This window comes from Maylandia zebra, linkage group LG15 (genome assembly GCF_041146795.1).
Source record: "Maylandia zebra isolate NMK-2024a linkage group LG15, Mzebra_GT3a, whole genome shotgun sequence".
In the NCBI taxonomy this organism is placed as follows: domain Eukaryota; kingdom Metazoa; phylum Chordata; class Actinopteri; order Cichliformes; family Cichlidae; genus Maylandia; species Maylandia zebra.
In genome coordinates, this window is record NC_135181.1 from 14,298,942 (window position 1) to 14,420,837 (window position 121,896).

A 121,896-nucleotide genomic window follows, 5' to 3' on the forward strand; every position below is an offset into this window, starting at 1 on the left:
GATAATTGATTTACTTATTGTAGAAAGATTAATGCAAATATTAATTGTCTTACAAAGTAGAAAGTTCATCTTAATGCTGGTGAGAAATTGTCTCTTTTAAATGTAGCTCTCTTTACTTTTGTGCACTTTAAAGATATTTGTAATTTTTTTTTTTTTTTAGTAGATTTAATCTTTTAGCCTAAGGTAATGAAAACAGCAATGCCATTTAAACCAAAGCATGGGCTTCGTAGACTCCTTTTCTGGCCTGATGATCCATTAAATTATTTTGGGAGATCTTGCCCGAGTGATTAATCAGAGAGGTCCTGCATTTTTTTTAAAGATAGAGCCTGAAATTTAAAGCATCTAGCCCGCATCTTCTTGGGTAATCTGATCAATTTATAAAAGTTTCCAATAAAAAACTTACAGCCAGATTTGAGGAAAGTGTAACTGAAATGAACAAGAATGAACTTTTTACCCCATAAAATTTGAGTTTACCATATCTTCAAGAACTTCCTATAGTAGACAGCCTCTTACTGTTGTTTATTATAATGAAATGTGTCAGGCATTTAATCATGAAGACAGTTAAAGATGTTGCTGGAATTGTGCAGATCGCTTCATGTCATCCTCACAGCATTAATAGCGTGTTACATAACATGTTTGCAGAAATCTATACAAAGATACAAGCACAAATCTGTGATAGCTGCGGAGAAGGAGCATCATTGTTTATGTTGGCGAGCAGATGTGGACGTTACCGGAGTTGTCAGTTCAATTTAAATAAGTGCCCAAGGAGCTGAAGAACAATCTCTGTGTGTAATGGACAGCGACAGTGTATTTACCTGAATATGTAAACAGAGAAAGCAGTCTTGGCCGAAGCAATTGTCTTGTTTAATAACACACAGGGTGCAAAATGTAGCCACCACCCAGAGAGTGAAATAACAGCCTTATGCAGAGTCATTAAGAGACGATAAGTCTGATTTAGATCGTTCCCAGACACCAGAGAGAATGTTCCTATTGATCGATTGCACAATAAAGTGCAACCAAAAGAAGATTTATGTGATGTTTTCTTCATTTCTGCATGCAAATGTGGCAAAAAATAAAGAGATCAACAGTGCTTATGAGTGGAATGGTGGGCAATCAGTAAACTCCTGTCAAAATGTTATCCGTTACTTGGGGTGTTTATTGATTTTTCATCCAGTGCAGCTCTTCTTTTTACCTTAGTGAAGCTACAAACTGACAACTCTGTGCTGCAGTGTTGTAAACCTTTCCAGCCCTGTCATGAGAAATTAGTTCAGCATAAGTTTCCAGCAACAGTTTCAGAAAACACAACAAAGGGTACATTGCCCTTAAAATTGTCTGTCAAGCATTTGTGGGCTGTCACTGAAAAACAAGTTTGATTCATGGAGGGCCTGCAGGTATACCAGTCTGCAGGTATCCTGCACCACCCCTTTGAGTTCATCCTTCAAAAGGTCAGAGCAGTTTCAGTGAAACAAGGCAGATCTATGCAATATTAATGCAGCTACTTAATGCTGTGGCTAGATTTTATAAATGCATGTACTATCCTATTGGAATTTTTACCTTTTAATAAAACAGGAAAAGCCCATATATAATTTAATAAAGGCATAATGCTACAGTAGAATACTGTACTGTGCTTATACTTATATAAACAATGATGCAGACGTTATTGTCAAATTGAGGAAAGTCCCTCTGAAACAGCAGTGGTGCCTGATTTAAATCCCATCATGTAGCTCTTAGTACAGCATGCCCACTAATGGAGCTTTGGCTGGATGCCTTGATCGATCACAAGACCGCAATGCTGAAGATGTCCTGATTTCGACAAATCGGGACCCATCCTCCAGTTTATGTCCTGCTGACACTCCAGCACTCAGGATGCAGAAGGACTGCTTAATCATGGTTGCTGTGGGGTGGGGGTGGTGCAGGACAGGTGCAGGCGAGATGGACAGGACAGGGAATCACGCAATGCATGCGTCACTGACATAAATCTGAACATCTTGGCTACTACATCACCTCCGCTGTGAGAGGAGAAGGCTGAATGTTGATGACTTTCTGATGGATGACTGATTCAGGAGCCATCGGATCCGATGATGGATCACAGCCAGACTGAACAGGTCGTTGGCCACACTAAAACTGTCAGCTCAGGGGTTTGAGGGAAACGTCGCCATGCAGAAGGAAAACATGCTGATGCGGTTTGCGCATATTAACTGTGAGTTCAGTGGAGCATCGGGCTTTCTTGGAGGATTTTTTTTTTTTTCATATTTCTCATTTGACAAACATCTTTAAAATAGAATAGGACGTAAACGCCCCTGGAAGCAGAGGTTCATTCGCCATACATTAAATTTTGACAACACATAAACCACCTGAATTCTGCCCAACCAGCATTTCAATTTTCAGGCTTCCAGAGTTTTATTAGCAATTTAACAGTAGCTTCAAGGAGAATGTTTTTATGGCATCACAGTGGTGATCCATCAGTAATCATCAGTGGGAGGAAGGTTAAGATGACAAGAAAGCCTATTTCTTTCAATGTATTTCATAAACAAATCTAAATCACCCCTCCAGTTACAATTTCTTAAGGAAATACAGTTCCTTTTTTGTGTCACATATAAAGTCACATCTGAGTTTTTGGGATTTCCTTATTAGAAAGATTCTCTACCTTAAGCAGCTCAAAGCACTATAACAAAATATACTGCAAGGTCACTATACTTTATGGGATTATTGGTATTTTTTTACTCATTTCAAGAGAAGTAATGGTGTTTTATTGCAGCATGAGCGATAAATAGCGCCCTAAAAGGCTGTCATTGTTAAAGCCTGGACTTTCTGAGGATGGGCCAAAACCTCTTGTTCTCTCATGGGGAGACTGGCAGGAGTCGGGAAATGAGGACTGAATCAAGAGCACTTACACTGAGCGAGTGAATTTGGCAGGACTACAGCTGCCACTTTACTCACAGATCATTTCAAATTTCAGCAAGGTGGCCTCCCAAGCTGATCCTTTTTGCAGAGTCAGGCTGATGGAAGACTCAGTAATAAACAAGAAATGGCTTTATTGAAGAGTACAGCGCAAAAAGGCAGCCCCTTCTTCGTATTATTACAGCAGCAATTTATAGCAAATCACTCCTTTTTAAATGTGCCCCACTATTCAGGCTAGATTAAATTTCCATTTCCCTGTAAGATCTGCATATCTTCACCTTTTATTGCCACTGTCTACCTCAGCGATGTCATATTTAATGGATTATTCTGACATTTTTATAAAACAGCCCTATTTCCTTTTTTATCCCAAAGAGGTAGGTCAGGAAATTGATGCCACTTTAATAGCGATGGGGTAGTTAAGCTTAGCACATAGATAAAGATGGACATAACAAGGTGTGATGTCACTGACTGGTTTATAGAGACAGTATAAAAGATGCATTTAGCTTCTAGACCTTAAAAGTGAAGGTGATGTACAAGAATTTAAAAGGCTGTTCACCTAATCTATGACCTTAGTAACTGTTGTCATAAGTAGTTTATGTTCTAGTTGCTGGGCTAAAACCTTATGGTCCCTTTTAGAACAAGAATAAAGGAGTAAGTCTACAGTGCCCTAAAATTGCTTTTAAAATCCTGTTTTAATCCTCAGTCATCACTTGCATTATTATTAACCCTAAGCGAGGGTGTAATTTTTGCTTTCATTAAACTGTTCTATCAAGTCTTGGCAATTAGGGAACAAAGAAAATCATCATTTTCACTCACACACATCAAAGAATATTTGATGTGCAAAAAATTCTGATTTGGCCTTCTCCAGAATAGAGGGTCGGGGCAGGAGTAAGGTTACGATTGGCACCTATGATGATTTATGGTTCATTTATTTCTACAGTCAATGTTTGTAGAGCTTATGATGCAGCCTGAACTGTTGCCAGCATCTATACCTGCAGGCTGCAATGACTGCATACAGTAGGTTACTGCACAGGGTTTCAGAAAGCATCAAGGCTCTTAGAAAGACAAGGAACTACTTTGTAAATATGTCTTAGTGTATTTATGAACTATTAAACGTGTTTAAAGTCTGGGGAAAAGAAAATCTCCAGAGAGACTGTCATGCTACACTTACAGTAAGTACATGTGCTCCTCTACATCTACATCTGTTTACTCCATTTGTTTAACCCAGGGGTCGGCAACCTGCGCTTTGGAGCCGCATGCGGCTCTTTAGTCCTTATAGTGCGGCTCTGCAGTCCTTATAGTGCGGCTCTGCGTGGTTTGGGAAAATAAATTAGAAGTATTTAGCTGAAGTGTAATTTATTTATGTTAGTTCTTTTTTAACTTGTAGTTCTAAATTGGAAGATTATTGTGATATTGAAATATTAAAAAAAAATTATATTTTATTATTTTTTCATCGCTCAAAATAAGCGTCATACTCGCGGAAGCCGGTGTACCCGCCGAAACGCCGTGCATTTATCGAGACTTTCAACCCCAGGTAGGTCAATTATGGATCTTCGGATCCACATTATGTCAGCAGCTGTTCTCCACCGTGAACTATGTTAAAAACAAACACCGCTCACGCCTCACAGATGACAGCTTACAGTGCTGCATAAAGATGACAGTGACTTCATACAGCCCCGATTTGCAGACGCTATGCGCAGAGGTTCAGGAGCAGAAGTCCCATTGTAAACATACCACTGCAGACCCCACGATGTTCACATGAACATGCTTTTCAGCATCTCTTTGACCACTTTTCACACACGGTTGCTGACGCATAAAGCTGGCTGTAGCTTTGCAGCTCACAGCCCGACACATACCAACAACAACACAATAGCATATATAGCACAGACGTTAGGGTGGCGAGGTGTGATTGTGGGTGCCGCTCAGGTGCGTCCGCCTCCCCTGCAGACCACGCCCCGCCACACACATTAACCAGGTAAAATACATATTTAGGCAGAATTTTGCAAATATGTCTTTTTAATTTTTCAGCAGCATGGTGCTTTTTTTTCCAATTATCTTTTAAAAGTCAGGTCAAGGCTCCAAAAGCCCAAAGCCGATATAAGGGTGGCGGCTCACAATAGTTTTTGTTTGCTACATTGATCATTTTAGTCCAGCTGGGTATCGTTCCTTTGTACGGAGCCCCGCAGGGGACATGGGAGAAAAAAAAATTAAGACGGACTTTTGCGAGATCTCGCAAAACTATCTCGGGATCTCGCAAAACTTTTGCGAGATCTCGCAAAACAAACTCGGGATCTCGCAAAACTTTTGCGAGATCTCGCAAAAGTTTTGCTAACGGGAGGTCTCGACCAAAACTTTTGCGAGATCTCGCAAAAGTTTTGCTAACGGGAGGTCTCGACCAAAACTTTTGCGAGATCTCGCAAAAGTTTTGCTCGCAAAAGATCTCACAAAAGTTTTAGCCGCATTCTTCCCGTTAGCTCGAAGCTAACGGGAGGTCGAGACCTACTACAGCTGGGAGGAACACCGCTTTCCCGGCACATCGTGCCTCGACCTCCCGGTCGGCTTCGAGCCGGCGTCCGGAGAATGTGGCTAAACGTTTTGCGAGATCTCGCAAAAGTCCGTCTTAATTTTTTTTCTCCCATGTCCCCTGCGGGGCTCCGTACCTTTGGTTATATTTCTTTAAGAGTTTAAAATGTGTTCATTACATAAATGTAATTTTCTCTGTAGCACTTCATGGATTTCACAAGCAACACACCTTAGTTGTTCACACAAAGCATAAAGGTAAAAAACAATATGTATAGTGTTATCTTCATTTTAGATGTCAAAAAGTATTTGCGGCTCCCAGTGTTTTCTTTTGCGTGAAAACCGGGTCCAAATGGCTCTTTGGGTGTTAAAGGTTGCTGACCCCCTGATTTTTTTTAAGATTTTTAAAAGATTTGATTTGAATTTGTAATACTTTACTTGAATCTCTTCATCATAGATAAAATCCAACTATAATAAGAAGTAAAAATTACTTTCTTACTTATGGTGTAACTTTATGTTAGTTAGTTTGTTTGTGGCATTATAATAGCTTTGCCCATCTTTCATATACAGTCTATGGTTTGCACTAGTTTATACTGGCGGTTTAAAGCCCGCCTGCACTTGGGGTAAAGTAAGCTGCTTTGGCTTGACTGGGGGGATAGAGCACATATCGTCATTAAATACTAACTTGTCAAATATTGCATGACAGCGTCCTGTTGGGTCTTTGTGTGTATTTAACATGAACACAAGCTGCCAAAGTCTTAGGCAGAGGGAGTTCAGGGGAGAGCAGCCAGCTAACAATCAGCACTGTGGCTATTCTCTAGAGAGAAGGTGGAGCTTTCTGACTGGGAATCAATTTTTTTAAATTTATTTATTTTGCTTAGCATAATGAGTGAAATCATAGTATAAATAGCTAGCCTGGCTCTGCCACAAGGTTAAGAATTACTCCATCAGAACCTTGAGAACTCACTATTTATAGATATTTATAGAGTGTATTAGTACGCTTGTGAAAGTCTAGAAGGTTTAATGTGGTTATTATACTCTCAGAACACCAAGCCTTACCATTTCCTTCTCTTTATTTATGGCTGGTGTTTCCAATCTTTCCATCTAACTTCTCACAAGAAAGTAAATTCACATATTTACAAATACATAGCTTTTTGTTATAGATATAAGCATGAAATATAAGGATTAAAATGTAAAAATATGAAAATAAGAAAGGCCTCGAGCAACAGAAGCAACAACACACGATGCTGTTTGAAGGTACAGTCTATCTTTTCTATTAATCAGTCACAGACACCTCATAGCTTTAATGCACCAGATCTCAGTTGCACTGGAGACGAATGGAGTCCAGTCAAAGACCATTTACATAACCGAGTGAGTAATGCTGCTGACTCTTGCTAAAATACAGACAGATGGGTTTAATTCCATTAAGTGAGCTACTGTGTGAGAGTAGAGTAGCAGCTGATCTAGGCTCTAGACTGTAAAACGAAGCCGAGCTTTAGGTGGAGATGACACGGGTGCAGGCAATCAAAGTAAGAGATGACACGTGGCAGGAGGTCAGCTAAGCAGATTACATCTCTCAAGGCCACTGACCAAATTTCAGCCGAGTGGTTTGTCAGTTATATGGTCAATACGGTCATTAAATGAAGCGATTTCGTTTCAGCATCAAGGGCAGCTGGATGTAAGCAATGCTGCAGAGATTATGTGTAGTACATAGATCATAGCTTCAGAGGAAGCTGGAGGCACACGCTCCATCATCATGAACAAGCTGATTTATAAATGCTTCAAATTATTTAATGGAATTTTTCGGGGTGTTTTCAAGCAAAATACAATAAATCAATGTAGTCTACAGCTTTCTGCTTAATAACATGCACTTCCAACTTAACTTTTTTTGGTCCATTTTCTGATGAGATGCTCTGTTTACCAAATGTGTAAGTTGTAACTAATGAATTGAGTCATAAATCATTTAAGCAACTTGAACTTTTCCATTAGTAGGCTCTGAATAATATCCATCAGTGTGACCACACACCTGCAAAATACACTAATTAATGGTGATTAGCTGACATTAGTATGCTTATGAATCTTTAGTAGAGCAAACCTTTAGGTTTTAGATGCATCATTAATCCAACACAGCTGATTTAAATGGCTGAATTTCATCCTCAACTTGTCTTGAAGTTCTCCAGAGTCCTAGTAATGAACTAATGGTAATGAACATTTGATTCAGGTGTGTTGACCCAGGGTGATATCTAAACCCTGCAGGACACCGGCCCTTGAGACCTGGAGTTCCCCACCAAAGAACCACCGTCCTTTCTGACCATGCGCTGCAAAAATAACTACAAAATTACTTGAACTTAGGTTGGTAATGGGCAGGGGCTGCTGCAAGGAAACCACTGATCATTTGCAATTATTTCTATCCAACTGAAATAACTACAATCTACACAACAACAACGTTAAGTCCTAAAATCTCTTGTGACCCTATCTGTGCGATAGGCTCCAGCCCCAGACAACCCTGAATCGAATAAGCAGAAGAAAACTGACGCATGCATGTGCTATTGAAACGCGCAAGAGATAAATTGGATTCTGGTTTGGAAAGTTTTGAAGCAAACTGTAATTTTATAAAGTCTGTTAACACTAACCAACGGCTTGGCTTTTTAGGTAAAACATAATCACGATAATCCGAATAACTTGTCTTCAACAATGCATTGAAACTGAATGCTGATTTTTTTGAGGGAACAGGTTTTAAATGTGTAGCCAAAATTTTGCACGTACAGATTATCTTTTCTTTTTACCTTTTTGCCTTCATTTAAAAGGAGCAGTAGAGAACAGAGAAACAGTAGACATCGTGTCCCCTGTTCTACAAATGTGCCGAGGAAGACACACTCCAGGGAGAGTGGGGTTCGTGTCAGGTACCTTAACCCCTCAAAGGGAGGATGCTTCAGTTCGCTTTTGCTGTGCATATATATTTAAAACCATTTGCATGGACTGTCACCTTGGAACATGTGATTCTCCTCCATTTTTATGGACAGAAATTCTCAGACAGCCAGAGATTCTGAGTTTCACAATAACGAAACTCAGAAACAGACAGACAGGAACACAAAAGCTGTCAGTCATTCATCTGTCCTTTCATTGATTGATCAGAGTGACAGTGAGGGAAGTGGAGCCTGTACTTTTATTTTTCAAACCTATCTTACCCTCCTCATTGTTACCCATCTTTGTCAACTAATATATTTACTTTCATAACTTTATTTGCATTATTTTCACTTTATATATTCGCTGGTCACTATTAAATTGGGCCCACTTTTGCAGTCAGAGCTGACACGAATCTTCATGGCATAGATTCAATAAAGTGCTGCAAGCATTCCTCAGAGACTTCGGTCCTTATCGCCATGACAGCATCACACAGTTGCTGCAGATTTGTTAGCCGCACATCCATGATGCAAATCTCCTATTCCACCACATCCCAAACGGGTCTGTCTGCTGGACTCAGATCTGGTGACTGTGGAGGTCATTTGAGTACAGTGAACTCAGTGTCACATCCGAGAAACCAGTTTCACTTTAAATAAAGCTCGGTTGATAGTAAGGTGCTTAAACTTTGATACACCTTTGATACAAGACAGGATGGATCCATACTTTCATTTTTTTAAGCCAGATTTTGACCTTATCCTCTAAATGTGAGAGCAGAAACTCTGACTCGTCAGACGAGGTAACATTTTTCCAATAATCTTTTAGAAAAACGTCAAATTTTGGTGAACTTGTGTGAATTATCACCTCAGCTTCCTGTTCTTAGTTGAGGCTGCAGGTGTGGTCTTCTGCTGCTGTAGTCCATTTGTTTCATAGTTCAGTGCTTTTTAAGTGGCTGATTAAATATTTGTCATAATGAGCACTGTTATCACAGACAGCAAACAAGATTTGATGTCTTTTAATGATGAAAAATCATATCATGAATATTGAATGCTTTTGCCTGTTAAGGAACCACAATTTGAAATACTGCCTGCTGCATGGTGCGTCATCTATAAGGAGTTTCTTTTTGAGCATGCTATACACTTTGGCCTTGGTTTCCTTCCATATAGCTACCACAAGAATGAAACTGACCTGCAGCCGCACAGGTCAAACCGTGAAAATATTTTCTTGCTCACTGGCTGAACATTAATAATCTCTCTGCTTTGCATCAGATTTAACCTTGGCCCTGCTGGTTGAGAGCCACAGATCCCCGCATTCGTCTTCCAGACATTTAATGACACTGATTTAGCATTTAGCCTTTGTCTCCACTGTGCCACTCCAGTCTGAATTGTAATATCTTCATCTTCTATGCCCCAATCTATTTTATTGCATCCATATAACTGGGTTTCTAATGGGGCTTTATTAGCAGGCCCTGTGCTCAGGGAAGACATTTGATCCTCACTGTAAACCCAGTAATACTCTGTCACTTGCACGGCAAAACAAGTCCTCAGGACAGTGAGTACACCACACTGTCAGCTGCATTTCATTGCATATACACACACACACACATAGCCACACTTTTTAAACTGTTAATGTTTCCTAAGTTGCACACTTTAAAAAGCTTAATGATCTTAAGAAGAAACGTTTTAGTGTTTTATAAGGAAATATGTTACTTAGTGTATCCTTCATGTTTCATATTTTGTCTGTCTTTCAGAATCCAAAGTGGTCTCAGAAATTATTCATCTACAAGAAATTAACTGCTTACTTTTTATGTCCCATCATCACAGTGCAAAATTTATGCTTATGCCACAGGTGATCCACATGGAGCAGATGATGTGATTAGATTTTAGAGCATCTTTCTGCATAAATCTGCATGAGATAAAACTGATTTATTAAAAAATTCTCCCAATTTGTAATGAGAAATCTCTCCTGCGAGGATACACCGGTAATCTGTCACTGCACTGGTCACGCAGTCTGTTTTCATCCAATAAAGCAATTCCATCTGGGATACAGTTGACATTCTCCAGTGAGCTATTTCTTTACTTTTGTGTAACCTAAATCCGAATTCCCAAGGTAGTTTTCGGCACCATCTTTACACAGATCCTGATTTCAAATCTGCCCGTGTGGATTTGCGCAATCGTAAACATGCTTTACCAAGCATGTTTAGCTCCCAGTAATCAGCTAAGACAATAAAGCAATGAAAGTGCCTCTTGCTTTGTTCAACTGTTAGAAAAGGGCCGGGTAGTTACAGATAGCTTTAATGTCATGTGGTGGTTTATCATTTTTTGACTCACTTTCTCACATCAGCTAGTAATCTGCAAGATGAATATATCAGGATTAACTTTATATTACAAAGAGGGAATGTGTGTTGTATCTCAAATTCTTTTGAACCTTCTCTTTTTGTTTATTGGATCTAAGCAGAGCTTTTAAAAAAACCTTTTAGATGATATATTATAACACAAGGATTATCCTTCTCCAAATATACAGAGACTTTTCAGCAACACCTAGGAAGAAGTTATGGGTAACCAAATATAGCAGAAACCCACAGAGGAGCCATCATGTGCAAATGTCTAATGCCATGTGGGCCTGCATGGCAAGCAGACTGGTTTATTCAACTTCTGTCACACTGTGAGATAAAACAGAGAAGTGTGAATGAGGCTTGAATTTCACTGATGATGTAACAACAACTTGTGACAGTTGCCGACATTCTTCAAAGGCTGTGGCGTTTGAAATTTTATTGATTGCCATTAATATTCCTCAAACAAATGCAAAAGAAACAGCCTGGACTTTTGAGAAAGGACAGGGCAGATTTGTTTGTGGTCTTATGCTGTTGTAACTCATCAGCCTATGTGTTGGATATATTCTTCGTTGTGCTTTTTGGCTAATTTCAGTTATGAGACTGGTGATCTTTAGTTACCATACCCATTTTCTTTAGCTCCAAATCAGGTTGGCTGTTCAGCTTTATCATCAACAATGTTTTTTTTGTTTTGTTTTGTGGTGAATATCTCAGAAGGTCCGTTTCAGAAATCCTGCCCTTACTGATGTGTCATAGTTCCTGGCCTCCATCTCCAGTATTTTATCTTACATACTGCCTTGCCCCATGCCCTATGCTGCTTTACAACTGCATCGTGCAGTAATCACATGATTAAGCATGTGTAGAGGTGTTCTTATTCATCTTCTTGAAGTGCCCAATGAGTTTGTCATGTGCAACCCTCATCTTTTTCATTTTCGTTGTAAAGTCATTACGTTTGGCCTGGTTTTGTGGCAGGGTGGTGTTGAGAGGGCCATCAGTAATGAAAAATTATATAGTGCAAACTGCAAGTCAGCATTTTGATTTCTACACCTTCTGCAGTAGAGGCATTAGCAGGATTTTTTTTAAATGGGGTGGACCAGAAGTGGCAAGAACACAGCATGGGAACACAGTGAGGGGGGCTACAACACATGAATGAGACCAGAAATGTAAGGTTTATGTCACAGCTGCCTGAAATGTTTCTGTAATATTTAATCCACCGGTATGTGGAAGCGCTTTAGCTGGAATTATATTTATTGTTTTACAAAAAAGCAAAAACATGATCTTAAAGCATTTGATTATTTTTCAATTAAGATGCCATATTACAGCTATTTACTTCCATTTCTGAACAGAGAAATTAGTTTTAGTGTTTTTTGTTTTTTTGTTTTGTTTTTTCACAGAGAGAAGCTTTTAGTGGTTAAATATTTGATTAATTTCTGATTTCTCAGAGAAGTCTAATGTGATGGTTTAAATTCAGGTATAAAAAACATGAATTCAATTTGTTATTTAACTAATAACTAATGTTAAACTTGATTATCCAGCATACAGTGGAGTAAAAGGAAAAGGTAGTATAAGATGGAAACAGTAAAATAAAACACAAATACATTAAAGCTCAGCAAAGCATTAATTTGGGTTAGCCGCTATTAGCCTCAGCTAACAGATTAGCTTCGCTTAGCTGTTTTTAGCTTGCATTAGTGAATCTTTCTTTAAATAGAACAACATTGTTGAACTTGGACACTTGCCAAATAAACTCTCTTATGATGTGAGCATGTAATCAAATGATCAAAATTAAATCAGAGGAAAACTGTGATTTTATTATTTTTTTTAGGACATTTTATATTAGGTATAATGTTAGCTTAAAACTAGCTCCTGTTATTATTTAGCTGGCTAGTTTTTATCTGACCAGACACACTACTCAATTTCTATTTATTCAATTCAATTCAATTTTTAAATTAAATTCAGTTTTATTTATATAGTTCCAAATCACACCAACAGTTAGTTGCTTTAATTGTCTTTGTACTGTAATGTAAAGACCCATAGAAGGAAAACAGAAAAAAACCCAAAACCAAACAACAACAATCAGATAATCCCTATGAGCAAGCATTTTGGAGACAGTGGGAAAGAAAAAACTGCCTTTTAGCAGGAAGAAACCTTTAGCAGAACCAGGCTCAGGGAGGGCTGCCGTCTGTTGCGACCAGGTGAGGGGAAGAAGACAGGACATAGTTATGAGTATATATTTTTCCCGTTAAAGAAACAAAAATAAATAAATAAAAAAGCTCTTCTCATTTAAAACTTCTAGAGCGTGCAAAAAAATGTGTAAAACCAAGTGTTTCAGGCAGTCTGTAGCCTGAGCTTTTGGCATGTAAAGAAAATCATAGTAGGTCCACTTTAAATCAAAGGATCACATGAAACAAATGTGGATTTTTTTTTTCTTACACTCATCCAAAGTCAGATTATGTGTTTAAAGCAATGTCTGCTGCTAGATTTTTGCAGCAGGAGGAAAGTAAATGAAGGCCACTCAGTCACTGATGGGCTGGAGACAGAAACAGAGCCACTTTGTCTTCAATAATCTCAGCGCAATATCCCTCGCATCTCATCTCCCAAGAGCATCATTTCCCTTTATGGCTCACACTCCTAAATGGCTGAATTATGCCACCAAAGATCAATGCAAAATTTCACCACTCCCTAGCGTCTCAAGACAAGTTGGCTTTCCAGCCCTTAATCTTAAAATTATAGGCCTTTGGAGCCTGTCTGGCATATAAGACCTATGAGCACAGCATTAGAAGTAAATCTCTCTTTGCCCACTAGATGTATAAGGATGTTATGATTTAGGAATATAAAATGACATAAATCTTGACTTGGTCTACATAGAATTTAAGCCACGTTTATCTTAGGCCAATCAGACAACAGCAATATTTCCATTCACCTACAGGCAGCCATGAAGGGAAATTCTCAGATCACACTGAACCTCTGCCGCCATCTGCTGGTTAAACAAAAAACCCCATCCACTCCTCAGAAGAATATATTTCTTTAATACATTTCTCAATTCACCAGTCACATTACAGCCGACATGATTACTTTTTATATTATCAAAATCACTGAAGAAAAAAAAAACGCAGTATCATAAATATATGACAGTCTCATATATATATTTTTTGTACATATTCATTTCAAAGGTCCCTTAGTTTAAAAATAAGTGTACAACCCACCTAAAAATCTGATAGAAATCTGCTAAATGCAGCGCTGTTTTTTTTCCTGTAAGAAGTATTTGAAACAGAATGGCTTCTGTCTTTAAAGGGAAGCAACTATAAAGTAATGATTGCCTTGATCTCATTTTATTGCTAGAAAGATATCCTGATTCATCAAACAACCATTGAAGATCTTAACATATGTTCAATTAAATAAGATTTAAAAAGGCCCTATTAGCAAAAGCAGAAGCATAGCACACGGACATTTTACACACACAAAAAAAAAAAAACCAACAAAAAAAACAAACTGATTATTTCAAAGGTACAAATGTGAAAATGTGGAGTGTGGCTTACACGCTGACGGTGTGAATCTGAATTACAGTCAAAGACAAACAGTTCAGGTCAGGAAACAAGTGAAAAGATCAACAGGAAGACTTTAAAAGCATCTTGTGCTTATTCTGCTCCTCATAGGGGAGCACATGTTTTTAAACACCTCCCTCCCTGATTTGTTCACCATCTCCCCTCTATTTACACATCAATCCATCCCATTAATGTTCGTCTTTATATCGGTCTCACTGCCAGTCTTCATCGTCGTCATCCTCCCCCTCTGATGAGTCCTCTTGGCTGCTGGCCTCAGCCTGCTCTGACGCTCCATTCCCATTACCTCCCCGCTGGGTCTCTGCAGCAGACACAGCTGCCGCCGCTGCTGCTGCTGCTGCCGCCGCCGCCTTCCTGGCTCGAGCTTGAGCTGCTGCCTGCTCCTCCTCCTCCTTCTGACGCAGCGCTGCAGCCTTCTTCTCCTGCTCGGCATGACTCTTCATGTGAGCGCTTCGACTCTTCACTTTATAAAACACTCTGTAAGGGAGGAAAAGGGTGCAGCGTTATGCTTGATAGCAACTGTTTGGAATAAAGCGGCGCTATTGAAAAAATAAATAAATAAATAAATATATCACGGAATTCACGGAAACTTCTAAACACACTGTGCCCCACAGAGATCAGCACACTGAGATGAACCAAAAATCACCAGCATTATTTGGACTCTTATAATGAATGAGCAAACATTCATAACACAATGCTAACAGGTCAGGAATTAACGCCAATCTCTGTGATGGCTTTTGTCGTACCTGTTGCATTTCTTGCAAGGAAAAATCTGCTCAGGTTCCTGCGAGGGCTTCAGTGGCACCCGGGGCTTCTTTGCAGCAGGCTCGGCCCGAGATCTGGGAAGTGCTGGAGACTGATGAGCCTCTTTATGAACAGTATCTGGCTCTTTGAGCACCAGCACTGTTCCTGCCTGAAGAGGCAGAAACAGAAGGTTGCGTTTTAGCACAGTTGAGACCAATGGTTCATAAAATTTAGATTTTTTCAAATAAATAAATGTATTGTTTTTTCCTTATTTTAAATATATTAACTGATAAGGATGTGTATCAAAGAACTATGAAATGAAACTTACATAGTCATGAACCTGTAGTGACTGAGCGACCCTCGCCTGCTGTTTTCTCTCATTGATTTGCTCTAAAGACATATTCTTCTTGTCATCCTCATCCGCTTCACCTTGAGTCATCTTCGGCTGCTGTGAACTCTGTAAGGAATCCCACCAGGGAAATTAGGCAGACTATGACCCAGAATCTTAAACATTACTTCAAGACAATAAGATCCTTGTTTCTTCATTAAAGGGGACCCGTTATTTATTTTTTTACCCTAGTCTTTCTTCTTAATTGTCCCCCCCCCAAAAAAAAACCAAACAAACAAAAACAGAGGTTTTCCTTAATAAAGTCGCAGCTGTTGAGAGTTTTGCAGCCTCCACTCCCTGGTACACTTGACTCAGCTTTCTCAAGATTTCCTCAAAATGCTTTCTTAGTTGCCAGACCCCCCCCCCCCCCCCTTCCTAAAAAAAAAAAGAAAGCACATTAACAGTGGATACACAAAATGTATTACTCTATTCAAGGACCCCAGATGAGGGGCAGCCAATCAGAAGTAAAGTGGGTATCTTGTTTCAAACTAACAGGCTCTATATACGGGGAAGGATAGGATTAGATTAAAAATTGGATCTAGACATCTTTATATAGAGTAATAATCATATACAAATATGATTATTACTCTACATTTTTAGACCAGCTAATGTGCAACCCTTCTTTTCTCACAACCACCAACTCATCGTTCTTGATTCCAGTGGTCTTAACATTTTGCGTGGCCAGAGCACATCCTTATTTTGGTACTTTTGTAAATAACTGCTGTCAACCAGAGAATAGGTCCAGGGGTTGCTTTATTTAGGGTCACACAAATACATGTATCAGAAATGCTGAAGAAAGCCACTGGCTGAAGGGTGTCTGTTTCTTTTTGCTGCCGTGTATTTAAAATAACATAGCAGCAAAAAGACGTGGCACAAAGCATATTTCTCCATGTGCAGACATCTGTATTCACACACAATGAAACCCCTTCTTAAAAACACTCAAGTTCCATTTGATTAGTTGAAAAATGTTGACGACTTTTAATTAATCCTAAATATATTCAAACAGATAAATATAACATGGAAGACACATTCAACCATGCACAATGAAACGCACATGAGACATTGCAAATACTACATATACGGTCATGGTAAACAGTACACCAATCAATTCAAAGGTTTTATGTACAAGCACATGATCTAAAGCACACCTGGTGTACTTAATGCTAGGTAAATACAACCTCAGGTGAGCAACAATACAACATATTACAAAGTGTTATTATTTATTTAACAACAATTTTGCCAAAAATTAAGAAGCAGTGTTTGAAAAGCTGAGTGCATCCCATAATTCAAGAGCTTATTTAACCACCTTTAGAAGCACTAATGTGAAGTAACTGTTTTCTGTGACTTAATCAGTCTCTCACATCATTGTGGAGGAATTTTGTCCCACCCTTCTTTACAGTGTTGCTTCAGTTCACTAAAGTTTGCAGGCATTTGTTTATGCACAGCTCTCCAAGCTCCTGCAAAAACATTTCAGTCAGGTTGACGTCGGGTTTTTAATTGGACAATTATAACACCCAGAAATGATGTTGCAGATTTACTGCTGGGTTTGGGGTCGTTCTCCTGTTTTATAACTCTAAGCTTAAGCTGTTGGACAAGTGGCCTCACATGGTTGACTTTGACTGCAAAACCAAGCCCAAATCCTCACTCCTCCACCAACGTGCCTGACAGTTGGTATCAGGCGCTTGTGCTCTAATGTGTGTTTGTATGAGAGGAGTTTCAGCAGATGTGGCGCTATTAATTATGGCCATGAGGCTGTTGAAGAGGCCTTGGTTTCAAGCCACACTGAAGTCATTTATTGCACGTCTTCCTCCTGCTCTCTTACCCAGCTTTCCCGATTCCTCTCCACTGCCCTATCTCAATAAAGGTTAACAAAATCAATCAAATGCATTTGATTAGCAGCACCTGGCTGCCACGTAGCCTCTTGAGGCTGTAATTTTTCACACAGTGCTTCTGCATTTTGGTTTAACTTTTGTTTGATAAACAACAAATTAAAGGACCAGATTACTTCACCTTAGAATTCAGGATGTGCTTTTTATTACCATGACTGCATATTGACTCTTTAAAATAAAGGTCAGATTTAACCGCGCTTACCTTGACGTCCACGACTGCCTCTGCGTGTTTTTCCACAGATGAATCAGGAGGGCCGAACATTAAAATCCCATTGCGACCAACTTTCACCTGCTTCTTGTATGTGTAGTAGAACTCCACACACTGAGCCACGGTCTTAGTCCGCACCTTTAAAACAGTCAGAGAAGCGTGCACATGTAAAGCTTTATTGAATAATAAGAATACGTAAGATAATCCTTGAGAAGTCACTCTGTCTCAGCTTATTTTACCGCTTTTTTTTTTAAAGCCCACATTTCCTATAAAAATAGTCATTTCCTGTCGCAAAGAGGATGTGAATTTTTCAGTCTGAATGACTTTTTGAACCTTTTTAAAGATGCAGCTCGTCTTTGTGTTGAGAGGTGAGCGTCCTCTTCCTGTTTACTCATTTTCCATTACATCTAAATCTGGCATCATGCAGCAAAGACCGAACGTCTTAACTATTATTGTCTTGTTTGATTAAAGCAATTACGTGAATGCCTCGAGGAGTGCACAAAGGATTTATTGACGCTACACAGAGTGCATTTAATCGTATGCAACTGTTTGTTTGGTTGCTTTCTTCCCCCCCACTGATTCACAGTTGTTCTTGCTGCAGGGTCAAATTAATGAACATACCAGTTTCTGCACCAGAAAGAAGTCCTTCCTGTAGGCAGAGATCCCCTTATTGAAAAACCGCTTCTCCTCTGCTGTCCAGCTGTCAGAGCCTGAGGGGAAAACAAATGCAGTAAAAATAGGCGAGTGAGCAAGAGCATAAATTGCAGAGAAAGGCAAAGAGAAAGCACGTGACAGCTGATTGAAGCAATTAGCATAAAAAGCTTCTTTTTGTTGTTGTTACCTGAGTAGTGATAACCTATCAATTGATGGCCTTTGGGGAAAATTGGATCCTGATGCATCAAACGTCCCAGTGTTTCCTTAAAAGTTGGCATCACCGTGAGCAAAGGCATGTCCCTCATTTGAAAGCTATGAAACACTTACAAGTAGTAGTGTAAATAATGTAATATCTGTACGTCACTTTACTCACAAGGAAATCTCCTCCACATTCATGAAAACAGTGCAAAGCCAGCTCCTGATTGGTTCCTCCTCCTCTCAAAACGCTCGAACATGCCATGTTCATCAAATCCTCCACTACAAAGAGAACGTGAGGAGTGTCGATGGTGACAAAAAGCTCAAAGTATGAATAAAAAGCGAGGTCGGTAGGTCACATGTTATGATGGACACTTACTGGTCTCTTTGTCACCATGTTTGAAGGCGGCGTCATCAGTAGGAACCCAAACCAAGTCCGCTTTGTGCTGGGCGGACTGGGAAGAAGCTTCATCTTGCAAATCAGGAATTTCTGCCTGGTACTTTTGCCCAATGTTGATCCGTCTGAATGCCAACACAGAGGGCTGAGTTATGAAGCCGTCAGTTAGAAACAATAGTAGGTTGTTTGGATGTTTAAGTGCTACTCACGGTTCGAGGCTCACAGGTGTAGCCTCGGCGTTCAAGGTGAAGCTAGGCGGCGTAACGTCTGAACTCGCTGGAAGAGGCGAATGAAAAAGCTCTTGCTTGTTAAGTAATTTATTCAAACAAGTAACTCACATATATCACTGCAAAAGAACTGAAGCAAACGAGACTCACTGGAACGCAGAAGGCTCCGAGCTGCAGACTTGGGCGTAGGCGGGGGCGGCAGGATTTGGTTGGTTACAGCTATGTTAGTGAGGAAGGTGGAGAAGTAGAGTCCGGAGCCCTCCCGCACAGGAGACAGGATGGGTGGTGGCGTGTATGGGGGAAAGGTAAGAGGGTTGTCCATCAGGCGCACCGGAGAACGGAGGTTGCTCTGAAAGGAAGTGATGCTGGAGTAGACGGATGGTGCGATGAAGGTGGATGGTTTGGGGGGAGGGATGATGAGAGGTTCGGGACGTGGCCTGCGCTTCAGTTTAGCTTTTCCGTCCTCATCAAGTCCTGTATCGCTTTCCTCATCCTGGATGGAAGAAGCAGAGTTAACACAAACCTATATTTTTTATAACAATCATGAGCAGGTTTCACACCTGACTGATCAAATTCAAGGAATAAATTCTCCCTGCTATCCTCCACCTTCCTCCTGTATTAACCTTTATTGCTCCTGGATCAGACACAACCGGCCATAAAGCTGACTGAACGTTCTCACGTGGTTTATCGTGACGCAATCTAAGTTTCTCTGTGAGAAGGGAAAAGCCACACACAGACGACAACGCCTCATCAGCTGGGGTGTAAATGGATTTTACACAACAAGTCAGGTTAGAAAGGCGTTTTTAAAGTTCACCGATTTATTATTAAATCTCAGGTCCAGATCGTTAACTGTATTAAAACATCCTTTTGGACTAAACCGTTTCTGATATTCAAATTATGCTAGTGTTTTGAGACTTATGTGATAAAGTTTTGTACCTCTATGTCCAACATTTGAGGACCTTGTTGGAAATTAAAGGAACAGTCCCACACAGAACAACTGAACATTTTCTCAGGCCTGTAGTGCCATTTCTCTGTTGGTGTCAAACGCCCAGCTTTGGAGGAATTGCCTGTGCATTCAGCTGGGGCTTGCCTTAATTTTATGACTTTGCAAAAAATAAATAAAACTCAGCTGCAACTCCAGAAATCCCAGCGCCCAGTTTCTCCAGTAAACGGAGAAACAGAATCAGAGCTGGCACAAGCTAAAATCCCCTCTGAAGAAGTACTAGGACCACATTAAGGAAAAGTACATTGTTGTTCATTTCATTTTAAATTTGGAGATTAAAGTTGTAGTTTGAAGTCAAACAACTCCCACGGCTGCTATACTCTCTACAAAATGCCGGGTATAGATGAGTAATTGAAACGCCAACTTTAATCTCTGTATTTTGACTGTTTTCTCAAAATGAACAATGACATTTATGTTGTTGCACTAATACTCCTACCTAATACTATCATTAATGTTTACTTCTCACCCCACTGTCACAACCACATGCAACGACATGCATGCTAGCTTAATTTGCGATTCTAAACTGAATGTGTGAATGATCACCCATTTTTTTTTGTACAAGCCCTGTGACAGATTCATGACCTGTCTGGGTTATGTGGTTATGAAAATGTATGAATAAAGTCATTCTGAAAAAGACACTGAAGCTGAATTTTGCAAATGTATTTTTGGCACGTTTAGCCCTAAACGGGTCATGGTGTCGCTTTACAGTAAGAATAAGCAGACCTCTCTTCACCAAACCTACTCGACCAGATAAAAATATCTAAGCTCAATTCGGAGTTTGTCTTCTCCCTACATTGATTTTTTTGCATTACACACATAAAATAGATTTAATCATCTGGCCCAGTGATGAGTGTACTTCCTGAATCTGACTTCACTGTGAACCTACAGTCTGTAATGATGTTCATGTGGTTCAGGATTTTGGAATTAATGAGTCACATCATCTAATTCAGTCCATAAATTGTGGGTTGGTCCAAGTTTCAGTTGCACATCTCTGTTACTCCTCAGCAGATGTCTGAAAGACTCAAAGTCTCAATGTTTAACCACTGCGAGGTCTGAGCCGACCCATGAGAAGTTGAACTTTGAGGTTGTTTGTGTAACTGGGTGGGATGACATTGTCTTTGCTAACAATACTGCTCAAACTTGCATTTTAAAGGGGGGTATCAAGGTAGTTATGCAATGTGGTCTAAGCCTGAATAAACATCTACAAACACGACGGCTGTAAATGTTTCATCGTGGTATGCAAAAAAAGAAAAAAGTCCCTTTAAAGTGACTGAAAGGAAAACAATTCAAATCTCTCGTCCTTAGGGAACTAACCTGAGCAAAACTCTCAGTCATGGTGCTTCTCAGCGATCGCCGGCGAGCCACAATGACAGAAGGTTTGCGATCGGATGGTGCAGCAGGCCGCTCGCCCTGACCGGGCCGCCCCTGAGCCCAGCCACCCTGAGGATCTGTTTGACCTCTGTGGACTGGCACAGATACTGGGATGACCAGGGGCACCATTGTGGCTTGCCTGCTTGAAGCACCGTCTTCCTGTTGAGGCACAATAAGGAAAGAGGCAGGAAGATTAGAAAAGGCAGAAGAGAGTTGAGGAAGTAGCAGGAAAATAAAGGAAAAGGGATTGAGATATAAAAAGAGGAAGAAGTCCAAGTGGTCACATGAGCTTTTTTTGCATTCGGCTCCAATTTAAAAAAAAAAAAAGAAAAGAAAAAAAAAAAGAAAGAAAGAATCAGAATTACTGTTTCTGAACAGAAATATCTATTCTTTCGTTGTTTTTTGTAACATTTGAATCACTAAAAAGTCCCCAAGATACAACAGACATACATTTCTTACATTCACCAGCCACTTTATTAGGTACAGCTGCTTTAACTGCTCATCAGTACAAATATCCAATCAGTTAATCACATGGCAGCAACCCGGTGCAAATAGACACGGTTAAGATGATCCGCTGAAGTGCAAATCAACCACTTGGAAGAAATGCGATTTAAGTGACTTTAAATGTGGCATTGTTGGTGCCAGATGAGCTTGTCTGAGTATTTCAGAAACTGCTGATCTACTGGGATTTTCCCACACAAGCATCTCTAGGGTTTACAGAGAATGATCAGAAAAAGAGAAAATATCCTGCGAGCAGCAGTTCTCTGGGAAAATTGCCTCGTTGATGCCAAAGATCAGGGGAGAATGCCCAGACTACTTTGAGCTGTTAAATAGGCAACAGTATCTTCAATAATAACAATCAAGGTACGCAGAAGAGCATCTCTTAACTCACAACATGAGCTACAGCAGCAGAAGACCACACTGGGTGCCACTCCTGGCAGCTAAGACAGGAAACGGAGGCAACAACTCAAACAGGCTCAACAGTTGCACAACAGATGAAAAATGTTACCCGGTCTGTTGAGTCTCAGTTTCTGCACCGACATCCAGGTGGTAGGTCAGAATTTAGTGTAAACAACAGGATAGCGCACCATCCTCTCAAACTGTTCTTGAACATCCCAGTGAGCTCAGTGGCCTTCGCAGCCACCAGATCTCAATCTGGCTGAGCACTTTTGGGATGTGGCAGAACTGGAGATTCATGCAATGGACGTGCAGCTGATAAATCTGCAGTGTTATGTCATGACATCAATATGCATCAAAATCTCTGAGGAATGTTTCCAGCACCTTGCTTTAGTTATGCATACACTAGCAGATCTAGTTGTACCTAATAAAGTGTCCAGTGAACATAGAAAGCACAAAAAAAATGCAAATAAAGTTCAAAAATATATTATTCGAATAAAAAGTAGCAATGACAACAAAAACATGATACTATCACGTCAATCTGGACAAATTTCTCTGAGACAACTCATTTAATCAATGCCACAGAGGATTAAAGAATAGAGGGGAACATGTACCCAATAAAGTGGCAGATGAGTTTACTTTTAAGATTTAAAAGCACCTAAATGATAAAGTAGTAACTTATTATTTTCCTCAAAATTAATTCCTCAACCAATAAACCACATATCAGCTTGAAACGCCATAATTAAGAGATCAATTAAAAATGAAAATTTAAAATAAACACCACAGAGCAGAAAAATTAAAGTCTCTTTCAAAACATGTGCATTCCACCTGTAAAATAAAAATAGAAATATATAAAATTTCATCATAGGGCTTTACAAGCACATACTTTGGCAGGCTTTCGGAGACGTCCACATGCCTGCCTGGTATTTCTGCTCATTCTAACTCAAAGAAAAACTAGCAAAATGAGTAATCCTGGCTTCTAGTGGTGGGGGTTAAAGCATGAATCAGTTTTGTGATTTATAATTAGTAAAAGTTAAGAACAAAAGTAAAGACACTCGTCTCGTCTCCTGACCTAGAAAACAAAGTGCAGTTTAACTAACCACAACGAAACAGCTCTGGGTTGTGAATCGCCACCTTAAACCTGTTTGGCGTGTAGTGGGGAGAAAAGGAGTGTAGCTATACAGGTTGACAGTGCTGCCCCTCCCTAGCTCTGCTGAATGACTGGGAAAAGGCCTGAGGAATGTGGAGGTGTGCAGACATGCAGCTGCTCCAACGTGCGCGCGGTGCAAGAAAGCCTTCGATAAGCTTCGTAACCCCCTGAGGGAAGAGGACTACCTGTCCGTTTGCTTGCGTTAAAATGGACTCAGACTGAGTTTTACTCATTTCTGCGACTTGTGTTTATGTAAAAAAAAACAACAACAAAATAAAAACTGCTAAAGAAACCTTAAAGAAGCAGGCCCCAGTGGGTGTGCCACGATTAAAGTAAATATTATATATCCTGAATAAAACGACAGAGCGTATCATCTTTCATACAGCAGTAAAATGAGGAGAGCAGATCAAAAAGGCGAATCTTCAGTGAACGGCAGACATTCAGGTTTCACCAGATACGTTGTCTGCAGTATCGATGTGCAACTTGTTAAAACAGCCCGCAATGACTGAGGCTCAACAGCTGCACGAGTCGAGTAAACAAGCCCAAGAAAAGGATTTTGTAAACCATAGGGAAGTTCTGCATAGAAACAGAGTCCTTCCTCTTTGTACAGCTGCTTGCCAACTTTGCCAGATGAGAAAATCTGCTCTCACTTGCACAAATGAGCTGCCTGCCCCGTTCCCTCTCAAGCAACCTGAGCCTAAGAGTATTTTATTTCTTTCTTTTTTTTTTTTAAATCATATTACTCTCATAAATGATTGATATATTCCCTACAGCAGCAGTGTAATGAGCCATTTCTCTTTTACCTTTACAATTTTTGCAGGCAGGGACTCCATCTCTGACGCCTTCTGTGCCAGGGTTTCCAAGTTGATCTCCTTGGATGCTCTCCTTCTCCTACGGATGACCCCTCCTGTTGTCACTTGGCTTTCCCCTGCTTTCGCAACCTGCGCACCCGCTACTCCGTTTTGGGGCGGTGGAGGCTCTTTGGCTTGAGACCAGATGTTTGTGGAAGGGGGATCCAGTGGCGACTGCCCCTCCCTGGAAAGGCGACGCGAGCGCCGAGGAGCAGCCGCGTTTGCGGGCTCTGTGGGATTTGCGCCGGCCTTTTCGGGGCATTGATCAGGAACGGCTGACGCGTCACAGCTTTGAGCCTCTGCTTCCTGCTGCGGCTCCGTCGACTGAACATCTTCTTTGGACCCAGTTTCAGATGGAGGCGGCTCGGCAGGCTGATAAGCGACGAAGTTTTGGGTCTGCTGCTGTTTTGGTTGCACCTGTGGCTGTGTCGTGTCTTGCTGTGACACATTTTGCTGCTGTAGCTGCTGCTGTTGTTGCATTTGCTGGATTTGTTGCTGTCTCTCCTGGAGCTGCTGCTGCTGCTGATACTGTTGCTGCATTTGTTGCTGCAGCTGTTGGATTTGATGTTGCTGGATTTGGTGCTGCTGTTGCTGCAAATGTTGCTGTTGTTGCTGCTGCTGCTGCAACTGAATCTGATGCTGTTGATGCAACTGTTGTTGCTGCTGCTGCTGTTGTTGTTGGTGATGATGGTGATGATGAATTTGTTGCTGTTGTTGCTGCTGCTGCTGCTGCTGCATCTGGTGTAGAAGCTGCTGCTGAGTTTTGGGCTGCTCACTGTAGGGCAGGTTCGGAATTGCCTTGTTTGCTGGAAAAACCGAGTAATAGCCAGATGAGAACTGTTGCTTGCTGGGTCTAAATGTTGCCTGGAAGGGCTGCAGCATGGACCCCTGCAAACCATGAGGTGGCACATGTGACTGGCCTTGGAGCTCCACGCCTTTGTGGCCATGTTGATAGGCTTGCAGCTGAGCCTGGTGCATTGCCGCCGCTGCAGCATGCTGTTCCCACTCAATCCCCCTGCCTTGAGCCGGAGCCTGTGTGGCATCTCTATAAACCTCCACAGGTCCGGACAGCTGATTTTCCCCTCCCATCGGCAGAGCTACACCTTCGTGGACTCCCTTGTGGAACGTCATCTGATTCCTGACATTCACTCCGCTCATGTAGGGGCCAAAATTCTGTCCCCAGGTCGACACAGGAACTTCCTGGGACCAGCCAGGGGCCTGTAAGGAGTCCTGGTGCATCCATTTTACTGGAGCACCCTGTTGATAGTGCGGTAAACTCTGGGGCCCTTTCTCTTGATTATAAACACCAGAGCTGCTGGCAGAGTCACTGTGGCTTGACTCTAAAGCTGGCGGTCCCATACCATAATAAACCTCCCCTGGGTGCTGCACAGCCTCTTTCATGGCTGCAGCACGGTGCTTACCACTCTTGTCAGTATTTACTTGAGCAGGAAGACTCATAGTAATAGAGCTTTCAGTCCCGATCTGTGAGCGTGCAAAAGCAAGTTGGTGCCTCTGTAGTGCGCTTTCACTGCTTGTGGTGAAGAAATTCTTTAACTGTGTATACAGAGGTATCTGGGAGGAAATATAAATCCCAAAGGAAAGCACAGGGTGGAGAACACGCAGTCCTCCTTCAAGAATCAAATCTGAGGCTCGCTGTCCATCCTCTTTAGGGGGTGCAAGACCTTACGATAGAAAGAAGAAGTCAGACACTTTTGTTTTCTTAGAAGACACAGAGTTTTCACTCGACTCTCAGTCGTCTTTGGCAATGAGGAAATTGAGGCCTACGCCAGCAGATAGCCCCGTTAGAGTAAAGTGAAAATATACAGGATTGCACGCAGATTGAGCAGAGAGAAAGAGTGCGCGCAGATAGGGCATTGCAAGTTTCGAAGGGACAGACAGACCTCAACACGGCGGCGCTTACAGTGTAGCTGCCATTTGGCACAACAAGAAATACAGGAAACGAAGGGGCTCGTGCAATCACCCGAGCGATAGCCAGTGATGTTTGTGTGAGAGGAGAAAAAAAGAGCAATAAGGAAGCGTCTGAGGAGCGAAGAGCTCTTAGGCAATCCAGCAGATTAAAAAGCATTACTTACACACCGTGTGATCACCTTATCAATGGTGCAAAGAGTCGCCCGTGTCCAACTCCACGGAGTCACTTTGGTTTCGATCAACTGCGCGCAGCTCCATGAAGGGATCGTGCGCAGCAAATGTCATAACTCTTGACAACTTTCCCTCGAGTTTCACAGCGCGCAATATGGCGAGCAGGCGAGCGAGCAGCCCCGCGGAAATACGCTCCAAAGTCCGGCCAGGGCCCGGGGCAGGCTCAGTAACGCCGTAGTTACAATGTTGCACACTGTATCCGCAAAACCGTACACTTCCAGGAAAACATGTCCACAACTTTCGCCCCCTCCACCTCCTCCCCTCCTCCTCTCCTGCACGCAACGTAAGTAAACCCACACGCGAGACGCTGAACGTGCAGCGGCCCGCTCGGGCACTTCCTCAGATCAGTGCGCTTTCGCTGAGAGGAAAGCTCCGAGTGTTTAAAGCCGCCGTTTCGGTTTGTCCGAGGTGCGCGGAAAAAGAAAAAAAGGCTGCGAAACTGCGCAAAACACGCAGAAAGTTGTGCACCTCCAAACGCACCGCCTCACCCCAAAACAGCTCAAGTCACATCCTGTTATCCAATCCGATTGTTTGGCCACTCCCATCGCCGCATCCGTGTGCGTTTGTTTCTCAGTGGCGGCTTCCCCGGAAATCGGAGGCTCGTCACACGGACGCAGTTTGTTGTTGGTTAAAATCAGGCCTCCAACCGGGTTTACGTTTGGATAATTCATCTGGTTCAACAAACCCCAGCTCTTCTATTAGAATTTATTCATCGCTTTATTCATTAAAGCGGGCTTATTACGCGTTATTTAAAGCCCAGCTACTCACTTTTATCATTTCATCCATGTTTATGTTTTTAACAAGAAACCTATTTTAAGCAGCTTCTCTGTTTCCTGCCAGAGACGAATACATTTCCCGTCATCTGCATCTGTCCACAGTGTTATTTACGAGCAGGCACCACACTGATTATCTGGGGTGCATGCACAAACCATTTTGTGCCTCATTTTTCACATGCAGAAGACCCACCTACACCCACCAGCCACTTTGGTGGTACACCTGCTCAGCTACATTTTGGCATGCAAACATTGTCAACATGACCTACTGAATAAACAGCGCATCAGAATGGTGGAAGAAAAGTCAATGACAGATAGTTTTCATCTTCTCTATTTAAATGGGTTGTTTAATGGACTGTACTTAATATTATTGTTCACCCAGTCGCGTGCACATTTATGCAGGGTCTTTTTTTTCCCTTTAAGCCTTAAGTTCTTCCTCACATTCCCACAGACTCACTCATATTACAAGGGATGCATCGGGAGAGTTCAGTCTCTTGCCCAAGGATACTTAGACATACAGACTGGGTAAGCCAGGGGCTGAACTGAGAGTGTGTCTCTGTTGGTTAAATAAAATAAATTAAATATAAATACAGAGCCCCAAACCTCCTCTGGCATTAGCATCAAGACAAAAGCTGTGCACTAGGAGCTTTGTGGCAGGGGTTTCCACAACTGAGCAGCTTCTGGAGGTGCAATGTGTAAGCGGCCCAGTGCTTTTGCCCATATAGTTTATGTGGAACGGGGCTCTGGGGCTTTGACTCAAACATTTTGTTCTTCACCTGCTTGTTTTTGTTAAAACAAACTTGAGGAGCGACAGGTGGCTCTGATTGAAAATCTAAAGCCACTGCATGCTCATATAGTAGCCGACTTGCAGTAAATGTTTTCTTGCTTCTCTATATTTAATAGCAACATTATTCTAAATATTGACATCATCGTGACTTTAGACTCACAAGTAAAACAGAACTCATCAATAAAATGTTTGCTAAGGTCAGAAATCCGAGAAGTCAAGTATACTTAGAGTTCTTTTTTTTTTTAGAGGGGCTGCCACTGCTAGAAATTCCAAATAATGATGACAACTTTTATAATCAGTTGTTGACCTCATGCAACACACTTTATTTATCTTAGTTTTTGATACTCATTGCATTTAAACACATAAATGAGAACACGTCATGATTTCATGAAACAGATGTGTGTTTATTTTGCATGTGTTTCAAACACACATGCCTCTGTTTGTAGCACACATGTATAGTCAACTTTTGCATGTTCAGCTCTTTATCTTTGTTTTTGTATCCCCATTGTTAGTGGGGCCCTGTATTATCGCATGCACATACAGTCAGCAATCACAAAGACGTAAACATAATACAAATATCAACTAAATTCATAGAAGAGAACACAAAAATAAAATAATAGTCAAGCTTAATATTAGACACACAAATGTGGTCACTTGGCTGCTGAGATCTACCCAAATGAGGAAAAGATGGGCCTTCAAAATGCACCTCTTTCAAATGCAGGAACTGGAATGTACCAAGTGTCACGTCATCGCAGGGGAGGCCAAGAAATGTTTACTTTAAATAGGTTGTTTATTTTACGTGACATTTGAGTTTGGTATTCAGTTGTTTTTGTTTTTTGCATTAGATTATTGATAAGTTAAACTAACTGACAAACTAGTTGCTGTTTTATTTACTTCTTATAAGATAACTTCTTTGTTGTAGTTCCCCCGTTGGGCGTCTTTGGTGTGATCAGCCAGTATTTAAGTTCCCTTTTCTTTTGTGTCTGATAGCTCAGTTATATTTTCAGTCTGGTTTTGTGTTGTAGTTACTTTACCCTCATGCCTAACCAGCTGAGTCCCTCACAGTCTGTGTTTTTACCCCTTTTGGAGTATTTTGGAGACAAATGCTGGACTTTGTTCTCCACTTCAGGTTGACATTGTTTTGTTGATTTAGATCATAAATGCTTAGAATAAATAAGCTAATAAATGATGCATTATCACAACATTTGCACAGAACAGTAGATTTAAGCTGCAATCTCTGCATGTCTTCCTTCATTGCTTCCATGAACCGCCTTAGTGGCCTTCCGCTTTTCCTCCTGCCTGTTAGCTTCATCTTCAACATTCCACCATCCCTGCTCTGTGCATGTTGAGACTACCGCCGCCTCCTTACACTCTCCTCCATCTGCTTCCTAATCTCACCATAGTTGACAATGTGGTCTGCAATCATCACAATCCATGGAAACTCCAGCCTGACATTGTCCTTTAACCTCTTCATCACAATAGCAAAGAAGAAAGGCTCAGGACCATCCCTGATGTAATCCCATGCCCAGGTTGAACCCCTCTGGTGCTGTGCAATACAGCAAATGTTGGTATAGAGCCAATAATAAGTAAATACAGGGTTATACCAATACTGATACTGACACTTTTAATATACCAAAGGCAGACAATATAGGGGAGAGCAGTGTGTCATCACTTATGAAATGACCACTAAAACACTGTGATGTTTTACTTTCCATGGCAACATACACTGAACTGAGGCTAGAAACAAAGTATCGATCCTATCAACCTAGTATCGATCTGATAGTGATATCAGCATTGGTATCGATGGTATCGATATTTCGATCGGCCCGCCCATCTCTTCCTTCTGCCACTCCTGCGCATACCTCACCACTATCTTGCTCATAACAAATGAATGTCAGGACTTTGGGATAAAGTATATCTGAATTCCACTTAAAGTAATACTTTGGCATTTTTCGCGGCCCGATTGGCTTTTGGGACCTCATGTTGCCATATTTCTTTTAATTTTTATTTTGTAAAGAAAGGAACGTAATCGTCCCTGGAGACAGTGTGTGTCGCGAAGTGAAGGCTTATCTGTATGTTTTTTTTCAAGGGCACAAAGCTGCGGCTCCCACTTCGTTTCTCAGCCGCTGTATTCAGCACTAAGACTCCTTTCCTCTGGAGCGGTCTCCGTCAGCGTCTCGCGGATGCGGGACTTTGTGGAGCAATCAGTGGACTCGAGTTCTCTGACGTCACCGCTGCTGAGAGAGAGCGTTCGGGGCATCAGCAGCAGGCTAGCTGGCTAACTGCGGCTAACGTCAGCTATGGTCCACCACCATTGTCTCATTTCTGAAATAAACAACTCATTGGAACCGCTCGCATAGCTCGGAGTACGCCGGGAGCATGGGGACCGCTTGGAATTTACACTCTAGCCGAAATCGCGATAGCGCACAGGAGCGAGGTGAGAGAGGCTTGCTACCTAACCGTTATCCATTGGTAAATGTGCTAGTTAGCTTGTTTACAGGACCACTGCAGTGAACACTGTGTGCTGGCGAGGGTACCCTCTAAATGGCTTATCTTATCTAACGTCAACTGAATATTCTGTGCTATCTGTGTTATGCTTTAGCTGTGATTCCAACTAACTACACTATAGTAGGTTCTGTCTTTAAAAAAAATCAGCTAGAGAAGGTTTGGGTTTTAAATGCTCCTTTGAGAGACGTGAGCTAACATTCACATATGAGCCACATGCTCCCGTCAGAGCACAGTAAGATGACCTGTATGTTCTGTGGATTCAGCATCACGAAGTTTGCAGTGTTTTGAAAGAGGAAACTGACCTGGTCTCTAAAAGCTGTCCCCTCTTTGCAGTGAAGTGCTTGCGACACTGATGCTAGCTGTAGGCTGTAGCTGAGAGCACTCAGGATGAGTGGGGCTGGAGAGCACACAGACATCCTGTCGGTGGGAGACGTGGTCAGAGACAGATGGAAAGTGGTAAGTCCCACTTTAGAAGGAAGAAAAATCACGCTGGTTCATTTCTTCACTATAATACACTTGTTCCGACAATGAGACTTGCCTTCCTTTTCAGGCCAGGAAGATAGGTGGAGGTGGGTTTGGGGAAATCTATGAGGTTCTGGATCAGCTGAGCCAGGCCACAGTGGCATTGAAGGTTGAGTCTGCTCAGCAGCCCAAGCAAGTGCTGAAGATGGAAGTGGCTGTGCTGAAGAAGCTTCAAGGTGAGTTATACTGTGCCAAATCACTGGCAGAGTAGCTGAAGTAATTCTTGGGCAGGGTGTTTTCTGCGCTTAAATGCATTTGGCACCCATCAGAGAGTTTTTGGGCTTCCACCAAAACATAAAGAAACAAAGGAAATTCACTAGGACTGCAATTTTTGAGGCATATTTGTTTGTGGAGGTGAATTTATTCCGGGTTAGACTACATTTGTGTTCATGAAATGACAAAAAAACGACAGGGAGATGCAGTCTTGTGTTGTCAGGTAACGCAGACTCTTTGTCTTAACTAAATGTAGACCATTCAAGATTAAGTGCAAAGTCACTCCCCACAGGCTCAGTTTGAAAAACCCTGTTTGGGGGAAAAATAGTATGTAAAATGCCTTTTCTACCATTTCTTCTTAAAAATAGAATTTCTTTAATTCAATTAAAGTTGTTATTTCATGTAAATGTGGGTCATCTAGAGCACACAACACTGCAAAAAATGTGGTGTATCAGAATCATGCTTTGTAGCTTGTTCAAACAGGAAAGTAATGGATGACTTGTGTATTATCTCTAAGGAAATGTCTAGGATTGTACCACTTCATCGATATTTGCCTGGTTGACTGCAGTTGGTTCATTGGTAAATGACATGACATTCAGAAATGGCACTGGCTTTTTTTCTGTGGTCTCCTGTCGTTTTTGCAGTCTTTATAAAGGGTGTGATACAAAGCTGAGATAATTCTTCTTTTCCCCTTGTGCAAAATAGAATATGTAACAGAAATGCAAACTATACAAAAAGAAGAAGAGCAAATTCTTGTTTTGTACATTGGCTTTTGTACATTACAATTATTATTACAAATAATCGGTGCTGGAAAATATGTATTACTGAAAGAAATGTGTATATATATTTTATATACTATATATATTTATTTGCTTTTATAAAAATATATACCGTATACAGTATAATTCTAATAAATAATAATAAAAAATAGATATCTTCGTTCAGATTTACTAAGACAGGCTGCAGGCATTAAAATGCGCAGATGATGGAAGGGTGTAAAATTCTTCGGGTGGTCTACTAACAATGCAGTAAATTCATTTTCAGCTCATTTAAGTAATGACCAGCAATCTTCCAACAGCACTGCAAATTAGCAGCTCATACATGAGGGAGCGAGTACTCTACTAACAAAAATGATACAGTGTAACACAGTTTTACACATTTTCTTTATATCATAGAAATTTAGACCAATGATAGGCAGCTGAAGGAGAATCATCTTGTTTCTGATATAATGGCTAACTCTTCTCATCTATCATAGAGGTTGAGACAGCTGTGCTCTGGATACGTCTGACAGCTCAAGTGGTGCAGAACTTTTTCTCGATCTCTGTGTGAAGCTGAAATCTGTCAGTAACAGCTGACCTGTACGACATGTAGAGGAGCAGAAAACTTTATTTGCTGTCACATCCTGACCCATACACATATTGAACTTACTGTTGATTCTTACTGTTAATGTGCTCTCTGCGTTTTTTTTCTGCCTGCCACGTGAGGCTACAGTCAGTATTGCATGGCGTAGGAGTCAGACGGGAATCCAACACATTTCAGATGCGTCCTGTTAATTGCTTCATTTTCTCTGACATTTTAATATTGCGTGTCGTAGATCTGTTACTGGGGAGCAAAATAAAAAACTACATTGGAGTCGATTTGTAATGGAGCAGAGCGCTGTATGCAGACACACTCATCTGTGTGTTGAAATATGAATTAAAAACCCGAAACACTGTAAACACATTGCTGACTGTATAAAGTAAGTTGGCTGTCTGTTATACCCAATACACGACACAACCTTGTACAGTGATGAGCCACCTCTAATTCCTTTATATTTTGGTAGGGAAATGGGTATGCTTTCACTGCAATGGCAGTGTGTTTGACATCATTGTCGTGGTAACAAATAAAGTCATTGCCAATCAAATACTTCCCAGATGATGGATCAAAACCTCTTTCCTGATCTTCTCTATACATATTGATGATAATTGGATTAATCACTCCATAAGACCAGTTACCAGACGTGTTGATTTGGGCTGGTATTTCTTTTTAGCCTGCCTTCTTTTGTTCTCCACTTGTCCAGTTTCCTTAGATTTTTCTAAGGACACGCTTAACACCGTGCAAATGTGCCAAATTATCAGCTAACAGTTCTTTGGGAATCACCGTGTTGATGTTTATCAAACTATGTTATCTTTGATGTTTTTCCTTGAGTCAGCTAAAAACATTGGAATGAGTCATGTTTTTTGCAAAAGGCTGCTAGTATCAAAATGCCTAAAGATGCATTTTAAGAACTGGTTCTTTGCTGACTTTTCTGTTATGTGGAGACAGCTCTGGTTCATCGAGTTAGGTGCTTTTTTAATATGCAAACAAAAATAAAAATCATTCCTTTGATAATGGGCTGGTAAAAAGTCTAGATGGAAAATGAGTGGAAAAGCAACCAATGTCCAAAGATGAATTTTGAAAGAACTTCAAAAATCCTGGAGAACTATTGCTCTAAAAAATACAAGAAAGCCTGACTCATTTGAAGCAAAAAATAAAGAAATGAGTGGTGGCTCAAGACTTTTGCACAGCACTGTATATCTTGTATAGGGATCTAATCCTTTGATGGGCTTGGCTCTAAACATGTTCAGCGTGAGACTAGGTAAAGAGCTGCAAGGCACACACAGATTTGAGTCATCCACCCTTGCTAGGTGTGCGCTTGTTCTCGTAACACATTCCCTGTCATTCGAATAAATTCAGATTCGCAGAAGCAACAATCACAATCACAGACATGGTATAAAACACGCTTTTTTCTGTGTTAAATTTAGCACAATTTGCAGTAACTTTCCAGCCATAAATCGCATTAATAGCTTAAATTACTCTCTGCCAGTGTTGGTCAAGTTACTTAAAAAAAGTAATCAGTAACTAATTACTGATTACTTCCCCCCAAAAGTAATCCTGTTACTTTACTGATTAATTATTTTCAAAAGTAATTAGTTACTTAGTTACTTTTTAAAAAACACGATTTACAACCTGAATAGGTGATAAAGCAATAGATCTTACAGCCCAATTCTACTTTTTCTGCATAATCCATCATACAAAATGTAATCAAATCTCTTTTTAAAACGTGTTTTATTAGTTTTAATCTTTATGCATCAAGCAAAAATGTAATTATATGCAACATTCTCTGACTGGAAGAAATTTGTTTAACATTTAAACCTTTTTTCTGCACATTCCAGCACATAAACTCACACTTACACTCAGTCTTTCAAATAGATGCAAGTAAAACACAGCAGAAAATAAATAAAATCAAACACTAGCGGTCCTGTTGCTCTATTTTCACCTGTAAAGCAGGAGTGGGGTAGGCAGATGTTTGCCCTGGTGCAGGTGTGCCGCAGCGGTCAGTTTCCCATTACGTGGTAGCGCACTTGGTGCTTGCTCGGAAGTTTAGGGGGGTTTTTTTTGCTGTAAAAATAAGTTTTCTTCCCACGCACAACGGACGCTAATGTTTTTGTCACTTTTTATGGAATCAAACTCAAAGTAAGGTCAATACTTCCACGCTTTAAACGCTGCATGCTCATACTCTCTCCCGCACTCGATATATTATCCATTGTTGATCTGCACACAGCTGTTGTCACGAACGTCGCACTCGCCTACGTCACTGTCATGAGACATTCTCGCAAAAAAATCACGGTTTTAGTAACGCAGCGTGCTTACAGGAAAGTAACGGTAATCTAATTACCGTGTTTGCAATAGTAATCCCTTACTTTACTCGTTACTTGAAAAAAGTAATCGGATTACAGTAAGGCGTTACTGCCCATCTCTGTTCTCTGCCCCCCAAATTTTCTGGAGCAAAAGTAGCACTGACTCTGAACCTTATTAGTAAATCCTGATGGTAGTTTTTCAACACCAAATAGGGGTTTGAACATGAAGATGGGCAAAGCTCAAACTGTATAAATCTTTCTTTCACAGGCAAGGACCACGTGTGTCGCTTTGTGGGCTGTGGTAGGAATGATCGCTTCAACTATGTGGTGATGGAACTCCAGGTAAGAGCCTTGCAAATCAGCAGTAGTTTATTTAATCTGTTCTACTTCTTGAATTTGACGGTGTTGACTTTCTCTCTGAAGGGAAGGAACCTTGCAGATTTGCGCAGAACGATGACCCGCGGCACCTTTTCCGTCTCCACAACTTTAAGACTTGGCAAGCAGATTTTAGAGGCCATTGAAAGCATCCATTCTGTCGGCTTCTTGCACCGTGACATTAAACCAGTAAGTCGACCGTTGGGTTAGATCTTGTTTTATTTGAATATCACAAAAAGAAACTTTTAAACTTGTTTGTTTCTGTTAAAATTGTAGTCAAACTTTGCGATGGGAAGACTAGCCAGCACCTGCAGGTGCTGCTACATGCTCGATTTTGGTTTGGCCCGTCAGTTCACCAACTCCAGCCAGGAAGTCCGTCCAGTAAGTACTCTGTGCCGATTATACTAGAGCATAGTTGGGCTTTTAATCATAAAGGTACTTATATACATAAAATAATATGCTGAGAAATGGTTTTATAGCATAGTCTGCCAGCTGTTAAATTTTTTTTTTTTTTGGAAATTGATTTTAAATAGTGCCCAAAATAAATCAAAAAGAAGTTAGAAATGCATCACCCATGTTCTGTATATAAAAGTGCCAGTATGTATGTACACACGTAGACTCCCTGTGTAATGTTGTGCAGTTTAAAATCCTAACTTGATGTTAAACAAAAAAATATTGCTCTAGAGCACCAGAGCGTGATCCAGGTGTAATCCAGGGATTACAGAGTCAGAGGTATACATTAGAGTTCACACACAACTGCTGCTTTAACTCAGCATGTCATCATGTGACGTGAGCCTGGGACTCCACACTCAGAGCTAAAGTGTGTTACTTATGAGTTTTAAATGTGGTTTTAGCTTTGTGCTTGCTTTACATTTACACCCGTTTATCACTATCACTCTGCCAAATATCTCTTTTCTTTCAGCCTCGTCCCGTGGCAGGCTTCAGAGGAACTGTGCGATACGCTTCAATCAATGCTCACAAGAATAAGGTGAGCTTGCACTGTAGATGTATTGAGCACATCGATTATATGGAAGTTGGATGTAGCCCCTGAGTCTGAAAAGTGAAGTGCCTTAAACTTAGCTTCTCTTTAATGGCCAGCAGGGGGCGACTCCTGTTGTTACAAAATAGTTTGGGTTGTATAGAAGTCTATGGGAAAACAGACCTTGCCTCTTTCGCTCTGTGACCTCGTCTTATCTTCCCTAACGAGTTAATGACCCAGTGGCTGGTTTCAGATCATAATGAATAAAACATGAAGTTTGTCAGTCTAAGAGTCAGAAAAGAGGGTTGTCTGGAATATGTTCAAATCATGTCTCAGATCCAGTTTTAAGAATCCAGTAGGTGAATATGGTGAAAATTGCTCAAATTGGGGCTTCATAACAGAACTTCACTAATCATATGGTGACATCACAGTGGCAGTGAGGAAACACTATTCCTGAGTATATACGTCTAGTTTTGGGAGCATATGTGTTTGTCATAGACATGGCAGGAAAGTCAAAATCCCTGCTGGCATTAGGTCCAATTTTACCCTTTAACCCCCGTGCCCCTTTTTCTTGTGTCCAAATTTGCAGGAAATGGGTCGTCACGATGACCTGTGGTCGCTCTTCTACATGCTGGTAGAATTTATGGTTGGTCAGCTTCCCTGGAGAAAAATTAAGGACAAAGTATGTGCCTCAGTGAGTTCATTACTACATTTTAGCAATACACTGTAAGGTCATCCTCTCACTCTTTTCCCTCCTGTCTTCCCAGGAGCAAGTAGGAAATCTAAAAGAGACATACGATCATCGACTCATGCTGAAGCACCTTCCCTCAGAGTTTAGTACCTTCTTGGAGCACATCATGACCTTGGACTATTACACTAAGCCTGACTATCAGGTTGGCATTCACTCCCTTGTTTGGCTTATTTTGCATGTGCTGTTTTTTCTTCTGCAACTGTAAAATGCTGATGCATGTGTTTTCTTTTTATTCTCCGTGACAGCTCCTGATGTCTGTGTTCGAGAATGCCATGAAGAGCCACAACGTGCTGGAGAATGACCCCTATGACTGGGAGAAATGTGATTCAGAGGATATGCTGACCATCACTGCCGCAGCAACCACTGCTCAGCAGCTCACCCGCCTCACGCCAGCATACTTAGGGTACGTGTTTGAAATGCCGTAGGTCCATCGTTTAACTCACACTTCCTTCACACTCGGTTGGGTATGCGCTCAGTTATATAGCTGCAGCTTTTTTTAGACTTGTAATCTGCACAGTCAGATATCCCTGAGAAATCACTGCTCTAAATTATGTTATGGGAACGAGTTGCAAGGTGACCTTCCTGTCTCTTCCACAGCATGGCCAATGCTTCAGTGCTGCCAGGCGAGCTGCAGAGGGAGAACACTGAGGATGTCCTGCAAGGGGAGCGCCTCAGTGACGCTGACAACTGCCCCCCGATACCCACGCCGACCACCCCTGGTGCAGACGTATGGGAAGAGATGGACCGTAACAAAAACCATAAACACGCTCAGCCAATGATCAGGAAGGTCAGTGGAATGTACTTTAATGTAAAGTATGATGCTCTTAGCTCGGGATGTAATACTCATACAGTAATGCTGCTCTTTTGTGCTGTCGGGTGGATCATTTTGCAACACTACGCTGGCTGCTCATGCCCCCCAGTCATCACACATCATCACAGAGTGTTTCCCATAAATATGATTTAAGAATACATTTATTTTTCAATGAGAAAAGCTCTCTCTGACCTCTGCTCCTACATCTTCCTCTGCTAAACTTTGGTTGAAATTGCTCACTGTCTTCCTGACGAATTGGTAAAGAAGAAACAACTTGGGCTGCCTTCCCCTCTTTTTAAAGTGTCTTGCTACAGTTTCTGAAACTCCTTCTTCCTCTTTCTTTTTTTCCCCAGGTTGTGAGTGAGGATGAACACAGTCAGAACCAGGGAAACCAAAGTCCAAACACCGGCTCCATGCAGAGCTCACCTAGACGGGTGCGTTCAGAGACAATGTTTTTGGAACGGGCTGCACCGTTGCTCCGGAGGATGAGACACAGCCAGAGCTTGGCTTTTGAAAAGAGGCTCGGACCAGAACCCAAGCCCACCATTGAGCGATTCCTTGAGGCCTAGTCAGTAATTAAAAATTGCAATTAAACAAAAGCTTCAGCCTTTAAGCAGACACATTCTTACCTTAATGCTTACAATGTGTCATTTCAGCCTGGGCAAACAGCGGCCTGTCCTTTCTCACGTTGGAGAAAAGTCAATTCCTGAAAAAGGCCCTGAGCAGCAGATGTCTTCCTGCAATGAAGAGCGCTCTGGCACAGCAACCCCCGACCCAGAGGAAGCCGCAGCAAGCAGCGGCTTTGTTGCTGTAAACTTTAGTCCTGTGCCTCAAGAGGGAGACTCTCAGGAGTGGGTGATGCTGGAGCTAGAGCAAGGATCTGGAGGAAGCAAGCCAGCAGCAGAAGCATCACACGAGGGCAAGCCTGGGTCTCACATTGCTGCTGACACGGAGAACCACTCGTCCGAGCGGCAGGATGGCCAGTCCACCGGTGTGCCCAGCAGCCCTGTGCTGTCACAGATGGCCATGCCTGGCACGTGGTTACTGGGACACAGAAGGCTGCCGGGCATGCTGGGACAAATGCCTTCAGTCATTATGGGAAGGTCCCAGATGGAGCAGGTAGGAATAACAATAATCTTGTTGTACATTAACTGAGATCAACACAGGGGAGATGAATTCGACTAAACAGGTTCAACTTAAGGCTGACTTCACAAAGAGTTTCCACAGTTGCTATGCAAATGTAGATGCAATTTGAATGTTGGATGGATAATTTTAAGAATAAAATTTAACAGCGTACAACAGAAAAGAAATATCCAGTTATTACATGCAAGGTTAATATTATATCAGTTAGCTATTGTCTTTAATCTTAAATGTTATTCCCATCTAATAATCATCTAATTCCCTTCAGTCCTCCAGCTGTGCGCCACAATCACCTGTACAGGAGAGGAGTGATGCAATACCTCTAGAGGCACCATGTGCTAAATCTGAGGAAGGGAAGTTGGACTTGGCTCCTGTCCCAAGCCTTGCCAAAGGCCCCACAGCTCATCTGGCCAACGACAGAGACCCAGAGAGCGATTCTGGTCTGCCCGATCGCTCATCGGAGCCGAATCAGCAGCCTCAAGCCGATACCGTGGGCGGTGCTGTGGAGAGCACAGTCACCGTGTCCTCCTCGCCGCCTCCTGCTCTGCTCAAACGAAGGGACTCTCCCTCATCGCCAAGGTTGAGTCGAATCCCTGTCCGAGATCCCAGCAACCCCCTGGACTCTCCGAGCAGGGACTTGAACATAGAGAAGCGTAACCGCTGGAGCAGTCCCATCCCTGGCTCCCCCACCCACTCACCCTCTCCATCTCTGTCCTGTGACAACCTCCCCTCCGCCCTGCCCAGAGACAGGCTCTCCTCAGACCGAGGCTCCAGATCCGACTGTGCAGGAGAAGACCCTCTCTCGCTGTCCTTGTCATCATGCAGTAAAAGTAAAATCCCACGTCCTGTGAGTGCCACGTTTGTGCCGGAGCAACTCACTAGCAGGTTTCTGCCCCGGCCACCTCCTGGGAAACCGCCCATCCGCCCATGTGTAGACAACAGGTATGTGGTCCAAACTGGGGAAATGTGATACAATCATTGTTTCCCAGTAGTTTTTTTTCTCACCTGCCCAAGAAAGTGAAATGATCTATAATTGATGTACTACTAATAATAATCCACTCATTCCTGTTCTGAATGTTCAGCTGCTGCTAACCAGTTAACTCTAAACTCTGAACCAGTAAGCAGTAAAATGTGCAAATGTCTGATGTGATTTGTGTGTAACTTTTGAGGACTCATGAATGCCCGCTCTAATCCACACACAAGTACGAAGCAATTTGACCAAACATAAAATTAATTTACAAATGCATACGATTTTACGATGCATGCGCACGTGGAGATTTGAGACTAATTTCATGCTGCCAGCTTCGGACAGATCCATGAATGTACGCAGTAGTCAACTCCCAGTGTAAAACTGGGACATCTGGGCAATACATAACTGTATATCTAACACAGCAGAGACAAAACAAATTTATGTTGTCAACAAAAGTGACAAAAGAAATTAAACTACAGCCTTACATTAAAAAAATCAACTATATGATTCTGTTTGGGAACATTGAGTTTTAAAAAAAGTGAAAATAGGGCAAATAATAATCTTTTTCTTCTGTGACTGCACAAAAATCAAAGCATCCATCCTTCATATTAAGTCTGTTTGAAAACAAACAACAACAAAAGGATGGACACTGCCAATAGGATAAGCATACAATGAAACTGGAAGCACTGCTGAACTTTGTGTATACAGACAAACATAAACAATCATACTATTAAAATAACAGAATAATAAACAGTAGGTTCTTTGCTATAATAAATTAGAACGATAAATAAATATGTAATAATCCTAATGATAGCAGCTAATACTAATACACAGTAATTCAAATAGCTGCTGAGAATTAGTTTTGTTTTTTTGTTTTTTTTGCAGACGGCGGCGGTTAAGGGTGCGTGCCAGCAGCACCAGCGACGCAGACTTCCTGGCGAGCCTGACCCAGCTGATGCAGGACCGCAGCGGGATGCTCTTCAGCCCGCCTCCTTGCCCTCGCAGCTCATCTTCCTCCCTACAGCGTTCGCTCAGCTCCTCCCCGTCCCGGGAGCTCCGCGACGGCGGGGCACTGCAGGGCCGTAGCCGCTCTCCGTCTAGCTTATCTGGCTCCCCTCCTCGGCACGCTCACCCTCCGGACAGGTCTGGCGGGCTGGGTCAGTGGAGCCACGGCTCCAGAGGAAGGGGTTCGATCTACGAGGGTAAAGGCTCCGGCAAAGTGACTTGATGTGGCCGTGTTTCCACACAAATGACTGATCCGTATCGTGCAACTTGTAGCGAGAGGCTGCCTCACATCCAGTCACCCAGATAGCATGTGTAAATATGGTATTTACTCAAGGGAATGTACTGTATGTAATGTAAAGTGTATGATAAATTGTATTTATTTATTTATTCATTCATTCCTTGGATGTGTCTCTCAGAATACTTGACTTTGGTGGCTTGATACCTGCAGCAGAAACACAAATAGTGAGAAAATCTTGAGATTGCCAACTTTTACCTCTCATATCACTACACTCTCTTAACACTCCATATAGGCCTACTATGAGACCAAAAAGGTTATGTTTAATACTTGAGGGATGTAAAGAAATCTAAAATAAAGTAATGCTAATTGTAGATATGTACCATTAGGAAAATGGTATACACTAATAGAGACCATGTACTCACATTTAGAACACTACAGTAGTAAACAACACCACAAGCAGCACACAGACATCAGCATTCATGTATAGAAGCAGGGCATGCAGTCCCATATTGACCTCACTCCTGTAAAACTGCTAGATTAATTATAGTATGTAACAATGAATTGCTCATTTTGGCATATCAGAGTGTAATAGTGTGCTCTTACTTTGCTATAAAGTATTTAACATGCAGAAGGCATCAGCATATTAGAATGTACATGTTTAAGTGCACTCATACTTTAGTATTGTAATCGTGCATGAGTGTCATTGCAAATGATTTCTGGGTTGTTTTTTTGTTTTTTTTATTTGTACAATCGGCTGAAGCATCTGCATTTTTATTGAGCTGCTTCTGATCAAAATACATCCATGACATAGACCAGCAATGACTTGGACTATTCCTTCTCATGAGTTTTAAATTGTATCTTGTTGTTGTGCTTCATGCTTATCTTAAAGACAGTTTTAATATAGTTTACATTATAAGTAAGTAAACAAATGACAGCTCCCCCACAAAAGGTTTTCCACCCCTTTACGTCTCTGCTTCTTGATAATTAACAGAATTTATGCAGTTTCTGTTAGAATCAGCCAGTTATCAGATAAGGGGGAAAGAATGCACAGATGAACCTCGACTGAGCACGCTCAAGTGAAAAAGTGAGGTCAGACAACATCTAATATTTAGATAAAGGTAGATTAACTATACATCACACTGTGTGGTCTTTAAGATATGATGAGACCTGATTAACTGCATACAGTAGTTCATGATACTGTGATGATCACGTTATCAGCTTAATACAGTACTTTTCTCTTTGAGTGGAGGCTTACTTGTTGTCCTAAAAGTAGAATGGAAGACAGACTTCAGCTATCACAGTCCTCTACTTAGTTGTGCTGCAACAGGACTTCCGGTGATGCACTGAACACTACAATTCCATTGATGTGATGTTTGTCTACTCAACCCCAGTTTGTGTTTTATCGTCATCTTTCTATGTTCTTTTCTTTCCTTTTCCCTCATCTCCCCCAGTTGTTTATAGCAGAAAACCACCCCTCCCTAAGTTTGGTTCTGGTCTCTTCCTGTTAAAAGAGAGTTCTTCTTTTCCACTGTTGCCAAGTGTTTCCTCTTAGGGGATTGTGTGATTATTGGGATTTTCTCTCAAATATTGTAGGGTATTTGTTGGCTCCATATTTTAGTGGATTGCATGTTTGTTTGGTAAATGAAAGGTGGCAATATAAATTCAAGTGAACCAAAATGGAAATTTGCTGGCACCAGTGTACAACTTCAACAGTTCCATTAGTGAAAATGTCTTAACATTTAAATGCTAATTTTTTATTTTATTTTATTTTTTAGATTTAAAGTAAAATACGTGTTCTGGATTCATAGCATCATCCAACATGCAGGAAAGTGTAAGAAAAAGCTTTATAGTATAAAATATGTTTATTTACAATATAAGGTAAGCTGACAGTTTTTATGTCATAATGAAAGGTCTTTAAAAGTTATGCATACATATATTCTGCTCTCCTCCAATTAGCATACAGTAGTTCATAAACAGCCAGGAACTGCACCAAATGTATGACATGCTTAATTATAGAAGGACAAAACTTTGAGCAGATGACAAAAATGGTTGGAACCCTAAATGAGAAGCCAGCACCACACGAAACCTAAAAACCACAGGTTTCTTTTGAGGTCTAGAAGAGCGGCGCAGACTGTCTGGGGTCGTCTGGTAAAACGCTGATGGAGTCCTCCGCCTTTCCACACAGCATGCAGAGCATAGTGTACTCCTGGACAACACAGAAAAAGACCCGTAAAGTAACAGAATCCACAGTGTGAATCTCGACCGGTTTGGTGACGACAGCGCTACTTGCCTGATATTCATCGACAACAGAGAATGTGTATTCGTGCCTGGCGATGACGTGGTCACAGTTTTTACAAACATCTGGAAAGACAAACAGATGACGGCATTATTTTTAAACTTGCTTCTGGATGGGTTTTCCCACAGTCTGGAAGTAAAATAAAACGACAGCAAAAAAAAAAAGAAAGACAGATTTACTATAAACTACTGTGTATGACCATTTTGATTTAATAATAATAACAACACTATATCTAGGAGGAAAAGAAAGGAGGAAAGAAACTTGTTGCATCCTATTACAGTGCCACGCTCTGATTCGGTGAGCTCTTTAGAACGACCCATTCGCTCACAAATGTTTGTAAAGGCAGACTGCGAGGCTACGTGATTGATTTTACACATCTAAATTAAAATACTTAACATACTTTTGAATTCTAAATTAAGATTAAAACTAAATTAAGGACGTCATGTTTTCGGTGGGAGAAACGTTTCATCACTCATCCAAGTGACTTCTTTAGTCTCACCTGACTGCACGTTTCTTTAGAAAAAAATGCAAGTAATCTCTTTTAGCCCAAAATTCAGGCTTCAGACTGCCTGAAAACCCTCCATTTCAGGCATTTTCTTTCCCTAATCTTGGATCTGTATGTTGCCAGTGAGAGTGGATATCCATAATATGGTCACCTCAGACATCCCCAATCAGAAGAAGCTTGGCCTAAAAAGGGAGAGTCTGTTTTGTGTCATCCACTCATTTCATGCAGTAGATGAGGGCGCACCCAGGCCCAGCTTAAGATGAATGTGAATGAAATCAAAGCTACTCTAGTAGATTGCATACAGTTACAGAGCTGTACATGAGAGTAAGGAGTCGTCTTTAAAGACTTTCCAAAAGCTTTTGGAATTTGGCTCTTATCCATCTACAAGAGCACTTATGTATCGTCCAGAGGTTATGGGATTTTCCATGGAACCCACTACGTGGAAAGGGAAATAAAAAATTGCAAGGACAGTTTTCTATAAGATGTCAGTGCAGCCATACAGGTCCTTCTCCAAACCTAACAGACTGCCTGGGAATACATAACAGTAGGTGGGGTGTGGGCCACATACTACCGCCCCATTGAAGTGCATTTTTATCTGGTGGCACTGCTATTATCTTCAGGTTTTCTCTTCTAGTTGGAGCACTGTTGGGAGAGACTAACGGTCATATGTGACGATCTCTTCTCCATCATCGTCCTCGGTGGCCTTGTTGCTGATCATCACGAAGTCCCTGTGATGGCAGTTGGCACAGCCCAGGTAGTTCATCAAGTAGGAGCCGTTCTCCAGACAAGTGTTACCCTGTGCGGGGAATAAAGCATTGCAAACATATTTTGGCTCCTTAACGTGATTCTTAAGTATTTTATCAGAGCATCACTGTTTGTTTTGGATTGTTTACCAAACGGAAGTGAGACAAACGTCACTCATAGCTAAGTGTAGCGTTAGCTGGACGGGGTACTTTAAGTTTAGTCACTCGGTATCATCAACTTACCCGGTCCGGATACTCTTTCTGCACACAGCCGTTGCACATTTTAACCAAATAAAAATTTAACTAATTAAAATAATTATAATTATTAAAGAAGAAAAAACGCCACACATACAGTAACACCCAGCTAACAAATATGTAGAAAAACCGCCTCTTCCGCACGGGACGGCGGTCTCTGTAGCCCAACCAGAGCTGTAAAACATCCTGAACGGCGGACATTGCTCGAAATCCTTCTACTTGCCCCATCTTACCTTTTGTAGATCTACGACATCTCCTTTCCTCTCACAAGCTTCCGGTCTCCGGAACGCGATTGGTGGACTTTGACGTGACGTGATTTACGCAGGCAAACATGGCGGCATTAGAGCAGTGAATGCTTGTTGCCTTGTGAAATTTACGAGGTAAATATTATCTGCAGCTAAGATTTTGTTGCGTGGAACCCAAATAGGCGTCACTTTGATGCGATTAACTTTTCCCAGCGGCTTTGGCGAATCGTAATGTCGTTAATGCTCAAAAAAGTGTTAAAACCGTTTCAAACGAGTGGCTAGTTCTGAGTTGAAGACCACGTTGAGCTAATTTTCAATGTGTTTCAATGGCTGTGCTTCTTTTCTACTGCTCAGGTTCAATATAAATGCTGCCATCAGCAATGACATGTTGAGACACTGAACAGTTTGGGGTTCTAGTCTCACGTCATCAGAAATGGCAAACGTCCAAACGCCACACGAGAAGGTGGTCAAATCCCATGTGGAGCAGAATCCTCCACAAACCTCCCAGACGTCTAAAAGCAGCTACTGCATTTTGTGTCGCAGCTGGTATTTGAGGCATGTAAGTGGCTCTTAATTCACCGAAGCATCTGGATTCTCAGTAGAGATGAATAACCTGCAGTTTCTTTATAGATAATTTGTAATCTTGATAATATGTCTCTAACTACAGGAAGCACACGAGCATATGCACAGCATGCTGCATCACAGAGAGCTGGAGTCAGTGTTGGGCAAGTGAGTACTGTGTCTAATTTGAGAAATGTGTGTTTATCACTGCTGATGACAAACACTTTTCATTCAGTCAGACATACAGTGCAGTGCAAGAGTCTTGAACCACCTCTCTTTTCTTTATACGCTGCCTCGGAGAAGCCAAAACCTTTTGCAGTTTTTCAAGTAGCCTTGAACAATATTGAAAATGACAAAGTTTCACTGACATATAACCGTATTTTTAATTCTGACAGTATATGTTGTACCCTTTCTTGAACAGAGATTCCTTTCATGACTGTCAGGCATGCAAAGCTTCCTCCATGGGTTTAAATGAGTATGCCCAGCACATCTCGACCGTTCAGCACAAAGCCAAGTTGAAGAGCTTGATGTCCAAAAATGTGAAGCCCCTGTCTCTGTTTAAGACTCTCAGCACAGAGTCTATAACCCAGATCAAGGAGAGAAACAAGGCACTGAAAAGAGAGAAGTAAGTTTTTCACCTGTTTTTAATAAAACGATTGGAATCTCTCCATGTTATAATATGTTGTTGATGGAAACGACTGCCTTTTTTTTTTTCTCCCGCCGTAGGAAGAAAGTAACAAAAAAAAAGAAAAAGAAACTGAAGCAGGTGGCTGGTCAGAGGCGTGCTCATTTGTCAAAGGGAACCACCAAAACAAAGACTGGTGCATCCAAAGTGGAAAAGCATAGACAGTCAAAACAGGTGCAGCTGGAGCAAAGGCAGAATGATGAGCACAAAGGCAGGAGCAATGGTGTCGTCCAGAACAAGGAGAACAAAGTATCCAGTAAGCAAAGACCTCCTCACAATGCAGAATCAAGCCTTCATTGTCAAAGCAGGAGACTGGCTCCTATGTCTGGAGAGCCCGAAGGTCGAAGCTGGCATAACGCTTCTGTCAACAATCAGCCCTGCCGAGTCAAACTTGTGACCTCCCAAATGGAGAGATTCGTCGAGACTCAAGGGGGTGCCACCGACCTCTGGCACCAGATGGCAGGACCTTCTGTGAGCCAGTACAACTATCGCAGCAGGAAGTATAATGGTGCAACAAACACAGTCTTCACCAGCGACCAGCTCCCTGATAATGGAGCCATCATCTTTGATCGGAGCCAAGCTGCGACTACAGGGCAGGAAAGTGTACGCCGCTCAGCTCAACCTGCACCGGCCAACAGCGCAGCTCCTATACGAGAAGTTGATGTCACTGCCATGCTGAAGCAAATCAGAAGAGCGCTGGGTGTGAGGGAGCCATGCAGAGCAGACCGAGAAGCCCGGAGACAGAAGAGTGAGGCCGGCGTCCAGGTGGCTGATCCCGTGACCTCACAACAAAGCAGAACTGAGGCAGAGCAGCCAGCAGGCACCTCCGCTCTGACTGAAAAAGCTCAGGACCATGAAAAGAGCTCAGGAGGTGCAGACAGACTGCCAAACAACGGGAATAATGCATCTCAGGTGGCCACCAACGGCCTGACTTCACCTAAAAGATGTACTGAAAAGACCGCTTCATCTGAGCCGGACTCAAACAAACCTAAGGTTCGAATTGCTCACAAAGCAGGCCAAGCTCATGGGGAGAAGGAGGCTGGATGTAAATCAACTACAAACACGTTGCTTAGCTTTTCGGGGGCCAGGAGTAATCAGAACTGGACAGCGGGGCATGAGGAGGTGAAAAGGAAGGCAAAAGGCACGCAGAGGTGAGGAAATCGCCATCCAATAAGGTGTTTCGTTGTATTTGTGCTTTCCCAGTTTGGAGTTGATATTTCTTTATGCTATTTGTTGTCACTGTTTAAACTTTCAGGTTTGGAATTGAGTTGTCCAATCGTCCGACTCACCAAGGCAGCTCAGTGCGTCCGCAGGACTTTGACATGCCGCTGTCCGAAGGCTTCCACTGGGAGTCGTTTCCAGACTCTGTTTCGGTGTCACACTCGACTGCACCCCCTCCATTCCGAGACACTGCTGATACTGAGCGTGACACAGGGACACAGTCAGACTCTCAGGTTCAGGAAGCTTCAGGGCAGCCGGCTGCAGCTCAGGATCCTGGCAGCAGCCAGACAGCTGCACAAATACAGATGAAAGTGGAGCCAAACTTTGAGGATTTTAATTCAGATTTAAGGGGCAGCACTAGTGCCAGCAAGAGGAAACACACCACGGTGACGGTGATTAGTACTGCATGCTGTGACGCATTTCCGAAACATCCAGTTTGCAGATGCATTTCAGTGGTGGAATTGATATGTTTTTGCAGGTTGACGGTCATTCTGACAAGGAGCCAAGTGGGAAAAAGAAGAAAACAAAGTCAAACAAAGGTGATTCTGATGATTAGTAAGATTTTTTTTAGGTAACAAACCTTTTTATATGCAATGAAATATAAGAAACTGGAACAAACATTGTCACATTTGACCTCTGACCTCTCCGTCAAGGCCAATTGATTAAGCTTAAGGTCAAAGTGACAATCATGCTATATTTAAAACGATGTTTCTTGCTGCCATGGTTTGTATTGACATCATATTGGGAATGATATATGGGGATTCTAAATATCACGTTAACCTTCTACCTCAATCTGCTTTCAAACGTTCATAAACTGTCTTTTATCCTTAAAACTATGCTTAAATTCTGAGGCAGCTTAAGATAATGTAGCAGTTTTTTGAGGGGGGGGGTCAAACATTCGTCAGTCATTCCCACTTTTTTTTCCCTCCACTTGCAGATCAGGAACAAATGGACCAGCTGTTGGCGGTGTCACTGCGTGAGGAAGAGTTGAGCCACTCATTGCAGAATTTGGACAAGTCTCTGGTCCAGGCCCGTAATGCCCTGCAAACTGCGTATGCAGAAGTCCAGAGACTTTTGCTACTGAGACAGCAGGTAATGAAGAAATGTCCAATAAATAAATGTTTGACCTCAAAGGAGCCATTCATAAGTTTGGGTCTTTCTGCTGTTTTAGTTCACTTCTGAGGTCAACAGCTTAAGAGCCAAGCGCATTGAGATCCTGCAGGGAATGCAAGGTACGGTAGATGTACACTGGCAGTGAAAACTTGAACTCAGAATGGTTCCGTGGGCAACAAATGCCTTTCTCTCGTCTTTCTTAATCTCTTCCAGAAGGGTACTCAGGAACATCGTCATCGGCGGGAGCTGCCAGTGTTCGATCTCCCTCCATTCCTCCTTCGAGCCTGTTACCTGGCTCCTCAACAACTCAGCAATCGGCTTCCACAGCTCCAGCATTATCCATCACCCCACCTCTTCCAGCTCCGCTCGTTTTAACAGTGAAGCAAGAAATGTGCCATCGGTCCACAGTTGGACAAGCCAGCCACTTGTCCACAGCAGTGCCCAGTAAAACCGATGCTGCTCAGGTCCCTCTGAACCAACCCGTATCTTTGTTTCCCTCCCTGCTGCTCCCACAAACACACTTAGCAGCTCCCTTAACTGCTGCTGCTGCCATCTCTGCCAATCAGTCCAACGCAGAGTGCTCCACATCTGCAAATATACTTCTTTCTCTTGAATCATCTGCCAGGCAGCAGCAGCAGCAGCAAGAAACAAGAGTGGGATTACAGGACTGTGCAATGACAAAGATGGTGGCCAAAGAACCAGAGCCAGCCAGTGGTAATCCCGAAAGAGAAAAACGGCAACCTGTGGCAGATGACAAGGGGAACGAGAGCGACGATTCTGTTGAAATGATCGATCGCTCCAACATGGAGGTCATAGCCGTCGATGAATCGGACTGTGAAGACTCATTTGGAAAAGATTTAAAGGTTCCGGCGCAGCCACAGGAGCCGCTTCACTCTGTGAATGCTGAGTTCAGCTCTGCAAGCACACAAACGTCTCAACAAAGTCAGGACAACAGGTGAGGTTCACGCTTTGGATCGTTTCAGGGTTCCAATCCTGAACTTTACAGGAAAACTGATCCATTTCTCTCATCCCTTCAGTGAAATTAAGCCATCAGCTTTGGAAGGGAAAGATGCCAACACGCCTGCAGGTGAGTAATCTCTGCTGTTTGTCAGCAATGATAAAACATACTGCCTTTTTTGAGCTAAAATGTACCATGAAAATTTCAAATATGTATTATTATTTTTTTAGATTCTTAAAAAAAAGAAAGAAATAAACCTAGTCGCTGTTATTTCAGCATCCGTTGATGATGAGGAGCCATCCTTGGGAGAGTTTCTAAATCACAGCGGCCCCGTGAACAGCCTTCAAGTCCACAATGGCGTCCTGTACACGTGCTCGGGGGACAACACGGCTCGGGCCTACAGTCTAGTGGTATGTTCTTGGCACTTCAAAATTTTGTCCAGTTTTATCTCTAGTGCATTTTTTTTCAATTTGAGTCTCTGAACTGGACTTCTCAAGTATCTTTGTGGCATTGGTGCAGTTTTTAATGAAATGAGCTGACAGTTAACCACGAGCAGGGGTTAAAGTGGGATTTGGCATTGATACACGCTGGGTGTAGAATTACTAACGGTACCAGCTGAATTCAGTAAGATGTAAGCAGATATTATGTAAGATATTTGGCTAATTTCCAGTTCCTATTTGCTAAAATTTCACTTGCAGTTCCCACCTGTGAAACTGTGCAGAAACCTTGCAGACATGCTCCTCTTTAGTAGGCAGCTATAAGCTTAACTACAGCAACCTCAGCTTTATGTGTGCACCATGAATGCATCACAGGGGTGAGACAGGGTGTGTTCAAGGTGTAAATGAGCCGTGGGACGTTATTTTCTTATCACTGAAGTATCTCCAGGCCATCACCAGAAGCAACGCCGGGCTGCAGCGTGTGAACTCATATCAATATGCACTAGCCTGACTGCCAGATTTAGTTGCTCATTAGCTGAATGCCGTCTTTCCAAACCTTTCTGGTCCACTTTAGCCCTGACTATGGACAGCATAGCAGATTGTAAATGGGAATAAGAGGTTGCTGGCAGTTGATTGGAGAAATTGGTCGTAAACTTGCAGTTGTGCCATTTAATGTGGTGGTTTCAGGTCCAAGCCACACCTTTCTTTGGAAGGTAAATGTGCTCTGTTTCTGATCTGCATTGCACTTTTACAAGTTTTACTGCCACTCTGTGGTTAGTTAGCCAGTGTTTGCAGACAAGCATTTTTCATGCAAATGGATGGAAACTGAGGGCCATCTGCTAGCGACCAAATCGATCACAATGAGGTTTTTGGTACAGCACCCTCTTTGAGAGGGATTTTAATCAGACAAAAGCGACTGAATGTCACTGTTTTGTCTTTAAAGAAATGTATGTCTCTTTCCTCTATTATTAACATCTATATTTTGTCTTATGTATCCAGACCAAGGAGTGCTTAACAATATTTGACGGTCACACAAATAAAATCAACTGTCTACTGGTGTCATCCATCCCAAATATGCCGACACGCCTCTACACAGGATCCAGCGATCAAACTATCCGCTGTTACAGCATAAAGGTATATAATGTCTTGATAGGACTTAATGTGGTTGGTGTTGGACGTGTTTTTGGAAGTAATAAAGTGCTGCTGTCACAAAGTTGCCCACTGGCTGGATTTTAGTGTGAAACTCAGTCAGAATGTGTTTGTTGAAGTAAACGTGTGTTTTGTTGAGCATTTATTGATTTTGTCTTATAATCGACTGTTTTCTGCAGTCTAAGAAGTGTCTGGAGCAGCTTGCCCTTCCTGACAGAGTGCTGTATTTGCACATAGCCTGGAATATTCTGTATGCTGGGACTGCCAGCGGATCAGTTGCTAGCTATGATGTAAAGGTCAGTGAAATTGGATAATTACTGTACATGCCATAGTGTTCATTTAAAAAAAAAAATATATATATATATATATATCCCTTCTCTTCTTTCCAACAACTTTGATCTTTTTAGACTCTGAAACAGCTGGATGTGTTCGAGTGCCACGGCCCACGAGGCGTGAGCTGCCTGGGCACAGCTCAGGAGGGCGCTCGCCGGCTGCTTCTGGTCGGATCGTATGACAGCACTATCAGCGTGCGCGATGCCAAGAGCGGCTTGCTGCTGCGGTCACTGGAAGGTCACACCAAGACTGTACTTTGTATGAAGGTGGGGAAATTCTACATCCTTTAACAGTCTGTTTTGCTGAAAACGGTTATTAAAGTTTTCATAATCAACATCAAGTCTGTGTTGACATCAGAGTCAACATTCAGCATGTGGTAAAACTTGATAGTCATAAAATGACAGCAGTGAAAATGTTTTGTTTTCTGTATGTGTGGGAGGAAATGGTTGGCTGGTGTTTGGTTTATGACCTGCAGGCAGCACTTCTTGCATCTTGTTGACTTTGGTTGTTGTTGTTTTCAGGTAGTGAATGACCTGGTTTTCAGTGGTTCCAGTGACACATCTGTACATGCCCACAACATCCATGTAAGTGACTTGACTTACTTAAAAAAGATCAATGAAATTATGCTAGCGAGAATTTTCAGTGTTATTAGTGTTATTTAAAAAAAGTTGAATTCTGTTTTAATGTTTTGTTTTAGTTTTTTAGTTTGGGTGTTTTTAGTCATAAAATATTGATGTTTTATCTCATGAAAGATGCAGACACCAAATCATTTCTGCTAGCATGAGTTGTTTTTTTTTTGTTTTTTTTTTAAGCCTGGTTAGCAGTCAACCATAAACGGCTCATTTTTGTCCGGCAGCCGCGTAAAAACTCAAGTTTGAAAATGCAATAACTCAAGAACAAGCTGGTGAAGGATTTTGAAATTAACACAATTGGTGCATCTACTAAACATCTCAAAAGAATTTGAATCTCAGGGAGCTCGACCTCAAGATCAAGGTCAGAGGTATATTTTTTTTTAAACGTGAACAGAATAAATTGAGAAAGATGTCACTGAAGATTTTTGAACTGCTACCGTAGAGGCACTACTAAAAGTGTCTGACAACTTCTAATCCTGATAACCTTGATCTCAAGGTCAGAGGCCAACTTTTGTGAAAATCACTGAGGATTTTTGGATTTATAACATAGGTGCTTCTACTAAGAAGCTGAGGGCTATTACTGTTGGCTGCCGGTATTTTTAGTGTAACTTTAGTAATGTGTGCGAGCCTTGTGCTTTTGGTAAGTGATGTGTGTTTTTTATCGTTTAGTTTTGTTGCCATGTTTTCCTGTCTGCAGACGGGCGAGTTGGTTCGCATCTGCAAGGGTCACGGTCATGCTGTCACATCAATTGTCATCTTGGGGAAAGTGATGGTAACAGCCTGTTTGGATAAACTGGTTCGAGTTTATGAGCTACAGGTATTATGACTCTATTTTCTTCCAAAGTAGAACAGAAAAGAACGCAACAAATGATTAGGTTACAATTTTTTTTCTTTTGTAAATGACTGTTGCAAATCCATTTAGACTTTAAATGCTGTGCGGCTTTGGTTGATGCTACATATTTGTCCCTGTGCATGTAACTACACAATTTGAGGAACTTTGATTTTTCTTTTTTCACCTTTTTGGGTATTTAAAAAAAAATAATTTTTTATAAAAACCTTTGTAATCTGTTTTTAGTTACAGTTATCTGTTGTCGTGTGTGTGTGTGTGTGTGTGTGTGTGTGTGTGTTTTACTTTGTGTTTAGTCTCATGACCGGCTGCAGGTATATGGCGGTCACAGTGACATGGTGATGTGCATGGCTGTACATAAAAGTGTGGTAAGTGCAATTAAAGCTGGTCCAGCTGTATTTTTTTTTTTTTTTGCTTTTTAAATATAAACTTGCTTGGCAGCGGTTCATACAGGAAAGGGATGAATAAACACTGCTGACTTGTTTCTCTGTGGTCGATTGCTCCACACGCAGATCTACACAGGCTGTTACGATGGCAGCGTTCAAGCTGTAAAGCTCAACTTGATGAAAAACTACCGCTGCTGGGTAAGAACCTGATGTTATAAACTGGAACAGTGACTCCTCCACGTTCACACAGTGCCTTTTTCTTGAAGATTTTTTGTTGTATTTGCTCTCTTTCCAGTGGCAGAATTGCTCTCTGATCTTTGGCATGCAGGATCACTTGCTACAGCACCTTACTAAAGATCACAGCAACCAAAATCTGCAGACGGTCAAGTGTCGCTGGAGAGGCTGCGACACTTTTTTTGCCACGCAGCATTCAGTCAGACAGGTAGTGAACAGTTTGTTAGCGTACCTCATTAGCTAGGCTATGTGTTTTCTTCTTGTGGTTCATTCAGAGAGACCAGTTTGTCAGCTTTGTTTGCATTTTGCCGCAGGAGCTTTCTGAACACATGCAGACTCACGTGGAGAACGACAGTAACGTGCAGCCCTGATGGGAATGGTGGTAAAGTGATGCAGCAAGCCAGGGTGGAGTCTCACACGCTCTCACGTTTTTGTTTCCAGCTTGTCATTTTGGTGGTATTCTGAGATTTCAAAGTCATCAAACTGCAAGTAAAATTCAGAAATTCTCTGAGATTAAAGTTAGAAAATTGAGAGAAATACACGACACAGATTGTGTTTCAGTGAGAATGAGCAGCGGGTGATAGCTTGAGCTGGAAAACATGAGCTTCTAAATCATCTAAATCACTCTGTTGCTTTCTCCTGTAAACACACAGTGCTAAAAATCACTAGTGTGCTACTGATGGTTATAAAATAAAGCATAATGCGATAACTCATGCATGAACCTGATCAGCATATCTATGCAGAGTTAAGCCACTTGCTTTGTTTCTTCCTCTCATAAATGTGTCAATTAATCTCAGGCGATTTGTATTTTCTCACCGCTTTGTGAGTTAATAATAATATTCGGCTTTTTTCCTCTTAAAATATTCTGCATTTTTCTCCTATATTTACCACTTTAATCCCACAAAATTGAACTTCTTTTCCTTGGACGTTTATAACTGGTATTTTCTTGAAGTGCCACTAATCCATTAGATCATTTCATACTTTGTAATTTGGATTTATTTGTTAATGAAAATTGTTTCCTGCTTTTTTTTTTTTTTTTTTTTTTTTTCTTCCTGTGAAGACGTCGAGCTGTCATGAATATCATTCATTTGTATGTGAAGCTAATAAACATGCAGCAAATTGAGAAACGTGTCAGAATAACTGTGAAGTAGACTGTACGGTGAACTCCACCAGCTGATGATGTTATGGAAGCTCGTGAAAAAAAAAAGTTTGCTCTCCATAAATCAACATTTCAAGTTGTATATCTTGAAATTTCAACTTACTCAGAAGCACCTTAAAATTTTGGGGTATTTAGTAAGCCAAAATTTTGAGATGCGCAACTCAAAGTTTCAACTTTGTCTGGCGATTTTTAAAAACTTATTTATTTATATTTTTCCAGTGGCAGAATTGAGATTCCGTATGATACCCATGAGTTTTCTAGGAGACTCCTCGACTCCCCAGACAGACGGGAGAGATCAAAGATGATGCAGCAGAAGCAGAGATACTGTATTTCTTTGACACATAGCTGAACCGCCATGATTTTATTCATGTAAAGCCTCAATTCTCCTGCTTATTATTCCTTTATTTTGTTAGCTGACTTTTGGTCATTTTCACATTTCTGACTGTAACTCTTGGAAATGTTCTGTTTCCCTGTTTAACTTTGTTCTACATCACATATTTGAAACCAGGCTGTCCAAAGACTCTCCAGCAATCTTGTATAATAAAAGTCACGCCTTAATTTTAGTACAGTATGTATTTTATTTTGTTTAATACCTACTGTATGTGTACATCAATAAAATTACAACAAATAATCACAGTGTTTGCTTCCACTTTAAAATAAAAGCATTGATAGCCACATATTCTTTACGACTTAACAACAAAGGGAAATTCTGCATCTGTGCGTGTCTGTTTACATTTCACATTAACATCTGGTGTAACCTGGTTATCAGAGCTCAGAAAACCTACTTCTTATCTGTTTTAATATTTAAAAGATTACAGGAATAAACCTGACCATTAAATCTGAATCTAGAGGAAATTGGAGCAATGACGAGCTACGTCGTGGTGAAGTTTATTCCAATCTCACGTGATGAGTCGCCAACTGACATGGACATGATCTATGAGTACATAGTCAGCTGAAGCCACTGTAAAGAGAATAAAAGAATTATTGTCATTTACTGTAGCACAGCAAAAGCCACATTGATGATACCATTTCTGTGTTTTGGTTAAGTCAGCAAAAAAGATATTAGAAACACCCTTCAGGGAAATGTAGTTTTCACTCTGTACATGGTACACTTCTCGATTTCTGTAGTTCCAGGCTTTTCCCCCCTCATTTTATTCCTACTTTAAGTTTTATTCTTTACAAGGTCACAAATGACCTAAATAGGACCAGATTAAGTTATGGAACGAGGCACAGAACGGCAAAAATAAGAGTGTCTTACCTCCAGCACGTTGAGCTTGATTATTCCATCTCCATCTTTGTCAAAGGCACTGAATGCTCCTATAAGAGACAGATTATGGAGCTGGGTAACTTTTCAACCACTCAGAGCTTTAAAAATACATTAATTCATTCTGTAAGATAATTAGATTCAGTAAAGTAAATTTAATATCACTATATCATCATAACAATGTCTTAAATCTGTCAAATAGGCTAATAATCAGTCCTATGCAAGTGTTTTTGGCACCAGATGTGTGTGGTCTGTACTTACTGAACATGCCTTCTAGCCTCACAAAGCAGCAGATGTAACTATCAAAATCAATGTTCAGGCGTTCATCTGCATAGCGCATGGCTATGATGTCATACAGTTGTTTGTTGAGTTGAAACCCTGATATGGAGATAAAAAATATATATTTAAATATGTAAATTACATCATTCTCACATTAAACTGGAACGCACAGGCAAGGAGTGCATTGGCAAAATATGTTAATTCTAAAAAGAAATAATAATTATTGTGCTACAAATGAAAAATCTGTTTTTTCTGCTCACCTGCATCATTAACAGCATTCCTCATCTCGAAACTACTGATAGACCAGGTTTTATCTTTGTCGTAACGTTTGAAGATGAGCTGCAGACCCAAAGTCGGACAATCAGATAAAAACATATCAAGCATGAGCAGACATCAGCTGTGGTTAAAGCTATCCTACCTGCCAGTCCTTGATCTTTTTCCACAAGTGTTTGAACTCCTGCAGATTCAGCTTTCCTGTCCCATCAGTCTGAGCACAAAAGCATCAGTCATGGAAACACCTGCTACGTACTGTTCAACCCAACTGTTTTACTTTGACTTTCCAGAATAAAGTATTTACATAAGGTGCAATGTTCTGTTCTGTTACTGGGAAACTGGGCAAACAGTAGAGTTATGTGCACGCAATCCTCTAATTGAAATCAGTTGAAAGGATACGTCCATTAAGGCGATCATACTCCGACACGTCTCGAGGCTGAAACCTTCTGACTTTATGTTATTATCTGTGGAAAAGCACAGCTCAGTGTGAATGCCGAGCACGCTGGCGGCAGCTGTAATCGCAATCTTTTCTGCGTACTCACGTTTGGAAAGCACGTTTTTTAAGATCGTTTTGAGTTCATTGGCACAGATCTGCATGTCCTGAGGGAGCGATGATTTGTTTCATATTAGCCGATGAGAGTCTTTATAGTGTTGTCCTCAAACTAACTGTGCAATACTCACACCACCAGCAATCTGTTGGTAAATAGCCCTGAACTGCTTTTCCTCGTCGGTTTCCTCAGGTTGGAGAAGTTTCCGCTGAAGGAGAGAGGAAAGAAATTATTTACAAAGACAGGTTCACAAAAAGAAACTGCGAAGACTTAGAAACGTGAAGGAAAGAAACACTGATGAACTTTGCTGTGCAGCAGTAACTAAAGATTAGAAATAAGGTTTCAAAGTTCGAATGCTTCTAACTCAAAGAGTCCAACACCTGTAGTTGTGGAAGAAGAAAGTTTTCACAGGAATCTGTGCAGTCCCATGAAAAACTAAAGCATGGCTGATTCAGTCACTTGTAGAACTGCACAATAACCTGAAGTAATCATTTTCTGTATGACTTTATGAGTCTTTACAATGTTGGGTCAGTTCATTGGGGACATTTGTGCACAGGACCTCGATTCTTTTCTTTTTCAGTCATTCTGTTGTAGATTTGTTGTTGCACGACCCAGTTTCCGCTTTCGGCAGCTGTTGACGGATGGCCTCACATTTGGATCTAGAATACTTTGGTATACACAGGAGTTTATGGTTGACTCAATGACAGCAAGGTGTCCAGGTCCTGTGGCTGCCAAACAAGCCCACATCATCACCCCTCCCTCAGCATGCTTGGCAGTTGGTATGAGGTTTTTGTGTTGATATGTTGTGTTTGGTTTTCACTAAACGTGATGTCGTGCACCTTCACTTTGGTCTCGTCTGTCTAAAGGACACTCTTCCAGAAGTCTTGTGGTTTATTCAGATTCAACTTTCTGAGCCAAAGCTCTGCTGCCATGTTTGTTTTAGAGAATAGAGGCTTCTTCCTGACAACTCTTCCAGTTCAGTTTCTCTGAGCATTACCTTGGGGTGAACTTGGTGATACATCCACTCCTGGGAAGATTGTTGCATCGTATTGACACACAACAGAATTTTTCTCATCAGTAAACAGTCAAAACCTCTGATTTAAAGAGGTGCTCCCACTTTCTGATGATCAATTAATCAAGTGCATTTGATTACAAGCACCTAAAAGCACTAACAGTATACGTCGTTTCTGAGAGGACTGCAAAGAAAACTTTTTTACACGAGTTATGGATATAAGTTTTAAAACTTAAGTTTATATAGACATATAAGCGATCAAAGTGGCACCTTTGAGGAATTCCCCCTTTCATCAATTCATGACCCAATGCATGCGTCCAAATCAACAAAGACTGGTTTCACCAGAAGATTAAAGTACTGGAACGGCCCAGCCAGAGCCCAGACCGGACTCCACTACTGAGTCTGTGTTTGGCTTTGTGGGGAAATAATTGTGGATAATCTTCTTCCTGCCAGACAACGATTTTTCCTGATGTTCGAAGCAACAAAGTTGGGTCATTTTCAAAAGGTTTTCACTTGAAGATTTCACTTTAATTTCATACAGAACGCTGTACACTCAGTCAGTCTCTATTTGGTGCTACTGTGCAGTATCATGTAGTCCAATACATCTTCTCTATCATAGGATGCATGTATAGCACTCATAATAATCAGTTGCTGCATTGAAGACATTGTTGTAAAAGTGTAAATCAAATTTCATATAAATTAATAAAGTCATATTTAAAGGTAGTGTTACACTAAAATATATCGACAGAGTGTTTTGCTTTGTTCTTGTTGTTCTTGTGAGCAAGTCACAAAGTTATTTAATTACCATACTAACTGGTCTTTATAGGCATTATAAAGGGAAAGCAGGTGTATATATATATATAAGGTGTAACATTAGAAAGGGGTTTTCATGGCTTTTATCAGTCTATTTAATCATTAAATGATTGGATGTGTTTCTCTATGATACCAGAGGAGAGCAGCATATGGGAAAAACAAGACTGCGGACAGCTAACATTAGAGTGTCTCTACAGGAAAACAGGTGCAGCTGAGTTACTTGAGCTCTACTGGCTTCAGACTCAATTGTTTTATTCCCAGTCATGTTATCTGATCCAGTAAAGATTGCATTTTGGAGTCATCAGTCACCAGGAAAATATGACAGACATGAGCTGTTTGCCATGTGACAGAAGACTCGCCACACCAAGGACATTTACCTTTGGTTTCTTCTTCTTCTCCCCCCGAATCGTGTCGTGCTCGATTTCTTTGCTGGCCAGTGCTCTATCTGACACAAATACAATAGGCTGACATGTAGAAAAGACAAAAAGAATTTAAAAAAAGAGTCAGTTTGCAGTAATCCCACTGGTCATAAACTCTACATTTAATATTGTGTCGGCAAACGCTTCTAATAGCTGACACGTGTTGGAAAGGAGCAGTGAAGAAAGAGCTCAGCAAAAAAGCAGCCTAACAATCCAACTGCTACAGACATTCATTACCTTTTCTTTCTGTTTCTTTTCTTGCTGGTGACCAATAAGACAAGGAGAGACAAAAAGATGAAATGAGATGAAATGGAGGAGGAAACACTTGGAAGTTCAAGTCTATTAGTTGGTCTGAGTACAGAACATATGCATCAGAACAAGCTAGGGAAAGTTCAAGAGTAAAGTTAATGAATATGTAAGACACAAAGCTGGGCTTTGAAATCAAATTCTAACCGACATTGCAGTGATCTGTAGGACATGCTGATCTGAAAGGCATTTTAATGCAGACTTTATTTTTTTTTATTTATTTATTTTTTTTAATGCAGACTTTAAACAGGTCATATTAGTGTCATATTCAGCCAGATATATGTGTGTATGAATAAGAGGGTGGGCGGGGCCCTGCCACTTTTTGTTGGAGCAGCCAATTAGGAGCGAGTGAGGTTAAGTGGAAGGGAGCTTGTTTCATACAGTGGATTAACTGAAGGGGGTGCACCTAGGATACATGAGGGTTATTTTGAACCAAATATATGCAAAGCTACTTAAGTTGAGTCCAAGAATACGGAGTTGTATGTGAGCATAGTGTTAAAGTTGAATGTGGCATCTAATGACTGTCTGCTGCACTCCATGGAAAGATGAATTTAGTATTTTCATCCTTCTTGAAGCGGGATTTTCCCCCCAATATTCTTTATCTTTTCTACTTTTCATCTCTAGTGCTTTGGTGTAAGGAACTGAACCTGCATATTTGTATGTATGGATTAACAACCCCGTCTTTGTGTCCTTCATCAGAGTCCTTCAGTTATATTAAAACTCCCATAAAAAGGAAAAGAGGTGATCTCCATTTCCATTTTGTACAAAAGAAACAATTAAAGAAGATATAGTATGGTTTACACTTCCCCAAACAGTCAATACACTGTCACAGCTGAGAAAGTCCAGTATCTTCATTAACTGAGTGCAAGTATGATGAGGGAGTGCTACAGTAAGGATGTGATGCAACCCCAACTAGCAAATTTGGCACTGTATAAATAAATAAACAAAATTGAATAGATGTTTCTGAAATACACTCACCAGCCACTTTATTAGGTACACCCATTCAACTGTTTGTTAACACAAATCAGCCAGTCATCGTGTACATTTCTTCAACAGCAGCAGAAGAACAGGAAACCGAGGCTACAGTTTGCATAAGCTCACCAAAATTGGACAACAGGAGATTGGAAAAAATTTTGGGTGGTCTGAGTCTCAATTATGGATGGTTGGGTCAGAATTTGGTGTAACCAACATGTAGGCACAGATCCATCATGCCTTGTATCAACAATTCAGCCTGCTGGTGGTGGAATAATGGTGCGGGCACCTTTTGGTCTCCTTAGTACCAAAAACATTTAACTGCCAGAGCCTACCTGAGTATTGTTGGTGACCATGTCTATTACTTTCTGACCACAGTGTATCCATCTTCTGATGGCTGTTTCCAGCACAGTAACATGCCATGTCACAAAACAGGGGCAGTTATAGCTCAGTAGGTAGAGTGGTGGCCCCATGATCGGAAGGTCGGGGGTTCGACTCCACTGAACGGTTACCCCGAGGTACCCCTGAGCAAGGTACCGTCCCTACACACTTATTACATTATTAAACTCAGATAATCTCAAACTCGTTTCTTGAACATGACAATAAGTTCACTGCACTCAAATAGCCTCCACGGTCCCATGATCTCAATCCAATAGAGTACCTTTGGGATGTGGTGGAACGGGAGAGTCCTATCACGTGTGCAGCTGACAAATCTGCAGAGCAAAAAGGGTACAACCTAGTACTATGAAGGTATACCTAATGAAATGACCGGTGAGTGTGTGTGATTAAAACACAGGTTTCTAAACAGGAAAGATAAACCAGCCTTTCAGTTTACAGTCCACTGCAATAAAAGCAAGAACATATTTTAACCCCACTGCTTCTAACATTACGCTGCAAACCTGCGTTTGATCTGATCCAATCGTAGTCTCTGCCTCCCTGTGGAGAAAAGCAAACATACCTCAGCAATGCTGCCTTTCTACATCTTGTAATTTTAAAAGCAATTTGGCTCTCAAGAAAAACACGATAGTAACCCTTACTCTGATGTGCTCTGCTTCTCAGAGAAGACCCTGAGGATGAACTCTCCTTCTTCGTGGGGTTTAAAGATTGTGGGGATGATGACGTACTCACCGGGAGGCAGACAGAAACGCTCCGTTACCTCCCGCAGGTTAATGTAACTCTTGCATTTTGCCTTGGAGGCTGTGTAGAGGAAGAAGTCCTTCTGCAGATGTTGATTCTGCCCACACATCTGTGAACAGGGTTGTAGAAATGGTGACTTGTTAATGATAGCAATAAGAAATATTATAATGTATTGTAACTTTTCTTTCCCCCCTTTTTATACAAGTGAAACCTCTCTTGGGGATACAAGCAAATAAAGTGAAAGATGCAAGATCATTATACCTCCTTCGGCACCTGCAGAGACACAAAAGAAGTTAAATATCAGGTTAACTTCTCAAATCCTGGACACGTGTGTACTTTCTGAAGAAAAAATGAGGTGTGATCACTACCTCGTAGATGGAAAAGCCTATGGTGAGAAATTTGGCCCCTTGATGGCGCTGCATCCTTCGACCTTTCTGCATCAGTGCCACGACAACAGTGCAGGCCACCTGCTCGTCATCCGGGTCATCGTCCTCCTCATACAGCTGCAGACGATACTGAGGGTTTGTCCAAAACGTGTCTGTAAAATACACAAAGTAAATATGCAGCACAGATTCATATAAACACGAATTATGTAAGTGAGAGTTTTTACAATATTGTCTTTTAAAAGTATGAAAGCTGATCCAAAAAGAACAAAGCCTACCTGGGAAGTTCCTACAGCCACCAGCAGAGCTTCCTCTCACCCAGCGACCCTCGTGGACCGACACTGTCCAGGTGTTTCTTTCATCCCCCTGCAGCGTGTCGGGGGTCAGGTTGCACATCTCCAGCTTGCTGAAATTCTTCTTGAAATCAGCAAAGGACATCCTGAAGTGAAACACAAAAGAAGTAAAAATAAAAAAGGTGCTTGCTGAGTAAATACAGTCACTAGGTTCATCATTCCCTCACAATGCAATGCAAACAAATGGTTCTCAAGTAGGAAAATGTTAAGTAAACAGTGGCAGAACAACTCCAAAGAGTTTTACAGATATTTGAGTACAGTTAAATACATTTAGCATTCACCTAGGTTTTATTGGCTTTTGAAATTTGACTGTAGTATTATACTGTAAAAAGTTAGAATTTGTATCTCTTTGCAGGTTCATTTTGTAGTGAACAAAACTGCTTGGTGGATGGGTTTTGCTATTTATAGGTTTTTATCAGTAGTGGGGCAACAAAGAGGCCATGCACGGTGGCAGTTGAAAAGTCATTCTATGTACACTGATATCTCAAAGTCACCATAAGGTGTTTGACGCTAAGCTGTGATTTGAGCTGAACACTAACAGTGATGGTAGCTATATTATACTGTAGTAGGAACTTCTCACAAAACTGTGGATGAAAGATTTCAAAAAAAAAAAGTTAAGTCATTATAGACAAAAAGGTGTGTGGGAAGGTGTTTCACTCACCAGAACTCACTTGCCTCTATGGTCTGTTTTTTCAGGTTTTCTCTGTCTGCAGCGGAAATTGTCGACCACTCCTTTGAACTGTGGAAAGATCAAATTTCCTAAATACAAACTAAGCAAATAGGAGACACTATTTTTTTTAATTATGCTGGCAAGTGGTGAGACCTCCACTACCACCATGTCTTACTTAAGGGTGATATGCTGCGTTATTTAAGAGTAAAAATATACAAACTTTGCACTCCAGGGTCCTTTCCAGAGCACAAAACCCCAGGGATTGCGCAAACGAATCAGGCGAATTCTTGTGTCCTTTGAAACCTCATCACACTTGCAAAGAAGCAGGAAAAAAAAATAACCAAAAAAATGCCTTGTCCACCAGACGATGTGCATTTACATGGATGTCTCACTCTACCTCCTCCAGGCTTATGATGGAATAGGCATGACCCCTGACCAGCCCCTGCTCAGTCCGACTCTCCAATTCACTCTCTGAAGAAACCTGACAGACAAAGCATACATCATATGTTTTATTATTAGACTCCATAGTAGCTTTGACTGATTCACAGTTCAAAATAATCCTTGTTTATCCTATACTTGGTATTGTTGTGGACACTCAGTTTATTCCCTGTCCGAAATAAGTCATTTTAACTCTAAGCCATTTTAAGCCAATAACAGCAAAACAGCAGGTGGGTGGGGCTGCGTGCCTGAGAGTTACATATGACAGATATCTGCTCTCTTTGACAGAGCTGAGGGGAGGGAAAAAAATGTAGAAAACTTTGTGTGAAATCTGTGCATTTTACTTGCTAACACTTAAAATGAAATGAAAGAAACACGACAAAGAGTGATGCTTTAACCTCAAACACATACATCTATGGAGCAGCCCATCAGTGAGCCTCTCTCCAGTGCATTCTTCATGATCTTGTAGAGCTCTGTGGGATCATCAGACAATTCAAAGTACTCGGTAACTCCACCTGTGAAATCCTCCATGGCTTCCAAAGTGTTCCCTCCTTTCAGTGCCTCATAAGACCCGTGCAACCTGAGAGAGAGGTCGATCATTCTGGTCAGTGTGCTGACATGTGTGTTCTCCGGGGCTGATACTTTTCACACAGCTGGCTGTCAATTCGGGAAATATGAGGACGCTCGAGGTGTGTCACAAATCAGTGTGAGAGTACACTGCAAAAGTACATACGGCTCAGTAACACAGTTCATAATTGGTTGCTAAATCGCAGTTTAAGACTGAGATTTGTTGTTCAGACTAAAACTTTTATTGAAAAACCTCAATTTGCGTTAAAAACACCTGAAACAGTTCAATGGCAGACTTTTTTTCAATAAGAAGAAACAAGAACTGTCGTTCGATGTATGGACTGGAAATCTGAACCACGCTGAACAGCAACGCATGTCAGATGACGGTGTGCATGACTGCTTGACTGCATGGGACATTAATAGGCTCTGCTTACTTGGCATAAGCTTTTTCCAAAAGAGCGCTCCAGAACTCGTTCTTTCTGAAAGACTTTGTGAAAACCAGCTGGTTGTTGCAGGTGGGAATGCGGTCGTCCACGACGACATCAATCCACTCGCCATAACGCCAGAACTGAGTGTGGAAACGACAGAGAAAATCATTGATGACATGGCAAAGTATTTTTACCATACAAGGAAAATAGCTCGCCATCCACAACATGATTGATTTATTTATCAATTTTAAGTAAGGCGAAACAACTGATAACTTTTCATGTGACATGTGAAAAACATCTTTTAAACTTTTATCATCAGCTCAAAATGTGTTCTATGCCCTGGACTACTGCAATTCATTGTTTTCAGGAGGTCCAAAAATCTCCCTGAAAAGCTTTCAGTTAATCCAAAATGCTCCAGACTGAGTACTGACATATAACTGACATATAGGGACTATAAAGAGAGCATATTTCTCCTATATTGGCTTCCCTTCATTGGCTCCCTTTTAAATCCAGAATTGAATTCAAAATCCTGCTCCTCACATACAAGGTCTTAAATTAACAGGCCCCAGCTTATCTTAATGACCTTTTAGCACCATATCACCCCATTAGAGCACTTTGCACTTGTTGTTCATAGAGTTTTCAGGCCCCTCTTCTATGGAGTCAGCTTCCAGTTTGTATTCGGGAGACAGACACTATCTCTATTTTAAGATTAAGCTTAAGACTTTCCAACAATTGCATATAGTTAGGGCTGGATCAGGTGACCCTGAATCCTCTCTTAGTTATGCTGCAATTGGTGTAGGCTGCTGGGGGACTCCCATGATGCATTAAGTTTTTTCTTTTCAGTCACCTTTCTCACTCACTATGTGTTAACAGACCTCTCTGCATTAAATCATACTTGTGATTAATCTCTGTCTCTCTTCCACAGCTTGTCTTTTATCCTGTTTTCCTTCTCTCACCCCAACTGGTCACGGTAGATGGCCCCGCCCCTCCCTGAGCCTGTTTCTGACCGAGGTTTCTTCCTGTTAAAAGGGAGTTTTTCCTTCCCACTGTCGCCAAAGTGCTTGCTCATAGGGCATCATATGATTGTTGGGTTTTTCTCTGTATGTGTTATTATAGGGTCTACCTTACGATATAAAGCGCCTTGAGGCGACTGTTGTTGTGATAAAATTGAATTGAACTGAATAAACATGAAGCAAAAATTCTGTCTGAAAAAAGGCATCAACATTTTTCATTTGACAGAAATATCTGTATATCCTTCATCATATCATGTTTCACATTAATAGATACTATAGTATAATTCCATGTTGAGATATTTGGACTTTTTAAAAAAGGTTTTATTGTCATCTACTCAAATGTGATTTTGAGTTACGTCTTTAAAATTTTATAACACTTTATAACACTGTGTTTATTCAAATATGTTTTTGAGGCAAACATTAAACGTTTTACCCCATTGTATTCATTTTAAAGACTGAGCTATGAGTGAACATATTCACAATCAGGTTATTAACACTAAATACACTCAACAAAACCAAACCAAGGCGCATTTTTACACTTTATCCAAGAACATAAAAATGTATTTATAAAAAATTACTCTCCCACTGACCAAACGATCATAGTAAAAAACTAATATATTGAAATCTGAAATACTCTTTGACATATGTTTTACTTGGTTTTCCTTTTACTATAAATTTGACACACATAAAATGGTTTTCTGTTAACAGCACGATGCCCAAAATGTCACATTTCAACCTGGAAGTGGAAGATGCCAGCGTAGTTTTCGGTGAAGCTCTGGTCCGGGGGAATAACTCTGTACAGCAGCTTCTCGTTCAGCGTGAGACAGGCGATGGCAGCCAGCAGCCAGCAGTCACCTGTCGACAACAGATTGATGAGCTGTGATTTCATCCAAACAAATTACTTCACAGGGTAACAGAGTTGTCACACACCAAATTGCTGCAAGTGTCAGAATTCGAACTCGAACTCAGGCTCGAGGTCAGTAATTGTTCAGCATGCTCACTTGCCCCATAACCAATATAAAATCAGATGCAGATGAAACTGACACTTACACTGCTCGACTTAATGCTTTCAGGCTCTGGTAGCTGTTTTGTTTGATGTCATCCCTTTTATAAAAATTAGTTAGAGGCAGGGCTTTTGATAGTAAACTATTTGCACTGCCAATTTAGAATCACTAATTAACCTATTAATTAAAACCATGCATGTTTTTGGACTGAGTACCCGGAAAGAATCCGCACAAACATGAGGAAAACATGCAAACTCCACACAGAAAGGCCCCAGCTGGAGCTTCTTGCTATGAGGCGACAGTGCTAACTTAACATACAGGCTTAAAAAAACCACTGTAATGTCTTTTCAAAAGAGTGAAATGTGGGTAAAATCACTTTTTTGAAAGCGCAGACAGTTCAGATGTTACCTAATTCTCCCTGACAGATGTCTGTTCTGTTGGCTCCATCTATGATGAACTGGGGGTTTTCACAAATTTCCTGGAAGACAAAAAACGTCAGGAAGGGAATTTTTAAAAAAAATATGTTATGAAATCTCAGTCGTTTCACATTATGAAAGTAATGATGTACTTTTTCATTTAACCAAAGGATGTTCTCCATGACATAATGCATTTGTTATGTGTCAGCAGATGACGAAAATGACTAAAAGGCAGAATAATTGTTCTTTCCGTGGAGAATCGGTATAGAATCTCAATTGTTATATTTTCTTCATCCAGGAAGTGAAACTCTTGAGATTAAAAATCTCTTTTGCAACACTTCCTGCGTCCTGACAGACAGTTACCCCGTGAGAAACCTGAGCACCAAGAGAAAACCCAGGACTTTCTTTCTTTGCGCCACTTTTCCTTTGGTATCAAACTGCATGGAAAAAGTTGGCTTTGTATATAAAACCAGAAACTTTGGTTCCAAGTTATTTGTACAGATTAAGCTCCTGATTATAATGTAACGGATACCAGACAAAGGTTCTGTACGGCTGTTTGTGTTCATACAACTTTAATATCTGCTTTCAAACATCAGATTTATGTTTATTCAGTAATTTGTATCACAAAATTATTTTTTGACATCAAATTATTTTGATCCCAGAGTTTTGTTATGTATGTTTAAATATACGATATATTTTAAACATGTATAAATCTGTAATGATTTTCAAACCTGTTATTTAAAAGCTTAGGGAGAGGGTGGCAAAAGCTTGGAAAAATAAGTGGTACTAAAAAGAAACAGCTGGGGAAACATTTTGCAATTAAATAGTTTATTTGGCAACAGGTTAGTAATATGACTGGTTTAAAAATAACTTCTTAGAGGCAAAGTTTCTCCAGAGTAAAGGGCAAAGCTTCACCAATCTGCAAAGAAAACTGAATTCACGAATTGTGGCACAATTTTAGAATAATACTCCAAAATGTAAAATTGTGACAACTTGGAATATTTCATCATTTAAAGTGAATAATATCATCACAAGGTTCAGAAACTCTGGAGAACTCTGTGTATCAGAAAGGCTGAAAATCAGTATTGGATGGTCATAATTTTTGGGAACTGAGGCAGCACTGCACGATTCTGGCATGGGAATCACTTCCAAAAATCTTTGAATGTGGACACAGTTCATTCTGCAATCCGCAAATGCTTTGTGATGCAAAGAAGAAGCCATGTATGAACATGATCACATCTAGAAATCTCATTTAAAAACGACTGAAACAAACTGAAAAACTGTTCATCTCTGAATCTACGATCGTCTCTGAACTCAGCCTGTGCATCTGAAAAGGCACTATCAGTGCTGAAAGGTATATACGGGTTTTAGAGTGACATGTGCTCCTAACGTCTATTCAGAGAGAGCCTTACTTATTCCAGAAACACAATGGTAAACCACATATTGTGTCTATTAAAAAGCACAGCTTCGTAAAAGAAAAGTCCCTGTGCTGAACCTTTTCAGAATTGGGTTTGTAAATATCCGTCTCCTCAACTCTTCTCTCCTCGTGTCATTTCCTCACCTCTTTTGGGACGGATTAAGGTCTTTAGTTGAGGAGTTTCAAAGATTTGAAGCTTGTGAAATGATAAAGGGGATTTGTCCATCCTGACATGCTGCCCTGGTTTGCTTTCTGTTTTTACCAAACTTCTCATGGTTAGATTTCAGATTACCGCTTCCCCAACACTCAATTTATTTGCAATATAAAATATATAAAATATAAAAGCTTATATTTCTGTTGATGGAAAACTAAAATCTGGATTTACAACTGAAAGCAAGTGATGTAATGCCTTCTGCCAGGTCAGGTTTTGGAACCATGAGACGCCCTCTGCATTCACTTCATATTTACATGGAAGCTCCTGTTAGAGGCCCTCTGGTATAAAAGACCTCACCTCATAACTCCTGATTACAAATGTATTTGTAAAACAAGGCGTTGTTGTCCAGACTGTCTACTATAATGAATATTCACACACATATACATACATGATTTCAGCATTTGACTTAAGTATGAATTATGCTGTGGGTCATACATCTCCATTGTATAATACAGCCTGTGACTAAGGCCGTAATTCCCCTGAATTAAAATGGAAAATGTATTTTATTTGAAATTACAAAATATTTAGATTTGGTACACAGAATATAATGTAAGCAATTTTTAGTAGTATGCAATTTCATAGTAATTTTGAAGAAAAACAAACTATTTTTCCCCATTTTACATCATAAAATATAAAAATGCAGTTTCATGTTCCTGATTTAAAGCACCCTCCACAGCTGACCCCTGTGTGGCATTCAAGTATCACTGATCTCAGCTGAGTGTCTCACGCTTCATTGGTGAAACTTGAAGCAGCAATCAGCCTTCGTGTTAGTGTTATACTGAATTTACAAAGCAGGCATTTAAGAATGAGATTAGCGAATAATGTTGGGTTGAAAATTATTTTCTTATGATTTAATGAAAATGTAAAAAATATATCATACCATCATGCTGAAAGGAATAGACAGAGCCATATGTATGCTGTTCATACAGGTCAGTGATGATGCAATACATATATGTATTTATTTATTTCTATTTAACACCTTTTATAATCTTGCACCCGGGTTTTTAAACAACTTTTTATCCTAACTTTTGATTTTCTTTTCATTTTTATCATACTTCCGTCAATTTTGTGTAATGGAATCGAATGCCTTTGTACAACACTAAAAAGCGTTGAATAGGAAAAAAAATGTAATACTTCCACTTTGTTGTGGTTTTAACTCCACTTCCTTTATCTGATATCCTATATTACACTACAGATTTCAATTTTTTTCTTCTTTTTGTTCGCTCATCCAGCCAAAGGATCGATGAGCTGATGTCATGGCGAGGCATCAACTGTCCACAAATCTGTCCGCCCACAATTGACAAGAACTAGGTGTGTCACGAAGTGTAACAGTTTAAAGTTCTTAAATCCATGACACATACCACAATGTGGTTTTTTGTGCATATTTCCAGCCTGTACATGCTATGCAGGGTAAGAAATATGGACACTGTAGCTCATAAAGCATTTATATTATGACGGAAACATTAAATATGCTAAAGCAAAAACAGCTGATTAGCAAGGCGTCCAGTTGAATCCACTGATTTATTTACTATGTAAAGATCCAGGTGGTCAGCTTACATTTGTGAGCTAATATTTGGAATAATTCAAAAAGAGCATTTTACATTCTGGCATTGATTCATAAGTTTTGTGTAACAGGCAGGACTTTTCTCATCGCTGCTTCTGCCTCTTGGTGTTAATGTCTTTCTCAGTGTGTTTGCATGTAACGCGAACATGTCTGAATACCTTTTGCCAAATGCCACTTTAACGACTGCCAATCTGACTCATTTATCGCCAAAGGCAAACGCCCTGGAAAAGTATCAAACCCTTTTGGGAGTGTGCATCATAAAAATATGAACCCCCGAGGTCAATGCTGAGTTGCTAGTTTGAATCCCAGCACCAGCTGAGTGCGACCCTCTGCGTGAGAGTCACAGCTGTCTGTGATTGTAGAAGGTGATAACCGAGCGCAATGCGTGAGCCACCATGCAACCGTCTGAACCTGACACTCCAGCCATGTGGTGTGGAGGAAGTGATAAGGTACACAGATTTAAGAGAAGCACCTATGTAAACATGTAAGAGACTCATTCGCATTATGTGCAACTTGGCCCAAACGACACGATCCCTGAAGACTGGCACTCACCGACGGACGTTTCCATTCAATCTTCATTGAAGGTTTCCTACTGTAGAAAAGTGAGGAGTCATCTGCAGGGAACAGAGGGTCTTCAAACATAACATTCTTCTCCACATATTTGTCTCGCAGCTCCAGAAAGGTCTTAAGACGCTTGGCATCTTTGACAGCTTCATTCCTGCTGAGAATTGCTGAGTAGATGGAGTTTGACCCTGCATTTGGGTACTCAGCTTTGGTATCCAGCTGGAGAGATGTCTCAGTTTCATAAAGCACTTTCACCTTTGTTTCTTCAACGAGAAGCACTTTGCCGTCTTGTTTCTCATCTCCCATCTTGTTAGTGAACTCCTTGGCCTTTCCTCGGCTCTCTCAAGTGCAAAACGGGAACTCTGTTGCACAAGAAGCTTCGAAATAGCCCCAAAAATGTTCTTGTAACCTCCCTGATTCCAGTGCTCACTTTTAGTTCCTTTATTTAATAAAAAGTGCTGTCATGGGTCATGGGCAGCCACCAGTCTTGCTCTCACACCAGCACTCACTGTTGTGTCCCTGGAGCTCATTGAACCTAATTATAGACCTTTTAAAAGAGGGGCGGGGGCTTCTCAGAGGGAAACTCTGACCCTGTCCTAACATTTCCAAGTCACAGTGAGAGGTTAAAAAGGGTGGTCCATATTCTAAAAGAGCTTAATCAATTTTTTTTTTAACTTTTGACAAGAAAATCTGCAATGTGGGTCAAGATGAGACTAGAAAATAAGCTGCTACTATAGTCCTCATGCCACTTCCTAAAAAATATTAATTGAATTGTTGGTTAGTCCTTTTTATAATGTACAGCTTGATAATTACTACTTTCATACAACAGTCAAAGATACACTCACTGGCCAATTTGTTAGGTACGCCTTGCAAGTACCTGGTTGGACCCTCTTTTGCCATCAGAGCTGCATTAATTCTTCATGGCATAGATGAGACATGGTGCTGGAAACATTCCTCAGAGACTTTAGTCCATATTTACATGATAACATCACACAGTTGCAATGTGAGGAGAGATGTGAATCTCCTCTTCCACCACATCCCAAAGGTGCTATATTGCATTGAGATCTGGTGACTGTGGAGGCTATTATAGTGCAGTGAACTTATTGTCATGTTCAAGAAAACAGTTTGAGATCATTTGAGCTTTGTGACATGATGAGTTATCCTCCCGGAAGTAGCCAGGTAGATGGGAACACTGTCACCATAAAGGGGGGGGACGTGGTCAGTAACAATACTAAGGTAGGCTGTGGTGTTGAAATGATGCTCAGTGGGTGCTACATTGTTTTTCCAGTCTTCTATTGTCCAATTTTGGTGAACGTGAACAAATCTGATCTGCTTCAACGTTGTATGTTTTGTGTTCTTCAATGATGTTCTTCTCTATATCTTGGATGCAGTGACTGGTTATTTGTGGTTATCTGACACCTCAAAGCGCTCTGGGAATACTCTTTCTGACCTCTGACATCAATGAGGCATTTTTACCCAAAAAACGTTGCTCACTGGATATTTTCTCTTTTCCAGACCATTCTTTGTAAACGACAGCGATCACACCAACAACCAGGCCACAATCAGAGTCACTTAAATCATTTCCCATTCTGATGCTGAGTTTGAACTTCAGCAGGTCATTGTCAGCATGGTAAATCAGTTAGTTACACAGGTGTACCTAACAAAGTGGCCAGTGAGTGTAATTAAATTTACATACATCCAGCCAATGGGCAGTGAGGAAGAATTATTCTGGAATATTTCTGTGAATTTAGAGTTCACATTTTTTGTAACTTTATCTTACCTTGAAACCACAAAATATTAAAAATGCAGCATAATACTACACAAATATCTACATATCGACAGAAAAGGCTGTTATACTATCTATAAATAAATATTTAATGCAGACTCTACAATATTTTGGATTTAATACCTTTACACAAACCTAATTATGTACAACACAAAGTCAAAAGTCAGGAGGTAAACATTTTCAATTAAAAAACAAATTAAGTGGTGTGTTCTGCTTGAATTTGGACTCAATTTAAACCCAGTTTAATTCAACATTAGTCGTGTAGACTGAAAAGACACCTAGCGGTAAAACAAACGCAATAACACTGACTTCCTTGTGAATGGTTTTATTTGGCTGACAAAGACAACCATTCACCGGCATTCACTATTCAGTTGGCCTACATGTCTGTCAGTCAATGCCCATAACAAATACAAAAAGGAAGGCCGTTAAACACTGGTTGCCAGGTCTGAGAGAAACACGCTTTCCCCCCCAGTCCTTTAATAACGAAGCATTATGACATTCATGCCTTCTAAATCTTCTTCTTCATTTGTGGCTCCCTTTACATGAATAAATCAAACTGATTATGTTTAACTGTCTTAAAATTATCAGGTAAAATGATGGCCTACCAAATCAAATATTGCAAATTTGACTTATTTATCATTTTGACTTTTGGATACAAATACTTAACTTCTTGCTGGATATTTTCTGACCATTCTCTGTAAACCCCAGAGGTAGCTGATTTGGAAAATCCCAGCAGATCCTGAAAACACTCACTTAAACAGTCTCTTAAATCCCCTTCTCCCCATTCTGATGCTCAATTTTAACTTGATGATAATGATAAAGACTTATTGCTAATCAGCCCAAAAGCTGTACTGTACCAAGTGTGACACAAAAAAATTATGTTTAGGGGGAAATTCATTTTTCACACGTCCCGTTTTTGTTTTTCCTTTAGTAAATCATCACTTAAAAGACTATGTTTTCCCCATTTTTGTGTAATTTTGTCTGCTATTAAAATCAGCTTGATTTTTTAACAGTGAAGTGGGATAAATGTACAAGAAGAAGGCAACACCGTGTAAGTTACGTGGGAACGATCTGAACTCCCGAGAAGGGGGATTCAAAGCATTGTATCTGGCAACCCACAACGGCTTTGACGTGCCCGAGCTCGTAGTGCAGTGTGCATCTGGAAGTTGTCGCCATCATATCTGGCTAAATGTTAACCTAGCTCTCAAGTCAGTTAGCCACTGTGTTCGAGGATATAACGATAATGGTACGGTTAGCCTGCCCGTGCTTCCTGTGCTGAGCTCCTGTGATGGTCGTGATGCTTTAATCAACACTTAGGACTGTGGTGCTGTGACGTTTACTCGCACTACCAGCGGCTGTTGTCAGAGCTCACATTAGCAAGAGTCTTGAGAAGAGGTAAGGGGCGGAGGACTGCTCCGACTGACGAGGTCTAGCAAGTACAAACAGCGACAGACGTTTAATGTCAGAGTTAGTAAAGTAAAGGTTCTGGGTGTCTCGTAGACTCTTCGTTAGCTGTGTCTGCTGTCGTTGAAGTTCGCAACGTAGCTCCGCAAAGCTAGCTGCAACTCCGCCGAGAAACATTGAAGATTCGCAGCTGACAGAGCTAAACCTCCGGCCCGGATTGCTCTTCGGCGACGGGAGTCTGTTAAACTGGAGCTGGCATCGTCTCATCTCCCATCTATAACATGTATGTCCATGTGTTTGTGCTCATAGTTGTGACTTATTGTGGCCTTTCCCGTTGGAGCTAACTTCCTGTTGCAAAGTCTCCACGGTGACTCTTCACCTGCAGCTAGATTAGCCGGCTACAGCCACCACGTAGTTACATGTTGTTGCCTTGCTAGCTTTCTAATAACAGTCGTACAGCCCCAGCAGATGAGAAATGACATGTAGTGTGGCGTTTATATTCCGGTGGGTCATTTTGTGTGTCCTGCAGCGGGCTGCTGGGCCTCACAACCGGGAAGATGTCTGAGGGGGAGAGCAAGCAGGCCCCGGACACTGTCCAGGAAGTGAAGCCGGAGTCCGCGGCCGCTGCACCCACAGGTCAAGGTGTGTCATCCGTGTCTCCGCCGGTGTCCATGGTGACCCAGCCTCCTGCTACTGCTGCCACGGAGGATGAGGAAGAGGAGAGTGAGGATGAGTCAGAGATTTTGGAGGAGAGCCCCTGTGGACGCTGGCAGAAACGCAGAGAAGAGGTAGGGAGGGGGGGCAGTTTTTTTTTTTTTCTCCACAAACTTAACTTGGATAAACACCTGGTGCATTATTTATGTATTTATTTTTACTCCCCTAAAGGTGAATCAGCGCAATGTGCCTGGGATTGATAATGCTTACTTGGCCATGGACACAGAAGAAGGAGTCGAGGTGGTGTGGAATGAGGTCATGTTCTCGGAAAGAAAGAATTTCAAACTGCAAGAGGTGGGTGCAGAGCGAGGCCGGTGTGGTAAAATACAGCTAAAGCACAGGGTGACTGTGCATGTAACCACGATTGACCTATATGTAGTGATGGTGCAGGTCTCTGTCACCTTACTCGACAGAAGCCTGTGCATTTTTCTCCTTTCTGTACTGCTTTTTGGCAATCTCATAAACAAAACTGATATTTAAACTTGATTGATGGCCAAAACCTCTTTTGTATATGCAGGAAAAACCACAGTTATGGTCAGTTATATGATTGTTGGAACTAACAGCATACTTGGAAGCAACAAAACAGCCTAACAATGGTTTTAAGGCTTTTTTTTAATGGGATTTGTTGCTCTCTTTTCTGTAATACTGCTGCTTTTTTCCTCTTTGGTTTTAAGCTCCTTAGGCAAGTTGTTGGACTCATTGTGACCAGAACCCATAGCAGAGTTCACGCTGTACCCGTGTAGTTGCAGAAACAAATCAGAAATTTGGAAGGGAGGGAGTGTGTGGACTACAAGAACAGAACAGTACAATCTGATTCAAACTTGCTGTCTAAAAAGATTTCAGTGCTGGTTGATTTGGCGACACCTGGAGTCAGTGGTGGAAACAGCAATGACAGTTTTATGCTACAGGTCACAAAATTATGGGCAGCAAATCAAATTCTTGTTTAACTAAAAAAGTCAGAAAGAATTCGGACTTTGTCCATCGTGATATGAGGAGCTATGATTGATTGATTTGGTTACCTTTCTGGAAAAGTGAAGAAGTGCAGGCCGTCTTCTTCCAGCCTACTTTGGATTCTCCTTCCTGTTGTGCCAAAAAGTGATTTATGGTAATTCCCAAAAAAGGATTGTGGCAAAACTATCTCAAACATACCTCTCATGAGTGATATTAAGTCATTTTGAGCCACAAAGAGCATTGCTATTACAAGGTACATGCTGCAATCGTTTTTGGTTTTTTTTGGCAAAGTGACTGTTATATAAATGTCTTTTTCAAGAGACATTTGGCCGAGAGGGCAGTGGAAATTGTAACAAATATAACATCAAAGTTCTATAAAGATATTTTAAGGGCCAAAAAAGGAGTAGATTGATTATAATGTAGGTACAGCACGTTAGGATACTCACCAAACATGTCATTTCTTTATTTTATATCTAACTCCTTCATAAAATGCAGTTCAACATATTTGAAATCACATTTTAGCAGACAATCTCGCCTCTGCAATATTTGTCGCAATGATCCATCTGATTCAAAGCGTTTGTTTATGTTTTTTTAAAATACCTTGAGGAACAAGATTTTTAGATTCTCTCATTCTAATTTTGTCTCCAGGGGTGGATTTAGTCCAAGATAATTAACACTGTGGAATTTGCATATTAACCTTTTGGTTAATAGGCATACTGTCCAAACATGCTAAGAAGATTTGGATCTTAATATTGTTTAGACTCTGTTTGACTCTTTAACTTGTCTGCAGTAAAACAAGAACATATGGGATTTTTCATTTATGAGTAAAGTGTTTCATTTTTTTTCTTGTTTTTACCAAAGGAAAAAGTCAAAGCCGTGTTTGACAATTTGATCCAGCTGGAGCATTTGAACATTGTGAAGTTCCATAAGTACTGGGCAGATGTCAAAGAAAACAGAGCGAGGGTAGGAGTTTGTTTCATCGTTTTATTCTTTGATCATTTCATCAAATGATATAAACACAGGCACAATGGCCTGGATTCTTATTTGAATTCAACATTGTCTTTTGTCTGCAGGTTATTTTCATCACTGAATACATGTCCTCAGGAAGCCTCAAACAGTTTTTGAAGAAGACAAAAAAGAACCACAAGACAATGAATGAAAAGGTGGGTGGATTTTGAAATGTTGATACATTTGAGAGATCAAACACAGTTAATTAAAAATCATGTTTAAAGATATTAACTTCTCTGTTTGTTGTTCTTATCTGACAGGCCTGGAAGCGCTGGTGCACACAGATCCTCTCTGCTCTCAGGTTGGTGTTCTCTGTCACAGTATTTGTGTGGTGTGGCACTGACATGATTCACTGCTACACTAATATGAGATACATTTATTACAGCTTTATTAGGTTAGCTATGGTACAAAGGTCCTGGTTTTTATTTTTGACCACTGTTTGCTATTCTCCAGTTACCTGCACTCATGTGAACCTCCCATCATTCATGGCAACCTCACCTGTGACACCATCTTCATCCAGCACAATGGCCTCATCAAAATTGGCTCAGGTGGGTTCCACGGATCGTTTAAAGCAGTTTGGTTTGGTTTCTGTGTTGAAGATGTTCACTGTTATTTTCTTTTTTTCTTCAGTTGCTCCTGACACTATCAATAACCATGTGAAAACCTGCCGAGAAGAGCAGAAGAGCCTTCACTTTTTTGCTCCAGAATATGGAGGTGAGGTCCTCTGGGTGTATCGTTTTATGCTGCTGAGGTGTGCAGTTGTGTTTCTGTGATACTGATTAGGCTTCCGTCTGCTTTCAGCTGTTGCCAATGTTACCACAGCTGTGGATATCTATTCCTTTGGAATGTGCGCCTTAGAGGTGAGGCGATGCCTTTTTCTGCTCCTAGCTGTTAGTCACCTGCTCTGTTGTTACTGTGGTAATATGAGCGCAGTTTGCCTGAAGACCAAAAGCAGTGAATGCTCAACCTGTTATTTCTGTCTTAAAAATCCTTCTTTTGTACCATAACAGCGACTGTTGTTGACTGAAGGCTCCTGTTTATTTCATGAATCTCTCCTTTGTCCATTCACTTGCTCAGATGGCTGTGTTGGAAATCCAAAGTAACGGAGATTCGTCCTATGTGTCCCAAGAAGCCATAAACAGTGCCATTCAGTCCTTAGAGGACCCGCTGCAACGGGTGAGCGAGGAGCAAGCAAGCATCTAAAGTTCTCGTGGCTGTTTGGAAGAGAGATTTATAACCTGCGTGTGTTTCAGGAGTTTATCCAGAAGTGTCTGGAGGTCGACCCCAGTAAGCGACCCACAGCCAAGGAGCTGCTGTTTCACCAGGCCTTGTTTGAGGTGCCCTTACTGAAGCTGCTGGCTGCACACTGCATTGTCAGCCACCAGCGTGAGTCAAAGCACGCGCACACACACACACACACACACACACACACACACACACACACACACACACACACACACACACACACACACACACACACATACGGACGGACGGACGGACGGACGGACGGATGGAAAATCTGATCCTTTATAAACACATACTTTCACTTTAATAATGCACTTGATTCCCTGTTCTTCAAGCTTGCTGTTTTGGCAGCATCGACTGGGCATTCTGCTCAGCAGAGCCCCAATAAAACACTAACACACCTACCAAATATCTATACTTAGACTTTATTGCAGTAACATAAGCAGTTTGAAATAATGTCCGCAGCTTTTAAAGGACAAATAGTCAATATTTTTTAAAACCATAAATAAGTGAGATGGAACAGGTTAGCAGTTACAGTCATTATGACTCTTCCATCGTATGCCAAAATACTTTGTTATGCAATCTGCAGGCACAAAGACTTGAAGACTTAAGCACAGTCACACAAATTGCCTGTAATGTTGTTCTTATTTTGGAAAACTAACTATCATTGATCGGTGTTTTTCTTTAATAGTGATCTTCTCTGTTTACCTCAGACATGATTCCTGAAAATGCTTTAGAAGAGATGACAAAGAACATGGACCCTAACCTGGTTATCGTTGAGGGCAAAGAGGGGATTCAGATGAAGTAAGTCTGAGTGTAAATGTAGGAAATGTAAATTGTGGAGATTTGATGATTTCTGTGATTTGATCATCTTTAGTTTATCATCATTGCCTTTCATTAAGTCCTACTATGTCTAAAGTTTTCTGACTGTTTAATTACTGGAGTGGAAATAATAGTCTTTCTTTTGCTCCAGGCTTTCCCAGTTTCCTGCTCTTGAGCTGGACAAATTTCTGGAAGATGTAAGGTAAGAGAACAGCTGGAAATGCAAATGCAGTTTTTAACACATTTGCAGTTGGTTATAAATTTTCTCACTTTAAAGCTTGGATCAGTTGGCAAAATCGGCTAAGGAAAGTGAAATGAGAGTTGTTTCCGCTGCACTGAAATCAAAAACAGGAAGCTGTGGTTGTGTTTGTTGTGTGTTCAGTAAAAGCTTTTTTGGATGCATTGAGCAATGTGCAACTGCCACATTTTAACTAAAGCTGTGGTGGCTTACATTTGACGTTGATTTAACAGGAATGGAATCTACCCTCTGACTGCATTTGGGGTCCCCTGTCCTCAGCAACCCCAGCAGGAGGCTGTGAAGTCACCCATAGTTCCCCCATCGGTCAAAACCCCGACCCCTGAACCCGCAGAGCTTGAGACAAGGAAGGTAAGAGCAGAAAGCACTACTCTACATAGATTTTAATACCATAAAAATAAAATGATAATGCACGGCTGTTGTCTTTATCAGCATTTTCCTTTATAAATAATAATAATAAAAACTTGAAATCATTTTAATCCCAACCTGTCAATGCATTAAACAGTTTTCCTTTTGGTCCTTGAAGGTCCTTCAGATGCAGTGTAATATTGAGCCTGTTGACGAGGGCACGAAACATCACGTAAGTCACAGCTCTGCCAACCTGCTGAGTGATGAAGTAACGACATCTGTACTACATGTGAACGTGCTTTGTTAGAACTCTGAATGGACTGCTTTCATTCTACTTTCAGCTGACCTTGCTGTTGAAACTTGAGGACAAACTGAACAGGCACTTGAGCTGTGATTTGTTACCAAGTGAGTGTCTTGTTTTGAGAATAATATTTCACCATGCTTTCATTTTTGCATGCCTTTCACAAGTGAGAAAATGGTTTTAAATGCTTTTTCAAGGGAGCACAGGTTTGCTGTAGAGGTTTAACTCAAAGCAGAGAACTTAAAGATATACTAATGATACTACGATTTAGAAACCCCCTCCCCCCCAAAAAATACTTAAATACACACTATCTCAAAGAATATTGCTACGATCTGCTGCTGATATTTGTTGCATTGCTACCCTTACATTGCACTCATAAGCAGTGCTGGGTAATGTTGCTTTTAAAAGTAACTTTATACGTCACACTATTAAAAGTCATCCGATATGTTACAGTGTTGCCCACTAAAAATAAACACCCCTTTTCAGTTAGCTTGCGCAAGTTGGTTATGTTGTCCAGTCTGTTCGGCCTGCTCTGCATTCACTTCTTAGTGTGGGCCGTGGCCCCCTTGTGGGCTTTGTAGGTAGTGCAGGTGGACTATTTTAAGCTGCACATAGGTACCTCTTAAGCGATGAAATGCTTATTTGAAAAAGTAACTAAATATCTAATTTGAGTGCTGTAACCTGTGACTTTGGCACTGATCATTTCTCAGGTGATGCAACTGTTACAAACGATAGGACAGGACAAAGTAGGCATCTAAATGCTTTGTAACCCTATCACTATTTAAATATTGTGTTTTTGTTCAGATGAGAACGTGCAGGAGCTAGCTGTGGAGCTCGTTCAGCTGGGGTTTATCAGTGAGGTGAGGTTTTATCCGTGAAGTTACCACATACTGCTATCAGAGAACAATTAGAAAGATTACTTTGAGCTCACTGCCTTTTCATTTCAGGGCGATCAGCCTCGACTCGCATCTGTTCTCGAAGAGGCCTTCTCTAAGTTTTACAGCCGGAATGGTTCGCTCAATCCGGTGACTGTTTCCTCATAGCCGAGGAGTCGCCAGGCCTTCTTTCAGCCTTCCTCATCCATTTACAGCGGGACTAGCTTTTGCTTCACCTCCGAGTTGCAGGAAAGCCTTTGCGAGGACAGAGGAGGAAGCCTTGGTCTGACTGCAGATCCCACAGCCTGTTCTTGTATCTTCTAGTGGGAAAAGCTGCCACTAAGTGGTTGTTGCTTTAGATCACTTTGTTTTCCCACCAAATACAGCCATCTGCTTCTCTATTAAGAGGAAATCCTAGTTGCAATGGAAAATACAAATGTTTTCACAGTTTGGCCTATTTCTTTCAGTTCTGAAGTAGTGAAGAAATGTTAGAGGTAAGCAAGAAAATAAAAAAGGGGGTGGTAAAAGTATTTTCCTTAAGTCAGTGTTAAAATTGTATTTTAAACATTTTTTCACTTTACACTGTTTAATAGTTGTCTGTATGGAAAAACTTTGTCTTGTGTGTGAGTGTGTGTGTGTGTGTGTGTGAGAGAGATGGTAATGTAGGGTTAAATCTGGTTGTCTGGTCCTTTAAACTGTGTCCTGAGCAGTGAGTGAGGAATCATCGTATCTTGTATCACTTCTGGAAGGCTGAATCGCATCAAGCGAGTATCAGTTTTACTTTACAGATCTGAAATTGTGCAACATATTCATGAAATGCAGCTGAAAAACAATCGAAAGAGCTACAGATAAAAAAATATTCAAAAGATCAAACTATTTATTTGTGTTACATCTTTTTCTCAGTGTGTATTGTACTTCAATTCCAGCACTAAGGCCGGTGGGTGTTTGAATGTATGCTTTTACTTGCCCTTTTTCTTTAAAATCACACACTTATTTATCACAACAAAAAGGTGGCACCGCTTCACTGCGGTCCAGCTACTATAAAGTAGGGAATTGCAGCACTTATGAGTCGGGGTTAGGTTAATGAAAAGTCTATAGGTGACATTTTACAAACAGGGTGTTTGTTCGCTCCATGTGGGCTTCCTCTAGTGTTTTAAGCATGTGATGGATGATCATCATTGAGGTTGGTGAATGCATGTATGCTTTTCCATGCCTAAATGGAAACCGATGCATGCGGTAGACTTGCTTCTGGAGTTTGTTTAGGTTTTTTTTTTGGTTTTTTTTAAGATTTACTCTGATAATGTACCATGTAGAGACTTGTGTCAGCTTAGGCCTATCAACCTTTAGCTCGAGTAGCTCTGACATAGGTTTCCTTCATGGATACCGGAGCTAAAATCTTTTGAGAAGTTCAGCTAATTGGCTCAGACCGCTCTTTATCTGTTAAGTGTCTGGGGATCTCTCTGCTAGTTTGCACATTTCTGTATCCTGTTGGGAGATGTCCTGTGGCTTGTTTCTCATGTACACCAACCGGAAGTTAAGATTTAGAGATTGAAATTCAGTCGGTGATCCAGTCTCGGTGTCTCCATGCTGTGACAGGGCCTGTTACTGTGAGAGACGAGTGTGGCGCTGCCTGGCATGCTTGTAAACATCTTGTGCACTGTATGCTGGACACTGCTCTGTCTCTGCATTACCCTCTTTTTTCACTTCCTGAAATAAAAAAAATTACACTGTCAGCACTTAATGATATTGTTGTGTGGCATCTTCTTTTTATCAATAACAAACAGATCAACTAATAAGCAAATAATAGAAAAATCATCATTCTTATTTGTGCTCAGACCAGAGTTAAAGTTATCTGCCTTGGTCTTTCCATGGGGACTCAACAGTGCTTCCTACCCAACCTCCTTAAAATCTGGTTTATTTGCATAATTTTGGCATATCTCATGAAGTCCTATCACACTATTCCAAGTTACAGGCCCTTGAAGTATATGATAGATGGATGGAATGTAATACTTTATAAATCGCCTTGGTTTTTTTCTGCATTTTTGAACTCTCATTACTTCTACATTCCCAGAGAACTAAAAATCAGCTCTGTTTAAAAACTCCCACTGAATCAATTTTACAACCACTCCAAGGGTCACAATCTCCAGTCCAGTAGGGGTTTTTTTTGCTTGTCTTTTTAAAAAGATTTTTATTCTGTGATCAACTTTAAGCATGTACACAACAGAGATGATGTAAATGATAATAATAATAATAATAATTAAAAAAAAAAAAAACCCTCACCGAAAGCTGTTTCCCCGTCCTTCCCAGGCCTTTACTGCAGCCACCTTCGGTTGCTGCTTGTTTGTGCGTCTCTGCTTGTCAGGTTTGTCTCCAGCAGTGTAGAGACGCGTTATTAAGTAACTACAGTAACTACGTTATTATTGTGGTAACGAGCACGATAACTAGTTATTATGCCAAAATCAATAACGCGTTTATCGTTACTGGGATATAGGGTCGTTATTCGTGTGTTGCGTTCGTTTTACCTCGGAAATCGGAATACGAACCTGGGAATGATGTCACACTCGAGTAAACGGCGTTCTGGTTAGTCTCGTCAGAGAAGCCGGGATTTCAATATGGCGACGCCTTCGAAAACGGTTGTTTTTCTAGCCCTCTACAAAAACAAATTACTACTAAACATATTCAGCTCATCTGCAGTCTGGATTTACCTACATCTTCCTAGTCGGAAGGCAGAATTTCCGAGTTCAGAGCACAATCGAAAGCACCACGACTGCAGTTTCCGTGTTGGACGTAAAAAGCGCACGTGACGCTATGACGTAGGCTAGAATCTTAGACCACTGAAGCACTTAATCTACCATCATATTTTACTTATCTACATGGCCCGACTGGAGGAAATATTATTTTGGTTAAATACTGACTATTTGTGAGGCTGAAAATCCTTTTAAGTTTGCCCGTCAGTACTGAACTGACGGGCAAACTTGCACAGTTGATGCAGTTCAGCTGTTTTCAGTTAAGTTTACAAAGAATGGACAAACTGTGTGACTAACTGTGTTTATGTTGAACCATTTTTGCACTATTTTGATACTTACAGCTCGTAAATGGTCTGAGGCATAGTTTAATGTTGGCACTGCTAAAAGTATACTTTCTACCCATTTCAATGGCAAAAATAAATATACCTTTCAAAAGTTTCAACACACTGTATGTCGTGTTTTGCGATCCACTGCTGCTTCCTAGTGATACTACGTACGATGATAGTACTGCTGCATCAACCCCAAAATGATGTGTTTGCATTTATAGACGTTTGAAACAATAGAAATGGATTAAAAGAGAACGATAAAAAGTGACACATAAAACAAACATTGTTCATTTCTAATTTAGTTTCATTCCTTTCATCATTAACTTGCACTCACACTACTACACTGCCATTTTAGGTTCAGGCCATTGGGTGGCACAGTGCACTTGTGGCAGGATAGTGCTAACATGTAAGCAAGCTGGCATCCTTGCTGGGTATTCAGTTAGTCGAGCAACACATTAATAAGAGAATTCTGAGTAAAACCAAAGTTACTTTCCCTAGTAACTAGTTACTCTGAAAGTAACGAGTAAGTAACCGAGTTCAAAATGTCTTCAAACCCATGCCCCAAAGGCACTCTGTAACTTAGTTCAGCATGAATCTACAGATCAGAAAAGGAGATCATCTTAAATAATCTCAGTGTCTCTTGTTGATCTGTTGTGAGGCCAAAATGTTTATGAAGATGATCTTTATTAGCCATTACACTAAAGTTTTCAGAAAGCACTTCCATTTGCAGAAGAAGTCAATTTTGCTCGTTTTACCTTCAAAGTCAGAAAATGACACCATAAATGGCTCCTGAGTGAAGGAACATGCACATGTCTGCACAAATTAGACTCATTTGATAACTCAAATAATTTATACAAAACGGGGTCCTGGTGTATCAGGAGTGTGATCTCCAGCCTCAGAGCATCATCGTTTGAATTAACAATTGTTCGTCCAAAAACGTTAAGAAACTGTAGCCCTTGTACAAGTACATCCAGGTACATAAAGTCACAATGTGTGCTCAAATAACGGTTGAATAAAACACATTTCATGCTGACAAACACAGTGCCGTACAAAATGACAGCAGTATAAGAAGAACAGCAAGACTAAAAAATATTTTTGATATAAAACACCCTAGAAACACGCTCTAAATAAAAAGCTACCAAAATGGCGACATCCAGTTCATGAGTGTTTTTCAGCTGCGTGGGTAATTTTTCAATTCTGTACACTGAGTAAAAAAAAAACAAATTAAGAAAGAAATGAAGCAAAAACTACAAAAACAGTACATAGCACTTCAATTTAAACACATTACTCTTTCACATTAAAATTTGTGTTTTACTTCCGAGTTTGAAAGTATATAGGCACAGTAATTTCATCCGTGAGCCATGTTTCGTCAACACCGTCCCCCTTGTCCTTCCCGGCTCTGCTTTACTTCTCGGACAAGGTCGCGGTCTCTCTTTTCCAGATGCCACTGTGGAGCCACGAGCTGCCAAACATCAAAAAAATAGCGGGCTCTCAGTCGCAGCTGAAGTGAGCTTTCTTTTAAAAAAATTATCAGGTCAGTAAGACAATAAAACATCACTTAACTATTCTCAAGAGTCTCCCGGATGGCAACCAGGAATATTCATACAAAGATGCCGCCTGTTATGCAGGAATATTCCAACTCTGAAGGGTTTCATTCCAAAGCTCTGTGTTGAACGCACATATTTTGTCTGAATTTCAGCACAATTAAGATACTCCTAAATCTCTATTTACAGGCACACACAAGAACATCTTGGTGCATACTTGTTTTAAACATTTGGGGTATATTAAATAGTCACATTTACACTTTGATAGAATGGTACGAGGATCGGCCACAACATTAAAACCAGACAGGTGAAGTGAACAACATTGATCATCTTGTTATAATTTTCAGCAGGAAGATTTTAAATTTACTTTGAAACCCACCCACTCATCTGTTTTCGGGTCCGGGTCAGAGCTTCTAGCAATTCCAGGAAGCTCTGACCCGCTACATGGTAATGGCGTTTCCCGATGGCCGCGTTCTACCACAAAAAGTGCTCATAAGCATATGAAGAAGCGCAGAAAACAACCAACGGTACTCAGTTTGGGACAACAGACACCTGAAGAGACCATAGAAGAGTAGTCCCTCCTCTTAAAGGGTCTCAATCCGAACTCTCAATCCAAATCGAGCCCAACTCAAAACCTACAGAAAACATGCAGCAATCCGAGGACCTGCAGCAGGGCAGATCCGTGAAGGTTTTCATGGCTCAAGAGGGTCGTGCACATTATTCAGCTGGTGGTTTTAATGATGTAGCTGACCAGGTTATATAAATGTGTGCATATATACCAAATTTATTATTCAAAATTTTTTTTCTCCAATAGAGACATTTAGAGAAACAAGTTCATTATCATAACCACTGAGGCTTTGACAAAAGTCTGTATACGAATTTCTCATCTTTCTATAATCATGTTTAGACATGAATGTAAATAATGTTCACAACTCCAATATTTGCCCAAAATCCGTTAAAGATTTAAGTCTAAAATATGGCCTCTTTTTCAAAGAAAAGCCGAGACGATGAAAAAAGCGTGATGGCTGATTTCCAGTTTCAGAGTTACGTGGTTTGACTGTCACGACTGACTGAGACACCGGAACAGAAGTCAGCCACTGTTTTCTTAATTTTATGATCAGTACCTGTACTGCTGGACCTCAGTGATCATTTTGTTCTAATAAATACTGACAAATACTGCTTAAAAAAGATATTACTTTGAATCTTCTTGTCAGTATTGCAGCAGATCAAGAAAACTCTGAATTCTTACACATCTGTAAGTTTAACACATGAACGGACTTAAATAATGTTGTTCGGTTAGTTTTACTTTCATGCCAGGAGTTAAACTGTAAAGAGCGGTTTAATTAAATATTTTACAGCTGCAGCAGAGAACCTGTCAGTGCCATCTTCCTCTGGGCATGTCCACATCGGGCACCAGGTCTTCATTCAGATAAATCTACTTGGTTTGTATCTCTGCTGACACCTGTATTTGTATTTAATCGGGATAAGTAAACCTTTTTTGTTTTCCTTCAAAAAAATGACCAGCTCTGCATATTAGATACCTCATTTTGGAGTGAAACTCTTCGACCTGTGATGTGGCAGAAAACAGGAAATATACAGAATAATATCAAGTTAGCACCATCAGTGCAGCAAAAGGCATTCGACTCGTGGAGGCTTGGCCTGGTTCCACTCATGGCTGGAAGTAGAGGACTTCGCGGTGTTGTTTAGCTCTGTGATAAACTCGTCCGGATCTGACGAGTTCTGATGAGGTGTGAAAGCTCTGGGACGTCCCCTATTTCTTCAAACACTGGTACATCAATGCTCGTGGATTCAACACGTAGCGCTCGGAGTTGAGCAACTTGGTGAGATTCTGTGGCACGTGGGGCCGGGGCGCCATGTAGGACATGCCGGGGCTCACCGCCATCACCTCGGCAATCTTCTTCTTCATCTCACTTATCTCCCTGTCCTGCTTCATCACCTTATCTGTCAGAGGAAGGTGTAGATGTAAGGAGATAGATACTGAATGAGCTGCAACGCATAGGATTTCTGTTATTTCTGCACTCGAATGTAAGCTGAGCAAGATTTTCTCTGTCCGTGCAAAATCCCCTTAATCTTAACCTTAAACTCAAATCGAGGTAATAAGCTAGATGGATTATTCAAAGAAGACTTTATCTGAGCAGAAGTAGTCTAAACTCATCGCTAAGATTTGTGGTATCAAGGGTGTTATCTACATTTGGCTGAAATTCCCCACAAGGAGGAGAAGTGGTCGTGTGAGGTCTGACAACTGAAATGTTAAAACACCCTCTATTAAACCACAAAATCATTGGGTTTAATTTAATGGATTTTTGGTCGAATGCCTGAAATCAGATCTGCAGTTTAGCACAGCTCTGACATTTCTCCAGCCCTGAGACTGGCAGTAGGATTACAGTAGCCTGTCACCTCTAGAGGCTAGGGTTATGTCTCCACCTGCTCTCAAACTGGGAACATTTCACATGTTAAGTGAATGTGTTAACCACTACACCACAGAGCCACTTTCATAGTCTCTCACTAACCATTAAAAGCATTTGCCAAAGACAATACAAAGGAAAAAATTAAGCTAGTGCAAAACTTTTTCTTTCTAATGGCCAGGAGGGGAATGCACGGTGAACAGCTCTCAGCAGCCTCGCTCTGTCACCTCAGCACACACTTTCTGATGTATATGCAGTCTCAACTGATAGTTTCAGGTCGTACTGATGAAACAAGAAGTTCACTTTGTAAATAAAGGTCCATGTTAGAGTCAGACAGCAGCATCATCCATGGTACGCTCAGAGGCTTGACCATCTGGTACCCTCAGTTTTTCAGGCAGATCAACCTTGAGGTTAAGGTAACAGGGATTTGAACACCTACTGTATCTTGGACGTCTATGCTGACAACAATACCCCATCAGCCTTTTACGACTGATGGGTAAAAAGCTGAAATGCCAAAACTGCTTCAAATCGGGACTTCATTAACCAATCGGTAACATCATGGCTGCATCCATCTTTTATACTTTCTATGCTACTGACAAGTGGCTTAAAGGAAGATTACAGAAGTTCTTGGGGATAATACGCCTCATCGTATTATCCTAATCATACGCAGTGGCACTGATGAAGCCATGTAAGCATGGTCTAGTAGTTTGTATATTACTTAACATTAGCTTTTTACTACTGCCAATTGGATTCAAGCTTCCAAAATACAACATATAAACAAAAGTACTGGAGCAACTACACACTACACCTACAGGAACTGCTCAGCAATGGAAACCCATGCCATGAAGCTCCCACTATCACTAAGCTCTTTAGAACAGCTCATTCTTTCTTTTACAATTGCTTGTAAAGGCAATGTCACTGAACAAAAACTGAACTCAAAGATTATGAGGTGTGGCCCAATAATGTAATTTATCATAACTGGCATCAATTTGTGAAGAATTTGTTTCCAAATATGTTTTTCTGTATTTAGTGATAACCCAAAAGTAATCAATTTGGCTTCTTTTTTTTTTTTTTTGAGGGAACCACGACAATGCTAAAAGAAAAACATTAAATAAACAATTTTTAAAAATCCCAGCAGTCACACGGTGGTGCTGTTCAATCCGACTCACAATTTGCCCCACATATCATAGTTTACTTTCCTTGACAGTAATTTCTAATCTAATGGCAGTTTGCAGATCAAACTGAAGAAGGGGAAAAAACACAGTGATGTAAATCAGGGATGTCAAACTGATTTTACAGTCCGTTTAAAGCATATCATATTTGATACATGCGTTTTTGAGACTTTTACATCATCAGTATGATTTTTAACTAATTAATATATAACATTTTTCCCCAGAGGGTTGACTAAACACTTCATTTTCAAACAAATTGAATTTTCTGGCATTTATGTCATGGTTCAGGATTTAACGGATTAAGTGTGAATAATTTTAACTAGACACCGAATCCCTCAGAGATCTTAATATAAGAAAAACGGTAGATCTTCTACATGATAAAGAAATTGCTGAAAGTCATCTGACGACTCTTTGAGCATAAACTGTAAGAAATAAATGTATAAAATTACAGAAGAAATTCTGGTTAGTCACTGTCCAGACTGTCCTGTAATTATAAAATAGGTTTTGCTAAGTCACAGAAAATATATTTTCTTTTGGTTTTACATTAATGTGGACCCCTTTCTGTCATTTAATAGTTTATCTATCACTTAAGTACTTTGGTGTCGTATGAATGCCAGTGGGGGAGGTCTTTATCTATATGAAAAACCTGTAAAACCTCTGAAAATACAATAAAAGTCCCAAATTTATGTCATAGTATCCTTCACATTTTCCAAAGCTGTCAGGTGGGTTTGACACCCCTGATCTAAATTAATATCAGAAATAAGTATATCAACCTTGGGCGATTTCTAGCTGTCTGCGGGCATCTCCCAGCGCAGAGAAGAGGTCCAGTTTGATGCGAGTCTCAGCGCTCAGGTTGTACTCCAGATGTTGAGCCTTTTCCTGCATGGCTGACAAAGTGGACAGCAGCATATCTGTCTCTTTTTCCACACAGCGGTACTTTCCCAAAGCCTGAGTCCAGAGAACACATTAGCAGTAAGAATAAGTGCAAAACATCAAAATGCCAGTAGTAATTCCTGCAGCGACCACCTGTGGGAGTTGGTGCTTTGGTTTCCTGAGTATCTTTTTCTTTTTTTTGTATTTCAGACAGGCACAGTTTACGCTCAGAAAACCAATGCACCACACACATAATTACTTCCAAACAGTGATGACGGCCAGCCAGCCATTCAAAAAACATAAAATCTGCAGCACATTATCATTAAGATATTTTGAAAGATGACTCTTTCTAGGTTAACAATTTGCCTTTTGTGAAAGGTGATAAAAAAGTGTAATGTTTTTATGAAAGACCTGGCTTCTAGTACAGCATGCTCCATGGAAAGTATGCCACTAAAATGACATCAAATACCACACAGAACCACAATTTACACACCTAATGTCACACAAAAACACCCATACAGTAATGCTGCATACTGATGTGATGACAGAGTGCATTATGGTGACTGCAGGCCAAAATAAAATGGATTACAAAAAAAATGCTCAAGTTCCTCAATGAAAACCATTCTGTTTTCTTAGGGAGTTAAACACACAAAAATCAGAAACAGCAAATCAAACAGCAAAAGAAGGACTTCATGACCAAACTGAGGACAACCGAGCACTGGATCACTTGAGACTCACAGACACTTAAATGCACAAGTTCATTCCCAAATAGAGTAAAAAGATACCTCAACATCACTCTCTAGATCTACCACACGACTGTCTTTCACTTGATACTCCAGTTGTAGTTGTTTGTACTCTGTCTCTAGCTCTTTAACCTTTTTCCTTAACATTTGGGTTTCACAGTGTTCCTGCCTGGTGTGGGAAACGGAGAAAATGAGAGCGTTTGAGCAGTGACAGAGAGGCTTTGGCGGGAACTGAAGACCAGTTTCCACAGAAAGAAACAGAACATTTGATTTGCATTATAAACACTGATGTTTTCTCTTTCAATTATTTTGAACACACACACGAGAGATTTCTTTAAAAGAAGTAACTGCTTATGGTAAATTAAAGAATCATCTGTTTTCTTGCAGAGAATTAGAGGAAAAGATCAATGTCACTCTTGGTTAGCTTAGAGCTAAGACAGGAACGCGGGAAAAGCAGCTAGCTCGGCTTTGTTCGAAGATAGCATACGCTCTTTGGCCACTCAAGTACGCCTGTTCAACAGCTCATTAGCGCAAATATCTCATCAGCCAATCACATGGAAGCAACTCAGTTCATTCAAGCTGGCAGATACATTCAAAGAGATCAGAATGAAGAATAAAAGCAATCAAAGTCACTTTGTTTATAGCACAGCGAATGGTGCCTGTATTTCAGAAAGTGATGATCTACTGGAATTTTCCCACACAACCATCTCTAGGGTTTACAGAGAATATCAAGAAGAGAAAATATCCAGTCAGTGGCACTTGTTTTTTAAAACGTGTCAACCCTGTATTGGACTATTTCTTGGCTAACCTTTAGCGAAAGAATGCCAAATTAAACGGTAAAGTGTCGGTTAGCATGGTTTTGGTCCCACAGGTTTCAAGACTGGTAAATGTATTCCCAACCAGTTGGTGAGTGGTTGTAAAGCTGTTCACAAAGGATGCTGCACTGAAAACCTCTTTCAATTGCTTTGATTACTAGCAGGTTGCCATGGTCGCCCCTAGTTTACATGGAAGTCGCTGACTTGCCTGCAAATGCTGGATAACTATTTACTGTGCTGTAGTGGAACTTCAAAAACTGCGACATAACCCAGAAATGGAGTTCAGTGACTTTCTAAGAAAATGTTGTAACAACATATGTTGACCCAACATGTATTTATGTTTCTAGGGAGGTTACACCATAGGCTGCAGTATAAGATTTCAGTGGAGGTTGCAGTTACGACATACCTATGGAACAGACGTCCTGCTGAATCATAATTCTTGCTGTAAGGATGACCGTGGCAATCTGTGAGCAACCAAAGCAGCTGCAAGGTAGTTTTCTTTGTAGCACTCTCTTTGCAACCGATTTCACTGACCGACTCCCAGCAACTTCATGCTGAGCAGTTAAGGAATACACATTTTTACTTAGCAAGTGCTGGTTGCCAGAGGGCCACCGGCTGGTCTCTGGGCCTGCGTGACTGAGGCTTAAGGTCTAAGTGATGACTGGCAGCCTTCTTAACCTCTGAACAACGCAAGGCTAACTGGCTAAGGAAGGCTAGTCAAAATAATGTTAATCTCCTCATCTAACTCTCAACAAGAAAGCAAGTAAACATCATTTAAACCAAATGTTTGGCCGCATGCTTACAGCAACATTTAACTCAGAGCATGTTTCAGGAAATATAAGAGGGAATTTAAAAGTGTGGGTTACCTGTTTGTTAGACTCCGTGCTGTGCTCGCCGCCTCCTCCAGTTTTTGAGCCTGAAGCTCAGCCAACTGCTTCTCAGCAGAGAGTCTGGCCTCTGCCTCTGCTCTGGTCTTCTTCTCCAGCATCACACAAGTCTGCTTGTCCCTCTGCTTGTTTTTAGTTAGGCACAGAATCCTGAAGGGATGACATTAAAGTGGTTTTAAATAAGTTGCAGAAAAAGAGCAGCAATATGTGGGTTACTGCCACATGCAAATGGACTCGTTTGAGATCAGCGTCAAGCATACTTCAAAAACAGACATAAATGTTAAACAGGTTTCTTATCATCCTTGTAGTTGTTGTAGTCACTGGAGAGCACCTTCCTTTAAAAAAACTGGAGCATGGCTTATCAAAGCTGGTGGTGCTGATCAAAACTGCATAACATGCTCTTCTCAAATGCGATTTTATAGCCTTTGGCTGCTGGACGTGGTTTTGATGTGGTAAATGTGTTAGGAGTACCTCTGTAGTGGGATAAAATAACTAACTGAGCCTCCCTCCCCCCATTTTTTTTTAGCTCTAAATGTGCTTAGAGTGATAATCTGAGTCACATATTGGAGGAAAAGGAGGAGTGGAAACATAATTTGCATTAAAAACATAAAAAAGTAGATACTGTGGCAACGTACAGGTAATAAAAATGGTTTGTGTGACAAAGCAGGTCTGCAGCAGTGCAGCTGATCAGCAAAGTCAGTGATCTCATCATATTCTCTTTTATATAGTGATATACTATACTTCATTCATACAGCACATTCACCTGATCTGATATTGTAGCTTTACACACAAACCTTTTCTTTTTCTTGTGCAGGTTTTTAATTCTACAGTGACAGTTAAGTTCAAATCTTTTGCTTTGTTTCATGGACAGAAGAAACAATTTCATTGTCACTTTAGGTTTGGATAAGATGGGATAAACATTTTTTCATATTTACTGACAGTAGCTACAGTATTTTAAGTACTATAAAATCCGGTTTTGTGTGATAACAACTGGACACTCACTTGCTCTGGAGAAGCATGTTGGACTGTCTGAGCAGGGAAACCTCTGGTCTAAGGCTCCTCTCGCTGTTGGTCAGGTTGCAGATGTGACTTCGAAGCTCCTGTTCGGTCTGCCTGCTCGACTGCAGCTCACTCTTCAGCCTCCTCAGCTCCTGCTCCAGCCTTCAAGATAAAAAACAACATTTTAGCACTGCTGTAAGCATCACCCGAGTCAAGCTTAGCTAAATACTTACTTGCTTGTCTGTTCAGTGTGGTAACTCTGAGCTGCTGTGGCACTCTTTTCTGCTGCATCCCTGTTGGGGCTGACTGTTTTGGAGCTAGACCTGTGTTTCTTCTCAGTCCTTCCCGCAGGAGGTGAAGGAGTATTTGAGCTGCTTCTTCTGACTTTTGGTGAGGAGTTCTTAGCTGCTCGCGTTGCTTTGCTGCCGTGCTCCTCTTGAGGTAGATTTTCTGGAGTTGTTGATGATTCCGGTCCTCCTGTGCTGCTGTGCAGCAGATCTTTGGACTCACCCACACTGGGTTTGGATGATGACGACGATGACGATGGTGGCCGGCGGTTTGGTTCGGCTGACCTCACCTCCTGTGACCCTTTCTCTGTTGCTCTCTCCTCACTGCGGATCTGGAGGCAGTCCACAGTGTGTGCCTCATCTTGGGCCAGCACAGCACCGTTCTGACACTGATACTGACTCGACTCAGGCTTGACTTTCCATTTGGAGGCTGTAAAATCAAAACAGGTCAGTTTTAGGAGTCTACTATGGAGCTCAGAAACATCTAGGATGAGTAAACATTTATGGCTATCCTCACTTTGGTATGAACTAACATTTAAAACTTTAAACAGGGCCAGCATCAGTCACTAGAATTACTTATTAATCACAATGAATTCTCACTGACTTAACCCAACCAAAATATTTGCCTGCAGTCCTTTCACTGATCCTATGGAGTGATAAATAGGTTCTCCACTGCTTTGCACAGTTTACACCAGGGATGTGTCAAATCCATTTTACATCATGGGGCACACACAGCCCACTTTGATCTTAAGTGCACCCGAAACACCCCTTTCTGTCAGTGTAAAGAAGTTTAAATACACATTTAATCCCTCAGATACCTTAATATAAGAAAAACTGTGTTTTTCTTATATTAAGAAAATCTCAGTTCTTCTATATGATAAAGAAATGTTGCTATAGTGAAAAAAAGTCACTTGACAACTCTTTGAGCTTAAATTGTAAGAAAAACATGTGTGAAATTACAGAAATCATTCTAATGAATGCCAGTGGGGGAGGTCTTTATCCATAGGAAAAGCTGTAAAACTTTTTAAAAGTCCAGCATAAGCTGGTTGAGAAAATGGGTGGATTTATGACGGGGACCACATTTTTTCATATTAGCATTATGTTGTTTTCAGTAAGACACGAAAGAAATAATTTGCTCTGTAAAGTGTGGGGTTATAAATTAAGATTCTTATTTAGACTTACTTTGGCCACCACAGGATTTTGAACCACAGTGGTTTCGACTTGCATCTTTTATATACAGTCCAAATCTCACCAGTACTGACTAGTAATGTGTGCCGAGTTTGTAATTAGTAAAATAGCCAGAAAATGAAAACATGGGGAGACATGACTGTTTAAAAAAAAAAAAAAGCAAACAAAATCTACAACTTAAAATGTCAAATGTATTTTTTATAATGCACGTATTGAAAAATTTTTTTTGTCAAAATTGTTTTAAAAATGTCAATTTTTGCACCTTTGCTTCTTATTCCTTTCCCTTCATCTCTGTCCATGTTAGTTTCTCCCCCTATCATGTAATTACCATATTAAACGATACATTTATACATCGGTATGCAGCACTTATCTATTTTCAGAAGCACTCTGAAATATTTTGATAGCACAAAGCGTCAAACAGTTGCAGTAACAAGAAGATTGCTTACTTTGTTGTGCCAGCAGCAACACATCATGTTCTAGGAGGTTATTAAATACAGTTTCAGCTTGGGACTTTTACTGTCTGCGTCTTCTCAGCGAACTGACTCACAAATGTATGTTGTAATCACCTGACTGAGTGGCTCCATAAGTGGAGATTGTAATAAACTGTCAGCTTGAAAACAAGAACGACCGAAACCAAAAGAAGAGTGAAAAACCCTCCAGATAGTAAGAATGGTAGGTAGATGGTGCAGGTGCACAGACTCACTGCTGCTGCCATCTGTGCCTGTCTTGGGATAAACCTGCAGGCCTGGGGGGAGCGAGTGCTGAAGGAGGTGCATGTGGAAGTCATTCTCACTCTGCACTGCTTTCTGTATGCGCAGCTTAAAGATGTTGGTGAAGTAGCAGGTGGCATCAAACCCCAGATAAACTACAGGATATCCAATACTGAAAGTGAATACAAGGCAGTTAGAATAGAATAGAACAGCCCTTTATTGTCATTGTACATGTACAAGGAAATTGTGGGTGCTCCACATTAACTGTGCCGGAATAAATTATAAATATTAGAAAGTAGTCAGTATATAATATTTCAGTGATGAAATATTAAATACTAAATCTAAACTTTATACATTTTGTATCAAATAAACATACCAGTGAGCGGCAAAAAGATGGGACAGGTTGGCATGTGAGGTTTTAAGGTCTTTGAGTCGAAGTGAAGCCTCTGTGTACACGAGCAGGATCCACAGAGACACAGTTGATATACAGATGCCCTTCTCTGAGGAAAAATAATCAGATGAGAAGAAAATTACTAATAAATTTAAATAAGAGAATATTTTTTATTTTATGAGATGAAGAAAGTTGGGCAGATTTTGCCAAGTGGATGATAATTGTCATACTCACCTGTGTGCCATATGTAATTGAATAACACATAGGTGCTCGCCACAAAGAACAGCCAGTGCAAAGGAACAAAAATTAAACAAAAGATGTCCAGAGTGAAGGCAGCGCAAACAAAAACAACACAAATAACCTGCAAACAAAAAGGGAAAGAAAGAAAAACAACAACAACAGGAAAGTAAAATGTGAGTAATTCACTGAAAATAGAAGAAAAGCCATGTTCTTGTTCACTGCGTGAAGCCTACTACGCATCACTGGCTGGCTTATCATCATCAGGGCCAGTGCACAGAATATGAAATCACACACAGCAGGAGTCCTCACCAGCCCATGGCAGTGGAAAGTGGTGTACACGCTCCCAAAGAAGAGCCAGCACGGCCACAGGTACTCCAGTCTGAATTCAAGGATGAAGTCTGCCAGCAGCACCAGTGTCCACATCACCATAAACTTCAGGAAGGTGTACGCGCTATAAAGACATGCAGACATTATTAAAAAGAAGAAGGAAAAAATCAATCCTCCTTCATTATTATTATTTCACTTTGAGCTCATGGCAAACAAACGTGCCTCTTCCTCTGAATCCAGTAAATAAAGGCTGTCAGATAAAGCACCAGATACTCACACACAGCCCAGTATGAGACCAAACTGCAAAAACGGCATTAACCTCTAATTGAGCCAGCTGTGTCTTAAAAATACAGTCCTTCCTTTTAAGCAGGGCCACTATAACAAGAACAATGACTGTTCCCTCATTTTATTAGGCAGCCGCAAGCCAAACAGGAGCTGTGGTTTTCCTCCTTTGTTCTGCTCATCCATAGGCTGCTATCACATCACCCCTTCTTTGTTTGGTAACCATGGCAAAATTTCATCTGGAGGAGAGAGGGAGCACCACAGCATCCTTCTGCAAGTCGACAACAGCCTTTTAATTTTACTTATAAAGAATGCATTTCAATTAATCTCACTTGTATTTATATTATAACTAACTGCTAACTGTGCAGGTTGTTCTACAAAAAATTAAAAAATAAATTAGAATCAGCTGGGAGAGGGCTTTTAAACAGCATATTAAATCCATCCTAGAAGCCCAATATAGTCTTTTTTATTATCTTATTCTCCTTGAGTAGCATGCTTAATTGGCCTAATAAAACTCCCAAGCAGAGCTGATGTAACTTTAGTTCTCTATATGATGTTATTGAAATAGCGCCCTTTATTGTATTTAGCACTATCACTAAATATAATTACCAAACAAGCTAGTGAAGTGTAAAGGAATCACCACAGCGTCTTTAATTCTCCAATCAAGTTCTTATCTGCTTTGTAGTATTTCCAGTAGTGTAATTCAATTATATGTGTTTGTGTTTGTGTGAAATCACTGCACACAAAGAGCAAGAAATATAATATGTGACTGGCACACAAAATAAAATAGGACGTCTAAATCTCAAAAATAAACACAATCTCTTGCATGTGTTGTTTTTTGTGGAAAGAAAGAAAGAAAGAAAGAAAGAAAGAAAGAAAGGTGCACAATGAACAGAAAAAGTGGTGTTCCGTTCTTATTTGCGTGTCTTTTCTTGTCTGGACTCAGTCTAGACGCTTCCAGATTTTGTGTGCCAAATAAGCCAAAGAGGAATGCGCGTTTGTTTCTATTTTTCCAAACGACGAATGGAAATAAATAAACAAAACGCAATGTGGCCGTGTTAATTTCACGCGCGATTAAGAGTGGGGGATAGAGCAGGCAGTGAGAACGCAGATGAGACGAAAGTAGGCCGACGTCAACTTGCACAGCTTCTGTTTTTATTCTGTAAACAAGGCGGGCTGAAGTAACCCGGTGCAACATTTGCGCCTTAATTCCGCCGCACTGAGGCTAATCAAAGCGCCACGCTGGCTCATTTAGGATGTGAGGGGCGGATGGAGGTGATGGGATGCGAGTCAGACAGGTGAGCGGGATGACGACGGCTGAAATCTACACAAAGACGGCCACCACAACAAAAGCAGCCGCCGGGCGCCGCGGCTCGCTACCTTTCAGACAGCTTCTCCGTGATTTTCAGCTTTTTCATCTTCCGTAGCCTGTTCGCGTCCACATAACGTTTCTTCATCTTATGGCTTCTGCTCCCCGCGTGCTGACGTTGGACACACTGCAGCAGAGGCGACAGCGACGGGGGATAAACGACAGAGCCGAGAGGAAAGACAAAACAGCCCGGCTCCCTCTTTGTGGATGAGGATGCTCACTTCAACCTGTGATGATGTCTGCGAGCAAATGTAGAGGACCGACACTTCTGCGCATGCTCAGTGGAGGTTGTACCTACAAACGTTTATCGCAGAAGGGGAGCAAATCAACACACTGTACACATGTGTTCTGTTAATTATGACACACACTGCACAAAAATACTAACCGGGCTCATTATAAGTTCGATAATAAAGGTGATTATCATTCAACTCTCAGTTTTTTAGTCTCTTTCAGTTCCTTGATTTGGCTTTAAACTGCATAACTTTACTGTTTCAATCCAAAGCGTGTCAAACATCAGGTCCGGGGACCCGGCAAAGACTCCTGTGCAGCCCACTGGACAGTTTGGGAAAATGTGATGGAGGGACTTCTAACTGTATTATAGCTTTCAGGAACTCCCCCTGCAGTAATTAAGTGAGAGATAAACACCGTCTACTATAGAAATTGCTTTTTTGTTTAGTTTGTTTAGTTTAGTTTTTGTTGTTTTTTTTATTTTGGGGGGGGGGGGGGGGGGGGGAACGGGACCTTATTGAAATAAAAGCACGAGATTTTCTGCCAATTAACAAAAACTTCCGTTTTTTAATTAGCTACAGGACAGGCTGGGCAATAAGCTATTACAACTTTTTTTGTAATTGTATACAGTATCTTACAATGAAAGCTCCAAAAGTTGTGCTGGAAGATGATTTTCATTTACTACAGCAGCATGTCTTTGTCATGTAGAAAATACGGTTGAGACTGCATTACCTTTTTATATTAAAATATCTGAAGGATTAAATGTGGAGTCTACACTGATTTTTGCTGTTTTCACTGGTCTGGTCTACTTAATATAAAACTGATGTTAAATGAGTTGACAGGTGAGACGTTAATTTGTTATAGCAACATTAAGTTAAACGCAAGTAACTTAAATGTCTGTGAAGGTTCTCACAGAGCTCATTGTGAAACCTGGACCCACCCTATCGTGTGATTTCCTGAGGTCAGATGGCCCAGGGTGTGAGTGGGCGTTAAGGCGTCTGGGAAGGGATCTCAAAACTGGATTATAGATGGCAGACAGATACAAACACACCCTATCACACGATAGGGTGTGTTTGTATCTGTCTGCCTGTCTGATCCTCTACCTAATCACATTAGGTAGAGGATCATCAAGGGGTCCTTTGTCCCTCTTTGGGGGGATACTCCCACTGGGTTTAAATCTGGGACTCTCCACCATTTGACCTTTAAAACTGAAGAAGCTTCTCGGATGAGAGGTGAAACATCTTCAAGCAACTTAAAGAAGTCCAGACGCTTTTCTTTCAAAACTCCTTAGACTAAGTAACTTAAATACACTCCTCGACTGATCTGAAAACGTGAACATCAAGTCAGTTAAACTTCAGGAAATCACTCAGTCTAGTAAGGAAATATAAAACAATGTGAATTTGTTTCACCTGCGTGGATGTGAATGAAAGTGACAACAAGTGCACTGTAGAGGCAAACCGTGAAATGGACACAGTGGACCTGCATGTTTATTACACACTTTGCCATGCTATCCGGTTGACCTGGTGCTAGGAATGGTCAGCAATCTGTCAGCAGGGAAATGGAGTAAAGTGACTGCTAAACCATTTCTGCTTTGGGAAGTTTTCTTTCTTGTTGCCTCTGTGAGAAAGAAATACTTTAACTTCATTTAAATGTAATGTTTGGAGATTTTGTAATTAAAAAAAAAACAATACACAAACAAAACAGGGAGATGCAAATAAATGACACAGAAACCATTTAAACAGTAGAAAATCTGACCATGTAGAGCATGTTTTGTAGTGAATGGTCTTTACAGCTAGTTTTTATTCATAAGTCTGAATACAGGAACACATTTTGTGCTCCACTGAAATGTTATGAAACAAGTGTTTACACTGCAAGGGAGTAGATTTATTTTTCCTCAACAGAAATAAACCTGTTTTTTCAAGTAAGATAAGATTACTTTTGTGGAAAGAAATGCAGAAAGTAGAGGAAATAAAAGAGAAAGACTCCCCCTAAATGGTTGTGAATTGAATCATGATGACTGGATATACCACAGATGTAATTTGCCATACTTTGACCAACACCCTGTGTTTGATATATCATTAGCTTGCAGTATTGTTATTACAATTTCTTCATATTTTATTGTATGAATTGTGTGTTTTTGCTTCAAAGGAGAAGTTTGCGGATCTGACCAGTTCTCCATAAGCTGACAAGGATATAGAGAGGAGAAATATTATCAATGCTCTTAATCGCATTTGAATTTTGTAATACCATTTATAGTCATGTTAAAAAGGTCTTCACGGGATTTCATGCAGTTCTGTGGAAAACTAAATAGATACCATGATTCAGTATTTTACAGCAGTAAATTGGAGCAATAGTTTCCTGTATGACTTTATCAGTTACATCATTGCAGAGGAATTTTGGCCTTTGATAATGTTGATAATTATGATTTGCTTCATTGACATTTGGAGACATTGATTTATGCATAGCTCTCTTTAGGTCCCACCACAGCATTTGGACTTTGACTAAACCATCACATCACATTGATTGTTTTCTTGTCCAGATGTTCTGTTGTAGATTTGCTGCTGTGATTGAGATCACTGTCCTGTCACATGTCCCCAATTTTTTCAGAGCTCTTTCCAAAGTCAGTAAGGTTTCGATAAAAGTCAAACAATTTGGCGTCTAAGGTTTAAAATTATGGTGAAAGGGTTTTTATTTGTGACTCACAGACGTGAAGTGATTGACTGTTTTGAAAAAGGTGATATGAGTGTCTTTTGCGCGGATGAGATTGCGCTATGAAAAAAGTCTTTTTCAAAGCATCGAAACATATGGAGAAAAATTCTAACACAGAGCTGCATGTTTCAGACTAGACAAACTGCCAAAACCTCTGCTTTTACATGGATGGTCACATTTGTTAAAGTTCAGTTAGAATTCATTTGATTAGCAGCACCTGGCTAATTATCCTTTTATTTCCCGTGGAAGCAGTAAGGATGCACTTAAAGAGGACTTTAATGCAATCTTCTGTTTGATATTCAAAATTACAGCAAAAGGAAACTATGCATAGAAAAAGAAAATAAACACAGGGGTGCAGTGAAAACACACACATGCGATCCACAGACATGGTAAATGGCCTGTATTTGTATAGCGCTTTACTTAGTCCCTAAGGACCCCAAAGAGCTTTACACTACATTCAGTCATCCACCCATTCACACACTGGTGATGGCAGCCACATTGTAGCCACAGCCACCCTGACAGAGGCGAGGCTGCCGGACACTGGCGCTACCGGGCCCTCTGACCACCACCAGTAGGCAACCAGGTGAAGTGTCTTGCCCAAGGACACAACAACCGAGACTGTCGGAGCCGGGGCTTGAACCAGCAACTTTCTGATTACAAGACAAACTGCCAACTCTTGCGCCACGATCGCCCCACATGACCAAGGACTTGTCCCATGTGCGAATCGAAGCAGGTGTGGTTATTCTCTCATTAGTCCTTGAATTTGTCTGTTTGTTTCACTCATGTCTAAGTGGTCCTGCCTGTATAAATCACACATGTGGGGGTCTTGGAGGGTGACAGGTAACCGCGATGATGTACAGCTCTACCCTGCTGTGCGCTCTGGAGTATTCGTGTAATAATTTCAAATATGCGATTGACATGAGTTAATAACGTTTCCTCTGAAAAACCTGCTTATTACAGCTTTAACAGAGCTTGCAATAAGCATAAACAAAAGAGTTTTGCAGACAACAATGTGTTATTTAAACATTAAAGATTAAATGGCCATTCTTCTGCTCTGCTCTCCAAAGAGATGGAACAAGGCTGGGGCCAGTGCTGAGAAATAGGACGATACTTGATCCATTAGTCACAGGCCAGCCAGTAAGTTCCTGTTTCTTTGACTGTTTTAATGTAGTAACTAGGAATCAGTCATTTTTTTAAGTAGTCGAAGGGCACATACAGAAAATCACAGAAGCATGCAAATAGCAGCACATTATAAAATCCTTATAGTTGGACAAATAAAAAAAAAATTAACCTTGTTTCTTGTGACATTTTGTTGGCCTAAGTTTTAGTGTTATTTCATTTAGTCTTTTTTTCTGTACTGTAATCATGTTTCATTTATTTGACCGTTTTCTGAAGGGGCGTGTCGTCGTCATCAATTTCTTAGATTTCACAAGGCAAGACAGCAAATTTCCTTTGGGTTCTTAATGTGAGCACTCATTCATTTTGGGATTTAAAAAGTGTCACCACACTGATTAAACTATCTCACTCCTCCTCTTAGCCAGCGGCTGTGGGGAAAATCTGTACATGTCCAGCTTTCAGAACACCTGGAGCAACGTAATCCAGACTTAGAACGACGAGGTGAAGGACTTCAGCTATGGAGTGGGATCTATCAATGGAGGAGTGATGGGACACTAAACACAGGTTCTTCTCCACCTTCTTCTTTGGGCTGCTACCTTTAGGAATCGCCACAGTAGATCATCTGCCTCCATCTCGTCCTATCAATTCCATCCTCTTCTGTCACACCAACCCTTCTTCCTTCTTCACTACACCCATGAACCTTCTCTGAGGTCTTCCTCTTTTCTTCCTGTCAGGCAGCTCCATCTTCAAAACCCTTTGTCAAGTATATCCTGCATCCTTCCCCTGCACATGTCCAAGTCATCTCAGTCTCACCTCTCTAACTTTATCTCTAAAACCCTGAAACAGACATATCCCCCTGATGCATTGATTTCTAATCATGTCCATCCTGGGGCCCGTTCTTCGTACGTCGCTTACTACATCCAAGATCAAATCATCGCGCTAACCGTGAGCTCGCTAATCCGGTTCCCCGAACACACCTGCTGTTGACGATTACTACAGCTGGACGCAGGAATGTGACATCACTGGGTGTCGTAAAAGGGGCTACGCATCGATAGTAGAAACATTGATCGGCAACCCGCTGATTGGTCGGCGAAAATGTCGAAGGGGCGTGCTCGGTATTTTCCGGCAGCAGAGCAAGAACTCATGAGTGAGGGATTTCAGGAGTTTCAGAGTTTAATTAAAACGCAAGAGAACACTGCAAAGGCTGCAAAAGCAAGGAGAGAGGGCTGGCAGAAAGTTGCTGACAAATCAAACTCGTAGGTAATTTAATAATAATAATAATAATGGATTGGATTTATATAGCGCTTTCCAAGGCACCCAAAGCGCTTTACGATACCACTATTCATTCACTCCCACATTCACACACTGGTGGAGGCAGCTACGGTTGTAGCCAGGCTGCCATATCGCGCCATCGGCCCCTCTGGCCAACACCAGTAGGCGGTAGGGTAGATCTATCATATGACACTATATTGTCCAATATCATATGGCATTATATTATATTATAATATGTTATATTATATCCCCTTTCACATTAGAGCCACAACAGGACCCACAAGAAAATGGGAACAAGTAAAAGTGGAATACAGGAGTATTCTACAGAATGGTAATATTTATCTCTTAGATTGCTTTGCGTCTCTTGGCAAGGTAATACTGGCCTGTAATACTCTGTTAGTTTGTTCATAACAGCAACCAAGAAAAGGGCAGAGGAAAAAAAGACAGGTGGTGGTCCTGCACCCCCTCGTCAACAAGTTGGTTAAGTAAATAATACCCTCACGGGAATATCGATATCTCTCAATGAGCACACTGTCGCGCTGAGCTAAAGGATCCTGTCTGTCCCGCAATATACGCTGAATTCTGAGGACTCTCCTTATCAATCTTGCACCTTCTGCAATGGGTTGGTCGCGTATACGGACAGGACATGGCTGCGACAGGCTTCCCAAATCCACCTTCACGTTTATAGCCGTGGTCTCTCATCTTGATTACACGAAGTAATTTACAATTACTACTCTGAAATATGAATTACATCTGTAATAATCACATACATGTAATAGAATGTTAATAGTACATTTCCCTTTTTTAGGAAATGACCTGTATGTATCTGTGTGACATCAATAAAAGGATCAAGTGCTGCATTATCTTTAGTTACATTGATAATATTGATTTATGGTGAAACAGTGGTGGAATATCGCTGTTGCTTTCGTATAAATGAAGCGGACATACCTGCGTGGCCGCGATCTAATCCTGTTTACATAAAGTAAACCTGCTCCCGAGCAGGTTTACGCTTACGGCTCTGTTGCTATGACAGCAAGTCCCGGATGAGCTTCGGGGAACCGACTGATCCAGGATCACGCGAAATCGTCAACAATCTAATCCGGCTAACCTACTTAGCGAGGTACGAAGAACGGGCCCCAGGTCACTCCAAATGAAAATCTTAACACCTCCTGTCTTTTTGTCCAAGCCACCATCACTAAACCATACATCGTATCAGGTCTCACTACCAACTTGTAAAATTTCTTTTTTAGTCTTGCTACTATCCTCCACAGGTACTGTTTTATATAAATATAGAGACATATAGTATATATAGTATAACTCAGGCACCCTTACTTGAGGTAATGCCACTGGATATATGTGTCCTTCCACAGGTGGTTTGGCACAAGTCCAATCAGATCAGCTGTGCTATGGCCTGCTGTCCCAACTCCAAATACAAGTACTTCTATGTCTGCCAATGCTGCCCACCATGAGTATAAAGCTTCCTGTAGTGATGATGTTTCTTAAAATTTTATTCACTTCAAATGATTGTTGAAGAGTAATTTGCAGTAAATGGATCCAAATGCTTTGGAGCATCATGCAATACAAAATGAATTTGGAAGCAAAAGTAAAATATAATTTCCTTTATTTTACCCTGAATGCATTCATTTTCTCTTTCGTTATTATCTTTGTATTGTGAAACCTGTTCAGCTACTCTACTGAGTGCTTTCTTATACACACAATAATGAAATTATCATTAGAAGCAAAGGTGATGGGTGAAATGCGAGCAACTTGCATCTACTTCAAACACGGCTTGAGGAAAATAGTGACAACTTTGGGCTGATATCAAGTGTTTGCTGTAATGTTTAGTATTTGATGGTCTGACCTACAAGGTCCCTAGAAGAAGGGACCTTCCTGCGGTGACTGCCCCAACGGCTGTAAAAACAAACTATGCAGTAAGTAGCATCCAATCAGAATATAATTTGTACAATTTATTCATGATCACAGATTAGCTCTACTTTGAGCAGTTGCTAAACAATGACAAAATAAATATTCTTAAATGGTGAGGAAGGTTACAAAATATATTATATGGTTTATGCTACTGTTTAATGCTTCTGTATCAGTCTGATGAGTACATTGACTGTTGCGAAGTGAAGCAACAGTGGCGCTACAATCACCCAACTGTGACTTTGTGGTTTCCCGCTTCTTGCGAGTGCACCAATTAGATCATCTAAATGCCAAATATCTGCTGATTGGTCAGCTTCAATAAAGATATGCTTATTAAAAACTTGCATTTGTGTTGTGTCTCTTAGCTTGGTCACCTAAAATTGCTACATACAAAAAAGTCAACTTGTTATGCTTTTATAGAGTAAATTGTCTATTTGATGTGTTCAGTAATTAGCAGAGATTGAAGAGGAAATTTACTTTGGTCTATGCTCCTACTTTTCTGCATCTGAGGCTGAGAGTGCTTCTCCTCAGGGGTCAACCCCACATGTCCCAGCTACACAGCGGGTTCCTGGTTCACATAAGGTTGTGTCTGTGTGAGGCAGGCTCATGCAGTCTACCGATGAGGAGCACAGATAGAGCTACAGACTCATATGGTTGGAATTCATCCCAACTGGATCCTTTAGTTTCCACTTTTCACTAAGTGGCGGGTGTTTTCGTTTCAGCCCATCAAACTTTCCATTCCAACTTAAACATTAGATTTCCTATTGCCCGCATTGTCGCACGGACTGCCATTGTGTGAAAATTAGTTCCCTTTCCATACGATAACAAACTTGTTTTATTGAAAATAAACACTTGGACCACATTTCTGTAACCTTGAGCGCATGCCAAAAAAAGCCTCTATGCTCATCCCCAACCTTATAAACAGTACATTGCACAATGATTGAAACTAGCACCACTGAATGAATAATGGGCCTGAAGGTCAGTTCATTGATCATTAATAATGATCAATGAACTGCAGGGCTGGGGAAACCTGCAGTCAGCTAAGACTGAAGAAGTCACTTGGATGAGTGACGAAACACTTCTCCCACTGAAAATGTCACGTCCAGATGAACAAAATCAACCTTTTGGGAACGATTTGAACTATGGTTTAACATCTCCACTTGTATCCTCCAGCCGCCCTACTGCTACTGAAAAAACACCAGTTACTCACCTGCTTGCCCTGCCTCTCCACTGTTACTCTACATTAGACCAACATTTTTGCAGAGCTCTTTTCAAAGTCACTAAGGTTTTGATAGAAATCAATTTGATGTCTAAGTCTTAAAAAGTAGGTGAAAGAGTTTCCATTTGTGAATCACAGAGCTGAAGTGATTGACTGATTTGGCATATTTTGAAAACGGTGATCTGAGCATCTTTTGCACAGGTGAGTTTGCGTTATGAGAACAGCCTTTACTGTTTCGAGAACTGCATTGAGAGTGGTGAGAATGATGTTCCTTGTCATGGTCCTGGGTCATGGGACACAGTGTTTTGAGTTTCACTGTATTTTATTATTCATTCAAGTTCTAGTTTCATTTTAGCTTATTTAGTTAATATTTATTATGCCTAGGTTGCTGTTATTGTTCGTTGTTTAGTAGATTCCCCTTGTGTCTTCACCCTTGTGTTTTGGTCTCCCTTGCCCTTTATGTTGTCATGTCTGCATCTCGTCATGTTTACTGTTTATTTTGAAAGTCTTGCTTCCATGTTCATTGTGTTTTGGCTCACTTCCCCTGTGGCGTCATAATGTTCATTCTAGTCAGCTGTTTCCTCATATGTCTCCACTTCCCCTGATCACCTCATGTGTGTATTTAAGTCTTTTGTCTCTTACTGTTCATTGTCAGGTTGTCTGCCTATATTTCCCCATGTTAGTCATAGTCAAAGTCATAGTCAAAGTTATAGTCTTGTCTTACTTGTCGGGTTTAGTTTTTCTTTATTCATGAGGTTCATGTTTGTGTAGTCCTCCTCTTGATTTTGGTTTTGATTCTTGTCACAGCCCAAATAAAGGTTCGCTTCTTGTTTAACTTCAGTTCAGTTCTCCCGTGTCTGCTTTTTGGGTCCGTACCTTAAACTCAGCGGTTGCCCAGCCGTGACAGTTCCTGATTGGAGAAAAACAATAGAGAAAAAATATAAACTGACAAAACCTCTGCTTTTATATGGTTGGTCACGTTTGTTAAAGTTGACTTAGACTGTATTTGATTAGCAGCACCTAGCTAATTATCCTCTTACTTCTAGTGGAAGCAGTAAGTATGCACTTAATGAGGAGTTTAATATGATCTTCGATACCCATCATCCAGATGGATGGCAAAACAACTAGTAGCTCAGTGTTCCAACATTTGGTAGAAGTAACTGTTTTCATAGCTTGAGATCAATGAGGTACCACACAAATGTTACCGCAAGGGGGAGTCAGGACGACAGGTCATGGGCAGATATGATCACCCCCACCCAACATTGGGTAACACGGCCCAAGTACGATGGAAGAAACAACATTAAGTGGGAGAGTAACTAACCTAAAAGATAGGATCATGGCGAAGGTTTCAATCTGGACCCTCCGCAACCGGCTACCAATATTACGTGAAGTACCCTCTGAAGGTCTACTAGAAGATGTGAATACAGCACTAAGGACAAACCCTACTGCACAGAAACTAGTCAGCTGATCTACACCACAGTAACAGTGATCCGTGAGATGCTTGGCTACAAGATGAACAGCCACAAGGAGCAGTACCCTCCATGGAGAAGGAGACTAGAGGCCAAGATCAAGGTAGCACAGAGGGAAGTTAACCAACTATCACAGTTGCAGAAAGGTGCAATGAAGAAGGTGCCTTGGTACCCGAGGCCTTGGAAACTGCCAAACAAAGACTCACACCCAGGCACTTGAAGAGGTATACCAGAGAGATAGAGCCCAGAAGAACAAACCAGCTCTACCCCACAGAACCATCTAAGGTGTACTCCCAGTAGCAGGAGAACAATATGAGAACAGCCTCACCAATGTTGGAGATGGAGCAAAACTGAAATAGCATATAGGAGAAGGACACAATCCATAATCGCGATGCTCAGTGGCTAGTGGATGTAAGAGCAGAACACAGGAATCTCCCTAACAGGGTCCAGTAACCATCACATTGACAAACATCCCAGGAAAGGTCTCCGGTATGAAGAGTTGGACAGCACCAGGTCCCGCCATGATTCATGCCTACTGGTTGAAGAAGCTGACTGCACTCCTTGAGTGTATGGCAGAATGGCTAACTGAAGGTTGGACTGTCCAGATCCCTAAGGATCCCCAGAAGAGACCCTCACCATCTAACGACTGGCCAATAACCTGCCTCAGTACCACATGGAAGCTCCTGCAACATGTAGAAGATGGTAAAACAGGCAAATGCTGAGAAATGGGCCAATACCTGCTCCATGAGTCACAGTCCTGCCAGTAACGGAACGATCAGCAGTAAGTTCCTGTTTCTTTGACTGCTTTAATCCAGTAACCACAAGGAATGAGTCATTTTGAATCAGTAGTACAACCATGCATGGAAAAAACACAGAAGCATGCAAATAGCAGCACATAATGAATCCTTACATGTTGGACAGAAAAAAAAAAATCCTTATTTCTCGTTTTGTTGGTCTAGGTTTAACTGGTATTTTATGTTTGTCTTTTTTCTGTACCGATGTAATCATGTTTCCTTTATTGTTTTATGAAGGGGCCCTTCGTCGTCATCACTTTCCTAGATTTCACGAGGCAAGACAGCAAATTTCCTTCGAGTTCTTAATGTGAGCACTCACACTTGACTTCACGAAGACGATGAAGATGAATTTTCTTTGATGAGTGATCTCGAACTGAGCATTCATTTGTTTTGGGATTTAAAAAGTGTCACCACACTGATTAAACTATCGTACAGGTCCAGCTTTCAGAACACCTGGAGCAACGTAATCCAGACTTAGAACGACGAGGTGAAGGACTTCAGCTATGGAGTGGGATCTATCAATGGAGGAGTGGTGGGACACTAAACACAGGTTCTTCTCCACCTTCTTCTCTGGGCTGCTCCCTTTAGGAGTCGCCACAGTAGATCATCTGCCTCCATCTCGTCCTATCAATTCCATCCTCTTCTGTCACACCAACCCTTCTTCCTTCTTCACTACACCCATGAACCTTCTCTGAGGTCTTCCTCTTTTCCTCCTGTCAGGCAGCTCCATCTTCAAAACCCTTTGTCCAGTATACCTTGTATCCTTCCCCTGCACATGTCCAACTTTATCTCTAAACCCCTTGTTTTTTTGGATAAAAAAATATTTTTATGCTTTTGTTTTATGCTTCTTTATCACAGTAACTGTCCCAAACTGAAGCAACAGTGGAGCTCCAACTACCCAACTGTGACTTTGTGGTTTCCCACTTCTTGCAAGTGCGCCAATCAGATTATCTAAATCCCACAAACGTGCTGACTGGTCAGCTTCAACAAACATATGCTTATTAAAAACATGCATTCGTGTTGTGTCTTCCCAGCTTTGTTCCCTTAAACCGCCATATGAAAAATGTAAAATTTTTATGCTCTAGGAGAGTAAATTGTTTGCTTGATGTGTAATTAGCAGAGATTAAAGAAGAAACTTACTTTGGTGGTCAACTCTGAGGACAAGCACTGCTGTTAGCCCAAGGGCCGTTAGCATTTAACTTTATAGCAGGGTTAAACTTGCAGAGAGTAAGAGGAGCAGACCCAATAGGGTGCATTTCTTAAGAGTGATCACAAAAAGAATTCAATAAGAAAAATTCATAGTTTGACCAGTACTAGTATTTCTAATTAGCCTTCTATATTTAAAAAAAAAAAAACTTGTTTAAAATAATAACTGGCTGAATAAACCATAAATTACGATATCAAATAAGTTTTTATAAAACCTCCGCTAACACACTCACAATGAGTTAATGATTAAATATATAAATAAATGTGCATTTAAACACTTTGCTAATCACTTTCTTTATAAATAATGAACATGAACACATTATTTATGAGCTCATTAATGAAAAAGAAACATGTATTTCCCTCGCCACATATTATGTACTAAGGATGAGTAATGCTTTACCAATGATGGATTAAGCATTTACTAATGCCTTATTATTGCTTAATGTCATTGTTGTGACGTGTTACTGGTTCACACATGTCTGAGTGGTACTGGCTCTATAAATGAGACCTGCGGGCTCTTGCAGTCATTGACAGTCTTAGATTAAACAATGACGTTTTACACTTTTCTTCTGCTGTGCGCTCTGGGCCTCACTGCAGTCCTTCAGGTGCCTGGCACCTTGGGGGTAAGTAAAGTCATATATCCTCTTTAAAGTTGTTTTCATTTGGTTATTTCTTCGTTTTTGAGCAATAATTTTTTTACCATTATTTTTTCTCTCATCTCTGAAAATCACATCTGAAGCAGGGTGAGTGTGGCAGTTATTCATACATAAATCTTGACTGATATGAACTATATTTAATCTCTCATTCAAGGTGTTAATTTGCTTTTAATGCTTTCATTTAGTGACCACTACGACTGAGAAGAATGAGATTGTGAACAAGCACAATACTCTGAGGGGGAATGTTCAGCCTACTGCGAGCAACATGTTGAAGATGGTAAAACTCAGAAGTTATAATGTTAATGCTTTGCACAACTAACATTATACTGTTGTGTCATGTTCAGCTTAATAATGAAAGCACACAGCACTTTTTTGTGTACACATTTGTTTTTATCTACATGTTCTGATTTAACGGGCCGTCTTGTCCTCTGCTCCCTGCAGAACTGGAACAATGAGTCTGAAGCCACTGCTCAGAGATGGGCTAACACCTGCTCCATGAAGCATAGTCCTGCCAGCGACAGAGTGATCAGCAGTAAGTTCCTCATTACTCCTCGCGCCTTACAAAAAAACACCACAAAAGCACAGAAAAAAAAGCACTTTTGTGTTTGTTTTTTACATGTTTAACTGTTTTGTTTTTTTACTTTTAAGTTTATAAAGTGATGTGGAAGTACATTTTAGATATATTTATGGCAGCGCGGTTTAATTAACTCAGTTGTATTTGTGTTTGCTTTTGTCCCGAAGGTAAGAAATGTCAGATTGAGAGTGGCACGGCAGTGCAATACGGAAAAACAGGGAAAGATGCATATAACAGCACATTATGAATCACTATCTTAACAGTTTGGTTTGTTAACATTTTGTAATTCTTTTCTGTTTGTTTCTCTAAGTTTTAGAAAGTGTTATTTTTCTGAACTGCCATCATCATCTTTCATTTATTGGGCAATATTTTGCAAAGATGCTTTTCTCAAGTCCTTTGATTTCACAAGATGATGATGATGATGATGATGATGAATTTTCTTTGATGAGTGATCTCGAACTGAGCATTCATTTGTTTTGGGATTTAAAAAGTCTCACCAACCTGATTAAACTATCTCACTCCTCCTCTTAGCCAGCGGCTGTGGGGAAAATCTGTACATGTCCAGCTTTCAGAACACCTGGAGCAACGCAATCCAGTCCTGGTATGACGAGGTGAAGGACTTCAGCTATGGCGTGGGATCTATCAATGGAGGAGTGGTGGGACACTACACACAGGTACAGTGATACATATACATGCACTTAACTAAAAGTGATTCTTAAGCCCAAACCCTGGCTTTAAAAACATTTGTATTTTGTCTCTCTGTGCAGGTTGTTTGGTACAGGTCTAATCAGATCGGCTGTGCTATGGCCTACTGTCCCAACTCTGCTTACAAGTACTTCTACGTCTGCCATTACTGCCCACCGTACGTATATAGCATCTTACCATAATGATGTGTTGTATAAAATGGCATATTTTAATCTTTTGAACGTCCTCTTTTGTCTGCAACCTGTATCAGTATTATTTGTACATTTTAGACCCTCATAAGCTAAGTCATTAGTGATTCTAATATACAATGATGAAATGATCACTAGGAGCAGTGATTGAATTGCAATTCCTTCAAGAAGAATATGTGGATTTTGTCATTCATTTAATGCACAGAAATTTGCATATAATTTGTCATTAAATTGTATTTCAGAGTTGCTTTGAGTTCTCATAGGATAACTGTGACATGTTTGGGATGACATCCAGCGTTAGTGTTTGCTGTGATTTTTAATATTTGATGGTCTGACCTACAATTACAGTGGAAACTACCAGTTAACCCAACCCTACAAGAAAGGACCCTCCTGCGGTGACTGTCCCAACGCCTGTGAAAACAACCTGTGCAGTAAGTAGAAATATCCTATAGGAATATAATAGTTGTAAACAAGGTGAGATATACATGTTTCTGTTTTGCAGACCTTTAGGGACATTTCAATGTAAGCCTTTGATAAAGTAATATATTGTGTAAAGATGAAGTTACATTGGTTCTGTGTGCACCACATACAATAAAGTTGCACGCAACAACAGTCAGCTTAAGGCACTTTATATTGTAGGTTAAAGACACTACAATAATACAGTGGGGATTATATGCATAAATTTTGTTACAGCACTTTCAGAATGGCATCCACTTTAATTAAATGTATTAACCAATGTTATCAATAAATGATCAGACAGAAGAGGGTTTTCAGGGATTAGTGTTAAATGTTCAGCTCTTATGCTTTTTATGTGAGAACAAGATCCAGAGTGTGATTAAAGTAATCTTTTACATTCTGAGAAAAGCAAATTGAGTCTAATATTGGAGTGAATGTAGTGTTGGAGCTGTCATTTTCGGGTATCTAAATGGATGTTAAAATCATCCACAACAATTATTTTATCTGAACTAAGCACCAAATTTAATGGATCATCTTATAGCTAAATTTATTTTAGCTGATAAACAAAGCTAACCTAAAACTGTTGTCTCCTCACCAACTTAATGCTTATTATGTTCTTTATGCTTTTCTCTCTCTCGCAGCCAACCCCTGTCCCTTCTCTGATAAGTACAGTAACTGTCCCCAGCTGAAGCAGCAGTGGGGCTGCAACAACCCAACTGTTGCCTCTTGGTGCCCCGCCTCCTGTAAATGCACCAATCAGATTATCTAAATGCCCCATGTCCAAATGTGTACTGATTGGTCAGCTTCAATAAAGATATGCATAACAAAAACCTGCGTTTGTGATGTGCATTCAGAATCAGAAATCAGAAAGGGTTTTATTGCCAAATGTTGAGCAGGTTTACAACATTAGGAAATTGCTGCGGTGCTTCAGTGCAAACATACTGTCATAAATTCCAGTTCTTCTTACCTATCTAACCACCATATGCTGTTAGTGAGTAAATGGTCTGTTTGACTGGGTCAGTAATTAGCAGAGATTAAAAAGGAAATTTACTTTGGCACACTATTTCTGAGGAAAAACACTGCCGGCAGGAGCAGATGCCCTTTGACTTTACGTGAGGTGTAAACTCACAGAGAGGAAGAGGAGCAGGGTGGATTTGGCAGAGGTTAGGAGGAAATACAAAAAAAAACCAACACAAACTTGAGCCAAGAAACATCCACAGTTTGAGACCGCATCTGATAGCAGTGATTAATTATGATATACACCACAAGTAGAATTTTAGATTTTTTTCTTTTATATTTAAGTGCCTTGATTTAAGTGGTTAGATTATAATTAGATTATTTTGTATTTATCAAATACAAAATAATGGGCCATTTGTCGCAGGATCTTTCAAGTATTTTTGACTTTCAAGTTTTGTTTTTGTGGTTTTAATTATTCTTTTTGATTCTTGAGTGTTCTTCTGAGTTCCTGGTTGCATTAGAGGTTATTGTTCCTTCCTCTTGTCCCAGTACTTCTGTATTAGGGTCATCCATGTGTCTGTTTCTCCCTGTTTAGTTATCTCTTCTCACGTCCCACTTTATTGTGATAGTTAGTCGTCCCTTGAGTCTTGCTCTTGGTCTTACTTCCCTTTTCTCATCCGCCATGATTTAGTTCAGCTGTGTCTTGCTTTCCCCTTTTGTCTCCACCTCCCTGCTTGCTCTTCTGTGTGGGTACAGATAAATAGTGCTGTCCTCCCATTAGTCGTTTGTCAGAGCTTTTGTTTGCATGCACTCAGTGTTTCCTGATTTCGTGTGGTCCTTTAACTTTGTACATAGTTTACTTTTTCCTTTCAAACTTTGTTTCACATTTCTCCCTTGCCCTTTATGTTATTTTCTCTGGACATTTTTTTAACAGCCAAAATAAACTCGTCACTTTTTGTTACAGCTCGCCTTTTTCCCCTTTTTCGCATTTTGGGTCTAAAACTCCATTACTGACAGACTGTGACAGTATTGTGCATTTACATATGACTTTAAAAGTTTTAAAGGTCGCCCAACTGATATAATCAATAAAATAGTACGCTAATGATGTAATAGCTCATACAGCTTACAATCTATCACACATTTTTCTTTGAGGAGTACAGAAAAAGGTCTCATTCACCACCAAATTAAAGTGTTTAAATTCAGGAGCATGGATAAAGACTGAGTACTAACCACAGCCATGTCAATTATCTTACTGGTATTAGCATAATGGCAAAAGGAAGACCTCATCCATATCATCCCAAAAGTACCACTTTGTCCATGATCAAGACCAGCAAAATAATAATCATCACCATCTAGCAGGTGGTAGGGCTGGAGTCTTTGTAAGAATTAAAGAGAGAGAATGATGTGAGAGCGGGCCGGGTTTCTTTCAATTCTAAGTTTCCATTTTAGCACATAACAAAAGATGCTGTCGGCCACTAAGCATCTTTAGAACCAAAACCTTCATGATATGCCACCAAAGCATTTCTTGATGTTATCCGATTGACACCGAGCATTATTTTATTGGCTTGTAGCTTCCATCTAGAATTATCATTGAAAAGAAGAGACTCGTCAAAAATATATCAACAGGGTGGGAATAGCAGATATAGGATTGTGAATGTTGAAAAGCATCCTTCAGGTTTTTCACTCATAAATACAGAATGTTATGCTGATCATGTTGGTGAACCGGATTTCTGGCCTGTCATTGCCAATCAAGACCCAGTGCCATGGTACTAGCTTTTGACCAGACCTAACCTAGCTTAAGACATAATTATGCTGTAATCCAACTTACGTATAGATGGCAGAAAGGAGCACACAAACACTCATTTTCTAAACATAATAATCCAAACTGGCATATTCAGGAGTAGCGCAAAACAACAGATATGACCTTGACCTCAAGCATAGTTTATTTAAAGACCATTTGGGTGATCATTGTGTGCAAGTTTTAATAAAAGTTGACCACTACTCTGGGAGAAGTGGGGATTCCTGTGAATTGTGGATGGATGGACAACAGATGACATCCTTCAGGCAAATGAGCTAAAATGTATTTTGAAAAAAGTGCTACTTTGGCTCTGATGCGTCTCTGTGTTTGTTGTGGCTGATCTAGTCTAAAGCAACAGAAGTCTATCTGGCTCTGAATTATGAAAGCATACACATGTTCATCATTAGCAAGATATAGGTATAGCTTAGTTTTAAATGACAACTTCCCCGCTGTATTGGCCCTGAAAATAGCATCACATCCAGAGAAGGCGGGATTAAATTGTCAATACAGACTTATCCCTCCATGACCAGTTGGATACCATCATTTTCTTTCAGATTGCATGCTTTTACTTTAACTGCTCATTTGAAAAAGAAATGCTCTTACTTTCCCACATGCAAGGCTGAGAGAGAGTGCTTCTCCTCAGGGGTCAACTCCACATGTCCCAGCTACACAGCAGGTTCCTGGTTCACATAAGGTTGTGTCTGTGTGAGGCAGGCTCATGCAGTCTACCAATGAGGAGCACAGATAGATCTACAGGCTCGTCTGGTTGGAATTCATCCCAACTGGATCCTTTTTTTCTTGCCTTGAGTTTCCACTTTTCACTAAGTGGCGGGTGTGTTTATTCCAGCTCATAAAATAGTCCAATCCAACTTACACATTAGATTTCCTATTGCTGCCTTGTCGCACGGACTGCCATTGTTTGGAAATTAGTTCCCTTTCCATGCAATAACAAACTTCTTTCATTGAAAATAAACAATTGGACTGCACTTTTATAACACTGAGCGTAAGCCAAAAAGTCCTCTCTGCTCACATCACAGCATATGGGATTCAAACCAAAAGCTGTAAGACAGATGAGTGAACTACCTGAAGTGAGCAAACGGGGGAGCTGCAAGGAGTTTCTATTCCCCCAGCAGAGGGGTGATAAGGGGATGAGTTTTTCCTCTGCCAGCGGGTGCAACGATAGCAGAGGTCTTCTGGTTTGGTCGGACTCGATAAGCCCTGTCTTGCCATCCTGTGGGGCTTATCAGCTGCAGCAGCGAGTCTCAACAGTTAGTCCCACAGCCAGAAAATGTTTACAGCTTTGGCGTCGGTTTGTCTTCCTGAAATGCAGATTGTGTAAAACAGAAATAATTACATGTTTGTTAAAGCATGTTTGTTGTTGAGTTTATTCATATCTATAATTAGCCATGGTGGATTTTGCTGCATAAGATAAATTCATTCTCTATAGTCATTTTATCTAAACTTGCATGGGCTGAGTTAAAATCAGACAGCTTATGTTAACACAGCTAAAATAGCTTGCTACATCTGCTCCAACAGACAGCTTTGCTGCATGTGTAGCAAACAAGAAAGGTTACATTTCCCTTGTTATTTCTTTTAATAAACCAGTGATGGGAGGGGAATAAGTTGACGGAAGCACAGAAGAGACATTTTAATAGGCAGGAAGTCACATACATCAGTCTGTCCAGAGACTGTCCAGCCCTTATCTCGCCACATCAAATACAGTCCCTTTGGATTAGAAACAGGATGCCTAAAAAAGAACCGAGTGCATCTGAACCTGACAAAAGATCTCGAGATTCAGTGCAACAAATTAGTATTGCATTCCTCCAACTTACTTGAAAACTAAGATTAAACAATACACACACAAAAAATTAATACTTTTCCCTCACAGACATGAAGCAATAATATTATTAAAATGAAAATGAAATATTTCAAATTAAAGGTTTATTCATTTCAATACTTAATCAGTGAGGAAAATATGCTTGCTATAAACTGAACGTTTGACCAAATTTAACATTTTTCTCTGTACTTGTGTAGCAAAGTGACTTGGAAAATTTACACAATATGATCATATTCTTTGAGTGCATGCAGAGAGAAAGTAACATCCAAAAGTTAAACGCTTTACTGCGTGTCTGTCATTACTGTCGAAACCATGAAGTGGTTATTGTTCATGTTCGTTATTCATGTTGTTTAAAAAGACAAAAATATATGAAATAAAAGGTTTTTTCCCCAGTATGTTCCTTGAGTTTATCTCAAATTGGGCTGAAAATTAAACATCTCCAGTAAATGAAAAGTTTTCATTTCAAGAATTGGACATTTAAAGTGTACTTTAGTATTATGCATCACTTGTAGCAGTATTAGTAGCATTAAAAATGCAGTTAATGCATTAACTGAACTTCTGGGACAGGCATCTTTGTCTGAGCTGTGATGTCAGGTGCTTGGCTGAAGGAACTCAGTGCAGACATTAATCCAAGTCACTCCTCTTCATTCACGTAGCATCACTATTTTATGTACTTATATTCACATCTCTTACTTGAAGAGCAGCTTTGTGTTGAGAACTATTTTCCCTCCATGACCTTTTCAGCAAAGGCCTCAAACGCACAGCACACCACGCTCAAGTATCACCTGTAGGAAGTGAGCTCCCGCTACACGAACAGTTAGGAAGGCCTCTAATGAAAGCAGAGCACTCGAATTGTGCCACATCCTTCCTTTCACTGAGTGCCATTAGATGCGGAACAACAAAGCTTGCTGGCAAGCTCCTGACCTTGCTCTTAAGCTTTCAACACAGAAAACAAGAGGAGATCTGAAGCAAAGCTCTCTGAGAACAGCTCTCCTCTGTCACATGCCAGATCACTGACAGATCACTTTTATCAATAAATACTTGAAAGAAGGAGCGCTATAGCATGGTAAACACTGTATTTCTAATCTGTATGCAGTAGTGGGTGCTGCACTAACTTCCCTTTATTGTCCTGAAAGGTTCAAAAACTGTTGTTTTATGATGAGTGCAAAAACTGAGCTCCACCCTATTAAATATAACAGGCCTGGTTCATTTGATAAATTAGCAGGCGGGTGGTGTTCGTTCTCACTGATAGCCATACTCACGCCAATGAGTACATTAGATGTACATTAAGCAAACACTTGGAGAAGAGATCCAAACAAGCTGCAGAGGAAAGGGTTAAACATGGGTGTATCCCAAACAGAATACAGGGCAAAACACGCAAAGCTGCAAAAATAAAATCAAGAGCGAGAAAAATACACAACATATCGATGATGTGGTCATAGCATTTTAAATAAAATGTGTTTATAGTTGTAGAATAAAAACGTAGAGCTCTCCAATGAGGCACCTTCATTGAGGCATTATAAAATATCCATTTTGTGTTCATTATTTTAACAGTTTAAATTCATTATTAAGAGCAACACATGTGCCTGCACATCTTTTCAGGGTTTGGTGTGTTTATAATATTTTTAAATCTTCTGTTTTTCTGTTTCATTTTCTTAACATTTCCTTCATCTGGTGCTGATTATGTAAAAAAGGTTAGAGCAGAGTGGGGAATTTGCAGGAAGTAGTAGAACACAATATGCACACGCATGCATACAAATATATAGTACAATGTGGAGTCTAGACACTGATGGTGGTGAAGATGAAACCTGAGGCTTGGATGGAGCTCTGACTGACTGGGGTTAGGTGGAGGTGGGGAGGAAGTGTGTTGCATGACTGAGATTCTGAAAAGGAGAATGATGAGAACACATGGTGATGTGTGTGTGTGTGTGTGTGTGTGTGTGTGTGTGTGTGTGTGTGTGTGTGTGTGTCTCGAGTTCATTTTGAGCTGCAGATGTTAGGTTCTAAGGTAAGTGTATGTGTGACAGACTCAGAGTAAATTGCAGGGTGTGTGTCTGCAGCAGTGAGGCTCACGTATGTATTTGGATCTCTATAATCTATAATCTTGGGCGACCGTGGCTCAGGGGGTTGGGACTCGCATCTGTAACCGGAAGGTCACTGGTTCGATCCCTGGGCTCTCTGTCCTGGCTGTTGTGTCCTTGGGCAAGACGCCTTAACGCCATCTGACCTCAGGAATTCGCATGATAAGGTGGGGCCAGGTTTCACAATGAACACACCCGAAACTCTGGCTGATTGGGACCCACACCCAGTTTCACACCTTGGCTCAGGCGATTAGAGGATCATCAGGGGGTCCTTTTGTCCCTCTGTGGGGGGTTACTCCCACTAGGTTATATCTGGGACTCTCCACCATTTGACCTTAGAACTGAAGAAGCTTCTCGGATGAGAGATGAAACGTCTTCAAGCAACTTAAAGAAGTCCAGACGCTTTTCTTTGCAAGCTCCTTTGACTACGATGACCTGGATGACTGAGAACCTTCACAGACATCTTATTTCTTAGTATGATCATCTGATTCCTCGTGTGAGAGTCTTTGTGGGATTTGTGGACTATAAAAAAAACATAAGACAGAATTGTCAGATCAAAATCAATTTTCTCTTTCAAAGTCACTGAAAAGCCATATGTTCATTTATCACAGTGTACCATGCCAAGAAGTGTTGCAGGACTTCAAAGAAATCTTATTAAATGATGTTATCAGATTTTTGTGCGAGAGTCTGAAAAATTACTCAGCTTAGAAGTGAAAAAAAAACCCCTGTAGTTTTGCTATTTGAAGTACCAATCAAGTGTGACTCCTCCAAGAGCAGCTCAGTCTCCACAGGCTGTAATGTTTAACGTCCAACTTTAGAATGGAAATGCACATGCTCGTGCAAAAACAGTTTTGTTCTCTTATTAACAAGAATTTCCCGAATAAAGTATGCCTTTTCTTATCTTACATTTTTCCTTCATACCAAGTGTTATTTTTCTGTAACTCATTTTGAATTGTTAAGGCTTGCAGATATGTATTATTACAGGCAGGACTGTTTGAAATGAAATGCAGGCGTGGGTCTGCTGGGCTTCACCTCCACTAATTCAAGTGACTGAAATGAACCATTGTGTTTGTGGTAACTGCACCTTTTGGCCTTGTGTTATCCAGTCATACTTTGGACTGCTGAGGTGTTATTTTTTATTAACAAAACATATGAGAAGTCTTTGTTGCAGTTTTGGTGAGGGAAATTCTACTATTTTATTCTAGTGCTAAGTAGTGGTTGCTGAGTGGTGCTAAATAGTAGCACATATTGCTACTATATGGCTATTATTATAAAGCTAAAGTCATGATTTCAACACAGCACTTCACAAAACAGAGGGTGGCTGTCTGTCTTATGGTTCTCACACCCTCTCTGTGGCACTTGTGCCTCACCAAACATTAGTTTCTGCATAACATTACACATTTCCTGAAATATATTCCTGCACGAAATTATAGACAACTGATATTTGAGAACTGTGACAGAACCATTTACCTGTCCTGGTGTGTATCCATAAAGTATAACACCCTGACAAAAACTGCATGAGAGCAACATTTTCTCCAGAGCACCAGTCTCACTGCAGCACTCTGGGTACCCCCCACCCACTCGGCTCTTGGCCTTAATAATAAATAAGCCTCACAGGTCTTTACATCTGCTTATCTCTGCTGCCACAATAATCTGACACAGACATTTGCCGGGCCTGACATTTACACAGAAACCTGGGAGAGCAGTGCTCCTTCTCATCCTGTGAATCTGCTTGGTATTAGCTGGTGTCAGACAGATGCACTGCCGAAATCCATAAGCTTCGCTCAGGAATGGCTTGTTCGTGCATGGGGTTGATCACTCACGGTTCATTATTTCAGTGAGCAGCAGATGCATTCCTAGTACAGCAGTTGTGTGATGTGAGAGTTTGAAAGGTCAAGTCTTCCTGGAAAGACTGGCAACTGTGTCGAGTGTTTCCACTTGTAAATATTCTTTCTCACTGCAGAACGATGGACTTCAAATTGTTCATAAACGGTCTAATAACCCTTTCCAGATCGATGAGCAGCAACAGTTGCTTATTATTGCCGATGTCCTTACTCCTTCGCACAACACTAAAAATCAACACCGCTCACACACAGTTTGGTTCAACTTATGTTAAATTCTGCATTTTATTTAATTTTTAAACATAAAAAGTTAATTCAGGAACTACTACTTCAACAAGCTCCAGGATCTCAGACGAGATTTCAAAATTCCAGGTTGCGTCTACGTTCCAGATTACAATATTGCAGAAGACGATCTGGAGGAAGCTTGGCGATAAACTAGAAAAAGAAGCAAAGACAGACTGAGTGTTGCAGTCGATAAAAAAACATCACGAGCCAGAAGAAATTCCTCATATGTTTCAGATTATATTCTGTGGCTGTATCGTGCTGAAGGAGAAAATATATATGTATTTACTGTGACAGTCTAAATCTCATAGGGAATATAAATGACAAGATGGAGAAAGATTCATAGCAGGTAATTATTTCTATAGTTGCATAATCAGAGCCCTCCTCTCACCGCTGAGTACTCTACACTAAAAACTACTGCCAAGTGTCATCATAAATTTCAAATTTATTGTTCTCTCACAACCAGCTACAGCTTTTAAAACAGCATGTATTTCACCACAGGCATGTGAAGCATTCTCATTGTCCTCTACAGATATATGATGACAATTTAAAGCACAGTTTAGTTATATTACTTAACATGAAAAACATAAAACACTATTCTCTTACTGCAGCAGTGGTACTGGTTGTATGTGGTGTTTCCATGCTCTCTCTGGGCAC

The 121,896-nt window shown here is 40.7% G+C and overlaps 8 protein-coding genes across 15 annotated transcripts; 4 read left to right on the plus strand and 4 right to left on the minus strand.

The window, feature by feature from the left end:
- Positions 1–13,663: 13,663 nt before the first annotated feature.
- On the minus strand, positions 13,664–26,861 carry mideasa (mitotic deacetylase associated SANT domain protein a). 3 transcript variants are annotated; one of them, XM_023152081.3, is made up of 13 exons: positions 26,297–26,861; positions 24,141–25,870; positions 21,234–21,449; positions 19,067–19,409; positions 18,899–18,965; positions 18,672–18,814; positions 18,471–18,574; positions 18,285–18,360; positions 18,065–18,153; positions 17,438–17,581; positions 15,287–15,415; positions 14,961–15,127; positions 13,664–14,691 (listed from the first exon to the last, which is right to left on the minus strand). In XM_023152081.3, exons 2-13 carry the CDS (start codon positions 25,644–25,646, stop codon positions 14,409–14,411), a joined length of 3,267 nt encoding a protein of 1,088 aa, XP_023007849.1. In that variant the 5' UTR covers positions 25,647–25,870; positions 26,297–26,861; the 3' UTR covers positions 13,664–14,408. The 3 variants fall into 3 exon arrangements, with proteins under 3 accessions (XP_023007849.1, XP_023007848.1, XP_012779446.2); XM_023152080.3 differs by having other exon boundaries at positions 26,286–26,861; XM_012923992.4 differs by having other exon boundaries at positions 26,282–26,861.
- Positions 26,862–29,772: 2,911 nt separating this feature from the next.
- ttbk2b (tau tubulin kinase 2b) lies at positions 29,773–41,898 on the plus strand. The gene is made up of 15 exons (XM_004568734.4): positions 29,773–30,345; positions 30,750–30,872; positions 30,967–31,114; positions 35,079–35,152; positions 35,234–35,374; positions 35,462–35,566; positions 36,108–36,173; positions 36,754–36,846; positions 36,932–37,057; positions 37,161–37,318; positions 37,513–37,702; positions 38,080–38,294; positions 38,383–38,845; positions 39,135–39,808; positions 40,722–41,898. Exons 2-15 carry the CDS (start codon positions 30,804–30,806, stop codon positions 41,062–41,064), a joined length of 2,865 nt encoding a protein of 954 aa, XP_004568791.1. The 5' UTR covers positions 29,773–30,345; positions 30,750–30,803; the 3' UTR covers positions 41,065–41,898.
- Positions 41,899–42,922: 1,024 nt separating this feature from the next.
- churc1 (churchill domain containing 1) lies at positions 42,923–45,079 on the minus strand. The gene is made up of 4 exons (XM_004568732.2): positions 44,867–45,079; positions 44,541–44,676; positions 43,370–43,440; positions 42,923–43,285 (listed from the first exon to the last, which is right to left on the minus strand). Exons 1-4 carry the CDS (start codon positions 44,903–44,905, stop codon positions 43,193–43,195), a joined length of 339 nt encoding a protein of 112 aa, XP_004568789.1. The 5' UTR covers positions 44,906–45,079; the 3' UTR covers positions 42,923–43,192.
- Positions 45,080–45,147: 68 nt separating this feature from the next.
- On the plus strand, positions 45,148–55,469 carry znf106b (zinc finger protein 106b). The gene is made up of 21 exons (XM_012923979.5): positions 45,148–45,258; positions 45,478–45,682; positions 45,791–45,852; positions 46,106–46,309; positions 46,411–47,520; positions 47,625–47,982; positions 48,069–48,129; positions 48,528–48,682; positions 48,762–48,822; positions 48,917–49,658; positions 49,741–49,790; positions 49,938–50,071; positions 51,098–51,232; positions 51,427–51,543; positions 51,655–51,846; positions 52,102–52,164; positions 52,910–53,029; positions 53,356–53,427; positions 53,572–53,643; positions 53,741–53,887; positions 53,994–55,469. The coding sequence occupies exons 2-21, from the start codon at positions 45,557–45,559 to the stop codon at positions 54,048–54,050; spliced, it is 4,038 nt and encodes a 1,345-aa protein (XP_012779433.1). The 5' UTR covers positions 45,148–45,258; positions 45,478–45,556; the 3' UTR covers positions 54,051–55,469.
- capn3b (calpain 3b) lies at positions 55,397–71,406 on the minus strand. Of its 2 annotated transcripts, XM_004568730.2 has the most exons (23): positions 70,881–71,406; positions 67,126–67,195; positions 66,450–66,568; positions 64,707–64,840; positions 64,117–64,285; positions 63,665–63,748; positions 63,488–63,579; positions 63,259–63,336; positions 62,523–62,683; positions 62,230–62,399; positions 62,123–62,134; positions 61,762–61,970; positions 61,624–61,660; positions 59,684–59,707; positions 59,405–59,491; positions 57,336–57,410; positions 57,197–57,254; positions 57,054–57,118; positions 56,800–56,868; positions 56,642–56,720; positions 56,364–56,480; positions 56,097–56,155; positions 55,397–55,799 (listed from the first exon to the last, which is right to left on the minus strand). In XM_004568730.2, the coding sequence occupies exons 1-23, from the start codon at positions 71,196–71,198 to the stop codon at positions 55,773–55,775; spliced, it is 2,313 nt and encodes a 770-aa protein (XP_004568787.1). In that variant the 5' UTR covers positions 71,199–71,406; the 3' UTR covers positions 55,397–55,772. The 2 variants fall into 2 exon arrangements, with proteins under 2 accessions (XP_004568787.1, XP_076730074.1); XM_076873959.1 differs by lacking the exon at positions 59,684–59,707.
- Positions 71,407–73,799: 2,393 nt separating this feature from the next.
- On the plus strand, positions 73,800–82,343 carry nrbp1 (nuclear receptor binding protein 1). Of its 2 annotated transcripts, XM_012923988.4 has the most exons (19): positions 73,800–74,073; positions 74,179–74,365; positions 74,612–74,870; positions 74,968–75,090; positions 76,609–76,710; positions 76,821–76,910; positions 77,016–77,056; positions 77,209–77,303; positions 77,386–77,469; positions 77,557–77,615; positions 77,833–77,931; positions 78,009–78,141; positions 78,714–78,804; positions 78,974–79,024; positions 79,294–79,429; positions 79,605–79,658; positions 79,768–79,831; positions 80,532–80,587; positions 80,675–82,343. In XM_012923988.4, exons 3-19 carry the CDS (start codon positions 74,640–74,642, stop codon positions 80,768–80,770), a joined length of 1,605 nt encoding a protein of 534 aa, XP_012779442.1. In that variant the 5' UTR covers positions 73,800–74,073; positions 74,179–74,365; positions 74,612–74,639; the 3' UTR covers positions 80,771–82,343. The 2 variants fall into 2 exon arrangements, with proteins under 2 accessions (XP_012779442.1, XP_004568786.1); XM_004568729.5 differs by having other exon boundaries at positions 73,800–74,365.
- A 1,613-nt stretch (positions 82,344–83,956) lies between these two features.
- On the minus strand, positions 83,957–116,269 carry si:dkey-12h9.6 (macoilin-1). Of its 4 annotated transcripts, none has more exons than XR_191662.5 (12): positions 97,940–98,586; positions 96,260–96,401; positions 95,945–96,071; positions 95,696–95,819; positions 95,313–95,491; positions 93,368–93,851; positions 93,138–93,296; positions 92,115–92,285; positions 90,476–90,602; positions 89,591–89,765; positions 85,239–87,181; positions 83,957–85,137 (listed from the first exon to the last, which is right to left on the minus strand). XR_191662.5 is itself a non-coding variant. In XM_076873960.1 (12 exons), the coding sequence occupies exons 3-12, from the start codon at positions 96,377–96,379 to the stop codon at positions 86,991–86,993; spliced, it is 1,857 nt and encodes a 618-aa protein (XP_076730075.1). In that variant the 5' UTR covers positions 96,380–96,401; positions 107,120–107,305; positions 115,802–116,269; the 3' UTR covers positions 83,957–86,990. The 4 variants fall into 4 exon arrangements, 3 of the variants coding, with proteins under 3 accessions (XP_076730075.1, XP_076730076.1, XP_004568783.1); XM_076873960.1 differs by lacking the exon at positions 97,940–98,586 and adding exons at positions 107,120–107,305; positions 115,802–116,269 and having other exon boundaries at positions 83,957–87,181; XM_076873961.1 differs by lacking the exon at positions 97,940–98,586 and adding an exon at positions 115,802–116,269 and having other exon boundaries at positions 83,957–87,181.
- On the plus strand, positions 110,396–113,251 carry LOC101487044 (cysteine-rich venom protein). Its single transcript, XM_076874560.1, has 7 exons — positions 110,396–110,487; positions 110,705–110,797; positions 110,962–111,052; positions 111,626–111,768; positions 111,862–111,956; positions 112,336–112,418; positions 113,085–113,251. The coding sequence occupies exons 1-7, from the start codon at positions 110,413–110,415 to the stop codon at positions 113,210–113,212; spliced, it is 708 nt and encodes a 235-aa protein (XP_076730675.1). The 5' UTR covers positions 110,396–110,412; the 3' UTR covers positions 113,213–113,251.
- Positions 116,270–121,896: the final 5,627 nt, after the last annotated feature.

What these genes read in the sequence shown, in the direction of transcription:
- mideasa (XM_023152081.3), bottom strand. Translation starts at nt 25,646, where the DNA reads ATGAGTCTTCCTGCTCAAGTAAATACTGACAAGAGTGGTAAGCACCGT. An exon ending in TCTTTCTGGTGCAGAAACTG is followed by an intron (nt 17,582 to 18,064) that starts GTATGTTCATTA and finishes ACTGTTTTAAAG; the next exon opens with GTGCGGACTAAGACCGTGGC. An exon ending in CACTACAGGTTCATGACTAT is followed by an intron (nt 15,128 to 15,286) that starts GTAAGTTTCATT and finishes CTGCCTCTTCAG; the next exon opens with GCAGGAACAGTGCTGGTGCT.
- ttbk2b (XM_004568734.4), top strand. Translation starts at nt 30,804, where the DNA reads ATGAGTGGGGCTGGAGAGCACACAGACATCCTGTCGGTGGGAGACGTG. An exon ending in TGCACCGTGACATTAAACCA is followed by an intron (nt 35,375 to 35,461) that starts GTAAGTCGACCG and finishes TTAAAATTGTAG; the next exon opens with TCAAACTTTGCGATGGGAAG. An exon ending in CCAGCCAGGAAGTCCGTCCA is followed by an intron (nt 35,567 to 36,107) that starts GTAAGTACTCTG and finishes CTTTTCTTTCAG; the next exon opens with CCTCGTCCCGTGGCAGGCTT.
- churc1 (XM_004568732.2), bottom strand. Translation starts at nt 44,905, where the DNA reads ATGTGCAACGGCTGTGTGCAGAAAGAGTATCCGGACCGG. An exon ending in AGAGATCGTCACATATGACC is followed by an intron (nt 43,441 to 44,540) that starts GTTAGTCTCTCC and finishes TTGTCTTTCCAG; the next exon opens with ATGTTTGTAAAAACTGTGAC. An exon ending in CTGTTGTCGATGAATATCAG is followed by an intron (nt 43,286 to 43,369) that starts GCAAGTAGCGCT and finishes TGTGTTGTCCAG; the next exon opens with GAGTACACTATGCTCTGCAT.
- znf106b (XM_012923979.5), top strand. Translation starts at nt 45,557, where the DNA reads ATGGCAAACGTCCAAACGCCACACGAGAAGGTGGTCAAATCCCATGTG. An exon ending in AGATGCCAACACGCCTGCAG is followed by an intron (nt 49,791 to 49,937) that starts GTGAGTAATCTC and finishes CTGTTATTTCAG; the next exon opens with CATCCGTTGATGATGAGGAG. An exon ending in TCCGCTGTTACAGCATAAAG is followed by an intron (nt 51,233 to 51,426) that starts GTATATAATGTC and finishes TGTTTTCTGCAG; the next exon opens with TCTAAGAAGTGTCTGGAGCA.
- capn3b (XM_004568730.2), bottom strand. Translation starts at nt 71,198, where the DNA reads ATGGGAGATGAGAAACAAGACGGCAAAGTGCTTCTCGTTGAAGAAACA. An exon ending in TTGAATGGAAACGTCCGTCG is followed by an intron (nt 67,196 to 70,880) that starts GTGAGTGCCAGT and finishes TTTGTCTTCCAG; the next exon opens with GAAATTTGTGAAAACCCCCA. An exon ending in TCAAGCTCAACGTGCTGGAG is followed by an intron (nt 55,800 to 56,096) that starts GTAAGACACTCT and finishes TTCTCTTTACAG; the next exon opens with TGGCTTCAGCTGACTATGTA.
- nrbp1 (XM_004568729.5), top strand. Translation starts at nt 74,640, where the DNA reads ATGTCTGAGGGGGAGAGCAAGCAGGCCCCGGACACTGTCCAGGAAGTG. An exon ending in AAATTTCTGGAAGATGTAAG is followed by an intron (nt 79,025 to 79,293) that starts GTAAGAGAACAG and finishes TTGATTTAACAG; the next exon opens with GAATGGAATCTACCCTCTGA. An exon ending in ACGAGGGCACGAAACATCAC is followed by an intron (nt 79,659 to 79,767) that starts GTAAGTCACAGC and finishes TTCTACTTTCAG; the next exon opens with CTGACCTTGCTGTTGAAACT.
- si:dkey-12h9.6 (XM_004568726.5), bottom strand. Translation starts at nt 98,016, where the DNA reads ATGAAGAAACGTTATGTGGACGCGAACAGGCTACGGAAGATGAAAAAG. An exon ending in CACACTGAACAGACAAGCAA is followed by an intron (nt 93,297 to 93,367) that starts GTAAGTATTTAG and finishes TTTATCTTGAAG; the next exon opens with GCTGGAGCAGGAGCTGAGGA. An exon ending in GCACGGAGTCTAACAAACAG is followed by an intron (nt 90,603 to 92,114) that starts GTAACCCACACT and finishes TTCCCACACCAG; the next exon opens with GCAGGAACACTGTGAAACCC.
- LOC101487044 (XM_076874560.1), top strand. Translation starts at nt 110,413, where the DNA reads ATGACGTTTTACACTTTTCTTCTGCTGTGCGCTCTGGGCCTCACTGCA. An exon ending in CGAGCAACATGTTGAAGATG is followed by an intron (nt 110,798 to 110,961) that starts GTAAAACTCAGA and finishes TGCTCCCTGCAG; the next exon opens with AACTGGAACAATGAGTCTGA. An exon ending in GTCTGCCATTACTGCCCACC is followed by an intron (nt 111,957 to 112,335) that starts GTACGTATATAG and finishes CTACAATTACAG; the next exon opens with TGGAAACTACCAGTTAACCC.